Here is a 144,179-nt window from a genome sequence, read left to right as displayed (position 1 = left end):
AACTATTACGCACTTAGCTAATTAAATGGTGGGAGAAAAAAATTCTTAGAAAAGTACAGTGAAGTGAATTGATTTCCATGCGGTTTAAGAGTGATGATCGCACCAATATTCGAAAACCCAAATCTGCTTATGATGAAGGAGTGGGCAACAAACAACTTAGAGGCTTTAATGAATATGGTGTCCATCCTTAAATGCGCCAAAATAGACAGGATTGAAATCATCAAGGAAATCGTCAAAATCAATGGCCTACTTGATGCACGAGAACAAAGATCAGATCAAGAAAGGAAATAGATGTCCGTCTCAAAAAATCAGACGACTCCATCCAAGCACGCAAATTATACAAACTTGCAAGAGATAACCGTGATTATGAATACGGCAGGGTATTTAGATTTTCAAAATAATTTGACACTGTGAAAAGGCAAGCACTGGCCACAAAATCACCAACTATTTCATCCTCGGCTGCAACAGGCCAAGGGCCATCCACTTGGGATTTGAGTTCAGATCTCAGCAGCAGCGATTCTGATATCAGCAGAGGTGCTATTTGTCAGAATCAGGTACCTACGAACTTTACACCTGGAGAGGAGCTCACTTCTTTACAATGGGAACGGCCCCAAACGTTAAGACCCTGCAATCCCCCTAAGAAACAAGGCGATGGAGGAACTGGCACAAAAAACAAAAACATTAGCTCTGGAAACAGTGATCGAGGCGGGGGCAGCAACAGGAAGAAATTGTCACAATGATAAATGGCGCGGATAATACAGTTATCAACCTTTCTGACACTACTCTTTCTGTTGAAGAAATCCAGTTGCTTTCCTTGGGATTATCAAATTGTCCACCAAACAGCTCCACGCATGTTCAATCGAGGGTGGACTTGTTTACATTTATCAGGAAACTAAAATTATTGAAATTTTATAAACTGAAAAGCACAACAGGTAACATCTCTGGTTTCGAACAACCCTCCAGTACATTCTCCAGATTACAGGTTTCTGATGTCAATACATTAAAAACTTTGCAAACGAGGAAGAGACAACATCTGGGTCCTCACAAATGGATTTGTCAGATATTATTATCATGTGCAATTCTGCTTCAGACATCCCCTTTTGTCCAACATCTAGTTTTGTAGCGATGATGCCTAGAGACGCTATTGACGTCTTTAACAATTGTGTCACTGAGGATTTGAAATCATTGAATAGAAAGATCATGCGTAAGAGGATGCATAGAAAGTACCAAGATATTCAATACTCTAAATGTATGCACAAACTCTGGACAAATAAGAACTTGATCATTAATAAGGCAGACAAGGGGGGCAACTTTGTCTTTTGGCTGAGAGACTTGTATTTACAAGAGGCTGACCGCCATTTAAATGATACTGATTGCTACAGGAGGGCATCCCACAATGATTTGGCAAGACTATATGACACTGTCTTTAAAGAACTATCTCCATGGAAACAAAGGGGTTTATTTAGCAATCACAAATTTAGTTTCCTGAAGAACGATCACTCAATTACACCTGTGCTGTATTTTATCCCAAAAATACACAAAAATGCAATACCGGCACCTGGGAGAGCCATCATTTTGGCCCTAAGTAGCCTTTTAGAGCCTAGGTCTAAATATGTGGACTATTACCTTCATGAATTTGTAGAAAATCGCCCATCGCTCATAAAGGATACTGGTAATTTTTTGTCCAAACTGCAGGCTGTGTAGTGGGAAGACGATTGTCTCTTCATTCTGATGGACATTTGTTCATTTTATACCAGTGTACACCACTCTGATGGTATCACTGCAGTTAAACATTATTTGGGCAGCAGAAATATCCACCTGTATGACACCTGAATACCAACCTGATGATTTTAAAAATGATAGAGACATGTCTCGATAACAACTTTTTTCTCTTTAACAGATTGTTGTTCCACCAACTACCGGGTTTAGCCATTGGGGCATGTTTCTCCCCCAGCTATGGTGTCTCCACGTTGGCTGGTGGGAGGAACATGTCCTCATGGTTGATCATGAGGTCTCTTATGACGCACACATCCTCCACTGGTGGAGGTTCATTGATGACGTGTGCATCATTTGGAGGGGGTCTGAGGAATATGCACATCAATTTGGGGAAGAAGTCTCACAGGGACAAATGGCTACCACCAATGTCATCCCTACAACTACTGTCCAATCAAACAATACTCCAGATCCGGTCAGGCCAATAACTTCTTACAGCTGCCAGGAGAGACAAATCAGATCCATAATTTATAAACATTGCCAATAGTATTATCAGATCTGACACTATCCCAAATTGTGCCTAAACTTCCACCCCTCACATTTAGACACGCTCCCTTGATGAGGGACGAGTTAGTCAAAAACTGCCCTTAGGTGAATACAACTGACACTTGGCTGTCACCCAGGTCAGGCTTTTTTAAGTGCAGCTCTTGTAGAGTGTGCAAGTTTAGGAAAAACGCGACAGAGTATACCACAGCATTTGACGACAACCCTATTAAAATCCAAGGTTGTTTCACAAGTGGAACAGAGTTTGCAGTGTATATATTGAAGTTCACCTACCAATTTTGTACGTTGGGGGACTAAGCTTCAGGTTTGCAACCGTATCCTCCAACTTCTCTGTACTGTGGTAAACTCGGATCCCAACTACCTAGTGGCTAGGCACTTTAAACATGGTTCCTCATAACAATCTTAATGATCTTAGATACTATGTAATTGGATCTGTACCAAAGCGAATTCGGGATGGCAATAGGGAGAAACATTTGCACCAGCTCGAATCACATTTTATTGTATTACTTAATACCCATATGCCGAATGGTCTTAATACTGGAGAGGACATTTATAATATTTCCTGATGGGTCCATCAACATGCTTAAATGGTGCCTCTATCATGTATAGTTTCTCCAGTGCTACAGGATCTTGTATCAGTTTGTCCCTGTATTGACTATCAAATAACTCAGGCCTTTTTACCCTGCTTTATACCCCTATTTGTATTCTGAGTTGCATATTTATCATTGTTGGTAGCCATATATTGATGTGCCAATTTATTGCCTATTTGCAGTCTGTCAATATGTTTACTGTGCACTTGCACTTTATCAGTCAGAGACATAGGCGTACGTTGATTTTTCGGCCTACAGTATATGTTATTTTTTGCACATCTTTCAAGCAATTCTGCAATTATTTGCACTTACTCTTAACGTTTTTGCACTTTATGGGAAGCGTACAGGAATGGTAGAGCTGGTTTACTTGGTTACATTTAGTCAGCCATAATTATGCATTTTTGAGAGAACTGTATTTAATTCAGGACAGGGCATGTGGACCATTATGTTTGTAATTTTTCACACAAGTAGTATTGTATCCATGTCTTTTATCCTGTTTATGCACTTTTTTTAAGTACCAGATCTTAACATCCTTTATCAGTCTCATATTTATTTATCCTAGAAGTAATGTTTGTTGACATTGTTGGATCATTCTGATGAAATCTGTATATCTAATACGGGCATAACTATGAACCAATCAGTCTTTCTACCATTGTGACAATTCAGGGGGAGGTGATTGTATGATGTGCACACTATAAGTTTATTTTCATTGGTCCAGCGTGCCATGTTATCAAGACCGCAGAAACGCGGTCGAAACACGTCAGGCTGGACACTAGTCTGTGAATTTTGATGATGCTGATCTGATTTTATCACGCAAATAAAATACTGCAACTGATTCAAGTGCATGCTGTGGTACATACCTGTTTGTCCTGTGGTACGCAAGGAACCGGGAGTGTGGTTGCTACATATATATATCCAGACCACCATCCTCATGAGTGCCAGACATCAACAGCTCGGTGCGTACCAGGGTATGAGAAACCACAGCCTTCTTTGAACAGACTTAGAGGTCCTCTTACAGGATGCCCATACAGGAGCTCAAAGGGACTGAACCCTGAGGACTACTCTGGTGCCTCCATGTAAGCAAACAGGCATGGTAAGAGGCCGTCCAACTTATGCCTCATGGGTTCAGCAAGACCCATAATCATGCCCTTCAGGGTCCGGTTGAGTCCCATTATCTTGGCGGTGGTAAGGAGTGAAACTTGCAGGTAACACCACACTTCTGCCACAGGGACTTTATGTACATGAATATGAAGTTGGTTTCCCGGTCAGACACCACCTCTCTGGGGAACACCACACGGGAGAAAATTCCCATCAACGCACAACCCACCACGTGGGCCATCTGAGTCCAGAGAGGGATAGCTTCCGGGTACCGGGAGACATGGTCCACCAAGACCAGGATGAACCTGTTGCCCATGGTTGTCTTGGGATCCAGAGCCCCCAAAATGTTAATACCCACCTTATCAAAGGAGGTGATGACTACAGGGAAAGGTTGGAGAGGAGTCGTGCATGTCCTCTCACTCTTACCACTTGGCTGGCAAGTCTGGGTGACAAGCCTTTCATAGGTCTTGTCATGCCCCAAATGCCCTGCCAAAGGCACATCATGAGCCAGACCCAGTAGGAAGGCTCTGAAGTGCTAGGGTACCACAGGAACATGGGCTGACCCAATGTCATTCAGACTGATCACCTGCTGCCTGGTTTGCAGACTGCTGCCAACAGAGAAGGGCATTTCTGCTGCTTCTGGCAGAATTCCTCCCTGGAGGGGCCTCTTTCCTGCTGCCAATGAGTCAACTCGGGTAGGTCCCCCAAATTGGCTACTTCCTCCTCTGAAGGCTCAAGGGTATCCCCTTCAAGGTTTGCATCCTCCTGGACTGTGGGAACTTCGGGGGCTAGTTCCCTGTTTCTCCTGCCTCTTCTCTTTCTGGCAGGCACTGGGGCTAGTGTTTCAGGCCTCAGGTCCTCTGGAATGCCCTTACCGGCTGCCATAGACCGAGTGGTCACACACGCCCATTCAGGCAGACCTAACATCTTCTAATGAGACCTGCTCCACCTTTTCCCAAGCGGAACACTCCAAATAGTTGACTAGAAGACACTCAACAGGCATGGCTGGCATCACAGCTACTCTCAAGGTACCTGAGACCGCACCACTTAAGGGGGACCTGTGCCACTTTGCAGAGACACTCAGAGTAATCAGCTGCAACTACTGAGTAGAATGTGTTGGGGACCACCTCCTCTTCAGACACTAGCTGACAACTGACAGCTGTCACACTGGCTCCAGTGCCTCTCAGAGGTTCCACACTATGGCCAATAATGGTCACCCACTACCTGTATGTTTTAGTGTTATCAGGCCTATGCACTCTTGGTACTATCTTACTGTCTTCTAAAGAGACCAGGGTCATTTCTGTGGACCCCCACCCTTTTTGGGCACTTTACTCCTCCCCCAAAGCTATACTAGCCATTTCCCAGGGACACCTAGGGTCCCCTGGAAGTGACCCACCTGACCACAACTATAAAATGCTCTGGATTCTTTCTGAACAGGCTTACATCTAGGGACCCATAGATTTTTTTCAGTGGGAGTTCCCTTGCTTCCCTTGTGAATTACAGGTGGTAGGCTGGGAACCTTTCCCTTGCTTCCCTTGGGAATTACAGGTAGAGCCAACAACCAACTTAAGTCCACAAGACTGCCCTCCCAATGCACCACCATTCCTCAGGCTCCCCCTCCCCCAAAACCATTCCAACAGCAACAAGGTAAACTGCATGCTTATAAATTTCAGATCCGCATTCAAGCATGCAATAGAGCTGGCTGATGCCATACTGAATCAGAACATTGACAGCGCGTTCCTCACCCAAATCTGGCTCAAAGAAACATGATATCCCCTCCTTGACCTTCGTCCCCCCGGGCTTCTCCAACATGAAGAAAGACAGAATAGACCAACACGAGAAATGCGCATGCGCGGGCGGCCGCGCATGCGCATTAGCAGCCAAGACGCGCGCGCCGGCGGCGCAATGACGAGCGGGAGACCCGGGGACGCAGCAGGACAAGGTAAGTGGTTTTATAATTCTTTTATATATTAATGTAAGCATTTAGGGAGGGCGGGAGGGAGGCGGGTGGCGCATAGTGGGGCTACGGGAAGTGCGTGGTTGGGCGTAGTTTTTAGCCCACTTCGCGTAGCTTCGCGAAGCCCCACTACGCCCACTACGCACAGGGTTACTTCAAACCTCTCTCCGAAGAGGACATTTCCAAGGTAATTGCCAACTCCAAACCCTCCAACCACTATACAGACCCTCTTCCCGCCTCCCTGGCAAAGAACCTTAACTCCACCCTAACCCCACTGTGGACAAAGATCATCAACAGCTCCCTAAGCAACGGTCTGATTCCTGACTGCCTCAAATAAGGCCAAGTCACCCCCTTCTAAAAAAAAAGCAATGCTGATCCAAATGACCTCAAAAACTTTAGGCCCATCACCGAGCTTCCTTTCCTAGCTAAAATTCTGGAGAAATGCGTTCTCGTCCAACTCAACCAACACCTGGAATCTAACAACCTACCTGACTCACACCAATCCGGGTTCAGAAAGGGATGCTGCACAGAAACCGCTATACTGAGCATAACCAATGACAGTCACAACTCCCTTGACTCTAAAAAATGCTGCCTAAGTGTCTTCCTCAACCTATCTGCTGCTTTTGACATGGTTAATCACACTCTACTCCTAGACCCCCTACAAAAGCGTATAGGAGCAGATGGCAATGTCGGTTCTTCTCTACCCAGCCTGCATCAGAATTGGTGCGGTGATCTTGGGTGTTGGAGATCGGTGCACAGGATTCGTCGCACGGCAGACACTTAAGCTGCGAGCAGGCACTGCATCGATTCTTCTGTGGTGATGCATCGGAAATCTTGTCTCGCACCACTGTGATGCCTTAGAACAGGCGATGGGTGAATATTCATAGTTCTTTTACTTTCCAGTCGCAAAACAAACTCCAGAGGCCCAGAATAATGGCAGGCATCTCTTAGCAGAACATAACTCCCAGCAAAGGATTTCAGGGGGTACTGGGGGGAAGTCTTTGTGTCCCTAAGACTTCAGAACAGGAGACAGGCTCAATTTTAAGATCTTCCTCAAGCAGGGGACACAGCAAACAGCAAAGTCCTTCTTTCCATAGCAGCAAGTAGCAACTGCAGACCAACCGCAAACAGCACAGGGGCAATATTCCTCCTCTGTTTCTCCAGCTCTTCTCCTGGGCAAAGTTTCCTCCTGATTCCGAGAAGTGATCTAAAAGTCTGGGGTGTGGGCACCTCTTTTTATACAGTAAAAACCTGTGTTCTTTCTTGCAATTTTCAAGTTGCAAAAAATTCCAAGGAAAAAATGTCACCAATTGTATGTGGTCTGCACTCTACTAGTAGTGTACATCAATAACTATACATAAGACACAAATGCTAGTCCAGATCCTCACCGATAACCATCAATGGTAGAAATGGGGTTCTCTAGTTGGCAGAGGTAGGTACCTTTTTCCAAATAGGGACCCTTGCATCTAGTCAGGTTAAGCGGGATACACTTCTAAAATAACCCCTGCTCACCCCCTTGGTAGCTGGCATTAGCAGACAGGCTTATGTCAGAGGCAGTGTGTAAAACATCTGTAAACATATACAGTAATACAGTGAAAACAGTGCAAATGGATACACAGTAGTGTTATATTTAGCCTGTCTCTTTTCTGTCTGTGGGTTTCCATGGTCACCCACATGATGTCACCACTAGAACCTTTGGTGACATCATGGAGTGTTGATGGCATAGCCTGGTCTCAACTGGCAGTAGGCACCAGGCAAGCTAAGTGACAAGGAGATCACTCCTGTTGGGTCTCTTTTATCTTATCATCTTAAAGACTTGACCTGTAATCTATCTTGAATAAAACAACCTAAGTTATACCCGGCTCCAGACCTCTATTTACAACAAGTAGTTTAAAACTCCACAATACAGTAATACAAATATGATTCTTAAAAGGTAGAAACAGTTCAGTTCCAAGAAAATGTGGGATGCAACACTTTAACACAAAGTACATTGGATGCGTCTAGAAAATGCAAGCAAGAAGGGTCGCAGGGAATGTGATGTGTCGGTTGCTTACACTCAGGGAAGGTGATGTGTCGGTACCTTACTGCTGCGCAGGGGAGGTGCTGCGTTGGTTCCTTACCAGAGAGGAGGTGATGCGTTAGTTTCTTACTGCATGGGGAGGTGATGCATTACTTTCTTACTGCGTCCCCCAACTACGACAGACTTGATGCTTCAATGCGTTGAGTGACGATCTGGTGTGATGCGTTGGTTCTTCTCTACCCAGCCTGCATCAGAATTGGTGCGGTGATCTTGGGTGTCGGAGATCGGTGCAAAGGATTCGTCGCACGGCAGACACTTCAGCTGCGAGCAGGCGCTGCAACGATTCTTCTGTGGTGATGCATCGGAAATCTTGTCTCGCACCGCTGCGATGTGTCAGAACAGGCGATGGGTCAATATTCACAGTTCTTCTACTTTCCAGTCCCAAAACAACCTCCAGATGCCCAGAATACTGGCAGGCATCTCTTAGCAGAACATAACTCCCAGAAAAGGAGTTCAGGGGGTACTGGGGGGGGAGTCTTTGTGTCTCTGAGACTTCAGAACAGGAGATAGGTCCTGAGGCCACGCCCCCGATCGCTACTTAAGCCGCGCTATTGACCCAGCATGCATTAGTCACAGACAGCTCCTGAGGCGGAAGCCGGGAGACACGAGCGACAAAAAAACGTAAGCACTGAAATTTTAAAACTGCATTTTTACCTGTGTGATTCACCTTGCCCAGAGCACTCCCCCTCCTCTTAATCGCCGACTCAGCACCGCACAGTCAACATTAACGCTGCCGCAGGGCTAAGAAAAGTTTCTGACGCCATTACTGAGGGAAGTGAAGCCACGCCCACATTCCTGAGGCCACGTCCCCCTCTCCCCCCTTTAAAATGTGCCTGAACCGGACGCGCGCAGCGGGCGCGCCAAAGTTAAGAACGTCTGGGCCCGTCCGGGCCCAGCCGGCCCCAGGCCCAGAACCTATGCCCAATTCCACATGGTATTGCTACAGCTATACTCAAAGAGACCTTCTGTCTCTCAAGTCCACGAAAAACGCTAACTGCCACTATATTCATAAAGGGGAAAAGACCTTTATCAACTGCGACCTATGCAGCCCACACCACACCACTGTTGGACACTACGCCCTTCAATTGGTCCTCCTGAACTGTAGATCCCTCCCGAAACACTCCCTAGAGATAAATCTCCTAATCCAGGACCACAAGATAGATATACTGTTCCTTACGGAAACGTGGCTGACACTCAATTCGGAAGCCGACATCGTAAGTGCCCTCCCCCAAGGATTCCTAATCCATTTCCAGAACTGACCCCTCGGTAGAGGAGGTGGCCTTGCCATAATATACAGGGAAAAATGTGTATGCAGAGCAAATGATAGTGGCATCGAAGACTGTGAGAGCTGCCATTTTGCTATACAAATATCACCCACAGTCTCCCTCTCCAGCCTACTCATATATCGCCCACTGGGAGGCCCGAATCGGTTCACTAGTGCCCTAATAGAAACTGTTACTATACTAGCAGCCTCCACCCCCAACTTCATGATCCTGGGAGACCTCAATCTCCACTTCAATGACCCCCAGGACTCAGTGGCGTCTGATCTCCTCCTCGACCTTACTTCATATGAACTGAAACTAGTCAATTCTGAGGCGACGCACAACAAAGGTCATTTGCTTGACCCTATTTTCACCAACATCCACACACAGAAAACAACACCTCCCCCCCACCCTCTCCCGTGGACGGACCACTTTTTGGTCCCTCTATCCTGGCAAATTAGTGCCCTGTCAACCCAACCCCTCAAGACGCGCGTCATGGATAGAGCCTGGTTCCAACTCTCTGTTGAAGACTGGACCTCCATACAAGAACAGTCCTACCCCCCCCCCCTGTACTCGGCCCAGTGATTGCAGATACAAAATTTGAAAAATGGCTCACCCACTCACTCGACGCTATTCTTCCCAGAAAAAGCACCCAGAAAAAGGAGAAGAGAGCTAACCCCGCCCCTTGGTACACACCCGAGCTGAAATTACTACGGAAAGAATGTAAAAAACTGGAGCGTTCCTGGAGGAAAGACGGGACAAGATCCAGAAAAGAGGAATATCGCACCGCCATGAGAACATACAAAACGGCCCTGCGTAATACCAAGAGGCAGTTCTTCGACGAAAGAATCAAGAAATCCTCCAACTCCGCTAGAGAAACCTTCCTCATCATGAAGGAACTGCTCAAAGTGCCGGACCCTCCTTTAGGTCAAGACACCTCTGAGGACAAATGTAACAAATTGGCAAACTATTTTGACGAAAAAATTCAAAATATTTTAACCACCCTGCCCCAAGTCAATCACAGAACAGACCCAAACTGTCAACCAGCCAAACCAGCCATCCACCTGGATACTTTTGGTCCTGTGTCAGTGGACGAAGTACTCAAAACTTTGGCCATCATTAAAAGTGGCTCCCCTAGCGACCCGGTACCCATGTGTATCCTAAAAATTATTGCACCCACCATCGCCACATCTGTCACTGACCTTATTAACACCTCGCTGCTTCAGAGAGTGGTTCCTCCTGTATGGAAGAGAGCCATTGTCAAAGCCCTCCTTAAAAAGCCGCTCCTAGACCCATCGAATTTGGCCAATTATAGGCCAATCTCTCTTCTCCCCGGACTCAGCAAGGTCACGGAAAGGCTAGTCAATAAAACACTCTCCCACTTCCTGGAATCTAACGGCCTTCTTCGGAACTCGCAGACTGGCTTTTGCCCTGGACAGGGTACGGACACCGCCCTTTTGGCAGTAGTTGAGGAGGCCAGATGCATTCTGGACTCAGGAGGATCAGTGGCAGTGATCCTTCTGGACCTAAGTGCGGCCTTCGACACTGTTAACCACCAGGTCCTCATCCAGCGACTGACTGACATAGGGGTGGTAGGAACGGCCCTGTCCTGGCTCACGTCATTTCTGATCAATCGCACCTTCCAGGTTTGGGAGAGTAGCACCCGATCAGCGGCAAATCCCCTCCAGTGCGGGGTACCACAGGGCTCCTCCCTTAGCCCAACATTATTCAATGTGTACATCTCCCCACTGGAGGAGGTGATCGCCCCGTTCGGAGTCAAAATCGTGAGCTACGCCGAAGACACCCAACTTGTCGTTCCCCTATCCCAACCCGACCAGGGGCCGGGCACCCTCCACACCTGCCTATCAAAAATATTCACTTGGATGGGTGAATCTTCCCTAAAACTGAACGGGTCCAAGATCGAGATCATGCTACTAGGGCATAAAGGATCCACCCTCCCTCCGAACATCTGGCCCACCTGTCTGGGGGAGTCCCCATCTCCTAAAATGGAGATCAAAAGTCTGGGGGTCTGGATGGAAAAGGACCTATCCTTTAAGACCCAAGCCCAAAAAATAGCGGGAGCCTGCTTCAGCCTCCTCCGATCGGCTCGGAAAGTCCTGCCTCTCCTTCCGCAGACCTCCCGCAAGCTGCTCATCCAAGGACTGATCCTGTCCAGACTGGATCACAGCAACGCCATCTTCCTGGGAGCGCCGGAATCCACCCTCAACAAGCTCCAACAGATCCAGAACACCGCAGCACGGCTTCTCACGGACACCCCAGCTAGAACATCAGCCAAACCAGCAATTAAACTGCTGCACTGGCTCCCAATACGAGAAAGGGTAAAGTTTAAATCCCTTTGTTTGGCACACAAATTACTACAGGACAAGGGCCCCCCCCATCCTTAAAAACCTAGTCGTGCCCTACAAAGCCAACAGACCACTCCGCTCCGATCACGAACGCCTAGTCACAGTGCCCAGAGTAAAAAAAGGCACGTATGGGAGGACGGCGATTCTCGGTTAACACAGCCAAACTGTGGAACTCCCTTCCTCTTCCCTTCAAACTCAGGAGCGAACCTTGCCATCTCCGATTTCGGATACTCCTGAAAACCCACCTTTTCCCTTGATCCCCCCCTAACCTCCCTGTCACTCCCTCTGGTATCGCTGTCTTGGTTTAGCGCTGGGATGCTTCCAGGTTACTATGCGCTCTATAAACCCACATTCAAGTCAATTCAATTCAATGCAATGTCAAGATCTTCCTCAAGCAGGGGACACAGCAAATCACAAAGTCCTTCTTTCCTTAGCAGAAAGTAGCCATCTGCACAGTCAATATCGATCCACACAGACTGGCCTCCCGCTGCAATAAAAGGGCGATCAGAAGCAATCTTGCACTCGTACCCCTGACTGCCCCGTCTCCCACTACTAACACCTCCCTCCCTGGTCTGACGGGGCTCCTAATCAACTGCCGATCGGCAGTAAAGCATGCCGCCGATGTCGCTGCCCTCATTCTGAGCAATAACACCAACCTAGCCATCCTAACTGAATCATAGCTTAATGATGCATCATCCCCATGCCTCGACCTCCTAGTCCCCCCCAATTTTAACATTGCCAGACTAGACAGGCTTTCAACCGGGACATTGCACTGAAACCACCATGCTCCACATTGTCGATGTTGCGCTTCAAGCCCTGGACCAAGACAAAACCTGTCTCCTAATCCTCCTTGATCTATCCTCGGACTTCGACACTGTCAACCACGAGATGCTACTCGAACGCCTCAAACTTAGGATGGGCTTAGATGGCACTGTACTGGATTGGTTTAGCTCCTACCTCCAAAATCGATTTCAGAGATTCCTAATCAATGGTGAACTCTCCTCCTCCTCCGTGGTCACGGTGGGAGTCCCTCAAGGATCAACGTTGTCCCCCACCCTTTTTAATCTCTAATTGGAACCTCTTGCCAAAATCCTTCGCACTGCAAATATCTCCTTCCATATTTTCTCTGATGATATTCAGATCTGCATAAAAATCTCATCACTTGCGGAGATCCTCACCCTGAATGAGGCCCTGAAGCTGGCTGTCCGATGGCTCGCTTCAAACCAACTCAAACTCAATGCTAATAAACCTGAGTTCCTTCTAATCTCCCCGCCCAAGAGCAACTCTTAGATACAGACTTGGATCAAAGCTATCACAGCCTTCAACTGTTCCCCGACCATTGTGGACTCTGCCAAATCACTGGGTATCACCTTAGATTACAACCTAAACATGAGAAACCACATCAACTCAAAGACCTAATCCGCCAGATTCCACCTGAGCTACCTATGGAAACTGAAACCCTTTCTAGCTGATCCCGACCTAAAACTAGCAGTCCAACCATTAGTTATCTCTCGGCTGGAATATGGTTGCTCCACCCTCTCCAGTTTACCCAAGGTCACTCTGGCACCCTTAAAAGCCTGCCTCAACGCAGCCGCCACACTACATACTGGCTCTAGAAAATTCGATCACATCACCCCTCACCTGAAAGCGTTGAACTGGCTTCCCCTTGAGGCGAAGATTCACTTCAAGATAGCATGCATCATGCACAAGGCCTTACACTCCAACTCTCCGGCGTATCTAGCACAGAAGCTTGTGATATCCGGAGGAAGCAGAAACTCACGATCGGCTAATACCCTCCTACTCCGGCCTGCAAGTTTTAAGAAAATAAAAACCTACAACCGGGCTTTCACCGGGACCGCCCCAAGAATATGGAACTCCTTCCCGCCTGACATCAGAAGTATCCACTCCCTGGCACGCTTCAAATAAGATGCTAAATTTTTCCTCATGGGTAAATTCCTTGGCTAACCCACTCCACAGCTACTGAGAGACTTAGCACCCATGTGATATCCTGTCTATTGTATGATCTTTGACTCTGTAAAGTACACTGTGGTACAGCTTTTTTTTCTTTTTCAGTCCCTTAACGTAAAGCACCCCTGTAACATCCTCCCTAATGTATGACCTTCTGTTCTGTAAATTGCTCCTATGTACAGCTTTCATCCCCTCCCTCCTTTGCATATTCCCCTTTTGACTCCCCGCCTACCATATGACCCTTGATTCTGTATAACCCTCTGATGTATTGTTTTCCCCCGTGACAACCGTCTTTCTTGTATTACTCTATGAACCTGTAAAGCACTCTGATACCCTCACGGGTCAAGTTCCCGCTCTATAAAACATTCAATATTAATAATAGCACAGGGGCAATATTCCTTCTCAGTTTTTCCAGCTCTTCTCTTGAGCAAAATTTCCTCCTGATTCCCAGAACTGATCTAAAAGTCTGGGGTCTGGGCATCTCTTTTTATATAGTAAAAACCTTTGTTCTTTCTTGCAGAGAATCTCTTTACCCAACTAAAACCAGGTCTGTTGTCTCTGGTGCAGCTGTGCAGCTTCCTGGCAGGGGGTGGGGACAGCTTTGTGGAAGGTAGACCAGGCTCATTCAGGTGAAAGGAAATCTCCTCCCCTCCTCTAAATGCAGCCCAGGTCAATTCAGCCCAGCCCTGACTCATTCAGTCTCTCTGGAGCCACTGCACATCCCCAGCCCCTGTCACTCCAAAGCCAGATAGTCAATACACAGCCTGGCAGAGGCACACTGGATGGCTAAGCAAGAAAAGACCTACTTTCAACAAGTGGTATTTTCAAACACAGAATGTAAAAATAACCCTCACTAAAAGATGCATTCAAACATTCTGAGTTCAGGCATACTAAACTCTATTTTCCTACCTTTTTTCCAGGGGTAGTTATCTTTATACGATGTCATAATCAAACTCCCCATTCTATCCTATGGGAACAGGGTGCCTGGCAATAGTGAAAAACTAAATTGCTAGTATTTCACTATCAGGCCATGCCACACACATCCGGACATGTCCTACCTTTCACATACACTGCACCCTGCCCACAGAAATGTCTTGGGCCTACATTAGGGGTGACTAACATGTAAAAAAGGGAAGTTTAGGGCCTGGCAAGTGACATGGCAGTACCAGACTGCTCTGCAATGGCAGTCCTGAGTTACATTTACAGGCTGCTTATGTGGGTAGCACAATAAGCGCTGCAACCCAATAGCAGCATTTAATTTACCTGCCCTGGGCACACACAGTGCACTGCGTTAGGGGCTGACTAGTAAATCAAATATGCAAATCATAGAATCATCAATCCATAACAATATTTTACAAAGGAAGCACTTGCACTTTGGCACTGAACAGCAGTGGCAAAGTGCCCAAAGGATCTAGACCAGCAAAATAAAGTCCAACACACAGCAAAAACACAGGAAGCAAAGGCAAAAATACATGGAAAACCCACACCAATGATGCCAGGTCTAACAGTTTGTACTGGAAGGATTCCTTTCCTGTACTAAATGCCATGCCTTGCCTAGACAGCTTTTAAGCTTTTCCTACTTTGTATGTGTGTTGTACAGTGCACCACACATTCAAAGTTGAAAAGAAAGGAGAAATGGAAACACTTCTCTTTGGACTGGTTGCATAGGAAGAACCACGCAAGTCCCCTTAATTGTGAGAAACGCAAATCGGCGCTTAATGCTACTTTATATCACTTTTACGCAATTTCCAGTGCAAAACAAATTTTTCACTGGAAAGTAAATAGTAAAATACTTTTATGATCCTTGCTGATCGAATAAAATTAAGAATGACTGAAAAATAAAAAGAATCATTTTGTGCTGGTTTTTGTCACATTTGTTATGTAAACCCAGCGCAAACTGTTGTAAATTCTGCCCATTAGTCTTCTAGAAGTGCAAGTTATTGAAGTTCACATATCACAACAATATAATAAATGAAAGCAGGCCTATGCTTTATTTTAGACAATGGGAAATTAACCCAGTCTGATTAACAACTGTAGGGGCTTAGAGGCAGCATCTCCGGGTGTGAAACAAATCGTACCTTTGAATCGAATTAAGCATGGTATTCCTTTCTTCAGATGTTATGCAACATACTGCATATGTATTACCTTCTTTTATATACGCAGTTTATGTTTTTATATTATTGCACATTTATTATACAAGTCAAGAAGTGTTCACTTCATAAGTTACTCCTTCCCTTCGTTTCTGGTAAGAAAGAAAGTAATCAGCGATTGATTGCATGTACTCAAACAGTAGATCCAGACGAATTTATAAATTCCAACTTTCAATCTATGGAGATAAATTGACCCTTGGGGAGAAGCCAGTCTATCAATCATCTTCTATTACAGAAATGTCAGTCTGTGTAGCATTGGCACTGAAATGTTTAGGATACTGCGGCCTCACCTTTTGTTTCTGCAAACTGTCACTTTAGTGAGAGCGCTCTACTAACTGTAATAGAATCAGCGAGTCTGGGTCAGAGGAGGGCAGCTTCCATCAGCAATTCCATTTGCTATGCTCTTCTTTTAGGACCAGAATAAAACAGGGGGCGTAAAACAGGATGTACTGTAGTCTGAATCAGTAAGTAGAAAACAGATGGAATGCAAGGCATTCCTTTATTTAGTAAAAAAGAAAGTTGGGTTTATTTGGCTTCAGTTAACAACTTCACGAATCTTTCAGACGTGTTTAGAAAATGATGCCATACGGGTTAATCTCTCCTTGCTAGCTGGCGCCTCCATTGAGATGACCATATTATAATATTTAATTATACAATAAACCGTCATTCATTTTAGTTGAAATCCATCCTTATTTTAGCTCTATCGCATACTCGTATCATATTACGAACACTTTCTTTTGGCTTCTGTACTTCTAAACATCAAATTTTGAGTGCAACTGTGTAAGTCGGGTGACTAGTGGAAGTTCAGTTCAGTTCAAAATCAAAGTTTATTTGGACCATTGTCCTTAAACAGATAAAACATTTTTAAAAAAGTTCATTGTTACATAAAAAACTTTAAAACAGTATATAACTTATAACTCATTAAAATGGATCACACACGGCTTGAGCTAATCACAATTCATTTTTCGTTTAACTTTTTGCATAAATCTCCCCAATGCACAAGCAATATCTAAGTTCATCATTTCTGTTAGGAGAACACTTGCAGCAAGTCTATTATGTATACTGTATTTGTTTTAAATGGGACAGAAGATCTATTTTCGTGGTTCTAAAAGCTTTGAACAATCCAATAAAATATACATCATATCGCATGTAGTTCTCAATATACACTTTCAGTTTCCAATGCTATCTATCATCTCTGATTTTACTCTAATATTACAATAATCCAATTCTTAATCTTATAACTTCTCTCCTCAGCCATCTATTCTGTAGTCTATCGATATAAGGAAAATGTATGGGGCATATTACCAAGCAATAGCGATAATTATCGCTATTGCTTGGTTAGAGACAAAAATTTACCGCTGAGCTGAGGCGATTGTTACCGCAAATAAACCTTGGTATTACCAAGGTTTATCGCAAATGCCATAAAAATCGCCGCAATGCATGAATATCGCTGAAAAGTCAGCGATATTCATGCATTACCGAGCTAATGCTCTTAGCCATGTTATCCACCTCCCATTGGATAACATGGCTAAGAACTGCTCAGGGCAGGTGTTAGCTTTTGGAGATATTCGCGCTTAGCGCGAATATCTCAAAAAGTTGGTAATAGGAGATAGCGATGTTAGCGACTGTTTTCAGTCGCTAACATCTTGGCACGCCCACTTTGCATGTCATTAGTGATAAATATCACTGACATGCAAAGTGGGGCACAAGATGGTCGCTATCTCCTACTAGCTGTCGCTAACTGGTGTTAGCAACAGCTAGGTGATAGGGAGATCATTTTATCTCCGCTTTCTTGGCTTTTAAAGCCAAAAAAAGCGGAGATAAACCCCCTTGATAATATGCCCCTATATCTTTTTGCCATGCCTGGGCCATAAACTGTACTGACTTTTTCATCGCCAAGTAATCTTGGTCCTTGGCTCAGGATACTTCGTATCCTACGTCCCTCAGTGACCTCCATTTCCCCATCGGAGCATGTGTTACTGCTGTAAACTGGGCATAGTACATGCTCCTTTATGGAAATGGGAGGTGGTGTTAATCCCTGCACCCTGTGGAAGGCACCTCAAGGAGCCTGACATGGGGTGCAGAGATTAATCAAGGGGGCACCTTAGGCACCCCCTCAGGCTCCAAACAGAGGCCGCCACAGAAGGGGGGCCCTGCTAGGGGCCCCCATACTCACTCTCCGAAAGGCTTTCCATTTCAGAAAGCTCAGCATGTAAAACCTGCCGGAGACCGCGTATCGTAATCCCAGGGGCGGAAAAGCCACCGTTCAGGATTACGGTCTGGTCTCCGACTGGCTGATGGTCTCGAAGCCAGTCAGAATGACTGGCCAGTTTCAATTCCGACTGGTTGATTCATAATCAGCAGGTTGGAGGATTCGGACCGCCATCGTGATAAGCCCCTTTGTATAGTCCAATAAAGTGGCCATGGAAAGGGTTTATATGGTGAGACAAAATATGATCAAAGTCAGTGCTTGTGGCCTTTACCTAACCATTCCCTACCAGATACTGACCCGCATTTCCAAAGCATGCATTAAGGGTAAAGTTAGACTGTCTGGTGCTCTCTGCTGGCAAAGTCAAAAAGAACAATTGATGGACAGAATGTAGAACAATGTCATACAATCACCCCAGTACAGTGATCCGGGCCTAAATCCATCGTGTTTTGCTCCCCATGCCATTTCAGTTTGAACCCAGACGTATGCAAATCAGTCTTGACCCTGCAGCCAATGGGAACACTCCAGCCTGAACTGCCTGGCCAGGTTCTCCCAGGACTGGACCATAGCATCCTAGGACCGGTTTTGGGGTTTTACCCCTTATCAGCCATGATACCTTGACTCCAGTGGCATGTAGAGCATGGGACTCACGTCTGGGCATACCCGTCCCCCTCGGGGTGACAAATGCAAAAAGAATAATTGATGGACAGAATGCGTAACAATGTCATACATTCCCCCCAGTACAGAGATCTGGGCCTAAATCCATAGTTGGTTTGCTACCCATGCCATTCCAGTTTGAACCCAGCCATATGCAAATTAGTCTTGACCCTGCACCAAATGGGAACCGTCCAGCCTTAAGTGCCAAGCCAGGTCCTCCCTGGACTGGAAACAAGCATTCTAGGACCAGTTTTTGGGTTACACCCCTCATCAGTCAGGATAGCTTGACTCCAGTGGCATGGAGAGCACTGGACCTATGTCAGGGCATACCCATCCCACTCGGGGTGAAAAACGCAAAAAAGAACAATTGATGGACAGAATGCAGAACAATGTCATACATTCACCCAAGTACAGCGATCTGGGCATACATCCATAGTTTTTTTTCTCCCAATGCCATTCCAGTTTGAACCCAGCCATGTGCAAATCAGTCTTGACCCTACACCCAATGGAACAGTCCAGCCCGAACTGCTAGACCAGGTCCTTCCTGGTCTGGAAACAATCATCCTAGGTTCGGTTACGGGGTTTTACCCCTCATCAGCCAGGATAGCTTGACTCCAGTGGTATGGAGAGCACTGGACCTATGTCTGGGCATACCCATCCCACTCGGGGTGACAAACTCAAAAAGAACAATTGATGGACAGAATGCATAACCATGTCATTTATTCACCCAGTACAGAGATCTTAGCCTAAATATGTTTTTTCATTTGCTCCCCATGCCATTCCAGTTTGAACCCAGCCATGCAAATCAGTTTTGACCCTGCACCCAATGGGTACAGTCCAGCCTGAACTGCCAGGACAGGTACTCCCTGGAATGGAAACAAGCATCCTAGAACCGGTTTTAGGGTTTCACCCCTCATCAGCCAGGAAAGCTTGACTCCAGTGGCATGTAGAGCATGAAACCCACATCTGGGCATACCCGTCCCACTCAAGATAACAAATGCAAAAAGGACATTTGATGGACAGAATGCATACAAATGTCATACATTCACCCCAGTATAGAGATCTGGGCCTAAATCCATCATTTGTTTGCTCCCCATGCCATTCCAGTTTGAACCCAGCCATATGCAAATCAGTCTTGACCCTGCACCCAATGGGAACAGTCCAGCCCAAACTGCCAGTTCTTCCCTGGACTGGAAACAAGCATCCTAGGACCAATTTTGGGGTTTAATCCCTCATCAGCCAGGATAGCTTGACTCCAGTGGTATGGAGAGCACAGGACCCAAGTCTAGGCATGCCTGTCCCACTCTCGGTGACAAATGCAAAAAGAACAAAAAGACAGATTTGCATATGGCCAGATCTAAACTGGGGAGGCATGGTGAGCAAAAGAATGATGGTTTTAACCCAGATATCTTGACGGGGGTGAATCTTTTGATTTATTCTGCATTCCATCTATCAATTTGTGTATTTTGCTTTATTGCCCTTAGTGCGCTGGGTATGCCCAGACTTGGGTCCTGGGATCACTGTGCCACTGTATTCAAGCTATCCTGGCTGATATGGGGTGAAACCCTAAAACCGGTCCTAGGATGCTTGTTTCCGGTCCAGTGAGGACCTGGCTTGGCAGTTCAAGCTGGACTGTTCCCATGAGGCACAGGGTCAAGGCTGATTTGCATATGGCCGGTCTAAACTGGGGTGGCGTGGTGAGCAAAAGAATGATGTACTTAAATCCAGACCTCTTGACTGGGGGTGAATGTTTTGATTTGTTCTGTATTCCATTCATCAATTGTGTATCTTTTGCTCTGCTGGCAAAGTAGCACTTTGGCAAGTGTTGAAGGTTTAAAATCGATTTGCAAGAAAAAAATACAAATGTTTTCTAACAATGTCGTTCAAGAATTGCTATTTGGAAAGGCTTCAGTTCAGTCTGCCTGCCAACACGTTTGGCAGTATTTTGCAAAGAATATGGATATGTGTGCCTTTGTTGCAGCTCATTGTTTGACTGGCCTGCCGAGCAGTCTGGCACTGCCAAATGGGCCAACGTTAGATGGCCAGAGTGTGGACTGGTTTTTAGGGTCCTATGGTCCATGCAGCACCAAAAAAGCAAACACACTGGCCCATTCTAGTTGATGCACATGGCAGTGCCAGATTGCACAACAGACCACCACAACCCTGTTTTAACTCAATGGTCACAGTTAAAAATAGTTTACCAGGGAACCCAAAGTTAGTAAAATGGTTGTAGGACACATTAATATTAATACATTACCTAGACACAACCTGCACAAGTGTTTAGGCATTGTATTAACAAGGCATGACAGGATCCACACAAGCTAATACTAAAAGCGGTAGGGAAACAGACACAATATATGCAAAAGGCAATATGACAAAATTTTCTCTGAATTGGTGTAATTAATAGAACTGGAGTTGCATACTTGAAATAACTCAAACTGGAGGCACTACACAAAGCTCCGGAAATTATTGAATACGTTTTGTGCAAAAGTAATGTGCACCAACACTTTTTCATGAGATGCATAATTTCAATTTAGATGTGATATTAAACCACTTAAAATTATTTCCAGAATGAAAGTTCAGTTAATATGTCTAGTAATGTATTCAGTTTATAAACCAAAAATTAAGTGCAATCAATAATAAGTTAATCAGTTTCTAAGCAAGATGTTTGTTGCTCGAATACGATTTTGCCTTGAAAAACTAAAAGACAAGAGGTGTTTGGCAAAACAGGAACAATTGTTTTACTTTAACACTTCTGCAGGGAGCACAGTTACAGAAGCGGATCTGAGGACTGTCTCAAAGTACAATCAATCAGGGTTTTATACATTTCTTTGGGTATCATAAAGTACTTCCATCAATCCTTTCTAGGTAAAATAATGCAGGCCTTGTCTGTGGAGTCATAAATAGACCCCTAATGACAAATGCAGGTGGTGACTCAACCTTCAATGGACACAATGAGGGTCAGTAGATAATGTGTCCAGACGTCCGGCATGAGGGACTTGTGATCACTGCATGTACTGTGTTTCCTGTGTCCTGACTCTTTGTGTGTTCCTACCTACATGTGTATGTTTTTTGGGGCCAATTTACCTGGACCATTGCAGTGTTGCTTTACTTATCTGGATGGTGGACCTGAGTTTCCTGTTTGCAAATGTGTCTGCCAGCTACATGCCACCCCACCTGTGACCTGTCAATCCGTAACCTGAGGCCTAGGTCACAAACCCTGCCTGGCCACGTTTTTCTGAGTTAGGGCTGATGGAGAGTTCATGACGAGCTAGTTTGATAATAATGATGCAAATGTTACCGTTGTAATCTTCCCCCTTCCTTTGCCCCTCCTTCCTGCCTTGGTATGTTTCTCTCCCCCCCCCTCCCTCCTTGGACCGTTCCGCCAGAGCTTGCCTTAAAATGTTGGCATCCCTCTGGTAGTTTAGGAGAGTGGATGACAATATAAAGATGGTTGTACTAACCTCTGCCTCAGAGTACTTCTTTTCAACACTGGCGACGAGTTGGCGCAGGGGGCCCCATCTGTCATCTCCCCTTACAGTGATCTCTCCAGTCAGTACCTACGCTGTAGTTTTTCATCTTGCTGTTGATGCCTTCGGAGGAGTCTTGGTTCTTCCATCCTGTCACTGAGCAGACGTCTGCCTTTCCTCTTGACACCGTGGGTTACACAATTTCCTGACTTAGGACCTCACCTCTGAAATCTGGCCTGCCTGGGTGCATCTTTTCTGAATTCTGTGCCATTGAAGAGAGCACTATGTCACCCTGCATCCAGTGTACTTCCTTCCATTGTCCCAGGTCTCTGCCTTGTCAGTGCTCTGTTGCATGCTGATTTCATCATCCTGGTCTGAGCACCTTTTCCTCCTTGTCCGGTGCTGCCTGTGGTTCCTGTGCCACATAGGGGAACCTGCCTTACCACCCTGCATTGAGTACTCAGAGCCCTCCCATCAGGATCTGTGTGTTGCTGGTTGGAGCACCGTCCTCACTTCGGCCGTCCTGCCTCTGGACCTGTTCTTCTTGCAGTCCCCTCTGTGCGCTCACCAATGAAGGAGTATTTCTGTCAGTGGAAGCTGTGTCTCGACACCTCCGTGTGGATAAATCCTGCCATTTACCACCTCAGCTGTGCCCTTTGTATTGTTCCTCTCAGAGCAGGTGTGCCGGTGGGCTCTCCCTCTTGGGTTGCTGTGGATCCCAGAGCTCGTTGTACTGCCCTCCTTGTCTCTTTGGAGAGGTATGAATCCTGTCAGCTGAAGCGCGCCAACTCCTTCCGGCCAGCCTTCCAGGGGTTCCCGTCTCCTCTTCAGCCAACGCAGTGCGTCTTCTAGTTCCTGTCTCAAAGACGACCCTGCCAGCGCTCCATCCACTCTACAGCCGGCTTCATTAGGAAACTCCTGCTTCTGTTCTCTCTCACCCTAAAAACCTCTCTACTCCGGTACAGCAGTCCTCTTCTGGTACTGCATTCAAGTAAGACTCTTGGTAATTTCTCTATTTCAATGCACCCTATCCTGAGGATCAATACTCACAAATCGGACCTTCCTCCCTGTCCAGGCTTCCTTTGTGTGTGCGTTCTATTATGCTCTGTTGTTGCATTATATTAGTTTTTGCATTCCATTAATTCCATTTCCTTCTTCTTCATTTTGGCTGTGGGAAGATGTGTTGTAATCTTTCCCTCCTTTATGGTTTATAAATGCATGTCACAAATGGATGTTGAGCATAGCAGGTATCGTTTTTATTATCTCTCCTTGTCATGTTTGGCTGTGGGGAGATGTGTTGTAACTTCCCCCTTCCTTTCCCCATCCTTCCTGCCTTGGTATGTCCCTTTCCCCTCCACCCTCTCATTGGACCGTTCCACCAGAGTTTGCCTTAGAATGTTGGCATCCCTCCGGTGGTTTAGGAGACTGGATGACAGAATCAAGACAGTTGTACTCACCTCTGCCTCAGAGTACTTCTTTTCAACAGTTACATTATAAACAATTGCATGGATTCTATCAATATTAACATGTTTTACTGTGCAGCTTAAGCTTGGCTCAATGGTTAGAGCGGCAGGCCCTGATGCAGAGGTCTGGCCCGGGACCAGGGTTCAATTCTCGCCTTGGCGGCTGATAGACTCAATCTCCCCGGACCTGATAATTCTCGCCTCTGTGCCTGAGCTAATCATGGGTCCCACTCTGTGACTCTGGGCAATAGTTTGATTAATCTCCACAACGGCCCCAGCAGCGCTTGGATGCCTGGCTTCACCGTGGGGGTGCCAAGGAGTGGACAGCTCACAGGAAAGCCAGGAAGGGTTCCACAGTGGTATGAATACAGTGCTATGAGACCTCAGGGTAGAAGTGCGCTATATAAATGCAAACACATTTACATTTACAAATGAACAACTCTATGCCTTATTCCCTTCGGTGCTGATGACGGAGCGGTTCCGCCATCAGCATCGGTTGGGCTGTGCTGATGACAGAACCGTTCCGTCATCGGCAGAGCGCCCAGGGGGAGCGCTGGCGCTCCCCCCCTGGGACATCGATCTTGGTGTTTCACGCAGGGGTGGCAGCGGCGCAGCGGCAGAGTTTCCGCTGCCACCCCCGGCCCCCCCCCACGCTTCCTGATAACGTCAGCGCGCACAGCGCCCGCCGACGTCATCAGGAAGCGCTGGACGCACTGGAAGCCATTTGTTTCCAGCGCATCCAGGGTGAGCAGGTAGGTTTTGGCTCTCCGGTGGGGCGGGGCGGCCTTTTCTCGGTGCCTTGAGGCATCGAGGGGGAGGAAACAGTATTTCCTCTCCCCTGATGTCCAAATGCAGGGCATTCCTGGTGCACGATCGCGCACAGCTTCACGATCGTGCACCAGGAATGCCCCCACTAGACACCAGGGATGTGTTTCTTTAAGGAAGCAACCCCTTGGGCAAGGGTCGCTTCCAGGGGGGCATACTCATTTTCAGACTTTTCAGATCGGGCGTTTTTTTCCAGATTCTGGACCTAGGGTGGTAGAAAAGCCCCCTTGACCCCAGGGATTGTTTTTGTTCTGTAAAGGAAGCGACCCCTTGGACAAGGGTCGCTTCCAGGGGGCAATTTAAATATTTTAGACTTTTCTGCCCCCACCTGGGGGCAGATCGGCCATTTTCTTGGCCGATTCTGGACCCAAGGGGGTTAGAAAAAGCCCACTAGACACCAGGGATTGTTTTTTCTTGTGTAAAGGAAGCGACCCCTATTTCCTGGGGGCAAATAATTATTTCAGACTTCCCCTCCCCCCGGGGGCAGATCGGCCTCTTTTATGGCCGATTCTGGACCCAGGGGGGTAGAGAAGCCCACTAGAGCTAGGGATTTTGTTGCTCTTTAAATTGGAAGTGACCCCTTGGGCAAGGGTCGCTTCCTTGGGCCAATATTTATTTAAAAACATATTCAGCCCCCTCAGGGGGCAGATCAGTGTCTTAATTTGGCCTTTCTGCCCTCAGGGGGTGGGCAGAAAACCCCACTAGACACCAGGGAAATCTTTTTTTTTAAGTGGAAGCAACCCCTTGGGCAAGGGTTGGTTCCAGGGGGCTCAAATTCAAAAAGATTTATATTCTGCCTCCCATGGGTATTGTTTTTTTTTCTTGTGAAGTGTAATATTTTATTTTCTCCTTTTTTGTTCTTGTTCAAGGCTTTTGCTCTTTAGACTGTTGCAGTGTGCGGTTTCGTTACTGGTGGTTCTGCTGTTTGTGTAGTTGCATGTGTTTGGTAAGAGACCTTTTTTGTACAATTTTAATGTAAATGGTTTTTTTGCAAAGTGTGTAATAATACGAGTATGTTTGGTTTCTGTTTTTTGTGATTGTAAAACATGTTTTGCATTTGTGCTTGATTTGTATTTTGCTTTCTGTAGATTTATGGTTTTTTTTCTTCTTTCTAGTGGGATATCGTTGACTGTTTGCTGTGTCTTTGCAGAGTAGGTGCTAGTGTGTGTAGCTGTCTCTTCTAAGTGAATTGTATATGTTTTCAGAATATAGATCTTTGTGATAAAGGCTTACTTTTTTTACTTACTTTGCACAGTGTTGTTGTTGAGTTGTTTGTGCAGTCTCCTTTTTTAGTAAGGATAATGGCTAGCCGCCGGATTACTGCTCAGCAAGTTGTTGGAATGCTTTTTGATTCTTCCTCTGACCATGGTCCAGAAACTGACTCTGAATCTGAGGCAGAGGTGGGAGGTGAAGATTCAGGTAGTGAGTTTTCTCTCCACATAGCATCATCTGATGATGAAGATACTCTGAGTGCTGATGAAGCTACTTTTGGTGTGGGTGAAGTGCCTGTGTTTGAGAGGACATTGCTGTGCCGATAGTGCAGCAAGAGGCATCTGGGCTGCAGCCTGGGGCTGCTAGACTTCCCGTTGGTGTAGTGAGACAAGAGGCATCAGGGCTGCAGCCTGGGACTGCAAGACTTCCTGTTGGTATAGTGAGACAAGAGGCAGATGGGCGCAGCCTGGGGCTGCAAGACTTCACGTTGAAAGTTCTGACCTCTGGGTTGCCCCAGGCATGGTACAGCCGGCATTGCCTGAATTTACTGGTGTTCCAGGGTGTAGGGTGAACACTGAAAACTTTTTGCCGATTGATTTTTTTCAGTTGTTTATGGATGATGTGTTTTTGGCTGAGATTGTAGAGCAGACTAATTTTTATGCAGAACAGTTTTTGAGGGAGAACAGTGCCAGCCTTAAGCCCCACGCTAGAGATACCTGGTGGACTCCCACAAATCTGGAAGAGATAAAGAAGTTCTTGGGTTCAACTTTTTTGATGGGCTTGCTTAGGAAGCCATCAATGGCTTCCTATTGGTCTACTAGCCCCTTGATGGCAACTGCTATATTCCCGGCAGTCATGAGTCGTGATAGGTATTTGCTTCTGCTTCAGATGATGCATTTTGTTGATAATGGTTTAGCTTTGCCACAAGTTTACCCTGATTGTGACCATCTTTTCAAGATTCGGCCTGTCATTGATCACTTTGTTGATCGGTTTTCTGAGATCTATGTTCCTGGGAAAGAAATTGCAGTGGATGAGTCTTTGTTGTTGTTCAAGGGCCACTTGGTTTTTAGGCAATACATTCCTAGTAAGAGGGCACGCTATGGAATTAAGCTGTATATGCTGTGTGAGTCGGACTGGATATGTCTTTAATTTCAGGGTGTACACCGGTAAGGAATCCAGGATTAACCCTCCCCCCGGTTGTCCGTCCACTTTTGGAGTGACTGAGAAAATTGTGTGGGAACTTGGTAGAGGATTATTTTACAAAGGCCATCATTTATATGTAGATAACTTCTACACTGGTGTGTGGTTGTTCAGGGAATTGGCCAAAGTGGACACTGTTGCTTGTGGCACAATCCGCTCTAACCATAAAGATTTCCCAAAAGAACTTGTTTGTCAAAAGTTTGCCCGGGGACAGTGCAGTGCATTGCGTTGCGAGGACCTTCTAGCTGTGAAGTTTTCAGATAGGAGAGATGTCTACATGTTGACTACCATACATGATGAAAGCACTGAACCGGTGACTGTTTGGGGTCAGGTTGCAGAAGCGCGCAAACCTGTGTGCATTTTAGACTATGATAGGCATATGGGTGGTGTTGACAGAGAAGATCAGAGGTTGGAACCGTATGCTGGTCTTCGTAAGGCTTACATTTGGTACAAGAAGTTGGCTATCCATCTTTTCCACTTGGCAACCTTTAACGCTTTTGTTGTGTTCCAGGAGTCTTGTCCTCAGTCAAAGATGACTTTTGTAAAGTTTCAGGAGTCTGTAATAGGCAGCCTTGTTTTAGTGGAACAGGCAAGTGTTACTAGAGTTGGAGTGGTGGAGGATGTTGCCATATTGAATGATCGTCACTTTCCTGATCAAATTCCTCCTACATCGCCAAAAGACTTTCCCAGTTGGAGATGTAGAGTCTGTTGGCGAAGAGGTTTGCGGAAGGAGGTTCATATGTACTGCCCCGACTGTCCTTCTAACCCTGGGCTGTGCGTACCAGCTTGTTTTAGAATGTACCACACGCAAAATAATTTTTGGGAGCATCCATGAGTGGTAAAGTGAACTGCCTGGCCTCTATTCTTTAATACTTATTGTTCAGTTACAAAGTTGGCATTTGTGTAGTGTATTTAGTTTTAGTTGTTGTGTTAGTAGATTTGTATCAATTTGCAATTTGTTTGTGTTTTTTTATTTATATTTAAAAAATTCTAAAATATGATGTTGGTTTGCGCGTAGTAGCGATTGTCTGGCGGTGTGCGTGGTCTGGCACTTTGGCTGGCGGTGCCTGTGGACTGGTGCTTGGCTGGCGGTATGTGTGGACTGGTGCTTGGCTGGCGGTGTGCGTGGTCTTGCACTTGCCTGGTGGTGTTTGGATTGGTGCTTGGCTGGCGGTGTGTGGTAGTGGTGCTTGCCTGGTGGTGTGTTTAGATTAGTGCTTGGCTGGTGGTGTGCCTGGACGGGTGCTTGGCTGGTAGAGTGGCCTTGACTGGCGGTGTGCATCGAGTGACGCTTGACTGGCGGTGTGCGTGGGCTGGCATTTGCCTAGCGGTTTGTGTGGACTTGCGTTTTGTTAACGGTGTGTGTGGACTGGTGCTTGGCTGGCGGTGTGCGTGGTCTTGTGCTTGGCTGGCGGTGTGCGTGATCAGGTGCTTGGCTGGCGGTGTGCGTGGACTGGCGCTTGGCTGGCAGTGTGTGAGAAGTGACTTAATGCTGGTCACTACACACAATGCTAGTGAGCGCAACTCCATGCAATCCATGAGTTTGTGTAGTTGCTGTGTCAGGAATGTGGGCGTGTGAAAGTGATGGGCCCTTGAATGGCGCTGTCTGCTGGGGGAAGTGTATTAATGTGATGGGTCCACAGCTGGCGGTGTGAATGTTTTGTATGTGTCACAGGTATAATATTTGTATGAATGGCCTTTAAAGAGGTTGGTGCCTTGTCGTGGCTTTACAGCTCATGAGCTGTGAGTCAAAGGTTCAGTTTCTCGTCCTTTCAATTATTAACAGTGCATTTAATTTTTTGTGAAATCACTTGCTAATACAATTGTACATACTGAACCATCACTCACCCTCATGCCAAATCCAACCAGTATATATGTGTGTTTGAGGACTTGATGGCTGTGTAGTAATTGTTTCTTTTTTTTAATTTTTGAAGCAGGGTGCACATTGTCCCATTTTTTTGAATGTTATGATGTGTTGCTTTCGTGCCTGGTGGTGTGAATGGTCTTCTGTGTATCAGGTATGAAAGGTGTGTGAATGGCCTGTAAAGCGGTTGGTGCCTTGAAGTGGCTTTACAGCTCACGGGCGGAGAGTCAATGGTTCAGTTTTTTTGTCCATGTAATTGACAGTGCAATTCATTTTTGTGAAATCTCTTGGTAATAAAAATGTATATACTGAACCATCACTTGCCCTCGTGCCAAATCCAACCAGTATAAGTGTGTGTTTGAGGAATAGATGGCTTTGCAGGGATCTTGGTCTTTTTAGTCTCTCCGCCAAGGTGTACATGCCACCTACGAATAACCTACCAATTGTAGATATTGTTGAATACCCATGGGAGTACATGGTGATGTGTCGCTGGTGAAATCTAACAAGTTATTTTATCTACAATATCCAGCAAAACTCACAATGTCTGTCATTAAGCATGGGCGAATTTTGCGAATTGGCAATTAGCGAATTTGCAGATTTGCGAATTGGCAATCCGCGAAATTAGCGAATTTGCGCGAATTTGCTGATTTTTTTTGTGTGTTCGCGGGTGTTCGCGAGTGTTCACGAGGCGCTTTGCGTGTTCGCGGGTGTTCGCGAGGCACTTTGCAATTTCGCAGGGTTTTTTTTTTGCCTGCTTAATCACTGCCACCCTCTTGTTTTTTATGCCAATCTGCCCTCTGTACCACTTATTTCTGTGCCCTTCTGCCCTCTGCCCCACTCATTTTTTGTCCCCTTCTGCCCTCTGTCCCACTTTTGTGCCCATCTGCCCTCAGCCCCACTTAGAATGGCGCCGGCAAGCTGCCAGCGCCATTCTAAAATAGCTAGAAATAGCTTCAACATGAAGCACTAATAGATAAAGTAAAGCAGGTGCTCCAGTTGAAGGTCAAATTAAGTTACACAATCATTACTCACCCCAAGTTTGGGGGTGATTAATGATTGTGTAACTGAATTTGAGCAGCACCTGCTTTACTTTATCTATTAGAGCTTCCTGTTGAAGCTGACTTTTGTAACTATTTTAGAATGGCTCTGGCAGCTTGCTGGCGCCATTCTAATAGAGTTACAAAAGTCAGCTTGAACTAGTTCGTTTGTGATAGGTAATTTTGATGTCGCCTGATTAGGTTTTAGGCCCTTGCCTGTTGCGGGTCCTTGAGCCACCCAAGCAAGTGAGGTACCATTTTTATCGGGAGACCTGGGGGAACGCTGGGTTGGAGGAAATTTGTAGATGTAAGCAGATTCCAGAACTTTCCTTCACAGAAATGTGAGGAAATATGTGTTTTTCCCCAATTTTTGGGTTTGCAAAGGGTCGAGTCACCCCATCCTGAATTCCCCTGAGTGTCTAGTTTTCAGAAATGTATAGGTTTGCTAGGTTTACCTTGGTGCCAGCAGAGCTAGGGTTCAAAAACTACAGGTAGGCACTTTGCCAAAAAAGGGCCATTTTTCACAGCGAAATTAAGGTGCGACCACGTTGCGTTTTGCGCCATTTCCTGTCGCAGGCGCTAGACTGACCCATGCAAGTGAGGTACCATTTTTCTCAGAAGACTTTGGGGAACGCGGGGTGTGTGAACATTTGTTGATCCACGCAGAATCCAGAACTTTCCACCACAGAAATATGTGGAAAATGCATTTTTTTGTCAATTGTTTAGGTTTGCAAGGGATTCTAGGTAACAGAACCTGGTGGGAGGCAGTCAAGTCACCCCATCATGAATTCCCCTTGGTGTCTAGTTTTCAAAAAGATATAGGTTTGTTAGGTTTCCCTATGTGCCGGCCGAGCTAGGGTACAAAAACTACAGCCTGGCACTCTGCCAAAAAAGGGTCATTTTTCACTGCGAAAATTGAGGTTTGACCACGTTGTGTTTTGCTCCGTTTCTTGTCGCAGGCACAAGGTCAACCCACACAAGTGAGGTACCATTTTTATTTGGAGACTTAGGGTAATTCAGATTTGTAAAGCAACTGTTATTTCCTGTTGAGTTTTGATGCATTTCTGCCTTCCAAATGAAAGACATTTTGTAAAAAAGAAGTCATTTTGAAAAATGACCAATATTTCTCATGCTAGTATGAGTATTCCCAATTTTGAAAATGTGCAAATATGTACCGTTTCAAAACTCTATAATTTTTACCCATTTCAGAAATACATAGGTGTCTTTCTTACCGATTTTTCCATGTATACATTTTCAAAGAATAAAGGCTCTAAAGCTGGTACATAATAAAATTCCATTGCAAGTTGCTGCGCAGTTTTTGGCTCTGGGTTCGTCGGGTTCTTGGTGAACCTACAAGTCCTATATATCCCTAAAACCAAGAAGTTCCAGCATATGTAACGGTATATTGCTTGCAAAGAGCTGTCATAATTATAAGAAGTTACGTTGACACAAACGGCTGTTTTTTCCAACTAATTTTCATTTTTTCCTATATTTAACTGATAGTTTCTATAAAGAAACCTTCATAAATTTAGACAAATGACCCTTTTCTGAATTCAGAATTTTATCTACTTTAATACATTGTATAGCTTTCTATGATCCATTATTGCTTTCATACTCATTTTTACCATTAACTGGAAGGAGGTTGGAAGCACTAAAAATAGCAACAATAGGCTATGACCCAGAAAACTGCCAAAACAGTGTGAAAAATGTTGGTTCCCTGACAAAAGACTGTCATTCCCTAAAAGCTGGAAAAGTGGTGATTTCATCCCCACAAACCCTTTTTTGATAACATTTGCAGGGAAAAACCCAGAGGCCATCCTTTGCAGCCCGTTTTTCCAATTTTTCTGAGAAAAACTAATATTTTACTGTATTTTGGTTAATTTCTGGAACCCCTCTGGGGGAATCCACAAACCCTGGGTACCTTTAGAATCCCCATCATGTTGGAAGTAAAGGACGCAAAATTGGCGTGGATACCTTATGTGGTTAAAGAGTTACAGGGGCCTAAGCACGCACTACCCCAAATAGCCAAAAAAAGGCTTAGCACAGGAGGGGAAAACGCCTAGCAGCGAAGGGGTAAAAAGTCACAGATTTTAATTGATATTTGGTACTGATGGAAGAAAGAATATCAGCACGTTTTTCTTCAGGTTAGGCATGAATCATCAATGAGAAAAAAACAATAGCTCTACTATAAATGAACAATACTCAGTGGATCATGTATTGAATTCCTTTTAGGAATGACAAAATAAAGATTCAATTGCATATATTGTTATTTAAGTTTTCATATGTCTTTAGTTTAATAATACAGATTCGAAATTCTATGAAGTCAAATATCCTTTCCCCCATTAACGCTATCATAATTCAAAATAAATATCAAAATATGAAATATGTGTACTAGATCAATACACATTTTCTTTAAAGATGAAGGGTTAATAAATATGTTAATTTCTCTTTCTCTCTCAGACACATACAGACACACGTTGCTATTTATGTATAATCTCTGAAAATAAACCATATATATTTTAATCATTTTATGGAATTTGGTAGAACACAGAGAAGCTCCTGTATCCTCCAAAAAGAAAATCCATTTAAAAAGCACACGCTGCTATTCGGATAAAATAATAGTTAACTCTTGTTTTCTGAAAAACAACAATATCTTGAAGCAGAACTCAGTTGTAACTCCGGTTATCTAAGTATGCACAGAAATGTTAAAATATCAATAGGTATCATTCTATTTAAAGGTACTTGCCTTGAAATGTATCTGGCGTCCATAGCAAAATTATAAACCTCAAAATATAAAGGCTTGAACATTAAAAACAATATGGATGGGATTCTAATTATGAGTCTTTAAACGTATTGCATTACCTAAAACATATTCATGTTATTTGCATTCAGATTTATACCCACTTGTGCAGCGAAAATTTTAGTTTCGTATTTATTTGTGTGCTGTCTGCTTATGTAACTAGGGAAAAAAGGGATTCAAACACATTCACATTAAATTCACAATTCTCTCTTGGAATAGTCAATTCTCATGAAGAACCCTTATCATAAAAATACTGGCACACATTACTTTCTTTCTTTTATGCAATATAAACGAGTACGGTATCATGGAACATATAAATGCACACACAATCATACAGTATTGCATTCTGCTTAATCCATTCCCACAAAATCTACAGAATATTTGTGCTTAGGTGGTGAAACTGGTTATTACTTCTGCTACGCTGCTTATCAGCTTATCATTCTCTATATTCTGTAGATTTTGATTACATGCCAATTACATCATTGTTATCAATCCTGTTTCATATATGCAAGTTTTATACAGAGTTGTGCATAAAGACAAATCTGTTTATGGGATTAATACATTGGACAGTCGGAATAAGCAAGTACGCATTCCTACAAAGTGAGAAAAGCTTTCCCAACCTAGAAAACAAACTCCCTAACCTCCCACCCAAAATCAGATTGAGTGGCCGATTTTGGGTGAGGGTGTATGCAGTTGGGGGCGTATGAGGGATCTCCGTGTGGCAGTGCATTGGCAGGTGCCTAATGAGCTTGACCGTTAGGTGTTTCAAAGCGGTACAAAAGGGGGTGGTGATGGACAGAGCATCTGAACCAATCAAACACTCACACACAGTCAACAGATCTGGGTTTAATCCATCACCGTTCTTTAACCCACTCTGCCACCCCAGTTCAGACATGACCATATGCAAATCAGTCTGACCCTGTGCCTCATGGGAACAGTCCAGCCCGAACTGCCAAGTCATGCCTTCCCTGGACCGGAAACAAGATTCCTAGGACCGGTTTCTGGCATTCCAGCCGTCTTCAGCCAGGCTTGCTTGAATCCAGTGGCAAAGTGAGCAAGGGTCTCACGTCTGAGCATACCCTGCCAACTTATGGCGAACAAAGCGGTACAAAAGGGGGTGGTGATGGATGGAGCATCTGAACCAATCAAACACTCACACCCAGTCAACAGATCTGGGTTTAATCCATCACCGTTCTTTAGCCCACTCTGCCACCCTAGTTCAGACATGGCCATATGCAAATCAGTCTGACCCTGTGCCTCATGGGAACAGTCCAGCCCGAACTGCCAAGCCATGCCTTCCCTGGACTGGAAACAAGCTTCCTAGGCCCGGTTTCTGGCATTCCAGCCATCTTCAGCCAGGCTTGCTTGAATCCAGTGGCAAAGTGAGCAAGGGACTCACATCTGAGCATACCCTGCCAACTTATGAAGAACAAAGCGGTACAAAAGGGGGTGGTGATGGACGGAGCATCTGCACCAATCAAACACTCACACCCAGTCAACAGATCTGGGTTTAATCCATCACCGTTCTTTAGCCCACTCTGCCACCCCAGTTCAGACATGGCCATATGCAAATCAGTCTGACCCTGTGCCTCATGGGAACAGTCCAGCCTGAACTGCCAAGCCATGGCTTCCCTGGAGCGGAAACAAGCTTCCTAGGACCGGTTTCTGGCATTCCAGCCGCCTTCAGCTAGGCTTGCTTGAATCTAGTGGCAAAGTGAGCAAGGGACTCACGTCTGAGCATGCCCTGTCTACTTATGGCGAACAAAGCGGTACAAAAGTGGCTGGTGATGGACGGAGATTCTGAACCAATCAAACACTCACACTCAGTCAACAGATCTGGGTTTAATCTATTACCGTTCTTTAGCCCACTCTGCCACCCCAGTTCAGACATGGCCATATGCAAATCAGTCTAACCCTGTGCCTCAAGGGAACAGTCCAGCCCGAACTGCCAAGCCATGCCTTCCCTGGACCAGAAACAAGCTTCCTAGGACCGGTTTCTGGCATACCAGCCGTCTTCAGCCAGGCTTGCTTGAATCCAGTGGCAAATTGAGCAAGGGACTCACATCTGGACTGTTCCCATGATGCACAGGGTCAGACTGATTTGCATATGGCCATGTCTGAACTGGGGTGGCTGAGTGGGCTAAAGAACGGTGATGGATTAAACCCAGATCTGTTGACTGGGTGTGAGTGTTTCATTGGTTCAGATGCTCCGTCCATCACCACCCCCTTTTCTACCGCTTTGTTAGGTGTTTCAGGCATTGGGTTTGTGTGCGTGAAATTGCTCCAATAGGTGGGTCCAATCCAACAAGATTGGCTTCTTGTGGAGCCCTCTATATTCCTCTCGCTTGAGAATCACTCTTTTCCGCAGTGGCCCACCCTATAACCCCCTCCCCCCGTCTCTCAACCTAGGGGCTCTTTGTGCATTCCACCAATGTGTTATTATTCTTTTTGTCAATAGTAAGGAAAGGAGATGGGGTCCCTGGGACCAAAATTAAACTAGGTACGCAGCCCCCAGGCCTTTATGCTAAAAAAAAGGAACTGCTGGCCCTTGGAAATGGAGTCCCCGGGGCCAAAATTGGCCCAGAAGGGTACTGTGTGGCCATGTCATGGTTAGTCCTCTCCAATGCCAAGAAGTAGATAACCCAGTAGCCTTGGAGGGAATGAAAGGGGCGATATCACAGATAGCACGTGGGAAGGTACCGGCCACAGATATATTCTCAATGGAATTCTATGCTTATTACTGAGCCGAGTAGACACTTAGGTTACTGAAGGTATATGAGGAGGCGGTGGTCTGTGAATCCCTATCGAGTTCCATGAGAGAAGCAGTAATAGTTGTGCTCTCCAAACTTGGTTGTGACCCTTTCAATGTAACATTCTTTCACCCTTTGTTCCTTTTGACTCTGAATTACAAGCCTCTCATTAAGATCTTGGCCAGTTGCTTGACTGAGGTAGTTCCCATATTAGTACACTCAGACCAGAATGGTTTCATGCCAGGGCATAACACAATGCTCAAGTGGAGGAGATTAGTTTGTACTATGGACTGTGCAAGGCACACAATGATGGAAGGCTGGGCTGCATACCTTAAAATAGAAAAAGGCATTTGACACCCTAGGATGGCCATTTCTTATGGCGGTCTTGAGACTCATGACGTTTGGACCACACTTCCTTAGACAGGTTGCACTGTTGTATTCTAGGGCAGTCTCCTGAGTACATACAGGGAGAGAAATATCTAACTCATTCCCAGTGGCTACAGCTACTAGACAGGGCTACCCTTGGTCCCTGTTGCTGTTCACCCTGGCAATGGAACCATTGGCATGCTTGCTATGGGGCCATTCACCACAGTGGGGTCTGGCAATAATGGGATATATCCAGATCATATACCTTTATGTGGATGCTGTATTTGTTTGCTTGAAGGCAGACCTCACTGTCCTGCCAGGGGTTATGGCAGTGCTGGATAATTTCAGGAGCATGCTGGGATGCCATATCAATTGGGTAAGTACAGAAATGTTCCCCTTGACTCCACTGTCTGATGATCTGAGGGAGGCATTGCCAAACACTGGTTTGACCTGGCAGTTCAACTCCATTAAGTATCCAGGGGTACAAGTATATTACGAGGCAAATGCCCAGATGTAGGAGATACTGGGGAAGGTGGTGGCCTCCATACATTGCTTACTCCCCTTCTGTACTGGTTTGCCACTGTAACTGATGGGCTGGATTGCCATCTCCAAAATTATGTTTTTGCCCAGATTGATGCACTTGTTTGTGGCTATTGCATTGGTCATATGGAAGTCATTATTCAGGGGAAATGCAGGCTGTATTGATGAACCTAATAAGGGGTGCGAGTCAGTGATGGATGGCCATTCGCAAGTTATATGCCGGCCGTGGAAGGGGGTGTCATAGTGCTCCCAATTACAAACTCTATTACACAGCAGCCCAGTTACAGTGTCCAATGGGATAGTTAACTGGTGCTCTGCCACTCAAATATATTGGGATCCTGAATAAACTGGTGGGATTACCCCTCTTTCATAGACTCCTAGACACCATCACCCAAAATAACTTGGACAGTGTGTTACTACAACCTGCTCTATGCATATGTAGACAGTATGCCTTTGGAGGTACGAGATCCACACCTTATGCGCCGAGCCTCCCGTTCTGGACAATGCCGGAGTGTGCAGGACTGAGGGTGATGTACCTCATCAGGGATCGGGAAGAAGCAGGGATTAGATCCTGGGCATACAAGGTGTCAGATAGATAAAGGATTACACACCTTTTATGACCTGCCACTGGAATAGGGGGTAGGTATGGAACAGTTCCTATGTGTAGTCGGCCATCAGAGATATGATGCGGAGGATGTGGGACTCTGACCATGAGCTGCCATCCCTAGGGGCCCCTTTGGAAGAGGTTTTAACAGGAGGGAATTCCACTATTGCTATCTATACTCCACATTGCAGCAACATACAACTGGGAGGTCCGAGAAACTACAAGACTCATGGAAGTTGACACTAGTACCAAACATCCCAGCAAATGTATGGAACCGCTACAATAGGTCAAATCGGCAGGTGATGTGCAATGCTTAGTTTCTGCTCATTCTGTTCCAATACCTGCATCCAGCATATATATCTCTGCAGAGGATTGCGAAGATGTTCCCAGGAGCAAATAATAAGTGTCCCAGGTGTGGAGCAGAAGAGACGGACTTAATTCACATGGTGTGGTCATGTGTGGTAGTACTCCCCTTCTGGTTGCCTGTTCCTGCTGGACCCTTCAGGTGCATACTGGATGTAGGACACGTCACCAGGAAAACAAAGAGCCTGATGAGATTCCAAATCCTAACATTGATTTTAGTGAAGCACTGCATTACAATGGCATTGAAATGAGCCACTGCGCCCCTACTGCAATGAGGGCAGGACAAAATTCACAAATGGACACTGGTGGAAGTAACAGTACACTGAATATTGCATAAAAGAGGTGTTGGGGTGGCTCTACCAGAATGCTGGAAAAATAGGAGGGGAACGGAGATTGATTTGATTTGATTTTTAAGCTTGTAAAGCACGCGAATGCCCGAGGGCATCTTGGCGCTACTGTTAGATGCGCTTCAGGTTATTGCAGAGATGCTATTCTGGCTTAATAGGGGTACAACCATGTTTTGACTGCCTTTCTAAAAGCCATAAGCGACGGGCTACTTTTTGTATTGATGAATAGAAGGTTCCATAACTTGACTGTCCTCAACAGGAAGCTTCTTCCTCCCCATCTAGCTTGCTTTAACTTGGGTACTTGAAGAAGTTTTGCGTGAGTGGATCTTGCTGGGATATACCATTTGAAATGAGTTCTCAGGAACTGTGGTCCTGAGCCATGGAGTGCCTTATATGCCAGTCACAGAGACTTAAACTCTATTCCTTTGTCCACTGGCAGCCAGTGAAGGACCCTTAGTCTGTGGGAGACTGTTAGAACTGGCTATTTCTGGTAGGCTAAGGCTGACGCCAAAGCCAGGCAGAAACCACCATTCTAGTCAGGGCAAGGAAGTCACACGCCAAGATAACCCCTGCTCACCCCCTTGGTAGCTTGGCACAAGCAGTAAGGCTAAATTCAGAGGCAATGTGTAAAGCATTTGCGCCAGCGCACAACAGCAACAACATACTAGGCCCACCACAAAAGAGACTCCACACAAGGTTATTATAAAAATAACTTTTGTATTGTAAACACATCTCAGATAGAATCACACATATACATTGTGCCAACTGGCACGGGCAATATTCACATGGGATTATTCACAAGACAGGGCCACATGGGCCACTGTCATATTCAGATATAGCACTTCTAGAATAAAGAATAATAAACATAAAATGATAATCAAAAAAGATCACAACCAGTAACCACTGGTAACAGGAACCAGGACCTTACTAGGACCACCTGTACTAAAAAGGACAACCATCTAAGAATAAACACATTTAGGGGTATAAACCAGAACACCTTACCCATGATGCATAAAACACATTCAGAGGAGTAATAAAGGGAAACACATGATGCCTAAAACATTCAGAGGTGTTAAGAATAAAGCACATGATGCAATAAAATACATTCAGGGGTGCAGCGCAAGAAGACACATGATGCCTAAAAACATTCAGAGGTGCCATCACATAAGTCAATAGCGCAAAAACACACAGTAGGCAATTACTATTAAAAACATAGGAATCACATTGCGCATAACTTACATAAGCCACCACCTGTGGCGGTCCCTAGGCCAACTGGCCTTGTGGGGCAAGGATGCCCTTAGTCCAATGTCAGAGCACGCTGCCATGCAGCGCCAGTCACAGAGTACAAAAAGCCTAAACGTGGCAGCTGCCCACAAAGTGCTGGGCAGCTGGGATCAAAAAGCTGTGGCAGGGCTCTCAGTAGCCCCTAGAACAAATCTGCGCCACCTGAGCCACACAGGCTCTAAAACTACTGTGCACCCAGCGTTGGAGCCTCTCAGGGCTCTAAATACAATGGTGCCCCCATGAGCCTCTCCTGGGCTCTCTATCGCGTTGGGGCGGCCCACTGGCAAACGGGGCCGCCCTGACTCTCCCTTCACGGTGGAGTCCCCTACGGGGGACTCTAACTTCACCAAATGCCCCTCAGAGCCTCTCATGGCTCTAAATACAAAATGGGGCAGGGAGCCTCTCCGGGCTCCGTGCACGTTGGGGCGACCCACTGCCAACCGGGGCCGCCCTTGAAGCCTTCATGACTTCCTACTGGCACTAGGCGCAAGCTCGCGCCACTGGGGGAGGGGCGGACACCGACAATGTGTCCCGGTGCCCCTCCCTTCTCCTCTGCCTCACTCTGCCCGGCCCCAGCCCAGACTCACCGGGACTCAGGGGCGGGCTCCTCCGGGCGGCGGCTCTTCTTCGCTGGCGGTGGGGGCAGGCACCGACAATGTGCCTTGCGCCCCCTCCGCAAGTCTCCGCCTGCCGCCCCTCTCCTCTCTTCTCCTCTCCGCGGCGGGGGCAGGCACCGACAATGTGCCTCGCGTCCCCTCCGCTACCGCTCCGCTCCGCTCCTCCAGGCTCCCTCAGCAATGGGAGCCCTGCACCGGCGCCACCAGCCGCCATCTCCTGGGCGCCTTCTTCCTGCGGCGTCCTCTCTTCTCTCCCGCTGCGGGGTGGGACTTCTGGCCGGCCGCGCTGCAATTGGCCGGCCGGCCGAGCACTTCCGGGTCGTCGCGGGCAGCGCGGCGGCCCGTTTCCAGACAGGCAGGCGGGCAGAGATTTGCCCGAGGAGTGGGCTCCCTCGTGGAAAGTAAAGTTGCGGCAAAGTCCCTGGCAGGGTAGGCACCTGCCAGAGGGCACATGAATCAAATATAAGCGATACGGGCACTCGCATGCCAATATAATAAAACCACGAACAACATCGCAGGGTAGGCACCTGCCAAGTCTCACGCATCGGGCGTGAGACGCCACAAAAAATGCTCGTAATTCAGATAAAGCACCCACGAGGCACTGGGGGGGCCTAGCAATCACCCAAAAAGGCCCCCAGCAAGGATCCCCACAGCAAGAAGGGTCCCAGCAGCTCAGGAAGTCCAGAGAGGAAGCACATAGCCCCCAGCAGGAAATGACCCCTACAGCAAGAAGGGTCCAAAGAAATGCAGCAGACAGGGGGACAGCCAGGAAGAGTCCCCCCAGCAGTCCATCAAATGTCCAGGAGCTGGGCAGGGCCCAGGGATTCCCCTGAGCCCCAGCAGCAGCATGCCCCTGGCAGATTCAAGTTAGAAACAAGAACATTTTGGAAGGGGACACAGCCCCTTCTTATACAGCCAAAAGTCTTTGAAGTCCTCTGAAGTCCTTTGAAGCAGGCAGTGTGAGAACCAGCTAGAACTGGTTATAGGGAAGTCCCTTCAGTATCAGGGACAGAGGTGACAGTCGCCCAGCGGGAGGTGGAGCCAGCTTTGTAGTTAGGCAGGCACAGCCCTTCACTATCAGGTGCCATCTCCTCCCACTTCCCTGGCAGCAGATGCTGCCTTTCATCCATGGGCTGACTTCAGAAAACCTCCTAGGCTCTCCAGCCCCTGTCATCCTCAAACCAGACAGTCAATCCACAAGCAGGCCCAGGCACTCTGGGCCAGGCTCACCAGCCAATCACACGCCAGCACCAACTACACAAATATGCCAACTTCCAAAAGTAGTACTTCTAGACTAGACACAGTGATGAAGCATATATCATTTTGCAGCATTCATTCTCACGAGTTCATACATACCAAACTCGCCCCTGCACTCCCCACACATCAGAAACTACCATGGCCATACATATTCCCCATTCATTCCTATGGGAGGGCAGGTCACTCACCATACATACACAGAGAGCTTCAGCACTTTAGACTGTACCACAGTGAAAAAGTGCGCAGAGTCCTAAAATCACCAACACCAGGTTCCATAAACAGGCTAGGAAAAAGCAAAAAGTCTAGGGGTGAACCTGCCCAACGGGCCGGGTCCAACACAACCCCCTTCCAGCCAAAACGCAGGGTAGACCAATCACTCCACTGATGGGCTTCCTTGCTTTGGGCGACAAAACACAGACACGGACCCCCACGGCAGGGACACCCTCCGGTTTTTCGCCACTCTGAACCTACATGGTTTCCTCCAAACAATAACTCTCTGACACAACTAGGATACCCCACTGGTACTCCCTAGTCAACCACAGCCAAGACCAGGCCATAGGCCATCCAAATCACAGGTCCTAACTAATCCACAGAGTGGGGGGTAGTAACCCCTGGCACACAATAGCCATTCTCCACTCTCTCTCTCTCAGTGTAGCTACAACTACCACTGACCCAACAACCTAGGGACCATACCCTCAGGCTGACCAGAGGTCACGGGCAAGAATGCCCCACCCTACCTCTACTTCTGGGTTTCCGCACCCTCCCAGAGAAGCATTCACCAGAACACAATTCTCCTACCAGATCAGGATCTCAATCCATCACTGGTCTACCACCTGGAAACTATTCCACTTCTGAGGTACAAAGCACACAGCACAGTCCCTCTTCAAGCAGGTGGGGGGACACAGCACACAGCAAAGCCCCCTTACCTCTACCTTAGTGGAAACAACAAACTGCAGGTGAGCCCCAGATCACACAGCAAGGGCAGCCCCCTCAGTCTCTTCAGCTGATCCACTTTGGTAGAGATTCCTCTTGACCTAGAAGTTTCCTAATCTCCCAACCTAAGATCTAAACCCTCAGGTTACACCGGGGTCAGAAGTAAGGACACCGTCCCTCTGCACCCCCTTCCAGTATCAGTATGTCTCAGGCTAGACAGAGCACATGCCATCGGCGTATCAGCGACACACTCTCCTCCAGTACTCCCTATCACAGGGTGATTCTCAGTATGTCCCAGGCTAGACAGAGCACACGCCAGCGGCGTATCAGTGACACACTTTCCTCCAGTACTCCTTCCAGGTCAGGCCACACCCCAACCTGGCTTTCCCCCCTCCTCGGGGAACGACCTCCAAAGGCCCCACAAATGGTCAAGCACTCTAGAATGTCAAATGCTCAGCGAGCCAGGACTTCTGCACCCTCCACTTAGGAGCGGTACTGCCCAACACTAGGACCGCCGGAGTTCTGGTTACAGACACTCCCCGTCCTCTAGACACAGGAAGATCCTCCTCAAATGACCTATGTACAGCTTAGGCCCCTGACCTGGCGCTCCCTTAGGGAACCCTCCTGGCCCTGAGATAGGGTTTCAGGCCAACGTGGGACACACCGTCCCACACTCACTCCGCCTCCACTGAGACAGGGCGTGAGCCCCTACACCCCTACCATACTACTGGGACCTAGCTGGGTTACACATGAACCTCTTCCCCTTCACAGGATCATCAGATACACAAGCCACTCCTGTTAGAATCACCTCCTAATGCCTCTGCAAGACATCTAGCACACCGCCAGACATCCACCTTCTTGTCCAGTGCCTCTGCAGGACCTCCTGCACACCACCAGAGGTACACCTCTCATGCAAGCTCTTTAACAAAAAGAAAACTCACACCAACTCCTCCAGTTCAGCACATCACTCATTCGCACACTCCCCCCCCCTCGGACTGGTAAGGCAGTTTCTACCACCCCTGATCACTCAACCTGACCACACGTGACACAGGTACCAAACTCTGGGAGCGGGGAATGGGAATTAACACACTGGACACATTAAAGCTGCCACCACTGGATCCTACCACACTTGGAATCCAGACACACACACTACACTCAGGGAACAACCACCCTCCTGAGCTAGTAATTTCTCCTCACACTCCCTCTCTTCCATCTACCCACACAGGGACAGGATTTGGGATTGGACACTGGACCTAGCAAGGGATTCCTAATCTATGGGAACCTCCCCCTCTACTGGCGTCCCGCCCTGTCACTTTCTCTCATCTGACACTAAACATAAAGCGCAGGAACACATTTGAAAATGACACTCTTGAGGAAAAAAATCAAAAACAATAATCCCAAACATGTGACTATCTGAAAAAAATTGCAGAGTTTTGTAATGTAGCCAGTTGTCGCTATGGCACTGCGCAAACACAAGTCCAAATCCGCACCGCTGACCAACAATGTTAGAACTGGCTATTTCTGGTAGGCTAAGGCTGACGCCAAAGCCAGGCAGAAACCACCATTCTAGTCAGGACAAGGAAGTCGCACACCAAGATAACCCCTGCTCACCCCCTTGGTAGCTTGGCACAAGCAGTAAGGCTAAATTCGGAGGCAATGTGTAAAGCATTTGCGCCAGCGCACAACAGCAACAACATACTAGGCCCACCACAAAAGAGACTCCACACAAGGTTATTATAAAAATAACTTTTGTATTGTAAAAACATATCAGATAGAATCAAACATATACATTGTGCCAACTGGCACGGGCAATATTCACATGGGATTATTCACAAGACAGGGCCACATGGGCCACTGTCATATTCAGACATAGCACTTCTAGAATAAAGAATAATAAACATAAAATGATAATCAAAAAAGATCACAACCAGTAACCACTGGTAACAGGAACCAGGACCTTACTAGGACCACCTGTACTAAAAAGGACAACCACCTAAGAATAAACACATTTAGGGGTATAAACCAGAACACCTTACCCATGATGCATAAAACACATTCAGAGGAGTAATAAAGGGAAACACATGATGCCTAAAACATTCAGAGGTGTTAAGAATAAAGCACATGATGCAATAAAATACATTAAGGGGTGCAGCGCAAGAAGACACATGATGCCTAAAAACATTCAGAGGTGCCATCACATAAGTCAATAGCGCAAAAACACACAGTAGGCAATTACTATTAAAAACATAGGAATCACATTGCGCATAACTTACATAAGCCACCACCTGTGGCGGTCCCTAGGCCAACTGGCCTTGAGGGGCAAGGATGCCCTGAGTCCAATGTCAGAGTGCGCTGCCATGCAGCGCCAGTCACAGAGTACAAAAAGCCTAAACGTGGCAGCTGCCCACAAAGTGCTGGGCAGCTGGGATCAAAAAGCTGTGGCAGGGCTCTCAGTAGCCCCTAGAACAAATCTGCGCCACCTGAGCCACACAGGCTCTAAAACTACTGTGCACCCAGCGTTGGAGCCTCTCAGGGCTCTAAATACAATGGTGCCCCCATGAGCCTCTCCTGGGCTCTCTATCACGTTGGGGCGGCCCACTGGCAAACGGGGCCGCCCTGACTCTGCCTTCACGGTGGAGTCCCCTACGGGGGACTCTAACTTCACCAAATGCCCCTTAGAGCCTCTCATGCCTCTAAATACAAAATGGGGCGGGGAGCCTCTCCGGGCTCCGTGCACGTTGGGGCGACCCACTGCCAACCGGGGCCGCCCTTGAAGCCTTCATGGCTTCCTACTGGCACTAGGCGCGAGCTCGCGCCACTGGGGGAGGGGCGGACACCGACAATGTGTCCCGGCGCCCCTCCGTTCTCCTCTGCCTCACTCTGCCCGGCCACAGCCCAGACTCACCGGGACTCAGGGGCGGGCTCCTCCGGGCGGCGGCTCTTCTTCGCTGGCGGTGGGGGCAGGCACCGACAATGTGCCTTGCGCCCCCTCCGCAAGTCTCCGCCTGCCGCCCCTCTCCTCTCTTCTCCTCTCCGCGGCGGGGGCAGGCACCGACAATGTGCCTCGCGCCCCCTCCGCTACCGCTCCGCTCCGCTCCTCCAGGGCTCCCTCAGCAATGGGAGCCCTGCACCGGCGCCACCAGCCGCCATCTCCTGGGCGCCTTCTTCCTGCGGCGTCCTCTCTTCTCTCCCGCTGCGGGGCGGGACTTCCGGCCGGCCACGCTGCAATTGGCCGGCTGGCCGAGCACTTCCGGGTCGTCGCGGGCAGCGCGGCGGCCCGTTTCCAGACAGGCAGGCAGGCAGAGATTTTCCCAAGGAGTGGGCTCCCTCGTGGAAAGCAAAGTTGCGGCAAAGTCCCTGGCAGGGTAGGCACCTGCCAGAGGGCACATGAATCAAATATAAGCGAGACGGGCACTTGCATGCCAATATAATAAAACCACGAACAACATCGCAGGGTAGGCACCTGCCAAGTCTCACGCATCGGGCGTGAGGCGCCAAAAAATGCTCGTAATTCAGATAAAGCGCCCACGAGGCACTGGGGGGGCCTAGCAATCACCCAAAAAGGCCCCCAGCAAGGATCCCCACAGCAAGGAGGGTCCCAGCAGCTCAGGAAGTCCAGAGAGGGAGCACATAGCCCCCAGCAGGAAATGACCCCTACAGCAAGAAGGGTCCAAAGAAATGCAGCAGACAGGGGGACAGCCAGGAAGAGTCCCCCCAGCAGTCCATCAAATGTCCAGGAGCTGGGCAGGGCCCAGGGATTCCCCTGAGCCCCAGCAGCAGCATGCCCCTGGCAGATTCAAGTTAGAAACAAGAACATTTTGGAAGGGGACACAGCCCCTTCTTATACAGCCAAAATTCTTTGAAGTCCTTTGAAGTCCTTTGAAGCAGGCAGTGTGAGAACCAGCTAGAACTGGTTATAGGGAAGTCCCTTCAGTATCAGGGACAGAGGTGACAGTCGCCCAGCGGGAGGTGGAGCCAGCTTTGTAGTTAGGCAGGCACAGCCCTTCACTATCAGGTGCCATCTCCTCCCACTTCCCTGGCAGCAGATGCTGCCTTTCATCCATGGGATGACTTCAGACAACCTCCTGGGCTCTTCAGCCCCTGTCATCCTCAAACCAGACAGTCAATCCACAAGCAGGCCCAGGCACTCTGGGCCAGGCTCACCAGCCAATCACACGCCAGCACCAACTTACACAAATATGCCAACTTCCAAAAGTAGTACTTCTAGACTAGACACAGTCATGAAGCATGTATCATTTTGCAGCATTCATTCTCACGAGTTCATACATACCAAACTCGCCCCTGCACTCCCCACACATCAGGAACTACCATGGGCATACATATTCCCCATTCATTCCTATGGGAGGGCAGGTCACTCACCATACATACACTGAGAGCTTCAGCACTTTACACTGTACCACAGTGAAAAAGTGCGCAGAGGCCTAAAATCACCAACACCAGGTTCCATAAACAGGCTAGGAAAAAGCAAAAAGTCTAGGGGTGAACCTGCCCAACGGGCTGGGTCCAACAGAGACTGATTTGGATGCAGGAATGTCCAGCACTAGCCTTGCTGCTGAGTTCTGGAAACGTTGCAGTTTGGTTCGATTGTGGGCTTGAATCCCTGCATATAGAGCGTTGCCATAGTCCTATCTAGACAAGGCATGCGTCGTGACCACTGTTTTGCGTGAATCAAGAGGGATAAACGGACAAATTCTTCTGATCATTTTTTATACATACCAAATGGATGAGGACAGATTATTGGTCTGGGCGTTAAAGGTCAGTTTGTCATTATATAGGAATCAAAGATTTTTGACTTTGCATACTGGGATTGGGCAATCACCCAGACTGTCAGGCCACCATTTGGGGGACCAGAAGCATGACCTCTGTTTTATCACCATTGAGCTTTAAAGAGTTAAGATGCATCCATTGATTTACTTCATGCAGTCCCTGAAATGGTCTGCCGTTTTGTCTACGTTGCAAGTTACTGACACCACTATTTGGGTGTCTGCGTACGCGACGGGCAAAAACCCACATTTCCTGATGATCGAGGTCAGGGGAGCAACACAATCGTTGAAATGAGTGGAGCTCAAGGCCGAACCCTGAGGCACCCCACATGGTACCCTAAAGAAATTGGAAGCACATTCTCCCAGAAGCACTGAAAAAGTTCTGTCCCTCAGAAAGGAAGACATCAGTGTACCACCAAATCATCTAAACGAGCTAGGAGGATCTCATGGTTCACAGTGCCGAAGGCCGCCGAAAGATCTAATAGGATCAGGGCGGCCTTCCCTCCTGTGTCCAGAATACTCCTAAGACCCTCAGCTGCCATGACCAGAGCTGTCTCCGTTCTGTGCTGCTCCTCTAAATCCTTATTGTGATTGACCCAGAAGATTTCTAGATGCTAATAAAACCTTCAGTTGTTTCTTGATCAGCTTCTCTAACACTTTAGCTGGGAAAGGGATTCTGGAAATTTGCCGGTAGCTGCTGGGTTCCTTAGGGTCCAGAATACATTTTTTTAGAAGTGGAATGACTGATGCTATTTTCCAAGCTTCTGGGAAGATACCTTACTGGATTAACTCAGAGAACAAGCCATGTAGCTGTTCACTAAGTATCTCTGGGAAAAGACGCATTATTTCAGGCGGATATGGATCAGTTGGGTCTCTGGATCTGATTGTTTTTACTACCTGACAGATCTGTTCTACTGAAGGGGGTGTAAAACAGAAACTCGTTTTAGGGTTTGGTATACCCAGATTAGGATGGTTAGGTGAGGTCTTGGTGTTATGGTTGCTCTTGAATAGTTCATACACCATAGAGACTTTGTCCACGAAAAACTGTCCTAATGCGTTGCAGAGTTCGATGCTACTGTCCAACTGATTCCTGACAGGGAGATCTGCTAGTTTTTTGACTGTCATGAAGAGCTCCTTACTGGAATTCTTAGCCTCCTTGATTTTTCTAGTAAAGTAGTTGCTTTTTTCCCCTATGACCAATTTTTTACAATCTGACAGAGTTCGAGCATTATCACCTTTTAAGTTTTGATCGTAGTTGGATCTCCATTTTCTCCCAGCCCTTCTGCATACTTGTTTTTGTGCCCTACGTTTGTATGTAAACCAGGGTTCTGATGGCTTTTTTCGTTTAGGAACAAAGCATTTAGTAGGTGCTACCATATTTACTGCTGTCTTTATCCAGGAATATACCCTCTCAACAGCCCAATTACTGTCTGGTGCAGGTTTGGGTTTAGTCTTAAGAAGAATTTCCTGTAGCATAGGGGCATTAATTTGAGACCAGTCTTGAAAGATGACTGGCTTCTGACTCTTAAAGAGAACTGGCTGCCCTTGAATCACAGTTATGGAAAATAATATGGCTTTATGGTCCGACCATGGAACAGGCATAATCTCCATGATTTTGAGGTTAGGGTTGGAGGAGAAAATACCATTTAGCGTGTGGCCAGCCTCATGGGTGCCCTGTTTAACAATCTGGTTCAGGGAAAGCCATGTCATAGCGTTGATGAATGCGGCGGTATTATTTTCTGCTGATTTCTTTCGATGGTATTTAAAATCCCCAAAAATCATAAAATCCGATCCTAGCAGACTTGATTCTAAAATAGGGCTTAGGATCAGTAGCAAATGGGTTATTGCCCTTGGGGGCCTATACAACAGAAGGCCTCTTAATGTATAGTTCTTTGTGAGTGCAATCTGAAATAACAGTTAACAATCCTGGGAACTTCCCACAACCGAGCTACGAACTTGCAGCTCTTCTCTACATAACATCGCAAGCCCCCCGGCTTCCATGTTCTATCAGCTCTAGTGGCGGCATAACTTGCCGGTAATGCTAGGGCAATTCCGGGTCAGATGCCCCATCTGCCCATGTCTCTGTTATAAAAGCCACATCAAGTTTATGTGCTTCTAGCAGTTCCTCCATCTCTGTATTATGTTCAACTAAAGGTCGCAAATTTAATTAAACCACCTTGAAGGCCGGCACTCCCTTATAATTAGTGGGGGAACCCTGAGATTCTAGCTCATTTATTCTTAGAAAACTGAATGGCAGTTTACATTGCTCATATTGCTTGATTTCTTTCTGCAAATCCAGATGTTGGCAACACTGATTGGCAGCTAGCTTATATAGCTCCTGACTCGTGTAAGTTAGACAACTTGTTTTGCCAGCTTCTGCTGCAGGGTTTCTGGCCCTAGGCTCGGGCTAGGCGCGGACGGACGCAGACAGGCTGCCTTTGGTGCACCTTCGGCGCGCCGCTTGCGCACTCTCTGTGCACGTCTGCTGAGCATTTGCTCTGGCATGGAATTAAGTAGGAGGTTCAGCGTGAGCACTAGCCCGCTCACCAACCGGAAGCCGAGGTGCCTGGAAGTGAGAAAAAGATTAAATGCCCTGTGTTCACCCTGCACTTGCTGTGACGGACCGGGGTGCGGGCGAGGTTAAAGGTAGGTTTTAAATTTCACCAGTCACATAAATTCACACATTAGCGATTGTTAGAAATCCCAAGTTTTTTAAAAACTGAAATTCAGTGCAATTTAAAAGAAGTAGAAAGTGCAGCCTGCAGTAATCCTACAGCGTCCGACTGTGCGTCTGCCCAGGCAGGAAATTAAGTAGGCTGTACAGCGTGAGCACTAGCCCGCTCACCAGCCGGAAGCCAAGGGAACAGTAAGTGAGGAAAAGATTAAATGCCCTGTGTTTACCCTCCGTTCGATCGGCACTCGCTGTGACAGACCTAGGTGCGGGGCGAGGTTATAGGTAGGTTTTAATTTTCACCAGTCACATAGATTCACACTTCAGCAATTGTTAGAAATCCCAAGTATTTTAAAAACAGATGACAGGCCTCCATGAGTGTATTATCAATCATTATGTGATGTTGAGATGCACAGGGCTACTACACTTAATTTGCACAGAAACTTCCCATTTGGAAAGGGACATGGGGCCTGGAGAATGTGGGTACGGGCCAAGCCTTGAGGAACACCATGAGTGCTATTGACGAAAAGGACATTCTAACATGAGAATAGGTAATGGATGGGGCACAAGGATGTAGGGTTTGGGGTGGAGGAAGACTGCTTACACACACACACGATTCACAGGGGTTTGTCATTTGTATCTTTACTTGTGTATGGTATGTTGGAAAGAGTCCCTTTTTGAATTGTCACCCCCCACATTTAGCTCCAAATGTTAATGGTTAGACCATAGTGCATGTGCTCTCTCCTAAACCCTTTATGTTAAACTTGGTAAACCCAAATATGCAAAAGCTTTACCAACTTAAATGTCCCTGATATATGATACCTGGGGTACCCAGGGCATTGGTGATAAATGGATTTCCACAGTTGTACCATGAGTTTCTGCCACCATGGGTGACCAATGCAACTTACTAACAGCAGGCCTTCCACTGGATACTGCAGGACCAATGCAAACTGCTTGAATGAGACTGTGTCTTCGCCATATGTGGCACAGTCATATACACTGTTTTAATGAATGTAGGCACCCCTAAGGAAGGCCTGCGAAGCCCAGGAGGCAGTGTGCATTATATCTAAGGTGTGGACATGTAAGAGTAAGCCTATATGTCCCTATAGTGGCGTTTCCCATTGGAAACTACTATATGTATTACCGATCCATAGGGTAACAGGGGATTCTAACCAGGCACCTTCGAGAATGGCAGCTCCATTATGGTACCACTAAAATCAGTCAATTTTGGTATCCAGCGATGAACCTTCTCACCCAAGACATGATTCTCGTGATCTGAGGGACATGGCATACACCCAGAGGGCGACTTAGATTTTACCCCTGCTTGCCCCCAGCTTTATTGTGTTCTATCCCACAGTTTCCAGGATCTGTTGTTTCCAAGACAATATTCTGGCCTCCTTCCAGGAAGTGGTGTCACTTCTAGGAGTTAAAGACAACTCTTGGCAGGAAGGACACCTTCTTCGTTCACAGGTAGCTAATGAATTGGCACATCAGCGCAGTGAGCTTCAAAGGTTACACCTCCTCTCATATGTATTTGGGCTGGCCGCCTGAGGAGGAAACAGCCCTCCCCTGTCCCCAGATGTGCTTGCACCTGGGAAGATCAGAAGGTACACACCCCCAGGTAGGATGGCCACACCTCTAGGATGGGCAGCATGGTCTGTACACGTACAATTGAATTCTGCCATCTTTAGGAGACAAAAAAAGTAGGTTCTTGGTAAATAAGGTGACCTACACCACCGGGTGTAGTCTCACCTCAGGGGTGGACTAGCAGCAGGGACTAGCTCCCTATTGGCTACAAGCTCCCACACATTGCTAAATCTAGGATTTTAGAGACCCCCCTGACATCAGAAACACATATCTGAACAACTTACTTCAAGGAGGATCAAGAGGAAACCTATATCGCCAACAACAGAACTTTGCCCGTCAGCACAAAGAGGAATACTTCTTCCCTGAGGCAGCAGACTTTGAACTGATTGAATGACCCCTATTCTTGGCCCAAAAATTACTCTCCTGAAGAGAGTGATCCTTGTGGAAGCCAGAAGCATCCTCAGTCGCCCCTGTACTAGTGTCACTAGTCCATTGTAAACTGCAGATAAAAACACTGAATCTAAAGAATCGCTGGCCGTCGGGCCCTCCGAGGGATCACCCAAACCTTTGTGGTCCATTGCATTGTGAGAGTTGTAGTCTCACCTGCCCCAATGTTTCAGTCCGCTACTTTACTTACAGGACCCATTGAAGTGTCCAACGCTTTACGTTGTCCTTACCCCTGCCAAGGCTTGTTTGTCAAGAGTCTGTTGCACTGGGCACTGCAGCTACAGAGAACACTCTGCTCCCATCATATGACATAAGCAGCCGTATACCTTTTGTGTTTTTGCATTTCGTTCTTTGTAGCACCGTGTAAGTGATAAAAACAGCACCACCGCGGCTCCCATTCAGCACCAAGGACAGCAAAACAGCTCTGCTTCTGGACTCCACGGGCTGGTAAAATTAATCTGACTGTTGTGTCCTGGTCCTGGGGCTGCATGACCATACCCCTATAAGGGTTCAAAGTAACTTGACTTGCAAGTGGCAGAGTGCCATCAATGGATTTTGCATTTAACCACAATGCTATTTTGTCCATGTATTTTACTGCACTGATTTAATATTGCTTTAAAAATCTATAACTCTGGTTAAATGTATAATATCTCATTTGTTTTGTGTCTAAATTAAGATAAAAATACACTCTATTTTTATAAATTGGTGTAGGATTTCTTTCCAGTTGTGTCAATTACTTACTGTCCCTGTTGGTACTATGAAATGTTTAACACATATTCCTCTAGTAAAGCCTGACTTCTCTTTGCCACCTGGCAAGGACTGAGCCAAGGACTTATTAGTGTGAATCCAAGGGCCATCTTGGGACATTACATGGCAAGGATACCCAGCCATGCAACATAATATACCACTTTCCTACAGGCTCAAAATGAATAGTGAATGTGTTTGATGCAATTACCTTTACTCCTAAAATCCAATTTCCCCCCAGTTGTAGCAGACAAGTGCTCATTGTTATCACAGCTGGGCACACCTACTGTCCCATGATGGTGGAGTCTTTGTTGGGAGGGCGGGAATCCAATGCAAGTTGTATTGAGCAGTGGAATTAACAAATACGATCAAAGTGTAACTGACTTCCTTTTTCCATTAGGTAGTGGTTTTACTGTATGTACAATGTGGATTTGTTAAGTATGCAAAAATGCAACATATTTTTATTTTTAAATTAATAATACTGTATGTACAATGTGGATTTGTTAAGTATGCAAAAATGCAACATATTTTTATTTTTAAATTAATAATACACTAGTGTATAGTGGTAACAGATTGTGTCATATGAGGTATGGATGTTGGCCATACCATGAGGTCTGGATGACAATTAAAAGTCTTCGGTCAAAAGACACAAGAAATGTCATTCATTCTTTCATTGGCCCAATTTGGATTCCCAAGTAATGATTTCTATTCATGTGAAATTGGAAATGCCAGGCACATCAAAGATATGCTATGTATTTTGTGTGTCTTTAGTGTCGTTAGACCACCATGCATTGGATTTCCGAGTTGGGAGCATCCTGCACAAGAGAAGAAACAGTCTTGTTCAAATTTGCCTTGTAGGTTTGCACATGCACACAGCGGAAGAAGCTGTAGACCTATAGAACTAGGAAGTAAAGACTAGGGAAGAAAGATTTGAAGATTTGACCACTAATCAGTCTTCAGCTGATCACTTGTGGTTTGATTATTCATCCCGGGTGGACAGTGGAAGGACAAGTATGTAAACACTTCAATGCAGCAGAGATGTCCCTGGGAACGATTTGGTTAGTCTTATACTTCTCTGCTTGCATTTTATCTTGCCGCTTGGCCTCCCATTCCTCCAATTTGTTGCTCTGCTACCCTTTAGGTACCCTTGGGCCTAAAATATAGAGATGCTGCCTCTGTCTCCACATTTTGTTTATCTACAATTCCTGCTGTTTGCATCTTGCTTCAACTTTACTCCTTAGTGGCATTCTGGGGTTCTTCGCCTGTTTCCAGATGGCGTAAGAGCTCATCAAAGCTACATTTGCTTTAAGATTAGGAAATTGTGAATTGTATTTTTTTACAGATAACACACAAACCCTCCAGTATCTGTTCAGACCCTTGTGTTCCTTTTCCCTCACATTGCCATCCCCTGAGTCGAAAGACCATGTGTCCAAAAAAAAGTTGTGATAGAACCAGCTCACACGGATGACCAGGTCCTGTTTCTCTTTCAATTCTACATGTTCCCATTGCATCTCTCAAAGAAGTGCTAATTCATAGTTATCTTGAGTCAAAAAATGCATGGGAGGACTGGTATTCTAGCCAGATACCTAATCTTTCAACCAAGATTGACACCATGGCCTCATTGACTAGGCAAGATCAGAGACAATCTTCTGTCATTTCAGGTGGGTACAAGGAATACGTGATCCAAGCCATTGTGGGATCCATGAGTATCAGTAGAAGACTTCAGAACTAGGTAGACTGTAAAAAATATAGACCAAAAAAGCAGTATTGCAAAACTGTTTCTAATTTTTGCATTGCATTTCACATGCATTCCCCCAAGAAGCCTTTTGTTGTGCTTAGGTGTGGTGTAATGGCATGGCCCCAACACAAACTGGACATTCTGGGACATAGTGAAAGCAGTCTCATTTTAGAATCACAAAGCCTGGATCCAACTGACAACCTACATTGATAGAACCAACAAGAAAATGGCTACAGGCACGTGTCAGTTTCCAAGCTGTGGAGTTCTATGGGCATACAGGCCTTCAGTCAAGGTCAATTTCCATTTCCCCTGCTTTTCGTCTTATTAGTTACAACTTCCATAGTCAATTTCTTCCAGGATTTTCTAAAACTTCTAGTCCATCTTAGGTCTGGACAGCCAAAGTTACTTCGACACTGAAGTCTACTATGTGTTTTAAATACCAATCTGCACGCATATCAACTGAACAATATTTACTACCAACATATCATCATAGTATGCAAATTTAGAGCTAACAATAATAACGTTACACTTTTCTAAATATGCTTACCTTGACCTTATGTTGATAGTCAATAATATAGAATAAACATAAGCTGATCTTAACCTTAATATTGTGCATATATCCCTTTATGCATGGTAGAATATCCTGCTTGAAATCACCGCAGAAGTACTGGTCCAACTAGTATTCTAATGTTCTTTGGAAAATAGCAGAAAGTGTAGAGCATGAGCCATGTGCATAGTGCGAGAGACTAAAATATTGTTGTGCATGGTGCCAATGTTACATATGGCTGCGAAGAACACCATTTGGCTCCTACAACATTTGATAAGAGGTTTGAGAGGGGGTAAAATTCTTCTAAAAGGGCATAATGCTGTCATTAGGTAATGGCTACAGTGGGCTGACCCTTTGCCCCATCTCTGCCTGCACAGCTGCGCAGCACTTAGTGCCAGCTTCTGCATTTAGGCCCTTCAGTTAAGACTCCCAGCTTTCCAGCAAGTAGTGGGCAGCTGCAACGTTTAGGTTTGCGCCAAGTACGCACCCTTGACTGTCGCTGCATTAGGCAGCGCGCCCTGACTTTGGACAGAGGGCATTTGACCCCCTTAGAGATGGCCAGTTGGCCCAGGGGACTATTAGATCTATAGGGCGCAAGGCCCTAATGCCATTTTTATAGGTGCTAGGAAATGTAATGTTTATAGTATGTGTTATGCACCTAGATTACTTCTCACCTCATGCTGCCCCCTGCTGGCTGCCTCAAAGTTTGTCTACTCTGCTTCATTAGTTTTGCTAACCCCTTGATCACCTGGACCATGGTCTGCCTGGGTTATTTGCTGTTTGCCTCTCTGCTCGCCTGCTGCCCCCCCCGCTTGCCAGCTCAACCCCTACTCTGGCACGACTACTCGGCTACTTCTGGAATTACCTGTGCTAGGCTTTTACCTTAGAGTTGGGGCAAACTCATGGCCACAGAGAGAAAACAGTCTGTCCCCCATACTAATGTTGTTTGTTCCCATTTAGTACACTTTCTTTCTTTCTTTGTCTACTTCCTTTGCTCCTATCCCCTCTCCCCCGAATCTCTCCCCTTGCCTGCTACACCGCCTAGCCCCCTGTCCTTTTGTGCCCTTTGACTAAGCACTCCTTGTTGGGGAAAGAGCCAATATTTATACTCTGGAGTCTCAGCGCACCCGCTGAGAGAGTCCAAAGCGCTAAGGGAGCCACTCACAGTTGAGGTATGGTAAGGCACCCCTTGCCAAAGCACTCACTCTCAACTTTTTGGGAAAGGATCCAGTATGTAGGCCTAGTAGTCTCAGAGGCCCCTCTGAGAGAGTCCAGTGCGTATAGGGAGCCTCTCGCAACAGAGATGGGGAAATGATACCACTTCTCTGGGATCACAGCTTACTGGACTTTGGACGCAGCTTTGACTCATCTACTGGTTTGTGTCCCCTTCACCCTCCCCCTCCTCTTTCCATACTGTGTCTCTCACCCTCCCCTCCACTTTCCCTCCTTAATTCTCTGTCTCCTACCCCATCCCCTGAATATCTCCCCTTGCCTGCTTTTTCCATTATGTATATGTCCTTTTGTTTGTCTTGACCTTACATGTAACTGTGTTGCCATGCTCTAATAACTGTGTAATCTTTGTAGCAATGTAACCTGCAACTATGGTCTAATACTCATGTAAAGTGCTCAGATACCTCCGGGTCTAGCCAGCGCTATATAAAATAAATAAAATAAAATAAATAAAATAAATCTAAGAAGATTTGGAAATCGTTTGAGTGTTAGTCTTCACTAAACCTCTTCAGCTCTACGAGGAGCCAAAATATGAGCTGGAGAAGAATGTCAAATGCCGGTGTGGGAGAACATCACCAGCAGTGAATCACAATGACAAAACATGAGATAAAGTGCTGTGAGGAATGCTGGGAGGATCTCCATAAATTGGCCCACCTGAAGGCTGTGGATAGGTCTACAAAAAACAAGGTGCAGCTGCAACAACATCGGATGTACTCCCAGAACCTACACACCTGGCTTCAAGGAAAGAAAATGCAAGAAGTCAGTTATTGACATGTGCAAGCATATTCAATCAACTTTAAACACATACTCATTAGGCAAGCAGAATATCCATTCTCAGACAACTTAGGGACCACTGTTGAACAGAACAGTGTCATCACTCCACTCATTTCATTGTGCAACAAGGTGGTGGCACGCATTTTTTAAACATTTTGTTAATGAAGGTGCAATGATTAGTACATAAATTACAATATTAATCAACATACATGTGCTAACGTTCGGTACTGTATAATCTTATTCAAAACACATTAGAGTGATACTGCTGGTTTTTTTGACTCTCTGCACTGTGAAAACACTGTGACAATGCTAATCTGTGCATATGCTTTGACCCTTACAAACTGGTAAAATTGGTTAAGTACAACTTGGCATATTTAAATTTCTTGTAAGGCCATATTATTTGCTGAAAAAATACACCAAGGCAATGGACAGTTAAATATCACCTTTGCACTGCAATACTTGTTGTACCATCCACTAGGGTGACAAAAGAAAACGTGGCTTGAGGGCTTCCATTGTAGCCTGACTTCTGCTGTCTCAACCTGCAGCCCAACCAGTCATATAACGCTTTTGAAAGGGCAAAATCTTTCCTTTTAAATATTAGTAAGTAACCACTATTTAGACTTTGTAGACCACGAGGTAGGGTGTATGGTATTTAAATAGCCAGCAAAAGCTATTTTCACTGGGAAGGGTTCCGGCTATCCAATGAGGAAAACTAGCATGCAAATTAATATATTAAATTGGCTGACTTGGTTTGGGACAAGTTAGGTGAATGATTTAACCACTATTTTTAATATTTATTAAAAATCCAATACAAGTGTAAAGTTATATTTGTAATTATTATTTAGGAATAGTAACCTTTTGGAAAGTTAACTTTTCTCTGTATGAAACACTTGGAGGCAAATTTGGATTAGACAGCCAGCAGACACCCCTGCCAGTGCTTGACCTTAAAGATCCCAGAAAAAGCAGATGGGTTAGGCCTGGTGACAGGATTGTCTGGGTGTGGGGCATGTAATCTTCATAGTCAATTTTGTGTTACATTTAGATACCTTTCAATGCACACCCTTATTTGCCTCAGATGGTATTACGTCCTAAACTAACATGCAGGATTTAGTAAATCTGTGTCTAAGTCCAAAGAAATTAATCTTGTCTGGGCAAAGGCATACAGAGAATCCGCCCAATATGACCACTAAGAAATTCTCCTGCTCGTAACTTTTCCTACCAAACCAACATCTTCAGTAGGACCTTGTTCAGTGGCTATAGGGTTTGTGATGTTTTTGGTGGATATAGCCTACAACCTTGCCCTGCTAGAGGATTTCAATTTATGTTTCACAGGCTAACAAAGAAGCTAAACTCTTTAAACACAATGAACCTGTTTGATATTTCTGATCCATGCCCCATCGTGGTCAGCCTACAATCATGTCTAGATCATAGTCAACTAGGAAGAGGGACTACTGATTGGTGCAATACATTTTATTTGAGTTTTTTGCTTTAAATCTTTAAAAATGCATTTCTTGTGAGAACTTAGGTTTCTGGTTGGTAGAGGTATGCAATCTGTCCAAGCAGTAACCAAACAACTTAGCCAGGGTAGGTCAGATGCACACCCTGAAATAATCAGTGCTCACCCAGTGGTAGATTGTATATGTACACAAGGGAGACTCAGAGATCTTGAAGGACCAAGGGTACTTGTGTAATTTGAGAGACAAAAGCTCCTTAAAAAATGAAATACAGTTTCTCTGGATACAAAAATCAGTTTAATAAATAGATTCAATGATCAGAGTTTTCAATTGTATTACTACAATTCGAACAAAAATTTGAATTACCCCAGGCAGTATAATTTCAAAGAGCAAGAGAGCAAACAAACAATGAACTGAAGCAAACAATGAGCAGAAAAACAATAATGCATAGAAAACCAGGTGTTAAAAACTCACAACAAAAATATATATAGACATATACAGGCAAGCAAACAGTCACCAACATTACTTTAATACGTTCAGGTCACTTATTATTAAGATCAAAATACTACTGTACCCAAAACAAAAATACTACAAAGCATGGTGCAACGAGTCAGAGGGTATATCAACGATGTTTCGATCCTGTAAAAATATAGGTATATCAGATTATCATCAGGACTAAGGATCAGTTGCTTGGCATGGTATCCATTGATATATGTGAATAACAGTGGAAAGTTCTGTGATGCACACCTTGTGTTGTCTAAAGTCATCTAAATGTTTGTCTTAATGAATGCTTTGCATTTGTAAAGGCGTGCGAGCACGGTCCGCGCCCTCTCCCATTGCGCATACAATGTAAACTAAACACATTCTGGAAACCCTTCCCTCTGAACGGCCTGGTCCTGGTCTGGTATGAGTCTATTAAATCAAAACATTTAACACTTCTTTATGCTTTTGTTTATGTCTTATACTTTTAACTGTTTCTTCCATTTTTTTAATCAATTTATTTAACTCATGCGTCTTTAGTACTCCAAAAGATACCACAAACGAGGAAGGAGTGTGAATTTCAACATGTCACAATTTTATTTCCAACGCCCAATGCATTTCGGAATATCTATTCCCTTCATCAGGGGTATCTACAAAGCAAGAAACTAAATGCCACCATCAATAAACTTGAAAGTTCTAGTTATTTCTATAAAAGGCTCTATTAACAAATTTTAACTACAACCAGTTATGTGAATTAAATTAACTTACACGTTTGACAAGGATTCATTGCCCATTTCTTCATATTGCACATATCTAAACAAAACGCCCCTACATCCTTGTTCATTCCCATTCAGTTCAACCCTCACATTACTATGATTCAACAAACCTTCCTTAATCCCCTCTTTACATAACTGTGATGTTATCCTTTCTTTCCCTTTAAGACTTTAGAACCTTTTACCTGTATTCTAAGACCTCAGAACCCTGTATCTTGATTCTTGCCGAGAACTCGATGTTTTGTCAGTTGATCTTTGCTGTTTGTGGATGAGGTTCATTAAACCCACTTAACTACTCTACCTTGTCATATCTACTTATTCAACCTTATTTCTACAACGTTTTACTGGCGACGATTGGAAACGACCTCAAGATGACAGCAACACAAAAAAAAAGAAACCGACCTTGTCTCTCCTCCAGCGGCTGTTTCATCGGGAAGCGAAGCGTTGACTTCACAGCGGCTGAACTGATTTGCTGTAACGGTGAGGAGAGCGGAGGGAGGAATATCTTTATATGAATCAAACGGGACATATTTAAAAGTAATTTGATGAAAATATTGAAATAACACTGAGCGCGTGATACGACTTTGCTTACCTAGAGGAAGCTCGCTTTAACAATACGGGCGCTGCGTTCCAGCTGTACATCTATCACGTTGCGTTCCAGCTAAGGACGTCTTCTCTGTACACGTCATTGGATTCTGTTTGTCTCTATCTCTGAGACACTGCGTTCGAGCAGAAAACGCTTGTCTGAGACAATTGACAATTATTACGCTACGTGTGTTCCATTCTCCATTATTACACTACGTGTGTTCCATTCTTCTATTGGAAGGCATTTGTTTGTTAAAAGACTTTTTTCCATAACGTTCTCTTCACTCAGTGAATAAAGAGAATACACACATTCTTTATTAAATAATAATCTAAAGTGGATTAAATTCTATTTTTTCTGAATAGTTAAAGATCATCTTCTCAATTTATCAAAAAAAAGAAGAGTACAAGCTTAAGTAATAGCTAAATATTCATTTTATTTAAAAAAATAAAGAAAGAAAGAATTTATCCTGTAATATATATTGCTACATATTTTCATTAGAAGTATAAAATGCAAAATGTTACTCAACCTGCGTTTTTTCTAACAAGTCCTGGAGAACCAAATGTAAAATGGAAAAAATGGAAAAAAAATGTTGCAAATTATGCAAGAGTTTGTGGAACGAATCTAAGTGCAGAAAGGAAGCATTCTCTTCTTCTACATTGTCTTGGTGGTGAGGGACAAGACGTTTTAGAACATTTGCCTGATTTATCTGCTGCTGAACAAAGAAACTTGAATGAATATGAGATTGCCATTCTTCAACTTGATAGGCATTATTTACCGAGACTCAGCACTATAATGGAGAGATATTACTTTGGGCTAAGGGAACAAAAAAAAGAAGAAACTGTAGAAGAATATATATCCTCTCTAAGGAAGTTGGCATCTTCTTGCAACTTTGGTCAAACTTTAGACAAAAGAATTCGTGATCAATTTGTTTTGAGATGTGCACATGATGACATTAGGAAGGAACTCAGGTTGAAGGATGAACCTCCTCTCGAAGAAGTTCTAGTTATTGCAAAGCAAGTAGAACATATGACAAGCATGGAGAATCAGGACGCGCGCACTTAGGACCCGGCCTCTCCGGACCCCGCCCGCTCCTGGTCTCTGGTGATTGGTCGGGCGGACGGCCCAATCGGCGTCCGACCGACCCATTTCCGCTCTGGTGATATCGCGTGACCTGAGGGTCAGGGGGTGGAGACTCTGGGTTCAGAGTTAATCAATGGTGGATAGGACACTTGTAACCACTAATACCAAGAGAAATATTTGGAAAACCCTCATAAACGTTGTGTATAACGTAAGCGGTATATGTTGTTGGCCGCCCCACACAAACGTTATGGCAGCAATCATTGGGTTTAACAATTTGTAAATTGCCAGCCTCACCCGAGGCGTTCTCTGGTTTTGTGGCAGTCTCCAGAGAATTTAAAGTTACCCCACTGAAAGTGCGCAAAAAGGTTTTGTTTAAAAAGCTTCCAGACGACTTAAATACTCTTTATTAGTATCGCTGGACTGCTAGGTTAAAAAATGGTTGGGTATGCTCACAGGAAGTTAGGTATCCATAGCATATGTTAATAAGATTGAAAGAACGTCGACATGTTTCTGCTCTGTTGGCCAGGTGGTCTAAGAGCATTCGTCAGGACAAATACAACACTTAACACAGATAGAAAACATATCACTATTTGTGATGTTGATGGGTAGATTTATAAACTTATTAGTCTTACCCTTCTGTTTGGGGTATCTGAGGTCACCTAAAAATTATTAAAGAAAAAGGTGGGGTCACTACTAGCATTTAACCAATATTCAGGAAATGGTTGACAAACAGGACTTTATACTGTTTTTACAAAAGCTCAAATGAGACATATGGAAACAGACTAATGGGGACATCAATGGCGAGTAATGGGTAGCGACTGGCGATGAACTAGCGTTTGCATAATGAGTATGTAACGCGATGATAACAAATTACAGGCTAATAATAGTTTAGCAATACCCAAATCGATTCATAAAAATGTGACATACCTCTAGTTAGGTGAGCTTTCATATAAACCTAACGGAGGTAAAAAACGAAGGTAAAGAAAGGGGAATGGATAGTTATGTATACATATCCATGTTGATGGCAATCCGAGTTACCTCAGGTGAGGTCTTACCTTAGAGAAGATAAATCAAGGTTTCATCAGGAGGTAAGGACATTGTCCCAGGCTATAACGATAGCAAGCTAAGGTTAGTAACAATGCCGTGTCGTGGCGATTCTCCGCTAGCAGATGCGGGAAAAACTCACCCGCTTTGGAAGTGTGCCGCGTCTTGTGCTGACTCTGCCTCCTGGACGCCAGGAGCACGCTTTCAATGGCGTTTTTACAGGGCATTTCAAGGAAATAAAAATGGGACGTTTTGGAAAGAGGAGAACAGTTTAGGACTATGTACAACAGCAAGTTTGGAACACGCTCGAAATGAATTATAAGTAATCTCCAATGTGATGTAGTAATTATCATGGCGTTACTCATAAAAATTGAAAAAATGAATTTTTAACACTGAAATATGGAAACCACATATATTACAAAACCCAATCCTCCAAACTTTCATACTGCAGAAAAAGTAGTTCTTTGGGGGGTCTATTTATTCATTTTTCAAAAAAGTTAGCGTGCAAAGTGGTGCCAGCAAATGTCATCATTTAGACCGATCTTATTGGTCTTAAGGCGGTCCACCCAACGTTGTTCTTTTTCATATAATACTTTATCAGCATTGGGTGTTGTGTCTGGTATTCTTTCAATAACTGTCCACTTCAAGTCCTCAATGCTGTGTTTTTGTTCTGTAAAGTGTGCACAGAGCTTGGTAGTGTTCTTGTGTAAGCGAATGTTGCTTTTATGTTCCCCTATGCGTAGTTTAACCTTCCTGCAAGTCATGCCAATGTATTTTTTGTCACAGGGACAAGTGATCATATAGATCACATGCGAGGTGTTGCAATTGCTGTGTTGCCTTTGGGTCCATGTGAATGTTACAGACAGTTGTAGAGTCTTAGACATTGAAGTGGATGTGCAGGCTGTGCAGGAGCCACATGGGTAATGGCCCGTCACTGGTGTCATGTTGATATTCCTGGTAGGATTAGTTGAATTTATTTGTTTTGGACGGGTATGTACCAGCATATCGCGCAGATTCTTTGTTCGTCTATTCGCAAAGCGAGGTTTTGGCCAGTTGAACTTTCCTGTGTTTACAATGTGCCAATTCTTGCTGATAAGTTTGTTAACCTGATATGATGCGGGCCCAAATGTTGTGACGCAGGTCATGAGGTCCTTATTCTCAGCTTTTTCAAAAGTTGTCAAGAGATTTTCTCTGGGTTGGTTTGAGGCTCTTTTTTGACATTTCGATATTGTGGATTTTTTATAATGTCTTTGTTGGAGTCTGATGCTGAGAGCTTTTGATTGTGTTACATAATCCTTTATTTGACTACAGTTCCTTTTGAGACGTAAAAACTGACTGTAAGGTAGGTTGTCTCTTAATGGTTGCGGATGATAGCTGTTATAGGACAACAAACTATTTTTTGCAGTAGGTTTTCTGAATGTTTTTGTCTCAATTCGGTTTTCCGCTGCAAAAATCGTTAGGTCCAGAAAGTCAATGCTCTCTTTATCTGCTGTATACGTGAATCTGAGCCATGGATCACGTGTATTCAGCCAATCAACAAAGGTTTTAAGATCTTGGTTATTGTGCCAAATCATAAGGACGTCATCAATATAACGTTTCCAGTAGAGAATACTGGAAACGTAGGGATTGGCAGTTGTTAGTACATGATGAGTTTCAAAGTTACTCACGTACAGGCCGGCCACCGAAGGAGACTCTGGGCCTACTTAGGGTCAACTCCCTGTGACTGGGGTCTCTGTTCCCGCTATCACTCCTGGATTCCTGACTGCACGCCGGCTCCTGGCCATTCTCGAGACCCAGGCCGGCTTTCCGAAATTCCAGAAGCAGAAGGACTGAGCATCGTTCGTGTAGCCAGGTAAGGGGTCGAGTGCCTCGGGGGCCTCGTGGGCAGCCGTGAGTCACGGTGGGTGCAGGGTAGGGATTGGAGTGTCGCTGCCTTACGGGGCTTACGGCTGTGTGCGGGGTTCTTCGTGGTACGGGCTCCTGCCGGGCGGCGTGAACGGTGCTTAGGGGTGTGGGAACAGGGAACTCAGGGCGCGTTAGCTGCTATAGCGAGGTAGTGCGAGGCACGCGATAGTTAGCATGGCGCCAAAAACGGGTGGACAAAAGCGAAAGGAATCTGAACCTGAATTAGCGCAGATTATGAAATTGCTGCTAGAAAAGTTGTGCAAGGAGACCCCCGATAGCGGGGACGAGAGTGATTCTTCCCAGGGGGAGCAGCCCAAAGTAGTAGAGCGGCCGTGCAGGGGGGTGCGACCGAAGGCTGCTTGTCCTCCATTAAAGAAGAAGGCCAAGGCGCAGCCAAAAGGGAAAGGGACGAAGAATAGGCCTAACCCTGCCGGGGGGAAGCAGGACGAGGGATCAGTAGGTCCCGTCCACACTCCTCCTCCAAATGCAGAACGGGTCTTTCCTTCAGATCCTGAGCCGGGTGCGGACACACCAGCAGACCCAGTGGGGTCAGTTTTGTCTGAGATTAGGGAAGCGCTTAGGGCGTTGGCGCCGGGAGGCTCGGTACCATTAGTTACGGTCCATCCGGCACCACTCCCGCCGCAGCCGGTGGCCGCAGTGGTAGCCATTAGCGATCCATTGGATAGCTTGCTGGTGTCAGTTTCCTCCCTAGTGGGCCACCTATCAGCCCCTGAAAGGGTATTAGAGAGAGCGAGCGCTGGGGCGGCAGCACCGTGGGTGCCTCCGCAGGTCACGGAGCAGGGCGCATTGCAGGATGTTCAGAGGCAGTTGGCGCTTTTAGTCGAGTTGCGTAAAGCATTGCCCAGCGTAGCGATTGGAGCACAGCCCCCCGCGACAGCGATAGCAGTGCCACCTACAGGAGGTAAGCCTGGTGACACTGTGCTAAGGAGCAGCGAGGTGGGAACTAGCCAGGGGGACGTGTTGTCCCAGTCAGGGATGTTAGCTACGCATGTTAGTACGGAAATGCGAGAGAAGATTTGGAAAGGTGCCTATGTGGATATATTCTCTCTTATCAGGCCGAAGAGGCGAGAAGAGGATTACAAGGACAGGGATGGGAAGGATCATTCCTTCCGAGAGCGGAGACCTAGGATAGAGGAGACTATAACCAATTGGTTGTTCGGCTTTCACGTCTATGTTACGGTGTTGTTGGAAAAAAGGCCGGAGTTGGCGATTCCGCTGGTGTTTTATACTAATAAGATTGTAAAGGCGCACGCCACTCATGGTGGTTCTGCCTGGCTGACATACGATAGGGAGTTTTGCTGGGCGAAGGAAGAAAACCCCTCCATTTGTTGGGATCAGGTTGAGGTCAATGCTTGGTTAGAGAGCATAAGCAATAGGGAACACCCGGCTAGGCAGCCCTTTCGGACTTCCCAGGGAGGGCCGGGCGAGAAGAAAGGTACATGCTGGGCATTCAATGGTAAAGGGTACACGTGGCCCCCGGGGCAGTGCAAGTTCAAGCACGCATGCGCCTACTGCGGTCACCAGTCCCATCCTGAGTCAAGGTGCAATAAGAAATCCAAAGAGCGAGGGGGCAACCCCCCTAAGGATATCAAGCCTCCCCAAGCCTAACCTGCCTACTCCGGTTGACATTGAGAAACTGATCTTTTGGTTGGGCAGGTATCCAGATAGGGCAGCTGCCAGGATGTTGTTTGAAGGTTTTTCCAGCGGTTTTCGTATACCAGCATCGCATGTCCCTCCTATTTCCCAGTGTAGGAACCAGGTTTCAGCAAGAACCCATCCTTCAGTAGTGGCTACAAAGGTAGAGAAAGAGCGGGCCTTAGGCCGAGTAGCGGGCCCGTTCCCGGCTCCTCCTTGGGAGAACTTTGTCTGCTCCCCTTTAGGAGTGGTCCCCAAAAAGGAGCCGGGGCAGTTCAGGATGATCCATAAACGATGCCATAGACCTGGCGGTGTGCTCAGTGATGTACTCGTCCTTTGATGCCGCGGTTCAGAAAGTGAGGGAGCTAGGCTGAGGGGCGTTACTGGCAAAAACCGACATTGAGTTAGCATTCCGCTTGTTACCGGTACATCCCGAGGATTATCATTTGTTAGGCTTCCAGGTCCAACAGCAATTTTATTACGACAGATGTATGCCTATGGGTTGTGCGGTCTCCTGCAAGTACTTTGAGACCTTTAGCTCCATGCTGCAATGGGTGTTTTCGCAAAAGTCAGGATGTACGGATGTGGTGCATTACTTAGACGATTTCATGGTAATGGGTCCCGCATCGTCGGATGCCTGCGCGTTGGCCCTAAGCCAGCTGGTGGATGAACCTCCTCTCGAAGAAGTTCTAGTTATTGCAAAGCAAGTAGAACATATGACTAAATGTGTTGGTGAATTAAAGAAAGAGAAAGAGAAACCATCTTGTTCAGATTTGAAGGATGAACAAAAAGTTGATGAGACTATATGTCAAATTAAGAAACAAGAAAGCACAAGTTTACAAGTAAGTAAGTAAGTAAGTAAGTAAGTAAAGTTTTATTGCGCAATTAATTAAAATCGTTGCAATGTACATACACTGGGATGAACGTTACATATTAAAAGTAAGAGGATAGACAAAGCAGTTAAAACAGAAATGTTGTAAATTAAAAAAAGGAAACAGAGAACGTGCGATAATGACACCAGAAAAGGAGCTTATGCTTGGTCAAAAAGCAAGTTAGAGGAATTAATTTCTAAAATAAACTTAACAAAACGAGCCGCCAACTGCGGAGAGTCTCCTCTCATGCAGACGTCTAGTGCTTCCTGGCAGGTCCTGATGTTGAGAAGAAGCCAAAGGGGACGCAACCAGAAGTTTCTTTGGGCTCGAAGTTTTTGGCAAATGCAAAATATATGGATGAGGTTTTCCTCTTCCTGCTTGCAGAAGCGGCATTCAGATGAAGCTCCTTTCCTGTACCCCTGGCCAAACTTGTACGCCATCAGCGGGATTAAGCCAAATCGAAATCGCATCAATTGGAGTTTTATATGTACTTTCGTAGAAGCTGCCAGATACGATGGGAGGGTTTTCGAGGTGTATAGTTTAGAAACCCAGGGGCCATGAAAGAGCTGGGCGACGCGTTGCTCGTCGAGGTCGCTTGAGAGACTTTTTGCCTGTTTGGTTAGAAGTTTTGTTTTCGCTGCAATGGGCAACGGAGATGACCATATGTCCTTTGCTTTAAGGGATTCTAGACATGACGTCAAATATTTATTCCACGATGTTTTGTGGTTGCTGAAAACTAACCATAGGCAACTCTTTAGAGAGTGTGGGCTAGCATGCTTTAATTTTAAGCAATAGTTAATGAAGCGTGCACTCATTATCCACCTCTGGGAGAATAATGAAAATTCTTTTCGGATTTGGGCGTGGGCAGTAGAATTTGGCAGCCGAAAAACCCTACGGTAGCAAGAAGATTGTGCTCTGTCCAACCAATTGTTCATTTTGTCCTTGAATATTATTGCACCGAACGAGATAGTGGGGAGTAATTTTGCGGTAATCAGTTTTATTAACGGAACTAGATTTTGGGAGTGCAGAGCACTTTTTGTTCTGATAAAGGCCCATTCCAGACTACGGGCAACGGCCTGCATTTCGGTTGTATGCACTGTGGGTCTCCCTTTGTGGTCGATCCACACCCCCAGATACTTATAGGTATTGACAGTTTCCAGACTTTTGCCTTCAATGAACCACGTAGACTTTTTGGGTTTTACAGATGATATAATCATTGCTTTGGTTTTTGTCACGTTTATCTCTAACATGTTCATATTGCAGTACTGAGCGAGGGAGTCGAACAGTCTCTGGAGACCAACCTGAGTTTGATCTAGCAGGATGGTATCATCTGCATACTGGAGAGTTTGGATCTTTCTTGACTCTATTCGTGGAGGGAAAGTACGGGTGCATGACAACCATTCAGGGAGATCCGCGAGGTACAGTTTGAAAAGCATTGGTGCAAGAATACACCCTTGCTTTAAGCCTCTGGTGGTATATATTTTATTGGAGGTCGACCAACTCGATGTGACTCGCACTTTGACCCAGGTGTCAGTGTGTAAAGCGATTAATGCTTTCAGTAGCGACTGTGGGATGCCCCATCTTGCTAGTTTTGCCCATAGGTTTGGCCGACTAACGCTGTCAAAGGCTTTTCGAAAATCGATAAACCCAAGGTGTAAGGTTTTTCCTTTTGCGGCTAGGGTGGATTCCATCAGATGAGCAAGACATATCAGGTTGTCTTCAATGTGGCAGCCTCTTTGGAAACCAGTTTGAGTGAATGGAACTAAATTGTTAGTTTCCACCCACGTAGTGAGTGCAGATAAGAGAATGCTGGCATATGCCTTCCCGTCCACGTCTAGAAGAGCTATCATCCGATAGTTATCGGGGTTAGAGCGCGGTCCTTTCTTATGGAAGGGGACAAGAAGCGATCCTTGCCAAGACGTCGGGATGGAGCCACCCAGTATACCAGCCTCGAAAAGGGGGGTCAGTATCCGGGCCCATTTTCCAGCAGAGGCTTTGAATACTTGGGTCGGGATTCCGTTGGGACCGGGGGCACCACCCGAGCGCATTTTCTTTATTGTTCCAGTTATATCATCCGTTAACGTATTGACAGGAGTCATGGTTTCGTCATGATTGACTGGATGGTCAAGAAAGGGCGAGCTGTTAATGATTTGGCCGTGTGGTGCTGTGTAGAGTTTTTTAACATAAATTTCCCAGTCCGCGGGAGAGATGTTAGTTGCGGTAGGTGGTTTGGTGGTTTTGCTAGCCTTGTTAACCCAGTTCCAGAATTTCCTTTGCTCTTTAGATTTTAAAATTTCAAAGGCCATTACCCAGTGTCGATCTTCCTCTAATTTCTTTAGGGTGAAACGTTCCTTCCTGTAGGCTTTCCGCGTAGTCGTGATGTCCTCCTTCAAAAGTTTATGGTCATTTTCGTTATGGACAGTTGTTTTTTGTAACTTATTTAATTTACTCTTGATAGCTTTAATGCGTTGTTGTTGGGCTGACAAGGTTGTCAGAGTCGTAATGTCCATAGAGTGATTGTTTGGCGATTTAGTGGTGAAGAGGTCTCTAAAGTTAGTCAGTATTGTTTCCCAGGTGAGAACTGACACCTGGGTACCAGGAGCTAGGGGGCCTCTGGTCATGAGCTTATCCACCTCTATTTCAATTGCTTCCTGGTTGCTTTCGGACCATCGGAGTTTCCTCACACTCTGCAATCCTGCGGCGGTCCCTATCGGATTTATGTTCGGACGGTGTGGTGGCCCGAAGGCGATGCTGCATGTTAAAATGGCGTGATCACTGTCTGGAGATGGTGTTACCAGAAATTGGGACACCAGATGGAAGGCCATTAGTGAGATCCATATGTAGTCTAGAGTGGCCATTCGAGAAGAGGATGTGTGTGAGTAGGCGGCCGGTTGGTCTGTAGCCATCCTTCCGTTGAGGATGCGCAGGCCAAGGTTGTTCAGTTTTGTTGCCAGGTTTATTCCATTCATATCCTTTCGCTGGTACTGGGATCTTATCTCCGGAATTGCCCACATTGCATTGAAATATGTTATTTGGGAAGATTGTATAGGATCGATTTCCATTAAATTTGCATTAAAGTCGCCCATTATCAGCCAAAGGTCGGCGGGATAGAGAGCTTCGAGATTGTTCATTATTGGTAGTAGCGTGCTCAAGGTGGACTCACGCCTCGTTTTTGTTGGGTGTAAATAGACGCAGCCAAGGATCATTTTTTGCTTTGATTTACCCTTTGCCTGGCTCTCAAACTCCATGCTAATAAAAACATGATTGCCGTCTCCACTGTAAAGCGTTTCTATCTTCGTAGTCAGGGAGCTCTTTACGGCAATCAGGACTCCCCCGGATGCATGGCCACCAACTTTGGAAGGGATGGCAGTGGATTCAATTACAGTGAAATCTTCCCAGATGGTGTTTTCCAGGGCCCAGGTTTCTTGTAGGGCAAATATTTCGTAGGTCTTTAGCAAACTTGAGGTTAATCTCTCTGTTTTGTCCTTTGTGAGCCCCCGAATGTTCCAGGAGCATATATTTAAATGATGAGCCATATCGTGATTAGGTTTTTGGCCATGCGCAGGTGTCGGAGCACTACCCTAGCGCCTGGGAGAGCCAAGACCAGTCCTCCGATTTATGAGGTTTTAATATGCATTTACGTGGGCCGCCTGCTGTGGAGGTGATTACTTGCAGAGGGTTCTCAGTCCATGAAACTGTTTTCGGCTCTTGCCGGAAACCACGCAGCACCGAGGATGAATGGAGTAAATGCTTTATTTGTTTTTGGTCCGGTCTGGTGTTGGTAGATGTAGCTGTGTCAGAGAGATTTTTTAAAAAGGATGGGTAGTTGGTGTTAATATAAGGGCTAACCTGGATGCCCCATTCGTTCAGTTGTTTTTTGTTCTTCATTAGCGTGGCCCCGCGTTCTGGATTAAAGAAGGATACCAGTGTGGACTCATTTCTTTGTCCTAAGACAGGGTCTAAGAAGGACACTGTCTCAATGTCGGTTGTGTTCACGGTTTCTAAACCCGGCAAATGTAGGCATAGTCTAAGGATGTTGCCTCTATTTAAGATATCCCATTGTCCCTGGGATTCATACTCCGGATAGAGCAATATTTTTCTATGCTGTTGCTGTCCAAGGCAAGGGTCTTGAGGCAGCGGAGCCGAATAGATGCTAGGCCCGTCGGACTGAATGCCCAGAGGCTCAGCGTTAGCTTGTGCGCTTGATTTAGTCATTTGAGGACTGGTCATTCTTCGTGAGTCACCACGCATTGGAGATTCGTGAGGGCAAGGTATTTTACTGTGAAAGCTTTCTGCATTTGCATCATCTTTAGGCTGTTTTTTTTTTTTCCCAGACAAACCGAAGATGGGGTGCCCGCCACTATTCCTTCTTTTGGACTTAAGTCCTTGATAGCGGACTTGTGTACTGCAACAGTTTTAAGCAAGGAGCTATTTTCAGGTAATTTTGTAAGTCCATCATTTTGCTTTGGGCAATTACCAAGAGACTTGTGATCTGTTAGTGACTGTGCACAGGTCATATGGGTTTCCGAGTTTTCTTTTTTTTCTTTTTGAGAGATTACCAATTTTTCTGCCTGGTTGGTCAGGTCGATTGGGGACTTGCCACCTTTTGTTCCAAGCCATTGTGTTAGTGCGTTGCCCTTTTTTTTTGCTTTATTTAGTTTCTTCAGTTTTTTCTTGTTTTTCCTCGATAGATGGGTGCTAGCTTTTTGGTCGTTATCAGCCTTGGTAGTAGGCGTATGGTGGCTTGGTAAGGTAAGGGGAACTGCTTCAGTATTAGACTGCGTGGTTGTTTTTGTGGCGTTGGTTAGTTGTGAGCATAGGATGCCAACAGAAACCTGAGGCGGGCAGGAGAGCTGTTCAGTTGGAATGTTCAGTATCTGTTTAGGCGGAGAGTGATCCAGTTTTAAGCTGGTATAGTTATTGGTAAGGCGGGATGGACTTTTAAAGCATGGTTCTGATCGCCTTTGAGTTTCCAAGCTTCCAGGGTAAGCGGAAGGAATGCTAGGACTCCTTGGTTTGGCTTGGGTCTTTGTCCTTAGGTCTTCTATTAGCGTAGACATTATTTCAGGTAGGGTTTCAAGTTTATTCAATAAAGGCTCGCATATGCAGGTACTCTTACCGTATTCTGGGTGTACTATTGCGTTTGCAGTTGGTTCCATGCTCAGGTTTGTTTCAGACACATGGTTTTGGGTCGTGCTTGTTTGAGCTCTACGTATTAGTGAATTTAGCTGATCCAGTTTTAAGTCTATTCCCATTATGGAGTCAGCCACCAATTGTAGGATGGATATCTGGGTGTCAAGTTTGTCGGCGTGCATATGAGCCGCACAAGTCATAGAGCTCAAAGCTCTGTTGGTTGCTGATAGAAGTGCCTCGATTTTTTGCATTCCTAGGTTGGATTCGGATGGGTTGGTTCCAAGCCCAAGGTCTTTAGAAAGTAGGTTGTTTGCAGTGGCTGAATTATGAGCCAAGGGTGAGTTAGTGAGCGTGATAATTTGTTCATTTTGAAAATTTTGAAAATTTTTGCTTGGGCTTAAGATAAAGCTGCAATCTTTAGTGCCGGCGTTGTAGCTAAAACTGGTTGCTGGAAGCCCTTTTGATGAGCTTACGTTAGCTGCTGCCTCGGGCAGATCACGGTTTCTGATGCAGGTGGGGTCTGGTATCCCGCTGAGGAACGGAGTGGAGGTCTGTGACGGAAAGTCAAAACTGTGTATTTGAAAGAAGTCATTCAGTGGGCTTTTCGACGAGTTTATAGCGTTTTCATGTACTCCGCAGGGTTTCAATGGTGAGGGCCTTACTGCTTTAGTTGGGGGATGGAGTGTTGCAACCCAAATTATAGAATCATCTTTGCCGCATGTCGAGTTGTCACCATTATAGTTGCAGTTGCCGCTCTCCAGCCTGAGAGTTGGGAACTCAATTTTAGGTTCGGGGATGTGAGTTGAGCTCTCCGTGGGCAGCACCGTGGTTGGAATTGGCACTGCCAAAGGGCGTTGGATTTCAAGTGGTTTATTTGTGCTTCGCCCAGTTGGCTGGAACTCTGGTGGTGACAGTAGAGGGGACACGTCATGGATGGAGTGCCTTGATGATAATTTTTCAAGTGCGCTGGCAGAGGCGGGGGTCTTGCGTTGAATAATTATTTCAGGATAGAGAGACCTCGAGTCGGAGTGAGCTGGCAATGCTAATGGTTGTTGGGGGGACTTTATATGAGTTCCACGTTGGAGATAAGGTGCAGTTTGGTTTAATTTGCTAATCCTGGGAAAGTGCTCTCTGATGTCAGCAGTACTATTATTTCTAGTTTTTAGTGGGTACTGCGAGTGAACTGGTTGCGGATAATTTAGCGCCATTTTATCGCCCTTTAGGCGGCCCAGTGAATGCTTTGAAGGTATCGCGTCCGCCTCTTCTGCTCGGTCCAAGTACGGTTGGCGGGGAGGAGATTGGGGGCCCCTACCAGTCTCTTGAGGATATAGCAGTTTAGACTTCTGGCGCTTGGCGGACTTGTGAGGGCGGTTAGTATTTAGTGGTTGAGAGCTACTCCTAGTGCGCATTATAATGGAAAAACAGATTGGCGAAGTGTCAGGAAAGCAGAGTCACTTCAGATTTTAAGAAGGTTACAAAGTGATTAAAGAATGAGGTAGAAGATGAAATGTGGTAGTCAACCACAGTTTTTCCCAGGATCTTAAAAAGGTTTCTAGTGCACTGCGTTTAAGAAGTGTTCTTGGCGCTTTTAGTCACTTTCAGGGCTTTATGTGGATGGCCTTTCAGGTAGAGTGGGCCTCTGATTGGCAGCGATGGTGAATGACAAAAGCGGAATAGATGGCGAGCGGGGCGCACAGGGACGGGCCTCCGGCAGGGATTGACCTAGTCAGCTCTGCCTGGCTCACCGCCCCCCGGCTCTTACTTAGCAGCTGCCTCTAACGGCGGCCGCGCTCGCGTGCTCCCAATCAGGCTCTCAACTCTCGTGTGAGGTGAGATGTAGTAGTCAACCACAGTTTTTCCAGGATCTTAAAAAGGTTTCTAAAGCACTGCGTTTAAGAAGTGTTCTTAGCGCTTTTAGTCACTTTCAGGGCTTTTTATGGAAGGGCTTTCAGGTACGGTGGGCCACTGGTTGGCAGCGATGGCTAATGGCTAAAGGGAAATGGATGGATGGCGAGCGGGGCACACAGGGACGGGCCTCCGGCAGGGATTGACCTAGTCAGCTCTGCCTGGCTCACTGCCCCCCGGCTCTTACTTAGCAGCTGCCGCTAACGGCAGCCGCGCTCGCGTGCGCCCAATCAGGCTCTCACCTCTCGTGTGGCTTGTGGATGGTTGTTGGTTGGAAGCACAGAGCCTCTGGTCCTGCTTTCGGAGAGTCTTTAGAGAATGCCTGGTGCCGTCATGCCGCGGCCTCAGCCCGCCTCAACCTCTCCTCCTTGCTCCTTGCGCCTGGAGATATCTGCAAGTCCTGAGCGGAGTAGGATGGGGAGGCCGCCACCGAGCCGAGATAAAAAGATTGTTTTTTAACAGAGCAGCGTTTCTGTGCACAACAGGATCTTAGTAAAAGTACATCACTGCAGAAGAGCACTGGGATCAAAGGGCATGAAAGGGGGGAATATATCTTCAGTCAGAAATCACTTCAACAATGCCCATTTTGGGTTTCTGTTCAAGTTCTTCCGTTTTAGTGGGTGGGTACTTTTATTGCAGTTTCCGAACTCAAGAGAAGCGGGAATATTATTAATTAAGGTTAATCTTTTGAGAGAGGACTGCAGAACATTCTTGAATGGCATGAAACTACCCTGTTTTTTCGACTCCAGTGCCGCTGTGCTGAGATAGATAGAGGCTGAGGCTGCAGGAATTTCAATGTTTATGGGGAGTATGCCTGCTCGCACCAGAGCCCGAATTGTGGTGCCACTGTAACACGCGACCGTCGCGTCGCGGTCAAAATCGCCGCTTGGGGAGGGGGCGGGGAGGGGGCGCTGGCGGGGGCATAGCAGGTGTGCCGGTACTGGCGGGTCACAGAATATCGCTCACCAGCTCGGCACTCGGCACTACGGCTCCCCGCTCAGCTCCGCTCCGCTCCTCCGATTCACTCGCCTCACTCTTCGCTCCTCCTCTTCCGGCCGGGATTCATCCAACGCAAGTTTACAAGAGAAGCAAAACATGTTTTCTAACACATCTAATTCCGCTTTAAATAACACGTTTTCTTGTTTTAGATGAGGTCAAGTGGTCATTTAGCAAATTCACCTGTTTGTCCTGCTTTGAAAGTTAAATGTAACCTGTGTAATAAGAGAGGGCATTATGCCAAATTTTGCAGAACGAAAACATATAAAGGTGATAGCTCTAGAAAAAGATGGCCTCAACCTCAAGTAAGAGCTATATGTTTTGAAGTGAACGGTGACAAGTCAGATCATCCCTCGTGTCTAGTTAGGGTAGAAGATTCTATGATAAATTTTAAATTTGATTCTTGCTCTAAAATAACGTTAATTAATGAAAAATTATTTAAAGATTCCTTTTCAAAAAAAGTAAAATTGATGAAATGTGATATCTCCCCTTTGGGATATAGTGAGAAACCAATTAGAATGTTAGGCTACTTTATGGGTGAAATAGAATTGGGTTGCCACATCATTGTTGGAAAAGTTTATGTTTCAAAAAAAGGTGATGCATTGTTGGGGTGGCTTCATCAACGTCAACTTGGGGTAAAACTTGATCCTAATGCCTCTCCTCAGGTTCAAATTCAGCAAGTATCCAATTCTGTACATGCCAAGAGTGATGATAATTTGTCAAATGTTTTAGCTAAACAGTTTCCTAATGTTTTTAAAGAAGATTTGGGATGTTTGCGTGGTTACAAACATCACATTTAGTTAAAAGATAATGCCCTTCTGGTGGTAGCAAAGGTTAGGAGAATTCCTTTAATGGAACAAGTTAAAGTTCAAGAAGAATTAGATAAGCTTGTAAAAAATTATATAATTGAACCAGTTGAAGCCACAGAATGGCTTGCTCCTGTTGTAATCGCTAAGAAACCGCAGGAGAAATTTGTTTATGCATAAATTTAAGATCCTTAAATAAAGAAGTTGTGGTGGATAGGTTTCCTCTTCCTAACATTGATGAGATGGTTGGCACCCTGGAAGGTGCAAGATATTTCACTACTCTTGACTTAGCTTCCGCTTACCACCAGGTGGAGCTAGATAAGTCCTCTCAAGATCTGACTGCCTTCATTACACCCATGGGTACTTTTAAATTTAAGAGAATGCCTTTTGGCCTCGTACCAGCGGCCTCAGTCTTTCAACGAATAATGTCCAAAATTTTAAGAGGTTTGATTGGCGTTAAGTGTTATCAAGACGATCTTTTGATTTATGGTAATGACATTCTGGAACATGATAAACGCGTATGTGCTGTTTTGAAACGTTTAGATGGGGCGGGCATGTCTCTTAAAAAGTCCTAATGCAAGTTCAGAGTAGAGGAAGTTAACTATTTGGGGCACCGTATCACTGGTAATGGTGTTCTTCCTAAGAAAGATTTAGTTGAGTTTATCGACAAGGTGAAAGAACCCATTAATAAGGAGGAATTACCCCCATTTTTGGGGATGGTTGAGTTTTATGGGAAATTTATTGCAAATTTTGCAGACAAAACCCATAACCTAAGAAGGTTGACGACAAAGAATGTTGTTTTTGAGTGGTCCCCTGAGTGCATGCGTGAATTTGTACGTATCAAGAAAGAATTAAACAAGGCTCCTTCACTTCATGCATTTGTTCCAGGTCTTCCCACTGTTTTATTTATGGATGCGAGTGACAAAGGTCTAGGAGCGGTGCTTGTGCAGAAGAAAGATGGGAAAGATTCTCTTATTTGCTGTTCTTCACAATGTCTTAAAGGTTCAGAGCGTAATTACTCTGTGATAGAGAAGGAGTCTCTTGTAATTTTTTGGGCATTGAGGAAATGTAAGAATTTGATTTGGGGTACAAAAGTTTGCATTCTGTCTGATCACAAGCCCTTGAGATAGGTCTTCTTGAAGAAAGGCTTGTATGCTATATCCTCGAGAATCAGAAGATGGATTGTTTCTCTACAGGAATATGATTTTGAAGTTCAGTATATTCCGGGCGTAGCTAATAAGTCAGCTGATTGTTTATCTAGATTGGTTGATACTGGGAATTTTGAGACGGATGATATCTGTGAGTCGGATGAATATGTCAATGTGTGTGAGGTGACTGATGGTGCAATAGATGAATCTGAATGGAGGAAGGAGTTGGAGAAGGATGAAGAGATTTGTAAGGTTATTTTTTCTTTAAAGAACAATTCTCGTTTGGAAAAGCCATGGTTGTTGGTCTCTGATGAACTTTCTGTGAGTGAGGGTTTATTAACTCGTGGTACTAAACTTGTTCCTCCTGGTGGTATAAGGAAAAAATTGTTGTCTCATGCCCATTGCGGTCATTTAGGCATTGTGAAAACAAAAGAGATCCTTCGTATGCAATTCTGGTGGCCTGGCATGGACTTAGAAATAGAGAGGATGGTTAGGGATTGTGTTGAATGCTGTGCCAGTGACAAAATATTAAAGACAAAGCAAATGCCTATGGTTAAAAGGGTTTTGCCAAGTCATCCCTGGGATGAAGTTGCAATTGATATTATGGGTCCTTTAACTGGTGTTTCTGATACTCCTTACTTAATTGTTCTCATTGATCTTTACTCTAGATGGATTGAAGTTTGTGCGGTCAGAGAGATTATATCTGAATCTGTCATTAAGTTTTTGGAGGGTCTGTTTAATAAAGAAAGCTTTCCTAATAGCTTGTTGTCTGTTAATGGACCACAATTTTGTTCTACTTTGTTTTCTGATTTTTTTAAAAAGTGTGGTGTGGTACATAAGAGGTGTTCCTTATACCATCCAGAAACTAATGGTGCTGTTGAAAGAGTCAACAAGACTCTTAAGGAGTTGATACAGCTAGCTCGGTCTTCTGGTTTGAATTGGAAGTCAACTCTTCAGGACAGGATTAATACTTATCGATTTGCCCCTCATTCTTCTACTGGGAGGTCTCCATTTGAGTTATTCAAAGGGAGAGTTCCAAATACCTTGTGGTGTCCTGGCTGGATGAGTTTCAATAAAGGTCTGGTACATAATGACATTGGAGAATGGAGAAGTAAGGAGTTAGATAAACAAACTGCTCGCAAGTAATATTTTGATAAGAAAAAGTGTGTGGCGTATCAAGAAGTCAAAGTGGATGATTTTGTAAAAATTAAGACTCCGGTAGGACGTAAACCGTGGTCGAAATACACTGATGTTAGAGCTGTTGTTAAGATTTTTAAGAATGCAATTAAGACGGAAGATGGGAGAATTTGGAATAAGAGTCGTGTGGTTGTGGTTGATCCCAGGTTGTCTGTTTCTGATGCCTCTGTGTACAACGATGGCTCATGTACCAAATTTCATCATGTTGGTAACAGGTCTCTTGATGGGTCCTTAGTTTCATGCAAGAGAAGTCAAAGAGCTCGTAGGGCTCCTATCTATTTAAAAGACTATGTTTAGCTGTTATTCTGATGTTGCTTCACATGAAATTTTCTGCTTATTTTAAAGTCTTTGTTTATTTGTTTTACTGAAGTCACATCTTATGAAAATTGTTCTTTCTTTCTTTCTTTTATTTTTTATATTATTAGGAAGGAAGATGTGTGATGTTATCCTTTCTTTCCCTTTAAGACTTTAGAACCTTTTACCTGTATTTTAAGACCTCAGAACCCTGTATCTTGATTCTTGCCGAGAACTCGATGTTTTGTCAGTTGATCTTTGCTGTTTGTGGATGAGGTTCATTAAACCCACTTAACTACTCTACCTTGTCATATCTACTTATTCAGCCTTATTTCTACAACGTTTTAATAACTTCATTCTAAGGTGTTAACCTTCAATTCAACATCCTCTCTGTGCCGACAATATTTTGCTCCACTCACCGTAACATGTGTTTAATTTAAAATCCCGGCTGCTTCCCAACCTTGCATCATTTTCACAAGGCCTTTGCTTCCATTATTCTGTTGAATGTCATCGGTGAGCCGGAGCGCACTGCTGTTACAGTGCGACCCTCATCTACTACTCTGATTAGGCTTCTTTATAAATCTCCATTCTTGATTGCCCCCAGGTGGTCAATCTCAAAAATACCTGCGTATTTAATTTCTTGTTAGGGGCCTCTTGTCTCTAGTATCACACTTGGATAGCTTGGCACCGAGTACTCCGGCTTAAATTAAAAGGCAATGTGTAATGTATTTGTGCAACACTTCAAACAGTAATACAGTGACAACACCACGCAAAAAGGTAGAACACACAGTTAGAAAATTAAACTTAATGTATAGATCAAAACAGGACCAACACAACAAAAATCTAATAATTATAACTAGCGTTATGAATTGTTTAGGATTAAACTGAAATGTGTTGCTTAAAAGCATAAAGCGCGAACAGGGATTATCAGGTTGCGCTAAACTGAGTCAATCCAGAAATTTGGACGAAGCGGGATGAAGAGGGGTTTGGATACAGGGACCTACCTTGTCCCCCCTCCAAAGTACCTTGATAGGTCATTGGCGAGTGGCCAATGTGTGGAAAAGAGGAGGTGATGCATCATTGTCAATCCCTTTGGGAGTAGGCAATTTATATGTAGTGAGCCATGCAAGTTGAAATGCTTTCTTGTCGAACCACAAGATGTAGATGATGAGTTGCAGTAGAGTCACACAAGTCAGGATGCATTGGGAAGTGGAGGTGATGCGCAGCGCAGTTGGCGATGCGTGTCTCCAGTCCTTGCAGCAATAGTTCTTCTTAAAACTGAAATTGATGCACAGCCACTATCTCTGCACGAGTTCTTAATTATTACTCTATACAGAAGGCAATTTCTGCACAGTATCTTAGTGACAAGGTTGATGGTGTTCTGGTTCTGCCGCAGGAGCTACACATGAAGCATGCGCTAATTATAATCATACTTTGGCACCAAAACATGATTAAAATGAGTCAATGTGTTTTGATGCTTTCACTGTATTTTTAATGTGCTCGCCGAAAATAGCGACACTCGTCAAGTCTGAGTTGTATAATTTCATATTCTTTTGAATAACTATTCCGCAGCTACTATTCTCCTTTCTTGCAGTTTTGCTTTCTATTTGTTCTAATATACCCTACTACCTTAATTTATTTATGTCTTATTCTAGAACTGTAATCTTGATAATTGCATTGACATGTTATCTTTTAAGGTTGAGTTACTGTGTTTTGGACTACATCAAGAGAATTTCAATTAGACGTATCTCTCTGAACCAGCTGAAAGCATTCCAAGGAAAGGTGTAAACCCGTGATGCAAGTGAACAAAAAGATATTCGCCATTCTGAAGGTTAACTGTGTCACACTATAGCTAATAAATACTCCAGAGCTGCTGCCATTTAGTCATAGTCAGATAGAATCACACATAAGGATTATTTCCGATTTGGTCTCTCAAAATGAAAGCTGTGATTGTATGTAATAAAAAATAATACAATACATTTTTCTTGTGTTATGGTCTCACGAAGACAGAATAAATAAGTGCCTTCCTATTTCTATATTTCTATGTATGAAATAAAAGCACAAACGTAGAGTGAGTGAGGATTGTTTTCAGCTATATAGGTAGTAATCAAACTTTTAAATAGAGAAAGTTTCTTATAAATGTCTCATCTGTAATGATCCATAAATTACACTAGATATGATTGGTTACCTGAAAGGGCCTCTAGTCTTTGGCGCCATTTGAGATTGGGGAATTTAATGGATGTTTGCCATTGTCAGCCATCTACTGAAAAAAGGTGACTAAAAGGAAATGTCTTTCGCTTACCACCAAGTGGAACTGTTCACTGAGGAAAGGTTGCTAAACACTTGTGAGAGGCAACTACAGCAGCAGAAGTGGTAACATATATTAGATGACCTAGTGGCATTTTGAGAAAAGTGAAAAGAGAAAACACTAAAGAGATAAGAGAAAGAGAAAGAGAAAAGCAGCGAGAAATGCATTTAAGGAGAGAGTGAATGCAGGCAGGTTAGTTGAAGCAGAAAGACTTAAATAACTTAATACTGCAAGTTAACACGTTACATGAGAGGCACTCGAGTGGAACTCAACAGATTTAGAATGTACATCCCCCAGTTTAATGCACAATTTTTGGGGTCTTAGGCTTTCCTTTGCATGCCCCCCTTCTTTTATTTTATCAAAAGGACTCTTTTGTGCCTGGATTCGGAAAAGTTTCTGCCACAATGTTGTATCAGCATCCAGACCAGTTCGGACACACTTCGGGTTACTGGTACCCAACCATGGGGGGTTGGGAATCATTTACCATTGATGTTTTGTGTCAGTCCTACTATGACACTGTAACGTGTGCCAAGTAGAAGGTCTTTACTGCACTTCACTCTCAGGGTAGTGAGGGTAGCAAGGGTAGTGAAAACGAGCAGTCCAAAGTGCCTCAAGGAGGAAGAGCGGAGGGCAGCGACTCAGAAGTCAATAATCAAACATAAGACCCAACGAGTCAATGTACAGCCCAGCGGATTTCTTACGGAAAAGAGAAGTTCTGCTCTCACAATAAACCCAACAACCTATTATTGTATATAAAGAAGGGGGTATCACTACTGGGCAACCAATCAAGAATCTAAAATACAGTAAAACAGTGAAACTTTGATTTAAGCATAGATGCAGGTCCTCTATAGCTATATGAATCAGCTGTCCACAGTCTGTGAGTCAGTCTTTACTCTGTACCCCTGCACATGTGTACAGTAGTGATTCAGTGAGATGATTTGCTCATGGTTACTGGTATTGCCACAGTGGCCTCTCATCCTTCTGCCCACGTCAGCCTGAAGTGGCACAGCAAAGGGCACAAAGTATCCAGTGGCAAGAAGATGGTAGACTTAGCACAGGTTGTTCAACTAACTCTATTGTGGAAACAGCAGTGGACGCTCCATTAAATCTTCTTCATGATGCACATGTTGGTTAGTGGAACTAAAAGGTCGAGAGACCCTCGGGATCTGGCGCACTCCCTTGGTCCGACTGGTTCTTGTAGGTCACTCCTCTCCTGGACACTCTAGCTGGGAGTCTTCTCCTTGTGGAAGCGAATCCTGCAAGACAAGGCTCCCTCCTTTCCACACTCAGAGGGCAGACTTCCATGTATCAAAGCTTCTCCAAGAAGACAAGCATGTTATGGGGATGTCCCCTCATCAGTGCACTTTAGTTTATTTGTGTACGCATGATTAATTAAAACCGTTGCACGTGCATAACAGTAACAGTTACATATACATGATTCAGCAGGGCAAACAGCATCTTATGCATCATGGTAACATTCTCATTGTGTGGCATATGCAGTTCATCATATCCAAAATGCCTGTGCGTCCAAAGCAGGTAAACTATTGAAAGCTTTGCTAAGTTAAATAACAGTACATACCCTCATCAGTGTAGGAGTGGCAATCACACAACGAATGGTTTGATTTAGCTCTTTGAGAATTCTTTGGAGTAGTCTGTCCTTGATCAGTAAAGTTGTTCAGAACTGAAGGCAAGTGGGAAGGTTTTAGTCCCACAGTTATGCTGCGTTTTTCAGACAGGGGACGTGGACCCACTATCTACAATTCAGGAACTAATTTGGGGTGATGTATTTTTAAAACGTCATTTTCTTCTGCTTTGATTACAATGCTTTGTACAAGGTTGTCCTCCCCCAACAGGTAGTGATGATGATGGCTCAAAGCAGGGGACTCCATACAATGAGAACAATGACTGTGGAGCTCTCTACCTGGCTGCACTCAACCTTCCTGGATGGTCCACGGAGGGAAGACAAAAGGCTCAGGCCCTACCTGGAAACCTTTCTTCACTAGCAACTACGTCATCCTTTTTCTCTAAGATCACTTAAATAGCAGTACTCAAAAAAAAGTAATCAGCAACCACTTGGTAAATAGTTCAATTTCTAAGGCAGCCCTGTATCCATCCCTTCACACTTCTGTGTGTCGAAGTCTACACCAATCACAGGAATACACGCAATAAAATTCCATGAACTACGGAGGGTGTATCAACACCCCTATCACATCCTATATCAAAGACAAGGGTAATCCAACATGAATCCCACTGCCTTACAGAAGACATACACTTCTAACCAACATGGATACATGTTAGCAGGAACCATAAATACAACATGCACTTGGTACTCACACAACAAATGGCAGCAAGGTATCACGGCAAGATAGAGAACTGAACTGTAGGCGAGACATGTGGGCATCAGACTCAAATCTGAGAGCAGGAAGAAATATTCCCTATTGTAATGAATCAAAAGCATTGTACTGCCATCACAGCTCATTGTGCATGCTCCCAGGACCAAGGCAGCCGTTTTTGGAGCTCCTCACTCAACTTCAGTGCTGGGCTCTGAAATGCAGGTTTAATTTCTGACTTCCGCCTAAGTTGACATGCAGGATTTCATGGGTGCTGGCGTCAAAAGAAAATCAGGATAGGATATTCAGTCGCAGCTAAGTAATGATGGACAAGAGTGCATGTTCATCTACAATTCATGGAAAATCCCCATCCTAACTATCACACAAAATCAATTATCAGAAAATAAATAAAGAAAAGTAAATACATGTTTTAAGTACTAGATTTGGAAATGTAAGGGGTACTAAATGAATGTGTAAATGTGAAAAGATTCAGTATGGAAAATCCTATACTTTCCTTGGGATGGAAAACACATGGGCCTAGATTCACTAAGGGTCACAGAAGTTGACGCAAGGCCAAGCCAAGCCATTAAGCGAGGATCACTATGCCACACAGAGCCACCTTGTGTCGCTCTACATGGCATAATATGTTGCTGCTTTGCATTACACTGTCCTAGGCAGGCATTCCATGGATGGAGCTTGGGTGTTCTCTTGCATACTCACCATGGTTTTTGGATCATTTCCCCTATTTCCTGACAATAGTAAACCTGGAAACACATCAAAATACTATGCCTTCCCAGGGAAGGCATAACAAGTATAAATATGGTTATTTCTCCTTGTTTTTCCTCTTTCTACATTTGCTGCATTCTACAGCACATATAGAAAGAGGTAAATGTCTCAGAGGATGGCTTTTATGTAGAAAGGTGCCCTTTCCTTCTCAAAAACCGTCCTTTTGTAAGGGTGCTTGCATTGGCTTTTGGCAGCCACTAGATCATCAGAGAAAGAGAAGGAATCCACCAAATCTTGGAAGATACGGTGCATTCCTGCACTCTCCATTTGATGCTGCACTACAAGTTGTCTTGCTGCATTGTACTGCATTGTACATCATTAAATTCTAGTAAATCTGCCCTCTGGTTCTTTATTGACACAACCTTACTCGACATCGTTCTGCCACAATGCTTTAAAATCTGAATGAAGACAGTATGTATGACACTTGTTTGTCACAAAAATCAAGCTAAAGCAAAGCAACACCTCATTTGAGAATATAGTGATGCAAATGTCTCAATCTACTCTTTCATTATTCTATTAACATATTGCAGACCTGTTTACAACCCAGCATTTACTGATTAAAACCGTGGACCAGATCTTATTGATCCAAGCTCTACAACACACAGTCAGGCTCCTGGGAAATCCCTCAATAGAAATGAAAAGCTACAAGGTGTCACTGAAAGAGGAAGATTTTCAAGCAATTCTCCCACTTTTTTCCACATTTACAGCTAAACTGTATACCTGTGTGTGTGGAGATATTCACAGAAATGTCAGACAACTCCATACATTAGTAGTGGAGGTGAAAGTCACTACACTTAAGTTCATGAATTGCAGTTTGAAGTAGATGAATAGTACTATTGTGCACAGTTTTCCCATCAATAATGGTATTACAAATGTTGCAGTGATATTATTAATGATTTCATAGAAGAAGTCATGACTGATTTAATATGTTGGGCAATTTGCAGTGCATGGTGAGGGTGTGAGCTATAATTACCTCAGGGCACATGTTACAGTGTCTTGAGATAACGATAACTATACTGCGGAATTTCTATGGCTTTATGTTTGTAAAATCTAAACCTAACCATAATGTCCCTGTAACCTTAGTTTTTTTGTGAACTTCAGAGTTTATTTTAACATAAAGTAATATCTAATTACTATACATTAATCCAACTGCTGCAGGGAGTTGGACCAGGGCCTGCCTGTGGCCAACACCTCATTTGCAGCCACCCACATGCTGCACCAACCAAAAGCACACATTCAATGCAAAACAACAATACATTTAATTCAAACCTATCCTTTTGAAATGAATATGACTGTATCACTGCCTGTCTGTGGGTGGGTTCATAGATGTGTAAGCAGCAGTGTGGTGTGTGAGGGGCTGTATGGGTGTGTAAGCAGGTTTATTAGTTCATTTGTGGGTGTGTACCTGGGGGTGAGAGTGACTGTGTGAGAGTGTGAGCAGCTTTCTAGTGCCTGTGTGGGTGAGTATATTTCTAGATCTATCAGTGATTGTGTTAGTGGCTGTAGGTGGGTGTATGAGTGGTTGTGTGGATGTGTAAGTTGTTCTGTGAGTCTGTAGATGGGTGTGTGATTGTTGAATGTGTATGTAAGTAGCTGTATACGTGGCTTATGGTGTGTAAGTGGTTGTGTAGGTACATAACTGGGTTACAGAGTGTGTACTTTGTATGTGAGAGGGTGTTTTCAAGCTTGTGTGGGTCTGTGAATATGTGTGTGAATGGTTATCCGGGTTTCTGAATGGGTGTGTGGCTGGCTGTATGGGTATGTGATTGGGTATGCAGCTTGTTGTTTGAGTGTGTAAGTTTGTATGTGAGTGTGTGGTGGGTGAGTGAGTGGGTGTGTAAGTGGATGTATTGTCTGTAAGTGGGTGTGCATCTAACTGCATAAGTGTGTATGAGGGTGTGTGAGTGGGTATGTGAGTGCCTCTGTTAGTCTGTGATTGGATGTGTGAGTGTTTCTCAGGGTCTGTAAGTGGACGTGTGAGTGTCTTCATGGCCATGTGAATGGATGTGCAAGTGGATCCTGCTCTCTGAATGGGTGAGTGACTGGCTGTATCAGTGTTTGAGTTTGTGTGGGAGGGGTTTGTTGAGTGTACGTGTGTATGAGTATCTGCTGGGTGTGTGAGTAGGTGTGTAGGTAGCTGTATTTGTCTGTGAGTGGGTGTGTCACTAGCTGAATGGGTGCGTACATGGGTGTGTTAGTGAGTAGGTGTGTGAGTGCATGTGTAGGTCTGTGAGAGGATATGTGTATGGTTCTGTAAGGAGGTGCATGCATGGCTGTTTGAGTGTAGAAATGGGTGTGTGAGTGGCTACTGATTCTCTAATTGAATGTGTGAGTGGATGTATGGGTATCTAAGTGGGTGTGACTAGTTTTGCAAGTCATTGACTGGGTGTGTGAGGGGCTGCATGGGTATCTGATTGAGTGTGGGAGTGGTCTTCTGAGTCTCTGAGTGAGTGTGTGAGTGGCTGTATGGTGTGTGAGAGGGAGTGTTTGTGGCTATGTGTGTGTGTGAGTGTGTGTGTGAGCATGTGGAATATGTGTGAGTGGGGGTTTATGTGGTTGTGTGGGTCTGTGATTAGGTGTGTGGCTGGCAGTATAAGTGTGTTTCTGGGTGTGTGAGTGCCTATGTGGGTCTCTGATTGGTTATGTGAGTGGTTCCTGTGGTTTCTGAGTGGGTGTGTGAGTGGCTGTATCAATGTATGAGTGGGTTTGTGAGTGGTTGTGTAGGTATGCAAATGTTTGTGTTAGCATGTGGTGGGGTATGAGTGGGTATGTAAGTGGCTGTGTGGGTCTGTGAATAGGTGTGTGAATGGCTGCCTAAGTGTGTACATGGGTGTGTGATTAGGTGTGGGAGTGCCTTTGTGGGTCTGTGAGCGGAAGTGTGAGTAGTTTTATGGGTCTTTAAGTAGGTGTGTGAGTGGCTGCATATGTGTCTAAATGGGTGTACAAGTGGTTTTCTGGGTCTCTGAATCAATGTGTGACTGTCTGTATAGGGGTGTAAGGGGTGTGTTAGTGGTTGTGTGAGAGTGTATGTGTGTGGTTGAGTGTGTGCTGGGTTTGAGAGTAGGTTAGCTAGTGGCTGTGTGTGTATTTGAGTGGGTGTGTCACTAGCTGTATTAGTGTGTATGTGGGTGTGTGAGTGTCTGAGTAGGTGTGTGAGTGCCTGTGTGGGTTTGGGAGTGGATATTTGAGTGATTCTCAAGATCTGTAAGTGGGTCTTTGAGTGGCTGTAGGGGTGTCTGAGGGGGTGGATGACTGGTTTTGTGGGTCTGAGTGGGTATGTGACTGGCTGTATGGGTGCGTGCATGGGTGTGTGAGTGGTTTTGTGGGTATGTGAGTGTGTGGGAGGGAGTGGGAGTGCCTGTGTGGGTCACTGAGTGGGTATGAGAGTAGCTGTTTGGGTCTATGAGTAGATGTAACAGTGACTGCATGGGTGTGTGAGTAGCTGTATGGATGTGTGACTGGGTGCGTGAGTAGTTGTGTGGGTATGTGAGAGAATTTGTTGATGGGTCTCTGAGTGGGTTTATGTGTTTATTTAATTGGCATCTGGATCTGCAGATCCACCGCAGATTCAGACAGGGCTGCCCTGAGCTCAACAGTGGATCCTTGGATCGTCCTATTTGCAAATAAAAACAGTTTTTCCACAATTTATTTCCCATGACAGGTCCTTCCTTCACAGACCCCTACATTAGTCCTGTGAGGTTAGGATACCTCTATCCTGGCCCCTTATATTCTATTTCTCCTTTATCCCCCCCAGAAACCTTCTCCCTATTCGTAAAATGGAGGCAGTACATTTTCTCTCAGGTTGCTGCCAGCTAATTACAGCATTGCTGTTGGAGCATGGATCCACTGATCCACTGTTCTGGGTCCACTTCTCTAGATATAGTTAAATATGTTTTCTTTATAACTTCAAAGCTACTGAACAGATTTACACAAAATTACAAAAAGCACTCTCTCTGGACCAAGATCTAGCTTTGGGCCACATTTGTTGTAATTCTGTGCAGTGATGCAGGGTGTAGTCTGGTCTAAAATTCCAATGTTAAATTGCATGAGGAAAACATGTTTTGGGATCCCTTTTTTCTCACCCCCACTTGAGGAATCACTACAACACTTCCCATAATGCAACTGAAGTGAGTGGCAAATTAATTTTGAAAATTTCACGAAGACTCGTCAAATGGCACCAAAGTTCTGAGAAAATTACACTGGACACTAAGTAATAAAAAAAATATTTACCATTTAACATATATTAACAATATTTTATTAACCCTATTTGTTTATAAATTATATATCCATAATAGAAACAAAATAAGTTACATAAAGTAGGTAAATAGAGTAAAGAATAATTCTCTAAAAATCATATAAATATTTTGAATAAAATTGAAATAACAACAATAAAAAACTCTACATTAACTATTAAAAATCCAGTTTAATCAACAATATGGAAAGCATTGGACTTTGAAGGGGTTAATTTTACTATTCCTAATTCCAATCTAAGGGCTCTATTAGGACATTTTCTGACCATGGACTGTGGCGGTGTTAGATAGTGGTGCGACTGCCCAATTACAATGTATGCAGTCTCATAGAAGAAAGACTGCTGCCTTACCTCTGACACATTCAGAAATTCCTACCATCGGTCAGTGGATTAATAGGCCAATGCGGCTGTTGGAGGGCAGAAAGCCAGTTACCCCACCCAACAAATCTCGATGCAGTGTACCTCCCATGTGAATATGGCAGCAAAACTTCCACACGTGAGCTGGTGGAGAGGGACAGATAGAAAGCATAAACTCACCTTTACTCACCTCTACACTCCTCAACAAGTCCTGAAACGCCATGGAGACAGCTCTTAATGTGGCCCTGCTCCTGATGCCCCTTGATGCTCATGGACACCATCATTGCCGCAGCCAACGGTAAGACATATGCCTACCCGTCACCATTGACTTCACAGCAAATAGCAGGACCGGCATGGATCTGTCAAGGTATTTTCGTGCTGGACCCAAACAGTTCATGTGTGCCCCGCCCCCAATGAATAGGGATGTAAGTATATATATCCAGGTCACTGACACTGCACAGGCACACATCACTATATTAAACATGTGTATGAACCTCAGAATCATTTATCATGTAGAGTGCATTTATTGGTGTAACAGAACAGCAGCACCCCATAGGTACCCCACAAATTATTTTTCATCACACCCTCACATTTAATTGTCACATTAAAGAGAATGTCGAATGCATGTGCTATGAAACTGAAATATAGCTCCTGCTAAATATCTGCACTAGACCCCACACCTCACCAACTATAAAAGGTCATGACATCTACATGTGATAGCTATCAATCAGTGTGATAACCATACAAAGATCATATTGAAAAGACACCCTGCTGAATAGGCTTGCCTCAAAAAGGGGGAGGGAGATCCTGAAAGGCTGTTGCCCTGGTACTCATAACATCTTGCACTTGCCCCAAAACCTTTATGTGCCCTGGACCTGTGGGATGACGCATATCAGGGATAACTAATACCATCGCCAAGTGCTCTCACTTGTGGCCAAAGTGGAGGTAGAAGCCAGAAAGCCAACAACAGGAGGAACAGGATTTGTCTCACATATATGTCAACAATGTGTAAGGTAATCACACTAAAAAAGACACATCTCCAAAAAATGTGTACAAAGACGTGAAAATTCAACACCCTCCATGTGTGAACAAATAACTACTTTGCACACATCAAACACACATCCAAAATACATCATAGGAAGAAGATCTAGCTAAATGATAGAAAGTTGAAATGCTTACCATATGATAGCACACCCATATCAATATCGAGCCCCTATGTGAATGCATCACACATATGCATCTGTTAAACAGTTACCCATCTCCTGTGTAATTCCAGCACTGGTTTCAAGCTCAGATTACACAAATCCCTTCAATTGTATTACCAATCAGGCTGAAAGAGACAGAAATGCCAAACTGCCAAACTGCTGTCACATCTCCTAAAGTATACAATAACATATAATAGTTAGAAAAGTAATGTCCGGACCATTGTGTACAAAGCCAAAAAAAGGATTGTATTCATTCAAGAAAGCAATATTCTAACAAAGGCCAATGGCCAGCCCAAAATATCCTGGTTGTGGTCCAGATAACTGATGTACCACCAAATTTGCCCTCTTGAGACGGCCAGGTAACCTCCTCATAAAGGCACATCTATAGGGCATTCCAGGCATATTGATTTTAAGATTTGGGAGGGGGGCAGTTGGGTTTGGTAAGAAGGGCCTTCTTGAAGGTAGTGGGGATTTTGGGAGTAGAAGAGGACAGCTTGACTTTAGGAAGGGTGGTTTGGAAGGTAGAAGGTGTGAACGACATTTGTAAGTGGTAGGCTTGGAATTGGAAGCGGTGGATGGGCCAGGAATAGGCTGGATTCTGAGTTGTGGCATGGTAAGCAAAAGAATGATGGATTTAACCCAGATCTCTCGACTGGGGGTGAAGGCTTTTATTTGTTCAACATTCTGTCCATCAATTGTGTGTTTTTTTTTTTGCTTTATCACCCTAGGTGCGCCGGGTAAGCCCACTGTGTCATTGGAATAAAGCTATCCTGGCTATATTGTGTTTCTTTTGGATTCTGAGGCAGCAGGCGTGGACTTGGCTGTGGAAGAGGGATGAACTGTCTTGGGAGGGGTGGCTTCAGGTTGGGGTGGGGTGATGGCAACAGCAAAGGAAGGGTCTTCTGCTGGAAACTTGGGAGGGGCTGTGAGAAGAAGTGGGGATTGGGAGGTAGAGGGAGCATTTGTGGCTGTTGACTTTGGGACTCTTTTGGGAGAAATGCATCGAGGTCAGGTGTATGTCGTGCCCATGTGTGTGTGTCTTGTGACACTGGTGTCTGTTGGGTGCCTGATTGCTTGAGTCTGACTTTCATAGGGGTGTAGGTACCTGGAGGTGGATCTGCGGATGTTGCTGCAATGGAAGGGCTGGGTATCGGTGTTTGCTGATGTGGTGGTAACTGTTGATGTGTCTGTCTATGGATGTGGGGGTGTATGTGGGTATGGTTGTCTCTGTGTTGTCTGGGGTGAGATGGTTAGTGTCAAGTTCAGTGCATGTGTGTGTTCCCCTGTGGTGGTTGGGGATGTGAAGGGTGAGTGGTGGGTGTTTGGGAGTGTGGTGGTCTCAGTGCTGGGTTCAATGGGGCTCGTGTGACTGTGAGTGTAATGGTGTCTGCAGTATCTACACGTTTGGATTCATATTTGCTCTTTTTGTAGTCTTTGGACTTGTGTGTGGATGTGCTGTGTGGGTCTGTATGGGTGTGTGTGTGTGGAAATGTGTGCATGTGTGTCAGACAGGTTTGGGTATAGGAACTCAAGTAGTGAGAGGCTGCAGTCAGTGAGGAGGCCAGAGTCTGAAGAGAAACATAGCACTATTAATACCTTCCAGGTAGTCCACCATCTGCATGAATTGGTCGGCTTCCCCATGGATGGCATTCAACAGTGCAATCTCGCACATAGAGATTTGTATCAGGAGGTCAATAGCCTCCTCAATGAGCACAGCAGGTGAGACAGAGGCTGAGGTGACTAGGGCAAAGGAGACAGGTCCCCTCATAGGGCACCTTGCACTGCCAACAGGGTGGGGAGCAATATAGAGGGTGGAGCTGGAATTTAGGGTGATGGACAAGGATGATTGTGTCAAATGTCCTGTGCTGCTTGCCACCACTCACAAGTGTCTACTCGAGCCTGACTCCAATGATGACAAATAACTGGAGCTTGTAATTTGTAATTTGTAACGGTATTTCTAGAGCGCGACGTTCGCTCCGGAGGGAGCATCTTGGCGCTGGAAATCCTGGATGACCGGTCCGAAAACGGAGGGGGAATTAGATGGCTGCCTTGGCGAAGTCATCGGAGAGGTTGAAAATCCATGTCTTTAATAGCTTTCTGAAGGGCTTTTCGAGGGTTTGTTGCCTGAGATTTTTGGGGAGGTTGTTCCATGCTTTTGTGGCTAGGAAGCTTAGAGTTTTACCTCCCTTCGTCTTCAGATTGTACTTTACGGGAAGGATGAGGTTGTCCTGGGAAGAGCAGAGGGATCGAGTGGGGGTGTAATGGGGAAAACGTCTGTTCAGGTATTTTGGGCCAGTTTTGTTAAAAGCTCTAAAGGCGATGATCAGTATCTTGAAGAGAATTCTCTTGTGGAGGGGCAGCCAATGTAAGGAACGAAGGGCTGCGGAGATAGATGCTCTACGGGGCAGTTTGAGTACCAGTCGAGCGGCAGTGTTAAGCACGCTTTGGAGTTTCGTTAGAGTGCTCTTTTTTGCCCCTGCAAGAAGGCCGTTGCAGTAGTCTAATCGTGAAATTATAAGGGCTACTGTCACAGTTTTCCTGGCGTCGAGAGGAAGAAAGTCAAAGAACTTTCTTAAAGATTTTATAATTCCGAAACATTTACCGGCTACAGTCTTAGCATGTTGATCGAAAGAGAGGTCTGAGTTGAATATGACGCCTAGATTTCTGGCCGTTGTAACAGTTTGAGGGGGAGCGACTGAGTTGTCTGGCCACCAAAGGGCTGGGCAGAAGGAGGTGTTCTTTCCAATCGGGAGTATCTCCGTTTTGTTGGAGTTACACTTCAGATGGTTGGTGTTCATCCAATGGAAAACCTCAGTAAGGCAATTCTTGAGGTTGAGCTCAGAGCTGGTAGAATTACCGTCAAGGGGCACGATGAGTTGTGTGTCATCGGCATAAGAGGTTACTGGTATGCCAAATGATTCGATCAGGGACAGGAGTGGAATGAGGTAGATGTTGAAAAGGAGGGGACTTAGGATGGAACCCTGCGGTACGCCTGAGGAGATCGTCTTCTCTTTTGAATTAAAAGGGCCTAGAGCGACGGTCTGTGATCGGTCAGCGAGAAATGACTTTAACCAAGATAAGGCGGAGTCTGAGATCCCTATGTCCATCAGTCTACTGATAAGGATGGAATGGGAGATGGTGTCAAACGCAGCAGTTAGGTCGAGAAGGATGAGGATTGAGTTTTTTCGCTGATCTTGTAGCAGTTTTATAGTGTCTGATAGTTCTATCAGCGTTGTTTCAGTCGAGTGTTTGGGACGGAAACCCGACTGCTGTGGGTGGAGTATGTTGTTTACTTCCAGGTATTGTCTAAGTTCTTTATACACCAGTTGTTCCGTTATTTTCCACAAGGCTGGGAGAAGTGAGATCGGGCGGAGATTGGTCAGGTCTGACGGGGATTTGTTGGCCTTTTTCATGAGGGGCTTGACAATTCCTTTCTTCCACCGGGGGGGGGACGATTCCTGTACTGAGCGACAAGTTGACTATGTCGTTGATTGTTGGGTTCACCACGTCAATTAGTTGGTGAAGTATTTTGGGGGGACAGGGGTCAGACGGAGAGCCAGATTTGCAGGCCAGGATGACTTCTCTGGTTTGCGCCAGTGTTACCGAGGAGAAACTTTTCAGGTTACCGTGAAGAGAGTCAGGGGGGGGGGAATTGAAGGAGCACAAAAAGGGGGGAAGTTGCTTTAAATGGAGGCAATTTTGTCTTCGAAGTAGTCGGAGATTTTGTCGCATAAATCCTGTGATGGGGGTATTTCTGGTTGGAGTGCTTTGGGCTGAGTAAATGATTTTACTATGGTAAACAGAGTCTTTTGTTTTTGGCTGGATTCTTTGATGGCGTTCACGTAGAAAGTTTTTTTGGCTGATTTGATATTCGAAAGATAAGTTTTCCTTATTTGAATATAGGAGAGACGGTTGTCGTTGTCGTATGATTTGCGCCATTTACGCTCCGCCTTCTTACAAAGTAGATGAGAGGTAGCAAGATCGGGGGTGAACCAGGGAGCATTAGTTTTGGATTTTTTATGAGAAGTGCCGTGACGTTTGGGAGGGTTTCTGGTTTTCATTTCGTGTGCAATCCAGTTGTAAAAGAGGTCAGCGTCGAATTCAACGTTTCCGGATAGGGTGGGGGCTTGGGATTGATGCATGGGTTTAAAAATAATGCTTTCTTGAACTTTTTTCCAGTTGACGGGGTTGGTGGGGTGAGAGTTAGCTTTATTGCAGGAAGGAGGACGCACGTTATAGATATGGAACGGGATCAAGCTATGATCAGTCCAAATTTGTGGAATAGGGGGCAGGGTGGTTAGGGAAGTGAGGTTGGTGCACACGCCATCGAGGGTATGACCAAGCGAATGGGTGGGTTGAGTGACGAGTTGCTGGATGTTAAGCATTTCTAGGGTTTGGGAGAAATTGATGGTTTGAGCATCGGATTTGGACTCAAGATGTAAGTTGAAGTCCCCGAGTAAGGTGAAATGAGGGTACCTCAGTAGGAAGTGAACCAGAGAGTCGCACAAAGAGTCAAGAAATGTGGTGGCATTTCTAGGCGGGCGATAGATAAGACCACCTGAAAAGGAGGTTTGTTTGTTCAGCTTGATTGAGAAACCTAGGCCTTCTGTACTTTTTAAGGGCTCTAGATTGAAGGTGTGACAGGGGAAGGTGTTCCTGAGTATAATGGCAACACCTCCACCTCTGCCTTTCGGTCTGTCTTGCCTGAAAAATGAGAAGCCTTGAGGTAGGGAGGTAGCAATATCTGAATTGCTGTCATCAGTTAGCCAAGTTTCGGTGATCATTAGGCAGTCCAGATCAGAGTCGCAGATGAGGTCGTATATGTCTTGATTATGCTTGCACATTGACCGTGCATTAATCAAAGCTCCTTTGAAGGGAGTCGAGGCGGCCTTGGGTGGTGATAGGGGAGTGGATATGTCGGCTGGATGATTGATGGTTGACCAGCGGCAGTTTCTACAGCTAACTGCGCCCGCAAGCTTAGCTGGGTCGAGTTTACAGGAACAGTGTTTAGCGCTTTGTAATTGATAGAGGTCCCCGGGGAGGTACCTGATGTGGGAGGGAGATTGGGCAGAGTTTCCTGCGCCTGTCGCGGTCTTGGCGCGGACGGGCGCAGACGGGCTTGCCTTAGGCGCGCCTTCGGCGCGCAAACGGCGCTCCCGCTGCGCTCGTCCGCTGTGCTTCATATGCATGCACATTTCTGCAGAGGGTGAAAGGGCGTGGCCTAAAAGGTGGGCGTGGTTTAGCGCGCACGCCTGGGCTGATGGCGGCGGCTGAAGGGTGAAGGAATGCGCGACAGCGTTTAAATCGGCTGCGTGCAGACGGCGATATTTGCTATTTAAAAGCAGCAAGTTTTACACAGTAAACAGGAAAGTGACACCACACAAAAGTTTAAAAGCGAACAAATATGCAGTGATTAGAGTACCTCCAGCTCCCGGCTTCCGCCTCAGGACTGGGTCAAGGATCAGTGAGGGAACGCTTGTTTTCAGCGTATATGTAGGCGGCCTGATGGGCGTGGCCTAAAAGGTGGGCGTGGTTTAGCGCGCACGCCTGGGCTGATGGCGGCGGCTGAAGGGTGAAGGAATGCGCGACAGCATTTAAATCGGCTGCGTGCAGACGGCGATATTTGCTATTTAAAAGCAGCAAGTTTTACACAGTAAACAGGAAAGTGACACCACACAAAAGTTTAAAAGCGAACAAATATGCAGTGATTAGAGTACCTCCAGCTCCCGGCTTCCGCCTCAGGACTGGGTCAAGGATCAGTGAGGGAACGCTTGTTTTCAGCGTATATGTAGGCGGCCTGATGGGCGTGGCCTAAAAGGTGGGCGTGGTTTAGCGCGCACGCCTGGGCTGATGGCGGCGGCTGAAGGGTGAAGGAATGCGCAACAGCGTTTAAATCGGCTCGGTGCAGACGGCGATATTTGCTATTTAAAAGCAGCAAGTTTTACACAGTAAACAGGAAAGTGACACCACACAAAAGTTTAAAAGCGAACAAATATGCAGTGATTAGAGTACCTCCAGCTCCCGGCTTGCGCCTCAGGACTGGGTCAAGGATCAGTGAGGGAACGCTTGTTTTCAGCGTATATGTAGGCGGCCTGATGGGCGTGGCCTAAAAGGTGGGCGTGGTTTAGCGCGCACGCCTGGGCTGATGGCAGTGGCTGAAGGGTGAAGGAATGCGCGACAGCGTTTAAATCGGCTGCGTGCAGACGGCGATATTTGCTATTTAAAAGCAGCAAGTTTTACACAGTAAACAGGAAAGTGACACCACACAAAAGTTTAAAAGCAAACAAATATGCAGTGATTAGAGTACCTCCAGCTCCCGGCTTCCGCCTCAGGACTGGGTCAAGGATCAGTGAGGGAACGCTTGTTTTCAGCGTATATGTAGGCGGCCTGATGGGCGTGGCCTAAAAGGTGGGCATGGTTTAGCGCGCACGCCTGGGCTGATGGCGGCGGCTGAAGGGTGAAGGAATGCGCGACAGCGTTTAAATCGGCTGCGTGCAGACGGCGATATTTGCTATTTAAAAGCAGCAAGTTTTACACAGTAAACAGGAAAGTGACACCACACAAAAGTTTAAAAGCTTGCCTCCTCTGTGGCACTACTGCCACCCTCTGGACCACTGGGTTCCTTCATGTTGGTAGTTTTGTATCCGTAACCACTGTGGCCATCCGTGTCCCCACTAATGTTGGCCTCTCCTCCTCCACTTGTGTGAGATGATGCTGCAATTAGAAATGAAATCAGTTTATTGCACCTGCAGTTACACACCTGGCCATGTGATTTATGAAATATACATATCAAAGGTGCATTGAGTGCACCAGCCTTAAGTCAAACACAATTGACTCCAACAAGAGACTGAAAACATGAATGCATGGTACATGACCTGTCGCATTATGCTCATAGTGATGTCATCACCCAGCACAGCCACAAGGCCATGAGTCAAGTATACTTCATGTCATCCAGATGTATCTTCTGCCACTGGTCACGACCTCCTATACTATTAGCCATGTAGGCCCCCAAAGTAGACACCTGTCCTCAACTGGTAGGGGGACACAACATACTTATGGGCAGTGTACAGGCAAGAACCTGTAGACACCAAATGAGCCCTTGACACATGATTTAATAGTAATATACTTACAGTCGCCATTCTAAAATGTGGAATGCGATGGAGGTTGGTACATGTAATCTTATGTTCAACAATACACATTAACACTGACAATCAATCATCTTGGATACTTTGATATCTTGCTACTAATGTCTTTCCCTCATCCTGTGTACCCCATCCATGAGGGACCTGAACCTCACACAACTGTCTTAACTATCGACTTATCTTCTCTTTATCTACCTCGTCCTTTTATGGTTATATCACCTTTCTTTGTTTACATTGTGTCTCTTCCTAAGTCGACTATCCCTCTAACTAATCTATGTCTCTAAATCCCTACTTTGTCTTTGTCACTTCTATTACTATATCATTTCCGTCACACTCTGTCCTTGTCCTGTCTCCTGACCCCTATCATTTCTTTTAATCATCAGACCCAGAAGTCACTCTCTAGCCAGAGAAGTGCACACATAAAAAAGGGAAGGATGGGCAAGGCAGACGAAGAGAATTGAGGAGAAAAATTGACCTGATGGAATGGCGAAAATCCTCACAACACTACCGTGATTTACCATGTTGGAGAAAGAATGCCAGTTTTATAGGGAATAGTTTCCGTGATCACAACTGTCATACAATTAAAGCTATAATTCCGAATGATGTGCCCACATGTCTCATACTAGCATCATGCACCAGACCACAAAATAACCAGCAAGTACAATTACTCTGCCTATCTTATAGTGGGAAGGACAGGCTATTAAGACACAGAATTTCATGTGAAATATTATTGATGCAAGAAAATACATTCTAGATAGAAGTGAAAAAAGAAATGTCTCTAGCAATGGACATTCGCACTTTCTTTTGTAACTATTTAGCTGGTAGACGCAGGGCAGCTTACTATTGGGCTGTTTTTGCCTGCCCCTATATCTGAACTTTAAGGTTTAATCAATATTCTTTAGCTACCTCAGGACTTCAATTAGCTGAAAAGAGGTCATAAACATTGTTCTAAACTGGTGGTCCCAAAGTATGTCTTGACCAGGACTCCCCTCGCTAAGGTGACTCTCTATTGCCATCAATTGTGATGACAAAGTGGCTTTATTCATTGAGGACTGATACGGACTGATATTTGCAACAAAAAAAAAGATGCGTATCTTGATTGATATGATTCAAGAAGCTACAATTCAAATAAAATTGTCAAGATCAGGTACATATACTCTTTGGGAAGCACAGATAATGATTTAACTGGAAACCACTTATGTTTCAATTCAAAGCATCTTACCAGAATGCATAGCATTTATTACTCTGCTGAAGAACCACACTTACTGTAACACAGACACATTGTCTTCAGCTACGCTTCGCTACACCTTCAGCTTTCATTGCCTGAAGCAAACCTTTTGACTACAACATCAACTTTGCCCTGTATTTGATTCACATTCTATATGCACAACAGAAAGTGCTGCCAGAATCCTCTGGCGGAAAAAGACAAAATGTGTTCAAATCTTCTAGCAATCAATACTTTTACTGGAACGGAGATCATTACAGTAGATAATCTATTTAAAGGGTTGGATCAACTGCTCTGCAGTCTGATCGGGGACACATTATTTTTCTTCATTGGAAATACTCATTCTCTGAGCAGACTTAAAGATACAGCAGAATTCAATCCCTCCACCTAATGCTTTGTTTTCAATCAAGCTCCCCGCCCTTTCAAGCTTTCCTGTTACACTTCTATTAATTTAATTTACCTCTGAAAGTCAGGAAAGAAAAATACTTTGAAATTCAAACAGTTTGCCGTTCCAGGTAATGTGTGGTCCTTATTACAGGGATAAAGATAATGATACTGAGATTACTTTTCATTAACTTAAACACAATAAAACCACAGGCTGTGTAATACAACTGTACTTTCATCATTACCTTTTAGGAGAGTACAGGTATTTAGGAACATTGCTATTGCTTAGCTTAATTATGCATGGGTTATCGTGCAGAGCATAGTGACTGATATGAATGGCACTATACCAGGACACCTAATTTTTCTTTAATTGACTTGTGAATAGACAAATTGCCCACCCTAAACAAGGCCTGATGCCGTGCGCTTTTAATATAATGAGTTGATGAAGGGCTGCAGTTATTATATAAAGTGGCGTCTTCACACATTTTACATACCATGCGCAGTTCAATTTTGCCCGCTGCACACTTTAGCTCAACATCTATGCAGTGGATTTCAGCATTAGGGGGACATGCATCAAGCATTTTACATGTCGCAAACGGAACGATTCGTAGAATCGGCCTGTTTGCAACCGGTAAAATGCAATTTGCAATGCATCAAAAAAATGCATACGCAAATTAGGTAATCACAATTTTTTGTGATTACCTAAATTGCAAATGCATTTAGAGAAACGCAAATTGTGATTCCTTAAATGCGATGCATTATGCATTTGCAAATTGTGTTTTTGCAATTTGGAATCTCTGATTAACATCAACTTACAGTTGATGGTAATTTGCTATTCCTTAGAAAAATGCATAAAATTGCATTTTTCTAAGTGCCATGTGGCGCACACACATAAGGGCATGTGTGTGCGCCATATGTGCATGCACACATGCATGTTTTAGAGGTGCATCAGGGTGGCCTTTAGGTCCCCTAGCATCCTTGAAATTACTATAATGCAATTTGCGAGTACCAATTTGGTACTCGCAAATTGCGACTGCTGTCCCATGGGACGGCATTCCTTAATTGCGAATCGCTATTTGCGATTTGGAATTAAGGAATGTGTAGGTATCATTAATATTTTAGCGAAACCTACATGTATAGGCAATGGTGATTACTTAATACCGATTCCTTAATAATCGCTATTAAGGAATCGCAATTGCCTAGCTTGATGCAAGTGCCCCTAAGGGCCTTATTTAGAGTTTGGTAGAAGGGATGCTCAGTTGCAGACTTTAATAGGGAAAGGTAAGACCTAATATTTAAAGCTCTCTGTAAATGAAAAAAGTGATAGCCACCTATTCACTCCATGGTGCCAGGCTACTTTTTTGCACATCCAAAGTCCTAGGGATATATTACACAAAGAACTCTAGTGTCATAACAGGAGTGTGCTCACACTTACTGTGCCCCAGGCACTTCATTATTACAAATGGGGCTACATGGAATTTCGTGTCCCCTTCAGTAATACAGAGAGTCCTGGCACACCTGTAGCACCAGCATTATCCTAAGGGGCATAACCTCATTTACATTGATGGCTTGTCCACATGTAAATCAAGAAAACACTTTGCTGCAGCCGCCATGCAGTATAATATGTACTGCTGCAGAAGCAAAGAGGCCCTTAGGAGGCACACCAAATCACAAAGAGTTTGCACACCGTCAGTACATCATCAGTGGACACCCTATGAAAGTAGTACCCTAGCCCCCCCCACATCCTGCACTGGCCGGGTACAGTTACTCACTGCTCCCACCTGTAGGGTAAACTCTGTCCCTCCTTAGAAGTGCAAACTAGGTACTGCCTGAACAGTGAAAGGCAGAACACCTATTTGAAGTGATCATGGAAGCTAATTATATGTAATTGGGCACACAGCCACTGTTTGTATCCTGCTCACCTCATTAAAGTATCACAGAAACACAGCGCGCCCTCAGTTTAATATGGCCCAAAGATTTTTACACCGTACGCCGTTCTGATTTCTGGAAATCATGCTGGGTTGCTTCCACTGCCCACATAAGTTTCAGGGAATAGGAGTCATCCTGGGTCACCTCATCATCCTTTAAGGGCTGACTCCCCTGCTGTTTACCCAAAATTCACAGTGCAGATAAGGTGAGCAGGAATCATGCAGTAATGCATCCTATTTGTGGCAGCTCACTCCTCCCCTGGTAGTCACACATCACTCCTGCATTGGTCGGTGCCTAGCCTTAGTTACAAGGCTCCTACCTCCAACTTATGCTTCGAAGCCATTGGTGGCAGATTCCAATGTGCTAAACAGTGGACCCTGCTAGGATACAGATTAATCATGAAGTTAAGAAGTTGCTGTTAGATGAAGTGATGGAACATAAGGTAGAGACGTTGACAAAGTTTTTACAAAACATCCTCTTTTTAAGGAGAGCTGCAATTCTCTCTCTTCTGTTGGAACAAATGCTCTTAGCGTATGGGGTCATTCCACTGTAGTACCAAAGGATGTGATTATTTCTGATCTTGTTCACAGGAAAGTTGAGTCCATCTTAAAGACTTCTTAAGACTTAGGGGCACATTAGGATAACAGGCGGATTGCCACCGCCCATATGGCGGTGGCGATTCGCTCAGCCTATAACCTCCGCCCTCTACCAATTTCCCCCGCCACATTACCATGGCGGAGGGGACCCTGGCGGATGGTAAGACCGTCCGCCGGTTTTCCACAGGTAGGCAATCCGCCCGGCATGCAGAATTGCTTGTGGGGGTCCGTTGTGGGCTCCCAGGGACTCTGCTGGGGTGCACATGGGGGGTTCCATAGGTACCCCCCTGCAGATCCATGCACAACATGGCAGGCACAGTGTGGTGCCTGCCATGTTGTGCATGGAAGTGCACAACATGCCTTCCTGGCATTGTGGCGGGCAGTGTTGCGTGCACTGCTCGCCACCATGTTAGGAATGCAGGATGCTCCCGCCGCTGTGGCGGGCGCATCCTAATGGCACCCACGGGACCCCCGCCCTTATGGCAGGTGGTCCCTTTTTACGACGGGAGCCATTGTAATGTGCCCCTTAATCTTGACATTCGTACTAGCATGTATACTTCAAATGCTTACCTGTGAAATTAACAGAAAAAACGTTGGCATCTCTCTGTTGTGCAGTTACAAATGTATCCATCTCAAATCCTTAACAATTTAAGTATAGCGGCCTATGTGACTCCTTTCATACTAGGAGTCCATGCAATGAAAATAATAAAACACTGTAATAGTAGAGTGTGTTGAGAGGTGTTCAGCTCACATTCATTGCCTTATAACCAGGCTTAGGTATTTACTGAGCACCAAGCCAACAATGCTCTCCTATGAAGAAAACGGAAAGATGAATGTTGTACAATCAAAGGTTTGTTCAATTTTCGTATATACATATTTAGTAGAAGGTTCGAATGCATTTTATGGTAGGACCTTCTTCAACAGTTTTAATTACATATGGGTCATCATTTCTATAAAAGAACAAAAGTCTAAGCAAAGCCATGTACGACACAAGGAAGACCACTAAAAAAAAGATCAGCTTAGAACCTACTTACTCAAAACAGAACCACAAGTTGTACCATGAATCATGTTGGAAATATATGATGAAGATCATAAGAATCACACAGAATTAGATGCATGAAGATGCTTGACAATGGAAGTCCAGGAAACAAACACCTCAGCCAGTTGTTTGGGAATGTTGATGATGTTGCGCAGGACTCTGCCCTTGCTTCCCCAGATCTCGTGACAAGTTGCGGCTCAAGTCCTCGTCTTATCCCACCTGGACTACGGCAATTCACTGTACCTGGGGTCTCTTAAAGGAGTTACCAGACAATTGCAGGTTGTGCAAATGCTGCAGCGTGCACACAGCTTGGAATTCCCCGGTCACAGTCAGTTAGACAAGGAAGGAGAGACCTCCATTGGCTCCCCATTGCCCAAAAAGGAGAATTTAATTTACTGTGTATTACCTACCCAGCTTTACAGGATAAAAGTCCACTTACCCTGTGCCAGATCATCATCCCCTAAACTCTCTACAATTCACTTCGATCTTCAAATCTTCATTTGGTCACCACCCCTGTTAATAAAACAGCTAGAAGGGGTGGCCGATCCTTCAATTTTAATGTAGCAAAGCTCAGGAATTCTCTTCCTTTGGCTATACGAGCTACAGAGAAAAAATTACACTTTCAGAAAGTGCTTAAACCTGTTTTTTTAAATGGTTTAGTGTTTGGGTATATTCCTTCGTCTGTTATGCTACTACCTCTCTCATCCAGTGCTGGGATGCCTCCTGAGCACCATGTGCATAAAACAAACTAAAAAACTATTTAAACCACGAATGCTAGAGCAGCACGAATACAGAAGCAGCCCTGAGGAGAATGGAACATTTGAAGTCAGTTAAGTTGCTAAAATAGACACCACTGGAGCGAAAAGTTGATAAAAGGAACAAATCCCAGCACTATGGGCCAGATGTAGGTTAAATAGATTTATTGATTCTCAATTACAGAAAATTAGCGAATTTTACCGATTCGGTAATTGACAATCGGTAAATTGAGGGGTGGATATGTAGGTATTCCAGATGTGCTGGAATAACGAATCGGAAAAATTCGGTATTTAACGATTCGATAAATACCGAATCGATAATGCCCATTCATTCCTATGGGCTTTGAAGCCCATAGGAATGAATGGGCATTACCAATTCGGTATTTACCGAATCAGTAAATACCGATTGTCACAAGGGAGCAGGGGGTGTCACTTTGACACCCTCTGGCACCCCCAAAACAGGCTTGGGTGCCATGTGGCAGGCATACATGCCCTCCCGTCACCCTTCTTATGACGCCCCCAGAGCGACCGCGCAGCGGACGCTCGCAGCGGGAGCGCCGACTGGGCGCTGAAGGTGCGCCAAAGGTAAGCTCGTCTTCGCCCGCCCGCGCCTGGACCGCGCCCAGCGCCAGGACCCCTGGCCCCAGCAGACCCCAGCCCACCCGCCGGACATATGACGCCACCACCCTCTACGCACTCAACGCCGGCCGAATCCCAGGATGCTACCGAGCCACCCCGAGACGCACCCACGGACACTTCTGTTGCAACTCCAGCAAGTTCACCTGCATCCGGACCTGCACTACTCCAGCACCAACCAAGACCAAGACGAGCAACAGCAGCAGCCACCTGAAATGCCTCCTGCTCAACACCCGCTCCGTCCACAGACACGCCGTCGAGCCCTGGAACCTGCTCGACACAACTTCACCAGACGTCGCCTTCCTCACGGAAACCTGGATGAACGCCTCTCCAGTGCCCGACATCGCCATCGCCATCCCAGGCGGCTACAAGATCATCCAAAGGGACCGCATCAACCAGACCGGAGGAGGCATCCCCATCATCCACAGGAACACCATCCGCATCACGACCAACACGGACGACACCCTCGCACCCGCCGAGCACCTGAACTTCCAGGTCCACATCAACCCCAAGACCACCCTCAGAGGCACCCTCATCTACAGACCCCCGGGACCACGCACACAATTCAGCGAAGACATCGCCGACTTCATCAGCCCGCACGCCCTCCTCTCCGCTGACTACATCCTCCTCGGGGACCTCAACTCCCACCTGGAGAACAACAACGACCGCAACACCACCACTCTGCTGGACAACCTCGCAAACCTGGGACTCAAGCAGCTGGTCACCACCCCCACCCACTACGCCGGACACACACTCGACCCCTTCTTCTCATCCAGCAAGGACATCGCCTTCAGCCACGCCACTTGACTCCACTGGACGGACCACAGCTGCGTCCACTTCAGCTTCAGAAGGACCACGATCCACCACCACCAGCAACAGGTTGCACGCAGAAGCTGGAACAAGATCACAGCCGACCAGCTCGCGACCTCCCTAAGCATGAACCCTCCCACCAGCGCAACAAACCCAAGCCAGGCGGCCACCAACCTCACGAAGTGGATCAGCAACTGCGCAGACGACCTCACCCCTCTGAAGACCCCGCCTAGCAGACCCGGTAGCAAGAAAGCCCCATGTTTCACCGACGAACTCAAGAGCTCCAAGAAGAACTGCAGAGCCCTCGAGAGAACCTGGCGCAGAGACCCAACACAGGACAACATGTCTGCCCTCAAGCTCACCACCCGAAAACACCACCAACTCATCCACGCCACCAAGAAAACCGCATTCAAGGAACGACTGGACAACAACGCACACAACAGCAAGGAACTCTTCAACATCGTTAAAGAGCTCTCCAACCCCAACGCCGGAAACAACGACATCACCCCTTCGCAAGACCTCTGTAACTCCCTCGCCTCCTACTTCCACAACAAGATCGCGGACATACACAACAGCTTCAGCACTCAACCGACGCACGCCACGACCGAACCACCGCCCCCCACCACCACCCTCCGCGCCTGGACCCCGATCAGCACCGAAGACACCGTCCGCACAATGAACTCCATCCACTCCGGATCTCCTACCGACCCCTGCCCTCACCACGTCTTCAACAAGGCCGACCCTGTCATCGCACCCCACCTGCGGGACATCATCAACACCTCCTTCGACACCGCTACCTTCCCGGAGAGCTGGAAGCACGCCGAACTCAGCGCTCTACTAAAGAAGCCATCAGCCGACCCCACCGACCTCAAAAACTACCGCCCCATCTCGCTACTCCAGTTTCCTGCAAAAGTCATCGAGAAGATGGTCAACAAGCAGCTGGCCGCCTTCCTCGAGACGAACGGATCCCTCGACCTCTCGCAGTCTGGCTTCTGGGCCAACCACAGCAACGAGACCGCCCTGATCGCAGCCACCGATGACATCCGAGCACTGCTCGACAACGGAGAAACAGCAGCCCTCATCCTTCTAGACCTCTCCGCGTACACTAGTACAGCGACTCAGCAACTTCGGAATTCAGGAGAAGGCACTGGAGTGGATCGTCTCCTTCCTCGCCGGAAGGACACAGAGAGTCCGCCTCCCCCCGTTCAGATCTGAAGCCACCGAAGTCATCTGCTGCGTTCCTCAAGGCTCCTCGCTCAGTCCAACCCTCTTCAGCGTCTGCATGAGCCCCCTCGCAGACATCGCACGCCAGCACAACCTCAACATCATCTCCTATGCTGACGACACCCAGCTGATTCTCTCCCTCACCAACGACCCCGCCACCGCCAGAGCCAACCTTCACGAAGGGATGAAAGAGGTAGCCGAATGGATGAAGAACAGCCACCTGAAACTGAACTCGGACAAGACGGAAGTCCTCATCCTGGGATCCTCACACTCTGCCTGGGACGACTCCTGGTGGTCCCCCGCCCTAGGCAGCGCACCCAAACCAACAGACCACGCACGCAACCTGGGCTTCATCCTGGACTCCTCCCTCTCCATGACCAGACAAGTCAACGCCGTCTCCTCGTCGTGCTTCAACATCCTGCGCATGCTACGTAAGATCTCCCGGTGGATCCCCACCGAGACCAGGAAGACGGTCACCCAGGCCCTCATCACCAGCTGTCTGGACTACGGCAACTCCCTCTACGCCAGAACCACCGCCAAACTCCAGAAGAGACTCCAGCGGATCCAGAATGCCTCATAGACTGATCCTGGACAAACCCCGTCGCAGCCAAATCTCCGGACACCTGAGAGACCTGCACTGGCTCCCGGTCAACAAGAGAATCACCTTCCGACTCCTCACCCACGCACACAAAGCCCTACACAACCAAGGCCCAGGATACCTCAACAGCAGTCTCAACTTCTACGCTCCCAAACGCCAGCTTCGTTCGACCGGCCACGCCCTCGCCGCCGTCCCCCGCATCCGAAGAGCCACCACAGGGGGACGGTCCTTCTCCTACCTCGCCGCCAAGACATGGAACTCCCTCCCGACTCACCTCCGCCTGACCCAGGACCACCTCGCCTTCAGGAAGCAACTCAAGACCTGGCTGTTTGAGCAGTAGCGGACCCCCCTCCCCTAGCACCTTGAGACCCTCTGGGTGAGTAGTGCGCTATATAAATGCTTTGATTGATTGATTGAAGGGCAGGTCTGCCTGTCACATGGCATAGGTGTGCATGCACACATGTGCATGCACACCGGAATCGGTATTTTACCATCAAATTGGATTTGATGGTAAAATACCGATTCAGTAAGGCCTCTGGGACTCAGAAGAGTCCCACCTACACCTGGGTGCCTCAGATTCGGTAAATTTACCGAATTTCTATTTTACTGAATCGGTAAAATTACCGAATTGGTAAAAAAATGCCCCCTACATACCTGTCACCCATTTACCGATAGGTAACGGCCAAAATCGGCCGTTACCGGTCGGTAAATGGCCTGAAACGGCCACCTACATCTGGCCCTATATGCTGGTAGAGTTTAACCAAAAAGCATGTAAGTAAATCCGTAATTAAAAATCAAAAGATGCAAAAGAGCTGCTAAAACTGAAAGAAAGCAGCCGGAAAGTAGCTCCAATAGTGACAGGCTTCTGGATTATGGATTAATTGGCATATTTTGGGGTTAAATCTGGGGTTAAATCTAGGGGCTCAGGCTTTGTTTCTCTAATGTACTCCCCATTCCACTGATGTCTATCCAGATTTTAAAGCTGGAAAGAATCCCAAGTCACTATTAGTGTTTTTTCCCAGATGCTTTCTAGATAGATGCAAATGCACACTTTTTTGTTAAAAAACTTCCAGTGTATACCTGGGGCTTAATTCCTCCTATTGTTTTCTCATTCCAGAGGTGTCTATTCTGGCATCACAACCCCATTCAGAGGGTTGGGTGTCTTAGGTGGACCACTTCATGTACTGGTTACATTATCTTCTTCCTTGCTTTTTACCACTCTTCCTGGAAAAATTTACTACGTTTTGCATGTCTTGAGATTACTTTGGCCTGTTTGACTTCTTTATGCATTTTCTCTCCTTCCTAACATCACTAGGCTATTGGTCTGGATTTGCTAGGACAGTATGGAGGTCATTATGTTTTTCCTTCTTGACTTCCATGTGTTAGTTTGCCCTTTTGGCTGTTGGACCAGAGATGGCATCTGCTGGTTGCCCATTGAGGAGACATTCTCTGTTACCACTCATTTACTAGAGGGTAAAAAATGTACATGGAAGTTGGGTAGGCTAGGCAAGTTCCTGACAAATGCTGTATCTGTATAAGAATCCAATTGGAGTTCCAGTCTTATAAGCACAAAAGGGTGGTTATTCTTTGTGTCTTGGTACCATACTCGGGTACTTGTTCTCTTGAGTTGTCCTAATGATCTTTTACTGCATTTATTAAAGGTTAGGCATGACGTGGAGCTTGCTATCTGTTCCCTCTAGTTACAGTGGTTCTCCATCAGGGCTCTGCAGAAGCCATGGTATGGTTTGTCAAAACGTCACAAGTTTAGTGTCACACTGTTTAATGTATTTTACACTGCAATGGCTGATGTGCACCTCTCTGAATAACAGCTGGGGGCTGTCTCTGGTGCTTTCAGCTTTTCACAAACCTCCTAGGATCCTCTATCTAGGATGCTTCCCGGGTTTCTTATTTTTTAAGTTCAAAGAATTTTTATTGAACGAAAATAAGGCGCCATAGTATCATATACAATATTAAATTAACATCAAAACATTTTAAGCATTTTGCATTCAAAGCACAAACATCGGACTATGAGTATCAATTGAAAAGGAGAGAAAACAAGATATGTGAGACATAAATGCCATTGGGAGACAAAAATACATTTATGGAACCTTTAGGAGAATCAAGGTGGTTTAAGAACTTCCTGCTGAGAGGGTTTTAGCATAGAGCTTCGTTTGGCACTAGCATCAATATATGTTGTGACAGGTGACTACAAATCAAGATGTGTTGTTGCCAAATGAATAGGATAAACAAAGGCAGCATCTAATCTATGATGATGACAAACAGCGTACCACCAGGCCTTGTAAGAGATTTTTGTTGAGTCTTTCCAGCTAATGGTGATTTGCTGAAAGGCAATCGCTAATAGTAGGTCAATAATTTTGAGATTGAGCAAAACATCTTCCCAGATAGAAGAGAGGCTAACCAAGAAAACATGAAAAAAAGAAAAAGGAAATTTGGTATAAAAAATTACATTGATTTGAGACCATACTTGTTTCAAAAAAGTGTGTACTTGTGAGCATGAAAATAGCATATGTAATAAATCAGCATTGGGAGACGAACAAGTCCAACAAATATCTGGCGTTGTTGAGAATCTTTTGCTTAAAGTGGCTGGCGTAAAGAGGAGCCTTTTGTAAACAGAAAATAGCGTTTGTGTGGTATTTGCTGCCCTGGAGGATTTACAAATCTTAGTCCATATGCCTTCCAAAGTGATAATGGCCAACATGTAGAAAAACAATGATACTAGTAGGGCTGACGCACAGCTAGATTTGAAAGAAAATTTCTCCGATTTAAGGTGCTATGCAAGTAACGTCAGGCGTCACTTGACGTTCGTTATAACATAGTAGAGTTGTGGGGCCAGTGGGCCACTGGTCCCATCCTTGTATGCGCACTATATATCCTCTATGGAAAACAGAGGATTCACGCTTTTTTGGTAGTTGTTAAATGAGTTATTTATTCATCAAAATTTCCGTGATTTAACTCCACATTAGTTCAATGATATTGGATATTGGATATTGAAACTCGACTCTTACAGAAGGGAACATCATTTGTACCGACGAACAACTCAAATAACTTGGAGCTAGAAGTCAGTTTTTTCAAACTCATGCGTAAACTCCTACTGCGTCACTTTTTTGACAACGTGTTGCCACAGCAATCTAGCGATGAACCTGATCCACTACTTGGATTGAGACCCCAAAGTACATTTCAATCACCAGTCAGTCACAAAACGTTGGATTTATTTGAGAATAGAGTTAAACAAGATCTACTCAAAATTAAACATACGAATAAAAAGATCAAAAACATCACACAGAAGGACCTAAATACACAGAAACATATCATCAAATGAACAAATTAGATGTATGAAAGCAGATAAGGGCGGGCCCTAATCATCATGAATACAAGTATGTACGAATCCAAAGTGATGGAACACATAAACAACACAACAACTTACATGAAATTGGACAACAACCCAACAACAGAATACATGAAAACCCTTCGGAATATCCTGGAGAATGCACACGAGGTTGGAATAATTAACGAGAGAACCAAGAACTTTCCTACCAAAACCAATCCGAAGAGTCCTGCCTTGAGAATGGCTCAGAAAATCCACAAAAATCTATGGGACCCCCCCATGAGACCAATAGTCTCTACATGCAGGAGTCTCCATGAACCAATTGGCCAACTGTTGGACAAATATCTCCAACCCATGGTACAATCGATGAGGACATACACCAAAGACACCACTCACTTTATCTCTAAACTCATGAGTTTAAAAATTTACGCAAATGACAACTTAATCCTGTGCACTGCAGATGTACGCTCGTTATATACCTCAATACCCCATTCTCTCGGTATCGAAGCAATTGAACAGTCTCTACTCAATTCTGAACTGGAGGTACCTTTTCAAATGTTCCTGATGGAACTCATGCTCTTCACACTGTACCAGAGTTATTTCAGATATCAAGATACATGGTACCAACAGCTTGTGGGAATGGCTATGGGGAATTCAGCAGCACCCGTGTATGCTAACATCTTTATGCAGCAATTCGAAGAAACCCACATCTTCACCAACAAACAATGGACAGACAATCTACTACTTTTCACACGGTACATCAACAATATTTTTATCGTATGGAAAAACACCAAAGAAGAACTGCAAAATCGTTTGACGGAATTTAACCATATTGATGAACGCATCCAATTAACGTGGGAAATATCGGAAAAATGCGTTAACTTCCTGGATGTTAAAGTTTCCATTAAAGCTCAAGGATTTGAAACAGATCTATTCATTAAACCAACCAACAGGAATAACATGCTTCATTACACAAGTTTTCATGAACCAAACTTGAAGACACATTTACCATTTTCTCAAATGGCACGTGCCAAAAGAATTACATCAGACCCAGGTAAAGCGATACAACGAATTGAGGAAATTGCCATCAAATTCCACAATAGAGGATATCCAGACAATATCATCAAAGAATCTAAACAGAAGATTACAAATACAGACAGACAAATACTATTACAACCTAGTGCCAAAAAACAACAGACCCGTATAGTGGTAGTCTCAAAATACTCGACAGCCACCACTAAGTTCAAACGGATCATACACCAACACTGGTCACTATTGAATTTGGAACCAGACTTCAATCAGATTTTCATGGAACCTCTGCTATTCGCGTTTACCAGAGCACGTAACCTTGGAGAATTGGTACAACACAAACCCATTACAACTACTAACTACACAGGCACTAAACCATGCCTCAATTGCGGAAACTGCAATAGCATCATTCGAGGAAACACAATTAACCACCCAATGAAAGGTCATAAAATAAAATTACAGGTCAGTGCCACATGTGACACTAGCAATGTCATCTATGCTCTAAAATGCCCATGTGGAAAACTATACATTGGCAAGACGGAACGAAAAATCAAAACAAGACTTACTGAACACAAATCTAATATCCGTCTTAAAAATACCAAATCTTCAATAGCAGTACACTTTCATGAAGAAAAACATAACATTTCCCAAATGAAGTTCACCATACTGTAAATGATTCCAAAAATCGAAGGCAGAGACAATACTAACTTTCTTCTCCAAAGGGAAAACACCTGGATTCAAAAATTGTCAACACAAAAGCCATTTGGCCAAATTGATAGAATTGAACTCTCTTGTTACCTATAAGGTTGCTCATGGACTGATCTAGTACTTCCTGTGTGAACTCATGATCATGTTTACTTATTATTTGCATTTTACATTTTGTTATTATTGGTTACCAGGTGTTCAGTCATTTGTCATTATTGGTTACAACGTATTCAGTCGACCGTAATACACCACATTTTTCCTTCCCAAAACATAATGAAACACATACAATTGGGCCACCCCGACCCGAACCATTGATTTTTTTACTGGAGTTTCCAGTTCCCTCCAGTCCTCATAGTAACGTAACCATGTCCTTCCAACTCACTATGAGTCTATTTTCACGTTACCCTGTCCCTTTAATTTAGAGTGAGTCTTTTTTCACTTTTGGCACATCACGTGATCGCGTCCTTTTGAATCTCACGAAACGCGGTCAGAGGCGTTTCCGCCCGGACCCGGGTACATGAACGGATCAACAAGCAACTTGCCATTTACCTTCAGGTCAGTTTAACAGCGCTAGCACCTGGATATTTACTCCAGGAGCCAACACTTTTTTATTCACATAACTTAACACGCTCTTTAATACCTTTTACCCACAGAACAAGGCAATACGATAAACGTGATACACGTAAGAACAGTTCAACACAGTTTATTTTTTCACGGGCTTCAGGTTCTATTAAGGTGACCGTAGTAAACGACACTTAAACCCACCATACCCTGCCGACCTGCACAACGCGACCCTCCCCCACCTAGCGAGTTTCCCTACGATCTAACTGACAGGTTGTTTACTTGTGTTTTCTTATTTTTTGATTGTAGTGTCCTTTCCCTGATGAAGGGGTGCACGATAACCCCGAAATGCATTGGATGTATTTAAAGGATTGTGTCATGTGGTGAAAATGAACTTATAAAACCAATATCATTGAACTAATGTGGAGTTAAATCACGGAAATTTTGATGAATAAATAACTCATTTAACAACTACCAAAAAAGAGTGAATCCTCTGTTTTCCATAGAGGATATATAGTGTGCATACAAGGATGGGACCAGTGGCCCACTGGCCCCACAACTCTACTATGTTACAACATGTAGAAAAGTCATGTTCCCATGTTTCTTCTGATTTAGTCTTTTGTCTAGCCATGTCAATGCCTTGCAAGTAGCTATAAATAATGGAAGCCTTGGTTGCAGTCCTTAATAATATATATAGGCTTGGAGAGGGTTCTGGGTTAGTGGACACATCATATGCCGTGCGGAGGTGAGTATAGGTTTCCAACACAGTTGTTTTTAGTATGTTATATTTGTGAATAAAGGAAGCTGGTACGTTAAATAATTGGCTGAGTGTGTCAAAAGACAAAAAATGTGACTCTGGGAATAATTGATTGATCCATATTAAACCCCTGTGTCTCCAAGTTCTCCAGTAAAAGGCTTTATTTCGGATCATCAGGTTTTTATTGTGCCAAATAGTTAAGGCAAGGAAGGAATCCGTGGTAAGGTGAGTAGGAGAGGAAGGTAAATCAAGGAGTTTGAAAGTATGTTTTATCATTGGAGTAGAAACAGATTGTGGCTTACCTGAGAAGGAGAGGTATTCCTGAATTGAGAAGGGAGATAAAAAAAGACACTCTAATGAGGTCCATAGAGGGCAATTGTCCATAGAATCAAGCAATCAAAGAGATGCTTGGCACAAAAGGAAAGCTTTCTGGTAGGTCCGGAAGTCCGGAAAATTCACTCCTCCTTCTGTTTTGGGCCATATGAATTTTAATGTAGACATTCAAGGTTTCTTGTTATTCCACAAAAAGGAGGAAAAAATGTAATTGAATTTCTTAAATAATTTAGTAGAAATGGGGACTGGTATGTTAGAAATAGTATATAAAACTATGGGCGACAACATCATTTTTATAGTGTCTAAGCGACCCCACCAGGACAAATAAAGGGGATGCCATTCAGAGGGTAATTCTGAAATCTTGGGAGGAGGAGCTACGACATCAGCCAAGATGGCCGCATAGTCTCCCGGCTCCGCTGACCTCCGTCCTATGCTTCACTATCCTGTCGATAATCCTGCTCACCTGAACCGGATCCGTGTGGGTGATCCGTCCCACACTCCAGTGGTGTAATCCCGGAGTGTTCCGCCGTCGTGGAGCGAAGATTCATCGAAGTCCGTACTGAGGCCTAACCCACCTGGGAAGCCGGGACCTCTAGTGCTGGCCCTGCCGGGTCCGAGCTGAACAACAACGGGCTACTGAATGTGGTTGGGCCCGGTCTCCTGTTCACTCGAACTTTTTCCTCGATTGTCTTGTTACCATCAGCTGCCTGGTGCCCTATAGCAAGTGAGGCGACGAGTGACGCACAATACTGTATTGTGAGGGTCCCCGACCGGGGATCCGGCACTCACATCGCCGATCACCCCGTGTCGGTGCCTCGCCGCGTGCCACTGCTCGCTGACCGCCGTTCCCTCACAGCTTATTCCTGCTCCGCTTGGCTTTGCCCCAGAGAAGGCGCCTCTCCGTGGGGATTGCTATGCCTGAGGACAGAGTGAGTTTAACGGAGCGGGTTCGACCTGGCCCGTCTTTGTTGACGATGCTGGAGGCACTTATGGCGCTTCAGGGCACTATCAAAGCCCGGACTCGAGACCTGCTGTCTGCGATGGATGAAACCACAGGCTTGAGACCGGACCCTGACTCGACGCTTGTGACCCGGCAGCCAGCCCATGTTGCACTGGATGTTTCGGAGGTGTATTTAGACCCGGCGGTGGAAACAGTGTTTGCCCCTATTGTGATGGAATTGCCGGACTGGAATTTGCCTGAACACCCAATTGAACCGTTGAAACTTTCGGTCTTGCACCCTTCGGATCAGTTACATGCCGCCCCCATTACGGGCTCATCTACTTTGTACTATATGCTGTCTAGGACTGTGTCAATTCCCCTCCTCCACCGGTCTTTCAAGATGGCAGATGAGATGGAGCTCGGTCTAGAAGATGGGGAGGGGCAACAGTAGTACCAGCGACCTACATCTATGCGCTCCTGGTCTGCCGACTTCTGTGACATTGTGTGTAAAGGACTTCCCTTAATTACCGACCTCAGTACATTTGATCGAAGGGGCCAGGGTTGAGATCCTTGTCTGGGTTACTCGTTGTGGGATTATGGTTGACGGGATTGATTTATTGTCCTACTGGATTCTGGGGCAGGGTTGGCTATGGTGGGGGAAGGAGACCGGGAGTCCGTAATATTATGCCCTCCTCCGACTTCCCCTCTCGAGTGGGGTTTCTTTTCTTTCTTTTCTTCCCTTTCTCCTATATTTCGGGCTCTGGTTGCTGGGCGACAGGCACGCTGCGTGGGGGGTGGCCGTAGTCATTTGCAGGGGTGCAGGGTGGGGGGCGTTGGGGTGGGTATTTAGTTTTTTATCTTTGTTCTATGGCCTCTTTTTCTTCTTCTCTTTTCTAGCCTTTCTCTCCTTTCTTTTCCGGGTTAGTGCAGTGGGTTCGGCTTTCTTTGCATCCTTATTTCTATATCTGTGCCTTGACCTCTCTGGGGCCTTGGCGCTGCGGGGCAGACAGTGATGATGATGTAGATATTAATAATGTGCTGTTTATCCTGATGCTGTATGTCTAAACGTCGCTGATTTTCATGGTAGCGAACTTGGTATGGACACATCGTTTTTCTGTTCCCCCCCCCCCCTTTTTGTGATCCGAGACACTATATGATACCTGATCCTTACTATTTTATATTGGAAAATGAAAACATCCTATCCTGATGCCGCATCGCATTGCATTCACAACCGTTGTGCTTGGTAATTAACATCTCTGACCATAATCGCTAGGAAAGCTTTGCACCTACTGTTATTCTGCTGCTGGCTGCTGAATTTGATTCGTTTTTAAACGTCCCCGTTTTTGTCCATTTCTTTTTTCTTTAGTTACTCGTTTTTCCCTGCTTTTAATTTAGGGCCACTCGCATACCCGCATTGCTGCCACCTTACTCCCACTTAAATTTGGTCAAATCACCGCGTTTTAGCGGGTCCCTGCCCACTGTCTCGTTTGGTGGCCATCTTGGGAGGGGGGACATTGCAGGCGGCGCGGGTAGCGCTCTAGTGTCCACGCGCTCGGCGAGCATAAAGCCAGGCAACCCACAGGTGAGCACGCTTAACATCTCTGACCATAATCGCTAGGAAAGCTTTGCACCTACTGTTATTCTGCTGCTGGCTGCTGAATTTAATTCGTTTTTAAACGTCCCCGTTTTTGTCCATTTCTTTTAGCGGGTCCCTGCCCACTGTCTCGTTTGGTGGCCATCTTGGGAGGGGGGACATTGCAGGCGGCGCGGGTAGCGCTCTAGTGTCCACGCGCTCGGCGAGCATAAAGCCAGGCAACCCACAGGTGAGCACCCTTAACATCTCTGACCATAATCGCTAGGAAAGCTTTGCACCTACTGTTATTCTGCTGCTGGCTGCTGAATTTAATTCGTTTTTAAACGTCCCCGTTTTTGTCCATTTCTTTTTTCTTTAGTTACTCGTTTTTCCCTGCTTTTAATTTAGGGCCACTCGCATACCCGCATTGCTGCCACCTTACTCCCACTTAAATGTGGTCAAATCACCGCGTTTTAGCGGGTCCCTGCCCACTGTCTCGTTTGGTGGCCATCTTGGGAGGGGGGACATTGCAGGCGGCGCGGGTAGCGCTCTAGTGTCCACGCGCTCGGCGAACATAAAGCCAGCCATGCTGACGCGCAGCGTCATCACACAGCGTCATCGCCGGACTGTCGCCGGAGTTTCGCCAGAGTCAAGCCCGTCCGGGCCCAGCCGGGCTTAGGGCACGCTACTCTGCTCAATCCATCTAGACCTCTGGCCCCCTCGCACAGGTATTCACGGGACACTCTGCTCTCGCTTCGCGCGCCTAAACATTCCAGTTGCTGCTACTATTGGGCTGAGGGTACTGCATTCAAACATTGTCTTGGGTGTCGCCCGTATAATATTCCTAGGAACCAGGATTCACTCACTATGGCTCTACTTAATTGCAGATCACTGCCTTGCCACGCTATGGAAATTCACTCCCTCCTTGTGGATCACAGTCTAGATGCTTTATTCCTGACGGAAACGTGGTTGACCACATGTTCTGGTCCCGATATTGTCAACGCTCTCCCTCCGGGATACCTCATTTATCACCTGGATAGGCCGGATGGGAGAGGGGGTGGAGTGGCCATTGTGTATAGAGACACATTCGTTTGCAAAGCAGTAGACTGCGGCATCAACAATTCTGAAACTTGTCAATTTTCCCTTTGCATATCCTCTACTGTCTCCATCTCTGGCCTTCTTGTGTACCGGCCTCCCACAGCGCTGGGGAATTTCGTAGACTCTCTTATGGAGGCTGTTATTCCACTGGCTGCCGCCTCGTCCAACTTTGTTATTCTTGGGGACTTCAACCTTCATTTTGATGACCCCAATGATGTAGTAGCAAGAGATGTGCTAAGCTCACTTGGTGCACTAGACTTACACCTTGCTAATGTGGGAGCTACTCATAATAGAGGTCATCAGCTTGATGCGGTTCTTGCTAATTCTGCGAACCTGCAAGCTCTCCAGATGTTGGCTCTCCCCTGGACGGATTACCATCTTATTCCGTTTAGTTGGCTGCTGGGGAACCGGAGAGACTCCGCACCTAGACAACATATTGTAGAACGACTCTGGTCGAAGCTGCCGGTGGACAGTTGGGCGGAAGAGCTTGCTAGAACCTGTCCTTACCTTGTAGATGACCCCAATATCGCTGATCAGCATTTGGGTGAATGGCTTACTAACTCTCTGGACTTATTGATTCCTAATAAAAGGAGGCTTGTCAGGGAGAGAAGAATTGGCTCTGCCCCTTGGTATACCTCCGAACTTAGGAGTTTCAGAACCTCCTGTAAAAGGCTTGAACGTGCCTGGAGGAGAGAGCAGACGGAAGGAAGCCGGGCCAACTATAAAAGAGAGATGAGGAAATATAAAAGTGCACTGAAGGTTGCTAAAAAGAACCTTTTTAGCGATAGGTTTGAGAGGGCAAGTAATTCTTCAGGAGAATCGTTCAAAATTTTTAAGGAACTTCTGAAAGCCCCGGTCCCGCCAGTTGTGCATGATAATCCCAAAGAAAAATGTGAGGAATTGGCTAGCTTCTTCCATTCAAAAATAGAGAAAATATTATCCTCCTTGCCCGATATCCCTCAAATCCCGGAGCCGGCTGCTTGTCAAATATCATGCCCAATTGAGCTAGCCCACTTTGGTCCCTTTTCAGAAGAGGAGGTGATAAAAGTCCTGCTAGAGCTGCAGAGTGGATCTCCAAGTGACCCAGTGCCCATAAAATACCTCAAGCTTGTGGCCAATACTCTGTCTACCCCGCTGACCGACCTCCTAAATCTGTCACTTGTTCATGACACAGTGCCCCAGCGATGGAAAAAGGCAGTGGTAAAAGCCTTATTGAAGAAGCCAGGATTGGACCCATCCAACTTGTCCAACTTCAGGCCAATTTCACTTCTGCCTGGGTTCTCTAAAGTTGCAGAGAAACTGGTTAACCGCCAGCTCTCTCACCATCTAGAGTCCAACCACCTGTTGGGAGACTCCCAGACTGGTTTCCGTCCCGGCCGGGGAACAGACACAGCCTTGTTGGCAGTAGTGGAGGAAGCTAGGAGCACTCTAGATACAGGAGGGTCAGTGGCAGTGATCCTCCTGGACTTGAGTGCTGCCTTTGACACCATGAGTCATCAGGTGCTCCTCCAACGTCTGTCAGAGGTAGGTGTCTCAGGGACGGCCCTGAAATGGTTGGGATCTTTTCTCTCCAACCGTTTCTACCAAGTCTGGGAAGGAGCAGAGCAGTCTGCCCTATTTCCCCTTCAATGTGGAGTCCCGCAGGGCTCATCGCTGAGCCCTACCTTATTTAATATATATATGACTCCACTTGAAAGAGTGGTCACCCCTTCGGGGGTGAAGATCATCAGCTATGCTGATGATACTCAGCTGGTGGTGGGCCTCACTCAGCTGGTGGAACAACCTGAGGTGTTACACAACTGCCTTGCCAATGTCTATCGCTGGATGTCTAACTCTGCCTTAAAGCTTAATGGAGGAAAAACTGAGCTGATGCTCCTGGGTAATTCCAGTCCCTCCATTATTGCTAGCTGTAGGCCCCAGTCTCTTGGTGAGCCACCATCTCCCAAGAAGGAGATCAAGTCCTTGGGAGTATGGTTGGAGGAAGATCTGTCCTTCAGGACCCACGCCAAGAAGACTGCGGGGGTTTGCTTCGGTCTACTGAGGTCAGCCCGAAAGGTGTTACCACTGCTTCCTGATCCAGCAAAGAAGCTTCTGGTACGTGGTTTAATCCTATCGAGGTTCGACTATGGGAATGCGCTGTTCCTCGGCGCTCCCGAAGCGACCTTTAAAACCCTCCAACAGGTGCAAAACGCAGCGGCTAGACTTCTTATGGATGTTCCTAGAAGACAGTCTGCTGCCCCGGCCCTTAAGACGCTTCATTGGCTCCCCGTAAAGGAGCGGGTGAAGTTTAAAGCGCTATGCACGGCCCATAAAATTCTGCATGGCAGAGGCCCCCCCATCTTTCTAACATGGCCCGTCCGTATAAGCCCCCACGTCTCTTACGCTCGGACCAAAAACATCTGCTGCAGTCAGCGAGAGTAAGTAGAGTTCGATCTGGGGGCAGGCGTTTCTCTGTGCAGGTGGCGACTCTGTGGAACTCTCTGCCCCTCAAGATTCGCTCAGAGCCCAAGATCCTACTATTTAGGAAACTTCTTAAGACCTACCTGTTTCCACAGTAGGGATTAGTTAAGTCTCTCCTTTTGGTCTGTCTGCGCCGGGATGCCCCAGGGTAAGCTGAGCGCATTATAAGTTTCATATTATTATTATTATTAATTTGAGTTACTATGCTCCCCAGGGACGATTGCTCTGACATTGATTGTGACACTGTATTGAACTGCTTAGCGGCCAGCCCTGGGGGTTGTAGGCCCGGTTTTTTATATGTGAGCAAACGTAAATAAAGGTTTAAAAAAAAAAGAAATCTGAAATCTTTTCAGTGCATTTATTCATGCATAATACACCGTGCCTGAAATTGAGGGTGTAAAGTGTAAACCTAAATATTTAATATAATTCGTGCTCCAAGAAAATTTATTAGCATGAAAGTCTGATCTAAAAGTGCCTTTCGTTAAGGGCAGAATTTCACATTTGCCATTATTCTATTTGCACCTGGAAATGAAAGAGTAAAACTCAACTTCTGCTAAAAAATCCAGAAATTAGTTATATGGTTTTGACACGAAAAGCAAGATATCATCTGCATAGGCTGCGAGGTTGATATGGGTGTTTGATGTTTGAATTCCATGTATGTTTGGATTTTGACATAGTTTGGTAAAAAATGGTTCCAGGGCCAAATTGAACAAGAAGGGGGAGGTGAGGACACCCTTGATGTACTCCTCTGCCTCAGTTAAAAAATGGGGAAACCAACCCGTTGGCGCACACAGCGGCTCGAGGGTTAGAGTAAAGGTGAGATATTAAATTTAAAAAATTAGGGCCAAAGCCAAATCATTTAAGAATGTAAAATATGTATTTTCATTCAACTCTATCAAAACCTTTTGGACATTCAACACAATTGCTGCTAAAGAGTGATTTTGGTGAGAGGATTTAGATAGAAAATTAAAAATAAGTTGTGTGTTATCTGTTATAAAGCGCCCCTTAACAAATCTGTATTGTTCTTTCCCTAACAAATTCGGTAAGTACGAATCTAAATGTATGGCTAGGGCTTGAGAAACAAATGTGTAATCAATGTTGACCAGGGAAATGGGCCTATAGTTTCTACAATACTTAAAGTCTTTACCTTCTTTGGGAAAAGGACAGATATGTGCTTCCGAAAAAGAACCAGAGGAGTTATTTGAAGAACAGAAAAAGTTTATCAGAGAGTGCAGCTTGGGTATTAAAAGATTAAAAAAATTGAGATAAAATTTGACAGTAAAACCATCCGGACCTGGTGCTTTGTCTTTTTTCAAGCTTTAAAGAGCTTTTAAAAGTTCTTGTGAGTTAAGGACCGATTCTAAGGGAGGCAAATCTGGATGGTTATGTTGGGGTTTTTGAATATTTGAGAAAAACTGTGATAAAATGTAGTCCGTGGGTTGAGTTTCCGATGCTTATAAAGACATGTAAAAGAGAGAGAACTCATTCAAAATGTTGGCATCCTTAAGTTTTAAGACATTATGTTCATCATAGACAGACTCAATATTTAATTTGTTATGCCTTATTTTTAAGTAGTTGGCTAGTATTTTCCCAGCTTTTTTTTATCACCATAAAACTTTGCGCTAGACTTTAACAAATAAAGTGAGGCATCCTCTGTTGATTTCTTCTTAAATATCAATTTGGCATTTATAAGAGCCGTTAAATTATCTTTCGAGTTAGAAACATAATATGAGTATTCCAGTGTCTTAATGTCTTGGACGAGATCCCTGGTACTCTTACATGCAATTTTTCATTTTTTTGCCACAAAACTAATAATAAAGTCTTTTGCTGAAGCTCTAAAAGCATACGAAATAGTCAGGAGTGCTAAGGACTCTGTTTGATTCATCTCAAAGTAATCATTAAAAAGGAAGTGAAAGAAGCTGTAAACTTTGGGTCTAAGCGAAGCGCGAGGTTAAAGCCCCATCTTCTTGGAGCATTAGTTCTGGGCAATATATCGAATCCAATTGAAACAGGTGCATGCTCCGATAATAGGATGGGACCAATTTCAGCATGTGTAGGGGACTGCAAAATGTTATGGGTGACAAATACATGATCAATTCTGGATTGAGTTTGATAAGCAGAGGAGTAAAAGGTATATTTTCTAGTGGTCGGATTGCAAAGGCGCCAAGCGTTGAGAAGTATATAATGAGTATTACAGAATTCTGAAGGCTTTTAATCAGTTGCGCTACGGGTGCACTGCCTGTTTATACGCACACCAGTAAGGAATAATATTTGAACAGGTGCAAAACGGCAAGTGGAGAAACCTTGAACCACTCAATAGAGTAGAAAGAAACTACCCCTACATGAACAAATTCGGTTGCCGATGCACTCAATACGGTGTATACACTGTTAAGTAACAATATACAGAAAAAGACGATAGTGAACAAAATGACAGAAGTATCATAACAAAGGCTCTCATGAAGAGTAAATCTTGGAGTCTTTAATGTAGTAAACAGCCAGCCGACACGTGTTTCATCGCACTCGCGATTCCTCAGGGCTAGATGGCTGTGTTCCGATCAGGAAGGTCGCTCAGCTGGTGATAATTCCAACCCAGCCGGGCCCTTGACCGCCGATACTTCGTATAGTCCTTATTGAGAAGTCAATTAATTGCCGGTGATTTTTCAAAGTATTAGGCTGGAGATCAACAGTGTTGTAATTCCCATATATTTCCCACGGCGAACAAGGTATTGTCCTATTGCTGCCGTAATCCTGCTGACGCCGTGTATGGACCAAACAGGAACACTGCCTGGGGTCGGACGCGCTACACGCCGCGTCTATGCTGTATCTAGATTGAAGCACCACTTACAGCTGAGCCATACACGGCGTCAGCAGGATTACGGCAGCAATAGGACAATACCTTGTTCGCCGTGGGAAATATATGGGAATTACAACACTGTTGATCTCCAGCCTAATACTTTGAAAAATCACCGGCAATTAAATTACTTCTCAATAAGGACTATACGAAGTATCGGCGGTCAAGGGCCCGGCTGGGTTGGAATTATCACCAGCTGAGCGACCTTCCTGATCGGAACACAGCCATCTAGCCCTGAGGAATCGCGAGTGCGATGAAACACGTGTCGGCTGGCTGTTTACTACATTAAAGACTCCAAGATTTACTCTTCATGAGAGCCTTTGTTATGATACTTCTGTCATTTTGTTCACTATCGTCTTTTTCTGTATATTGTTACTTAACAGTGTATACACCGTATTGAGTGCATCGGCAACCGAATTTATATATTGAGTATTGGTGTGAGTAAAAGATCCATGTGGTTTACTGAGGACAAAATATACTTTAGAATTTCTGTCAATGAAAGGGTCAAACACCTAATTATAGTCACCAGCCAATATAAAGTTATCTTCCATACAGCTAAAAATGTTTTTAGCCAATGCAGGCCTAAAAGAGGAATCTCCTTCAGTGGAGGCATATACATTGAGGAAAGAAACTGTAACACCTCTTAGTGATAATTTAGCAATGAGCCATCTATCATCTATATCTGATTCTTGCAATATAAGTGTAACTGGGAGAGATTTACGGCACAATATCGCAACTCCATTTTGTTTACCATCACCTTGAGAAAAGTAAACTTCCCCCACCCAGCCTCTTTTTAATTTCAGAGATTCAGTTTCTGTGAGGTGTGTCTCTTGTAAGAACACTATATTGGTGTCTAGCCTGGCCAGATGAGTTAATACCCTCTGTCTCTTTATAGGAGAATTTAATCCCCTAATGTTCCATGAAAATAATTTTAGTGGCATAAAATATAAAAAAATAGAGATAACTAGCGGAAATGGTAGTCCAATTCAATGAGGCACAAAAGAAGAATATGAGAAAACAGAAGAGGAAAATAAACGTGCAAAAAAATCCTGAGCCAAAAAGGAGTGAAAACAGAAGGTGGCTGATTCCAGAAATAAAGCTAAGGTAGGACAGAACCATGAGAAATAGGTAAGATGTATATGTAGCAAAAGGAATGAAAGAGAATTAGATTAAATGCGTGAGACAGAAAAAACAATGTAGAGATGAAAAAAGAGGTAGAAGTATTAAAGACACCATGAGAAGAAGATAAAAAAGATGTAAAACCAAAGACAATACAAATAACATACCTACAAAAATGAAACAAGAATGTGAGGGTGGGAGGAACCACGTGGAGCAGACGAACCATCTAGGGATGACTGAACCTGACCAGGGAGACATCATGCCAGAAAGTAAACAGAACTGTAAAAAGCGAAGAATAATATAATTAACAACAAGTTATAAAATGAACAAGGAATAGCTGATGAGTAGGTTAAATAAACTGGAGACAAATTGATAAAAGCAACAATAAACTTGTGGACTAATTTAAGCAAGCTAACAGTGTATAAGAAATTCATGAGAGTAAGTGATGTGAGAAGAAGATCCCAAAGAATCCATCTAAGCCATAGTGTGAGAGTTGATGAAACTTTGTAGACAGATAGGATCCTCCTATGACATTGTTTTGTTATTATACGTAACTTTAAATAGAAATGGGTGATACAAACCATATCTGGCCCCCATGGAGCGGAGAACAGGTCTCATATTAAGGGAAGCTGTACACCTTGCAGCTATGGCAGTCACAATAAAATCTCCTCAAAATGCATGAAGTAAAGCAATGATAAAATAGTGCTTCCCTGCAGTAGTAAGTAACAGGAACTGTCTCAAGTAGATGCACATCGTGTTTGGAGGAAAACACGTGAAAAAAAGCATAGCTACTGCTTGCATGAGGAGGCAAACGTCTCCGTTGCAGTAAAAAGAAACAAAATGGCGGCCGCGACTGAGCTGCCTCGCTACATAGAATTTACCTGCTGAAATGTGCCAAAATTATGACGCGAAAGTCATCGGGCGGATCCTTTTCAAAGTACGCGTCTCTTCAGGTTTGCATTTTGCTGCATAGCTTCGCGCTAGATGAGCTACAGGTGCGATTCGCCGAACCGGCTGCAGGAGCCTCACTGAGATGCCGCCATACTCTCCGGGTGCCTAGCCACGCCTCCACCCCCTCCCCGGGTTTCTTATTTTGAAGACATTTATTTCTGGCAGCCGTTGCTTGAGCTTGAAGATTGCTTGAATGGGGCCTTTTGATTGCCAGTGCCTGTATATTTGTCCTGAACGTCTTCCACTTGGGCCCGTGTTCATGATTAAGGTAGTCTTGCACCTATAATGAAAATGGGTGATCGTCCTTCCTGTCTTGTTTGTGGCCTCTCATTCTTAACACAGAGAGGCATGGCACTTTCTGCATGTTTCCATGTAGTAACAAGCTACCTTTCAGGTCAAAACCTTTCACCTGTGTGACAATCTGTCTGTGAGCTTTGAGTTTTTAGTCATGGGGAAGAGGATTCTACCTCAACTCTTTGTCAGTGTGTTGAGTGTGCCATCACCTATGCAAATGAAGTGGCAACCTCTCCATTGCCTGGTTTAGTGCAGGTTAGACGAACCCAGGACTTTGGTGCCGCCTTGGCAGAAGCTAGAAGGGAATCCATTTTGGATATCTGTTACTTTGATAGTTGGTTTAATCATATTTCATCTCTGACTACCAGTTGGAGGGAAGAAAGGACCTCTGGATTTTAGCAACAGTGAGCTTTTTTGCTGCTTTCAGTAATGATTCCTTTTTTTAAATGTGGTCAATTCCCAAATAAATGTGTGGCATTAACTCTGGAGTGAGCACTTTCTTTATGTGATCAGGGAATGGGGTACTGGTGTGTCAACTCCTCATTTCTTTCAGGACAGGGACACGGACAGTGTTTGAGGACATCATTGCCTAATCAGTTGTACTTCGGTATGACATGATGTTGCATCACTCTGCCCCTCCTTTATGGAACCCACCCTTGATATAGGAGAGATAAGTGCATCGAGGCGAGAAGAAGGCTGATTTTACATTATTCTTCAATTCCACTCAAAGTCTTAAAGAGCAAGTATGTGCAATCGAAATGTATCATGACGAATACACATAAATAATGTATTTTATTACTAAATGTAAAGCATTGCACCTGAACATAAGGACAATGGTATATTACTTAGTGTGACTTGTAAAGCTAGTTTTAATAAGTATAGATGTTACATATTCTGCAAACTTAAGGTAGTGCAAGCAAAAAGGCACTCTCAGGATAAACACATTGTTGAATATTGACATCTAGTTGGAATAATCATTTGGGCGCACATCAATAGCACTGAGAGGCCGGAGAGTCACCACAGAGCTAAGAGAGTTCTTATCTGTGATAATGTCTTGAAACTACAGTGGCTCTCTTACGAGTTGCACATAATTACAGATGAGCCTCCTAATGGGAGTAAAAGTCCCAACCCTATTACGAGTAACGCATTAATCCACAAGGCTCAGTTTTCCAACTATGACTTTGTCATCTCAAAGCTGCCAAATCCTCTGGGTAAAAGTAAGGCAATGGCTAAGGAACAACTAAGAGAACTGGATATGGTAAATTTGATTCCCCAGTAGGTTGCGATTTCTTGGTGCACCCTCGAAGTACACCTCATGCTCGCCCTTCCTTGGAGTTACCGGAGCAGCTTGTAAAGGTGTGCGGAATTAGCTTTCTTATTCACACACCACTCACAACGAGGCCCAGTGTGTCAGTCCTTATTATCTATTTCGTCACTTTTACTATATGTAAAAAATACTGTTGAAAAACGGACTAAATTGTTATCTTTGTAAAAAAAATTGTCATGATATTGCCATCACAGATCCCTGTGTTGTGACCAAGCTGAGGCTGCGGCAAACATAAGCCACGCACGTTTTGGTAACGTCCCCTGGTTTGCTGATGCCCCACCCATGAGAGGAGCTGCTGATTGATGGCCGCCGTCTCCATCTCTGACTTCATGAGCCATCGCCTGCTTTGAGCTTTTCGCTCGTTCACCCGCTCAAGATAGATCCCGCTGGTTCTCTCCGCTTGAGGTTTTTTGCGGGACTCAGCAGTTCGGGGCTGCTGCTATAGCTGCTTTCATGCCCAAATCTGCTCTGCTTTTGCTTTTCCTGAACGGGCCGTGAGGAAGACACGTGAGGACGTGAGGACGCCGGCAGCAGGAGGACTTGCGGTGAGCATGGCAGTGAGGCGCTGAGCCCAGGGACTCTGCCTTGGTGTCCGGCTTTGGAGAACGGGCAAGAGAAATGTGAGAGGGTGCTTGCTGATGCTGAGGAAGACACTGGCGCTACGGTAGGCGTCAGGGAAAAGCCACCAGTGCAGCACACCTGCTAGGGAGCAATCAGTGTAAAGTCCGGACCCCCTGCAGGAACTTTTGAACTTGGAAAGCAGAAGGAGTTGGATCCTGGGCAGGGGGCGGCGGAAAAGATCATCTCTGTACTGGCATAGCTCTAGGGTCATACATACCTCTTAAAGCCTCTGAAAGCACACATGGGATGAAGCTGCATGAATCTGCATGTCTGCATATCTTCTTAACGCACACATGAGGTTCTCAAAGGGGTGATTGGATATTTCCCCAGGTTACTGCAGTTCGGTACCCATACAATCTCTGCGCTCTGTGCTCTCTGCTTTGTCCGCTGCTGAGTTTGTCTTTGGTTGAACACTCTCCCCATATATTAAGCGTTCTGGTATTCTGTGATAAGTTAAGCAATTAAGGGGGAAAAAATAAATAAATAAAGAACTAATAAAGAAGATGTCGGTAGTCTCAAAGCAGCAGCAACATTGCAAAATATACAGTATAAAACTGGGGCAGGAAAGGAGTTTCTAAAATATGACCAATCGCCACCAATGCCCGTATTAGCGTCCATAGGTGTCAGAAGAGGGAAAAGAAATTCCCAGCAACGAATGGACTTAAAAGCTAAACAGCTTGGACAGATTGCCTTTGACAAAACCTTGGAGGAAGAGGAAGAGGCGACCCTAATGGCACTCTCAGGTGATTTAATTATTTTGGTTGTGGGTGGTGAAGAAGAAGAAGGAGGAGAGGGGGATGGAGTAGGGGATACATCGAGCAGAGACAACGATAATCCGATGAATTCTAAACAGTATCCCCTTTTCAGAAAGCCCCTCGCGATACGGGAAAAACCTACTGGCAAACTGCAAATAAGCACAGAGGAGCAAAAGGCGGAAGATCAAATAGGGGGAGAAAGGCCTACAGGATACGCAAGGCCAGAAAATACTACTCACCCCTGCCCATGCCCTGTCAGCCCAAGTCATACATCCACAGCCCCAATTGAAATTGAACACAATGCCAGATTCTGTAGAAACAAGTACAGCTATCCATGGGGAATTGCCTCTGACTAGCCAGCTACCGGTCGAAGAAGCTCAAGTACTTCTACAGACACCGCAAAAGGAAGATGGGATAGAGACAGTGGCAGATAAGTTGGATTCTGCATCTGAACCAGAACTAGAATCAGAGCTTGAAAAAGAAAGGGAAACACTCCTCACTTCAAGAGTCGACGAAAACCTTGAAAAGAAAAGAGCTGTACAAGACACTTCAATACAAGAAATGATTATAACTATTTTGCAGGAATTAAGAGAACTGAAGATATCACAAGTATTTGAAATATCACAGCTGCATAATAGATTAACTAAGATGGAGGAAAATCTAGGCAACCTACCAAGAAGGGTTACAGAGGTGGAGGCTCGTGTCTCAGCCCTGGAAGATAACATCATCACCATGGCAAAGGATCTCCAGGTGTTGAATAAAAATAAGAGCCAGATGGAATCAAAGTTACAAGAGCTAGAGAATTACAATAGGAGATCCAATCTACGTCTCATGGGAGTATCAGAGGACCTGGAAAGAGCGGAAACGGTAAAAGGGACTGAGTCTCTGTTGAGTAAGGTAATACCTGAATTACAAGGGGATCTCACAATCACTAGAGCCCTTAGGGTACCTGCACATGAATCCTTGAATCTTAAGTACCCAAGAATAATTCTAATAAATTTCTCAGATTATAGAATTAAAGAGCAAATCTTAAATGCAGCAATATCAAGGAGATCATTCACCACCGACGAAATCAAAAACTTTAAAATCTTTTCTGATATGTCAGCCGACTCTGCCCATAGACGGAAGGATTTTGTCAAAATGATTGACTCTTTTAAAGCCAAAGAGGCGCAGGCGATGATTGTGCAGCAATCTTAATTAAAAGTCATAGCCAAAGGAAAGTTTTTTATTTTCATGAACACATCAGAAGCCCAAAAATCTTTTGGAAGGTCTCAATGCAACATAAGGAAAAGGAGACTCTGTGGCCATAAGTCTGCCGTGAATAATAATGAGTTGCATTTTTTTGAGTAGTGGCATGAGAAACATTTAAAAGTTTTCTTTGAGGGGCGGATGTGAGGTAAATTAGGGGATGTAACAGGATGCAATAAGATGGCATCCAATAAAAAGAGAGAGAAGGAGGGAAGGATAGTGGGACAAGTTGGGTTATCCTTTCTTTTGGGGTGGGTGGGGTGCAGGCGCAGTGGTGGAGGTGAAGCAGTTAGAAAAAGAGAGTTCATAGACAGAAATGTGTTTCTTTTTTTGAATAAGTCAGAAGAGTATACGTAATGTTGCTTTGGAAAGATGTTAATGTTGATATAATTTGTACTGTATTATTTTGGTCTAATTGGTCTAATAGCTGCCTGATTTGCACTTTTAATAGTCTTTTGCACAATTGACATAACTTGTACTGTAGTATACTAGTCTAAATGTGTGATTTGCACTTTAACGTATGATTTGCACAATTGTCATAGTAGACATGGTAAAGTATTTGTCTAAATATTTGCGCAGTTTGCACAACTGAAATGGCTTGTATTTTAGTGTATAACTTAGCCCGCTACCGTCTCACTGGGAGAAAAGAATCAACAATTTAAGCGGTCACTCATCTATACATTTTTCACACTTTGCACAAGTTGCACTTTAGAAATGCATTTTGCAAATATAGAACAAGTTGCACTTTAGATGGTATATCCCGGAGCCTGTGGACGAAACAGGCTATATTTTCCCGTTTCTAAATACATCATGAATAGGAATAAAGTGTTTATCCTGTCTCTGAATGCTAATGGTTTGAATAATAGGTGTAACACTTGAGCTGGCTAAAAGGTCACCACCCAGATGTGATCTTTATGCAAGCGACACATTTCCGAGCCTTAACAGATGCTAGTAAAATGTTTAAAAATTGGGCGGGTTCTTATTACTCATTTGTGTCAGAGACAGCTCAGAGGCGTGTGAGCATCTACATAGGCAAGTTTGTCCAATTTCATGTTGAAGCATCACATTCAGATACGAGTGGTAGATGGACATTCTTGCATGGGAAAATAAACCAGACAAACCTGATACTGGCTATAATTTATGCACCAGTCGTGGTGGCCTGCTCCCAATTTTACAGGTAAAACAAGCACTGTCAGGTATACCTGGTCAGATCATATGGGGAGGTGTTTTTAATATTCTGCAAAATCCCGCGGTTGATTCAACCAAAAAAGATCGAAGGCAAAATAAACCACAAGTAGCCATTGCTTTTTTGAGTTGTAAGACAGATTTCGATATACTGGATAACTGGAGGCTCAACAATCCGTTCAAACATGAGTACTCTTGTTATTCAACAAAATATGATTCATCATCAAGGCTAGACTTTTTTCTAACTTCTCATAATTTGGAAGTTAATAAATATGAACATATAGTGAATGCCTTCTCAGGTCATGCCCTCATTAAGATGGAAACCCTTCTAGGGAAGAAAGATGAAGAAGCATCAAGAAGGTGGTATTTTAACAAACTTAACTTTGGAGACAAACAATGGTGTGCAGAATTAGAGAAGGATATTAGGTTCTTTTTTATTATATATAGGGATTCTGCCCCAATTAACATAATATGGGATGCTTTTAAGGCTACACTGAGAGGCATAATCACCTCAAAAGAGATACCAAAACAAAGGCTAAAAAGGAAGAGAGGATGGCAATAAAAAATAGTCTGGCCCATGCAATTCAAGAGTATTTCAGAAATAGGACTCCAAATAATAGGAAAGAAGCAGTGAATGCAAAAACAAGAAAGAGGGAATTCTATTATGAGTTAGGGGATATGGCAAGTAGGTAATATCTTCAGACAAGCTATGAAGATAGGAAGTATACGGGAAGATTGCTAGACTGGCAAGCAAAGGTGAAGCAAGTTCGAAATAGAGTTGAATTCATTCAGGATAAAGTAACAAAAACTTGCGTAAAGACTACGTCACTAATAGGCGAGGGGTTTCTTAAACACTATAAAGATATCTAACAGGCATCTCACCAGGTCTCCTTAGAAACAATAAAAGAATTTCTACAGGGATTGACAATTCCAATTTTGGGAAATAATTTTAAAGAGCTGTTGCTAGCCGAATTCACGAAGGAAGAACTAGATGCGGGTATCAGCTCTTTGCCCAACTGTAAAGCTACCGGAGAGGATAGCAGTCCGGAAGATTTTTTTAAAGCATTTTCTACAATACTCTGGCCCGAATTTTTAAGACTCTCAAACTATCTATTTGTAATCACTGAGGTCCCGGTACTGAATAGCTTGGTTATGATCATTGCCCACCACCATCTCAGTATATGATGTAGTTTCGACTCTTATTCCACCTATTTTCAGGGCTTGCCTATAGACTTTGAAAACCTTATGCTGTCTTATACACTGTTTTTGCTCCTTTTCGGGCCTAAGGGCCTGCGCTCGAGCGAAGCCATGTTCTTTTCTGACACCATCTTGCTGAGCCTCTTTAGTTGAGAGGCGATATTTACTTTTAATGTGTTATTCGCTAGCAGTGAACCAGCACAGACTGGTTCTTATCGGAGGAATGTGCTCTCTCCGTGCCGGAGCCATAAAAAACTATTGGCCAGCTGCTGTTGTGGACCTGGTACGAGGAGGTACAGGAATCCCGTCAGAGCGGTTGGCGGGTTCTTCCAGAAGCTTCGAGAAAGGGCTAGGTTCTATATTAGTGAAAGCGGGTCCAAGCGAGGGTGAGATGAATTAATGGTCTGTGAGGCGATGGTCTGGCGGCATTGATGGTCTGGTGAAACTTCACGGTGCAGACGTGCAGTCGTGTTTGTGGAGCAGAGAGAATTGGCCTAACCAGAGAGAGACAGAGGGAGAGTTGGACCCTTCTTCAAGCTACAGATGCCTAGTGAGATGTTCCATGTATATCTAGCTCTATCTAATTTTGCCTTTCATTTTCAGGTTCTAAGTGTATGTATGTGTTGATAATTAGTTATTATTTCTTTCTTGCCACCACTATTATCATGTAATAAAGACCTTTGGAATGTGTATTTGGCTTTTATTCTTTGTAAAGCGCTTACAGAGGGATGGGCTATTTCCCCTCTGAAAAGCAGTTGTTGATACAGGAGGGAAATCGGCTCCTAAGCAGGAATACCAGAAATATTAGAAGATTAACCCAACATAGCATATGAGGGATGTACTGATTTTTCACCAGAAGGTGTTGCTCATGCAGATGCGCGTTGTTCATCGGGAGACATTGCTGATTTCGCATCAGGGTGCGTTGCTCGCATAGGTACGCGTTTTTCATCGGGAAACATTGCTGATTTCGCACTAGGGTGCATTGCTCGCGTTGTTCATCGGGAGACGTTGCTGATTCGTCGGAAGACGTTGCTATACATACACTCGGAGCTATGACTTATTTCATCTTTAGTAGTTAGTTCTATTCCTTTCTCAGGTAAGTATTCTGAAGTGAGGTGTTTTTAGGCAATCTGGGAAGGGACTCAGATGAGTAATGACTGCCTGAATAATTTGCTGAAACACCTGAAGAAGCGGAAAAATCAGTCATTACATTTTGGCGTTGTGACTCACAGGATCATCGGGTGGAAAGTGTGCAGGGAAAATCGATAACATCTTGGCATCGTGAAAATTGCGGAATTGAGGTTGAGTGAATCTTAAAGAAAAGATACATTATATTTTCTAGGAAAATAAAGACTGAATTTCAGTTACCTGTAGAGATTCCTGGATGGGAATCGACTCCATATGGAGTATTGGCTCATGAGTGGGCTAATTCGACGGGTTTGAGTGAAAACTGGAACTCGTGTTTGCTCAAGGCTGAACCAGCTCAGGTAGTATCATGCTTATAGAAAGTGCCGGTAGTGAGGGGAGAGGAGCTTCCTGTATTAGGACGAAGAGGATGGATTTTGTTAAATGCTTATAGATTAGTGCATGAAAAATATGTGAAAATACAATGTGAGTGTAAAGAATTTGGAGAGCAGTATGTAGAAGTGAAAAATGCGAATACGCTGTTGAGATGTCAGAACAAATTTCTCTCAGATAAGTTGGAAACTCACCAGAGTGTTGCAGAAAAAGCTGCAGTGCGTATCGCTAAATTTAAGTACAGACAAAGACGAGGCAGTGTTAACACCAGTAAGGTACGTCTAGCTATTGCAAAGGCAGGACTTGATTGGGATCCTGAAAAGTGGGATGGAAATATTTGGGACTCTTCAGAGTTTTCAGGATCAGGGAGGAGGAAAATAACAGAGCAGAGCCTGTTAAGGTTCAAAGGGAAGACAAAACAAAATTGCGCAGGGAAGTGCAGGCGCAACCGATTCATCGAAGAAAATTGCAGGGTGGTCCTAATCATCCTGAAGGGATACCTCTTGATAGCATAGATAACTTTACGCAACAAGAAATCAATGACATTTTAGACAGGTTTCGTCAGAAATCTGCAGAGAGTTTACTTACTTGGATGGTTCGAATTTTTGATTTGGGTACTGCAGGCATAATGTTAGACTGTGGCGATGCAGTGAATTTCTGCACGTTAAGCACAGACCCAACTGTTCAAGAACATTTCAGACGTTATGAGAGTGACAAGCAAATTAGTTTGTTGCAACTGGCTGTGGCTGGCTGTAGTCATAAATATCCAACTGAATCAGACTGGCTGGTAAATGAGAAACCATGGTATACACTGAGAGACGCAACACAGAGATTGAAAGAAGAGGTGATGAAAACCTCTATTTTCCTAGATGTTGGACACAGATTAATGGAGGGAGCGCTTAATACTTCTGTGAGAAACAAGATAATTCGTTTTGCTCCCCCTGTTTATAAGCAGGTGATGATGACATTGTTAATTAATCAAACAGGAAATATTTTGGCTGAGGTGATTGAAGCAGTTCTGGAATTAGGCGAGCTAGGAGAATGGATGAAGGCAGAAAGACTATCTAGACCCAAAGTTCGTACAGACAATAACCGACTGAGTAGGCGAGACATGTTTCTTGCCCTACTTAAGGATGGGGTGAGTGTGACAGAGATTTATTGATTGGCTACTGCTAAGTTATGGGATATGTTTCGAAAGCGAGGTCTAGACAGGAAGGAAGGGAGCAGAAGAGTTAACAAACAAGATCATGACCGAAGAGATTCAGATGGAAGTGTGACGAAAGCCACCATAGAGGGAGAAAAGATGAATTCTGGGATTATCAAGATAGATCGAGAGAGAAGCATCTCCCAAGTTTAGAACATTTCGAGATAGAGAGAGAGGGAGAGAGGAATATATTGAACACAGACAGAGACGAAAGGGGTAAATCTCCGGAGTGGAGAGTGAGAGATGAACGGAAAAAACATCCCGATCGTAGGTCGCAATCCTATCGCAGCGGAAAGAGCCCATTTTATGAGGAAAGAGTGTACGAGCAAGAGATTTTACCCAAACGATATGAGAGTCCTTATCCTGATCTGTCTTGGGTGTCTGATAAAGTCAAAGCTAACTAGGAAATAGGTCAAGCTCCGGTACAAAATTGGGCTTGTAAAGATTACAGACCATATGTAGACATAGAAATTCTTTGGAGGCATCGTAAAGTGCAACGGGCCTGGGCATTGGTAGATACAGGAGCGGAGGCCACTTTGATATATGGGAATCCCAAGAAGTTTAAAGTACAGTATTTTACTATCACCGGATTGGGTGGTAAAGAGACCCCAGCAGTGCAAACGAATCTCCAGTTGAGTATAGGGAAAATACCAAAACGAGAATATAGTGTGTTAGTGGTGCCCCTTTCTGAATACATAATTGGTATTGACATTTTAAAAAGAATGACCTTACATTTGAGTGATGGTTATTATCAGTTTGGTTTACAGAATTATATTTCAACTAAACCTGTGAGAGTAGGGTGTTTAAAAATTCATCCTGTGAAATTGCCCCAAGCGACCAAAGTTATTTAAATGAAACAGTATCGAATCCCAGGTGGGCATGATAAAATTGGTGCTACCATCCAAGATCTGATGGATGCCGGGGTTGTAATTTTTGATTACTTCTGCTTTTAACAATCCTTTGTGGCCCGTGCGCAAAAGTGATAATTCTTGGCGTATGACAGTTGATTATGCGAATTCAACAGGCATACACCTTTTTTGACTGTTACTGTGCTAGATATTATCACTTTAATATAAAAAGTTCAAAGACACCCAGGAACATGGTATGCAACTATTGACATTGCTAATTCTTTCTTTTCCATTCCCATTGCCCCCGAATGTCAGGAACAATTCAGTTTAATGTGGAATGGCAGACAAATGACATTTCGAAGTTTGCCTCAGGGCTATTTACATAGTCCAACGATCTGTCACCGGCTGGTGGCGGAGCATCTAGATGAAGTACCTTTGAGCTCAGGAGCACAGATTTGTCATTATATTGATGATGTTATGATTCAAGGTGAAACACAGGAACAGGTCCAATCTCAGCTAGATCAATTTGTCACTCATTTGCAGAGTAGAGGATGGGAAATTAATCCTGACAAATTTCAAGGCCCATCGCAGAGTGTAAAATTCCTAGGTTTACAATGGCATGAGAGAAATCGAGAAGTCATTCCACAAGTGAAGCAGAAAACAAAGAGTTTGCTGTACCACGGAATAAGAAAGAAACTCAGAAGTTTATTGGTTTGTTTAGATTCTGGAGACAACATGTTCCCCATTTGAGTCAGATTTTGGCCCCCTTGTACAAGCTTACATGTAAAAAGCATGCGTTTGAGTGGTGTGAGGTGCAGCAGACCGTGTTTTTAGCTGGGGAAAGAGGCGATCCAACATGCTTTAGATTTGTGGCCAGTGCGTGACGGCGCTCTTGATTTGAATGTGACTTATGCAAATTGGAGTTTGTGGCAAAAAGAAGGCAGAACGAAAGTAACTTTAGGTTTTTGGACCAAGAAATTGTCTGATGCTGGTGAGCGTTATACACCCTTTATACACCCTTTGAGAAACAGCTACTTGCATGTTATTGGGCTTTGGTGGATACGGAACAGCTAACACTAGGGCACGATGTAGCTTTAAGACCTGAGATTCCTATCATGCAGTGGGTGGTAAGCTCCCCTAAGACTCATAAATTGGACATTCACAAGAAGCTAGTATCATCAAGTGGAAGTGGTACATACAGGACGGGGCTCGTGCGGGTTCTAAGGGAACTGCAATGTTGCATGAGCAGGTGGCGCAGGCGCCAATCGAAGAGACAGAAAGTGATTACTTCGTACCTGTAGTACGGGAATCTCCTGTATGTTGGGGTAAGCCATTTAATGATCTTTCTGTGGAGGATAGAATACATGTATGGTTTACGGATGGTTCCGCAAGGTACGTAGGAGAAAAGAGGGATTGGAAAGCAGTCTCGTACAACCCTGTCACAAAGAAGTTGTTGAGTACCACTGGTGAAGGAAAGAGTAGTCAATTCGCAAAGTTGTATGCTGTTTATCAAGCTTTGAAAGAAGAACTGCCAGGTATTTGTCACCTTTATACTGATTCTTGGTCAATTGCAAATGGTTTGGCAGTATGGCTCCCTACATGGTATAATCACGATTGTAAAATTAACTCAAAACAGTTGTGGGGGAAAGAATTGTGGAAAGAAATTTGGAATCTGCTATCCCAAAGTACTGTTACAGTCTTTCATGTTGATGCTCACACTTCCATAGATTCCATTGATAGACTTTTTAACGTTATTGCAGATGAAAAGTCTAAAATCTCTGAGGCGGAGGTGATATGCAAGATTCCAATATCATGGGTCTGGCGAGGTGGGCACATCAAAAAGCAGGACACTATGGAGAGAAAATTACTAGCAGGTGGACTGGAGATAGAGGAATATGCATTCCATTAGATGTTATCAAAACTGTCATTTTGCAATGTCCCATTTGTTAGCATTCTCAGCAACGAGAAGTTCCCCAAATAGTTAGAGGTCAGTTACACAGAGGAAAGTCACCTGCACAGATTTAGCAATTAGATTTTGTAGGTCCTTTGCCCATGAGTAAGAATTGTCAATATATATGCACTGTAGTGGATTCCTTTTCTGGATATTTACTTGCTGCCCCTTATAAAATGTGCTACCCAATTGAATACGATTACAACTTTGGATTTGCTTACATTGTACTATGGTACACCATTACAGGTCCAATCGGACAATGGATCACATTTTAAAGGTAGATTGATGCAAGAATATTGTACTCAGCATAATATTGAATGGATTTTTCAAGTACCCTATTACCCTCAAGCTGCAGGTCTAATTGAGCGGATAAATGGATTGCTGAAGGATCAGTTGCGCAAACTGTCCGATGGCTCTTTGCGTAATTGGAGAGTCCATCTGAATGATGCTTTGTTGATTTTGAATAATCGCCCTCTTTTCAACTCTGAAGCCCCCTTGATGAGAATATTGTCACCCCCTGTAAATGTTTAATCTCATACAGCTGAAAGTACTTTTATGTATGGGAAATCACTCCTGGTGCTTTGGTTAGAGCTACACCTGGATCTGCTGGACTTGACTTACATGCTTTGAAACCTGATTTACTGAAATGCCATGATATTGTTCTCATTGGGACCGGACTGGGTATTCAAATTCCGTCCGGACATTTTGGATGGGTTGCCCCCCGTTCTGGTTTGGCCCTGAAGGGTATCCAGATCTTAGGAGGTATCATTGATCATGATTAACAGGGAGAGATTAAAGTCATCCTGCTGAATAGTGGTGACTCAGATTTGCCTATACGGACTGCAGATCGTATTGCCAAGTTGGTCATAATGCCTGTTTTCAGTGGAGTGTTGCAAAAAGGGACTGCCCCAATGCTGTTAACTGTACGTTCAGAAGGAGGTTTTGGCTCAACGGATAGCAATCCAGGTGCCAGACTGTGGGTGCAATCGCACAATCAACCCCCTGAACAGGTCGAAATTATAGCCGTTGGCAAAGACAATACCATTTTAGTGATGGGACCTGGACAGGAAAAATGGGACTTTGTCCCAGCTGATAAATGTTACCTTCGAGAATGAGGAATGCCTGTTTCTGACTCCTTTTCTTTGTAGATCATTGTATGGACTGCTCCTGCAGGATGTGTCGTCGTTGGACTCCTGTCGGCCTGGTACATCGGAGGCCTGGGAGAGCTGTGGAAATTCCAAACTGAACTGACCATCCGAGGACGCAGCACCATGTCAGCGCTGGATACTAATGTCAACATTTGGGCATCTCTGGCACGTCGACTAACAAATTCTTCTGCTTTCTGCATGTCACCAATGAGGTCCGTCTCTGACCTCCTGTCAACCTGCTTTGTATCGGTCCCTCCTCCGACAGCTGTTCTATTACATTTTTTCAACGTCACCGAGACTAATCCTGACTTCATTTGCATTGACTTTAACACATATGATTATTGCGTTTCGTGCCAAGTACTAACTGAACCGGACTCCCCGTTCACCTTTGCTATCGCCACCATTAATGTTTCTAAAGGAGATACTTGTTATAACTTTACTTGTGATCCCAAACTTATTGGAAAATGCGTGCAGACCAAAATGGAGAACATTTCGACTTTTACCCGACATATAAAAAGATTATGTTTCAGTCGTGCCCCTGATATGTGCTTTTCAGTCCGTAATTCTATGAAGTGTAAACATATCGTTTTGGCCCCCAGTCATTATTATAATGTATTACTGCCCCCTGGATGGCTTCTTTCATGTGGTGGTAATTCGGACAACAGCTCCGTCTCAAGCACCTCAAGCAACTCCAGCACAGGATCCAATACATCAAGAGGAAGAGGCAGACGGGGACAACACTGGCAACAACCATGGCAAGGCCCCCAAAACCACAATTTCGGCCCTCCACCGCCCCTTCTAGGCCATTTCCCACCTCCCTATTTCGGATACCCACACATGTACCCCCAAGGCAACATGCCGTTTTTTCAAGGGAACCAAAACCCACGGTATCCTTTTTTATCCCAGGGCAGAAGAGGTCGGGGCAAGAGACGGAACTCGGGACACGTCCAATGGGCCCCAGAGGAAGAACCTGTGAGCGCCAACACAAGAAACAAAACCAGGGAACAACCGGGAACCAGCAAATAACACCCCAACATCCTCTGGTGTTCAACCTATCAGACACACAGTTAACCACAGAAGAAACGGAAGTACTCAACAAAGGTCTTTCATTTGTCCCTACACCAAGACTGGACATGTTCAAATTACATGTTGAACTTGCCGAGTTCTTCAGAAAACTTAAATTAAAAGCTTTCTTTGAGAAAAAAGATAACATCATCTCGGAGGCAACAGGCACACCTAATGAGACAGGCCTGAGAATGAAATCCACTTTTACCCCTCCACCGGGCAGCATCCCGGTCGAAATCCTGACGTTCGAACAGGCAGTCTACACCGATATACAAAAACTCCAACAAAAGGACACCTTCAACAACCTATCCAACAAAGATAGAAGCACCATCCAGCGTCTACAAAGTGACCCCACCCTGGTTATCAAACCAGCTGATAAAGGCGGAGGAATAGTCCTGATGAACAAAACAGACTATGACCTCGAATGTAAGAGGCTCCTCAGCGACACGAGGAACTACAAACGCCTTACCAAAGACCCAACTGAACAACTACAAGTCACCATCAACCAACTGGTCACCAATGCCAAAGACAACGAACACATCTCTAAACAAGAGGCGGACTATCTTTGCCCCAAAGAAAAAAAGACCCCATATTTCTACACGGTCCCCAAAATACATAAGGGCATTACTCCACCACCAGGGAGACCCATCGTATCGGGGATCAAGTCACTCCTAGAGCCCTTATCTCGGTTCTGGGATTTTTTCTTAAATCCCCTAGTCCAAAAGACCCCCTCCTATATAAAAGACACCAAACACCTACTAAGTGTGATTCAGGAACTTGACTTCGACCCCAACACAGAACTCATGGCAGGACTAGACATAGAAAGTCTATACACTAGCCTACCACAAGACGCAACACTACAAGTGTTACATGATGTCCTAATGACAAGCCCTTGGGAATACAACACCCCCCGAAGCTTCATCTTAGACTGCGCTGCCCTAGCTCTCAAAGAGAACTATTTCGAATATGAAGGCTCGTACTACTTGCAGACGAATGGAACGTCTATGGGCAGTGTTTTTGCCCCTAGTGTGGCAGGATTGTATGTGGCCCATTTTGAAGACACACACGTACAACAACCCACCAACCCTTTCTCCGCCAACATACGAATGTGGCGACGGTATATCGATGATATACTCTTAATATGGAAAGGAAACCAAGAATCGTTGGATAACTTCATGCTCTGGGTCAACCAACTAGACCCCTACTTACGCTTCACGTGCACCAGCAGTGCCACTGAACTACCCTTCCTGGACCTGAGCATCAAACCTGAGAATGGGAAACTTACCACCACCACCTTCTACAAACCCACAGCAAGAAACTCACTGCTCAGATTTGATAGTTTTCACCCTCGACACCTAAGGGAAAACTTGCCCTACGGGCAGTTTCTGCGCATCAGGCGTAATTGCAGCAATATCAAGGACTACAAACAACAGTCCAACGACCTGGTACACAAACTCAGGGACCGTGGCTACACTACCAGGATAATAAACCAAACCCGCAAAAGAGCAAGGAATCAAAACCGGGAGGCACTCCTAGAAAACTTCGACAAACCTGAGGAAGAACCAGTCCTTACCTGTGTAACAACGTACAACACAGTATCGAACCAAATATCAAACATTATACAACGAAACTGGAGAATTATCAACTCAGGCACCAGACAATGGGAAAAACCGCGTTTTGCCTACAAAAGGGCCACCAACCTAAGAGACCAACTGGTAAACACCAGGCCACGCATGACAAATCAGAACAAAGACAACACAATTGTCAACGCATGGGGCCTGCCCAAAATCACCGGACACCAACCCTGCAACAATTGCAGCGTATGCCACCTTACATCCCCGTCCAAAACACTCAATTTGGAACCTGGTAAAATCTGGACGCAGCGAAACTTTACCAACTTCAACTCCACCAACTTGGTGTACTTGATAACCTGTAGATGCGGCCTGAGATACATCGGCATGACTACCCGCAAGGTACGCACAAGAATGACTGAACACAGAAGCACAATAAGATGTGGGAAAAATATCAGCAAACTCACAGATCACTTCCTGACCCACAACCACACACCTAATGACTTCTCCTGGACTGTCATTGAGAAATTTGACAATGTCAAAGATGAGAGATTCCTCCTACAAAAAGAACAGCGTTGGATTTACCGCTTAGCCACACACATCCATGGCCTGAACGACGCTATTCCATGGAACAGCTTAACTGTATAACCACAGTATGTCCACTAATACAGCTCTGTCTATGAGCCCAATGTACCCCCCTGGTCTGTCTGACTAAACCGATCTAGCAGCCCCTTGCACAATTGTGAATCTTTGTCTCCATATCACCTTATTAGGTATATGACTTGTGTCTTTGTACCCTTGCATGAGCGTCCCCCTGACCCTCTTTCTCCAACAGTGATTCCCTCCAACTCAGTGCATATTAAGCACAGATGGGCATTACCCATATCTCCTCACAGTGGCCCAATAGCTTGTGCATAACTGTCCACATTGTCTACTTTGACCCCCTTGCAAGCGCACATCCAGCGCTCACGCACACCTGTTCATAACAGGTTGTTTACGTTGGCCGGCAAACACACCTCCAGCGCTCGCGATGTCAATAGACGCGGCGACGCACAACGCATGCGCAGAGGAGGCTTGTCTCTGCACATGCGCATTGACGCGCACCACGGTTCTGCGCATGCGCGATCCCGCACGCTGCTTCCCTGCACATGAGCAGTCCCCAGCAGTATGACTTGGCGATCTGCGCGCATCCCTCCTTCTCTTTCTATCTCGAACAGGTGCAATAGATTACGAGACGAGTATAAAAAAACAAACAATGCGGCCCATTCACTGCATTTCGGGCGCCGCGGATGGACGAATAGGTCCCAGGAGGAACCAGACCGAACTACTCGTGAGTAACCCTCTAATCCTGCAATTGGGGTAAGCACCTTCTCTCCCTACAGGTTAGAAAGCCTTGCATATCTCATTTTTATCCCCACAGGGTCTCTTTCTCTGCCAGGCGACCCATGAGGCTTTTTACTAAGAAATAACAGAGTGAGGATCTAGTACCAATACTTTCCTGTACCTCACCTTGTGATTTCGTTTTTAGCCCACCACCCCTCACTAACGGTTCAGTATACCCTCACTAGCTCCATGGAGTCCCCATGAGCTCACCATAGCCGCATATAGGTCGCACACCACCTTATAAGCCGGCAAACAGTGGTTCTTTTATTTTATGCAACCCTAATATGACTCTCCCATGTACGTCTTGTCTCTGTCCTATGTGTTCTGTGTAGAAAAGCTTGAGGGAATCCCCCTCTAACAGTTACAGCGCCTTAGCGTGCGCAACACATAGAAATAAACAACACTCACTTAAAATATAGTTTATTATAATTTTGCACTTTTCACATTTCTCTTTGGTCCTGAGGAAAGCCAGCTTAGAATAAAAGGCACTGGCTGAAACATGTAGACCACACTGGACGCTGGAGGTCATTGTAACTCTCCCTTAAACGTCCTTTTGCCTTTTTAACCTGCTAACAGAGGCCCAGTTCATTAAATATTGCTAAACCCTCGGGTGCTGGGATCTCCTGGATAGCATTTTAAATTTTCACCTTCACACCCCTTCACTGCACACTCAGCAATATACCAGCTCCGCAGTCACCTGGCGTTGAAGCACACCCGGGGCACATTCGGTGCCACTGTGGTGGGCCCGATGATGAAGCATGCCACCGACTAGGTCGGTGGGTGAGGGCTTTCAAAGGAAAACAGTGCTTTTCCCTCATTGATACTGCTGACGTACCTGAGTCTCCTAAATATTTCCCTTAAACTAGCTAGCCTATATTGATTGATATATTCTTTCATGTGGTAACATATCGAGATCCTATATTCCTGCTAATATTTCTGATGGCCTATGTGCTTTATCTCGATTGAGTGTACCGATATTTTCTTCGACTCCTCCCATGCATTCTCGGACTGTACGTGAAGCACCCCCATTGACTGAAACATGTGAATCTGATCTACATCTCCTGTCCAAAACTGAATATATTAGTTTAGCTGCATCCCATGTAGGTATCCCTGGTCTATCGATTTACAATTCCGAGCTATTAGCAAGTTAGCCTGCCTGATGATCAAGTCTCTCAACCATACTTCAACTGTTTTATCTGAATTTCTTTTAGATGCGCAGGGTGAGCGTCATACTATTTTGCAAAATAGAGCTGCTATTGACTATTTACTTTTGAAGCATGACCATGGATGTTCTGACTTTGAAGGGCTTTGCTGCTTTAATCTTTCTGACCATTCTAAGTCCATCCAGCACCATATTAATGTATTACATGATTTGTCCCTGAGAAATACAACAACATTTAGATCAAGGGAGGTTTGATTGGATTTTTGGGTGGTACCAAATTTGCATATACTCCGTCCAATATTGGGTGGTTTATTTCTAGTAATTTGTTTCCTTATTGTTGTTTGTTGTTTTATTCAATGTATTCCATCTCTTTTTGTTACGTTTCGTCCACGTGTTATGACTAGATCTGTTAGTTATGCTTCCTATTATTCTAATATTGATTATGTCCAACCTATACTTTCGATGGTGTTGTATATTGGTCAAGGGTGGACGGTAATGACTGAGGTCCCGGTACTGATTGACTTGGTTATGACCATTGCCGACCACCATCTCAGTATAGGATGTAGTTTTGACTCCTATTCCACCTATTTGCAGGGCTTGCCTATAGACTTTGACAACCTTATGCTGTCTTATACACTGTTTTTGCTCCTTTTTGGGCCTAAGGGCCTGTGCTCGAGCGATGCCATGTTATTTTCTGACACCATCTTGCTGAGCCTCTTTAGGTGAGAGGCGATATTTACTTTTAATGTGTTATTCGCTAGCAGTGAACCAGCACGGACTGGTTCTTTTTTGGAGGAATGTGCTCTCTCCGTGACGGAGCCATAACAAACGCTTGGCCAGATGCTGTTGTGGACCTCGTACGAGGAAGTACAGGAATCCCGTGAGAGCGGTAGGCGGGTTCTTCCAGAAGCTTCGAGAAAGGGCTAGATTCTATATTAGTGAAAGCGGGTACAAGCGAGGGTGAGATGAATTAATGGTCTGTGGCGCGATGGTCTGGCGGCTTTGATGGCCTGGTGAAACTTCATGGTGCAGACTTGCAGTCGTGTTTGTGGAGCAGAGAGTCTTGGCCTAACCAAAGAGAGACATAGGGAGAGCTGGACCCTTCCTCAAGCTACAGATGCCTAGTAATATGGTGAGATGTTCCATGTATATCTAACTTTATCTAATTTTGCCTTTCATTTTCAGGTTCTATGTGTATGTATGTGTTGAGATTTAGTTATTATTAATTTCTTGTCACCACTACTATCATGTAATAAAGACCCTTGGAATGTGTATTTGGCTTTCATTCTTTGTAAAGGAAGGTCGGGCCCCTTTTTTACCAAATGCTTACAGAGGGATGGGCTATTTCCCCTCTGAAGAGTAGTTGTTGATACGGGAGGGAAATCGGCTCCTAAGCAGGAATACCAGAAATATTAGTAGATTAACCCAACATAGTGTATGAAGGATGTACTGATTTTTCACCAGAAGGTGTTGCTCGTGCAGATGCGTGTTGTTCGTCGGGAGACGTTGCTGATTTCGCACCAGGGTGCGTGGCTCGCTTAGGTACGCGTTGTTCGTTGGGAGACGTTGCTGATTTCGCACCAGGGTGCGTTGCTCACGTAGGTACGCGTTGTTCATCGGGAGACTTTGCTGGTTCGTCGGAAGACATTGCTATACATACCCTCAGAGCTATGACTTATTTCATCTTTAGTAGTTAGTTCTATTCCTTTCTCAGGTAAGTATTCTGAAGAGAGGTTTTCTTAGGCAATCTGGGAAGGGACTCAGATGAGTAATGACTGCCTGTATAACTAGCTGAAACACCAGAAGAAGCGGAAAAATCAGTCATTACACTATTACAAGGGGGTGACCCGCCAGTATCTTTCCATATGGCAGGAGTGGTCAGTATTTTAAAAAAAGATAAAGATAGTGAAAATGTGATTTCTTATAGGCCAATAAGCCTTTTAAATACTTCCTGTAAAATCTGCACTAAACTCCTTGCCAATAGGCTAAATAAGATGGTGGGATCACTTATTGGGACCGATCAGTGTGGTTTGGTTTTGTAGCGGGGAGACAGCTCTATACTAATACAATTTTTTTATTAGAGGCACTTGATTTTTTTAATATCAATAAGGTTCAGGAACAGATTTGATTTTTGGATGCTGAAAAAGCATTTGATCTCGTTTCTTGGAATTGTCTTTGTACGATTTTAGAAAAGTTTGGCTTCATAAATGAGTTTATATTTTTATTAAAACAACTTCATATGAATTCGCAGGTGCAAATTTTAATAAATTCTGTCAATAGAGGGACATGCCAAATAAATAGAGGCACCAGACAAGGCTGCACCCTCTCCCCCATTGTATGTCCTCTATTTATAGAGCCATTAACAATTGCAATCAGGGAAAAAAGAGCCCATACGTTCCCGGTTCAAGGAATTATGAACATAAAATTATACGCTGATGATATTGTCCTTTTTTTGGACCCAAAGATAGATACTCAGATGGAAGTTATGAGAGTTTTTGCAGACTTTGACAAAAAATGAGGATATAAAATCAATAAGACCAAAACAGAAATTATATTATGTAATTGTGGTGTGAATTCTCTCTTATTAGAATATAGACAGACATACAACACTCTTCCAAAGAGGTATTTAGGGATCTATGTAACTGAGAGAGTAGAAGACCTTCTTTCTCTAAATGATATTCCATTGTCAAAAAAGGTGCTCTCTCAGCTGACACGATGGAATCAGCTGCCGTTATCAATAATATGATGATTTGCTTTAATTCGAATGTCTATCCTTCCACTGTTTAATTTTCTTTTTAGTGCAGCTCCCCGTGCAATACAGATCTCTTTTTTTAAAATAAATAGACAGTATGTTCTCCTCTTCCTATGGACAAATAAGGTACCAAGATCGGCACTCAGCACTTTAAACTATCCTGTCGCAGAAGAAGGATTATCTCTTCCGAATATTAGAAACTGTGGGACATTTGAACATCACAGTTTTAGATTTTTCTTTTTAGATCCTCAAGTGGC

The sequence above is a fragment of the Lissotriton vulgaris genome, chromosome 1_1 (genome assembly GCF_964263255.1).
Source record: "Lissotriton vulgaris chromosome 1_1, aLisVul1.2, whole genome shotgun sequence".
Taxonomy (NCBI): Eukaryota; Metazoa; Chordata; class Amphibia; order Caudata; family Salamandridae; genus Lissotriton; species Lissotriton vulgaris.
This window is presented reverse-complemented; position numbering follows the sequence as displayed.